The sequence below is a fragment of the Vicia villosa genome, linkage group LG7 (assembly GCF_029867415.1).
Source record: "Vicia villosa cultivar HV-30 ecotype Madison, WI linkage group LG7, Vvil1.0, whole genome shotgun sequence".
NCBI lineage: Eukaryota > Viridiplantae > Streptophyta > Magnoliopsida > Fabales > Fabaceae > Vicia > Vicia villosa.
The window spans coordinates 62,959,774-63,103,952 of record NC_081186.1 but is presented as its reverse complement, the minus strand read 5'-3'; the positions used below and the strand labels follow the sequence as shown (position 1 = coordinate 63,103,952).

The 144,179-nt window shown below is 37.8% G+C and overlaps 1 protein-coding gene and 2 non-coding genes across 3 annotated transcripts; 1 reads left to right on the top strand and 2 right to left on the bottom strand.

Annotated features, from left to right (window-relative positions):
• Positions 1-27,286: 27,286 nt before the first annotated feature.
• LOC131619190 (uncharacterized) lies at positions 27,287-80,134 on the bottom strand. The gene is made up of 2 exons (XM_058890314.1): positions 80,014-80,134; positions 27,287-27,717 (listed from the first exon to the last, which is right to left on the bottom strand). Exons 1-2 carry the CDS (start codon positions 80,132-80,134, stop codon positions 27,287-27,289), a joined length of 552 nt encoding a protein of 183 aa, XP_058746297.1.
• A 714-nt stretch (positions 80,135-80,848) lies between these two features.
• Positions 80,849-80,955, top strand: LOC131621162 (small nucleolar RNA R71). The gene has a single exon (XR_009289490.1). It is a non-coding gene; the product is annotated as a small nucleolar RNA R71 (small nucleolar RNA).
• A 35,152-nt stretch (positions 80,956-116,107) lies between these two features.
• LOC131621145 (small nucleolar RNA R71) lies at positions 116,108-116,214 on the bottom strand. The gene has a single exon (XR_009289474.1). It is a non-coding gene; the product is annotated as a small nucleolar RNA R71 (small nucleolar RNA).
• Between the last annotated feature and the right edge of the window lie 27,965 nt (positions 116,215-144,179).

The window sequence follows — 144,179 nt, the reverse complement described above, 5'->3', positions numbered from 1 at the left end:
ACCCAAGTATGTTTTACCACAAATGCAGCCTACATGAAAACATCTACAATCTCCCCCTTTGGCAAATTTTTGGGTAAAACAACCTGTCACACCATATCAGAGAAACAATTGCAGTAGAAAAAACAACCAAACACAATCAGAGCTAATATAGTACAACATACCATAAATACCACACAAATAGCATACACCATCAGTATGCACACAACGCTCACATAGCTATAGTACCACACCACAAGAGCAGCTATCAAACAGATCAACACAAAGCATATTAGAATTTTTGTTGATCACACAACCACCACATACTTGTTGTTTTGGGGTGACATACTACTTCTCCCCCTGTTTGGCCACAAAAGTTACCAAAGTAAACAACTGTCTTCTTCTCTTTTTTTTTTGAATTATGGTTCTTCAAAGATGCAGACTCCTAACTTACTCCGCAAGTTTTCAAACTGTGTAGCATCAAGAGCGTCTTTCTTAGTGCCCTTATTAAGCATGGTGTTAACTTTGGCACCTCTCCTGGATGTACTAGTACCACCATCTACTTTGTCCACACCAACACTGCAGCCTTTAGTGTCAATGTCATTGATATTGTCAAGAACATCCTTGTCATTATCTTTAGGATCATCTTCAGTCTTCTTGGTTAAGTCCTCAGTTTTCAAAATATGCACCATTTTTAACTGTGCATCATTCAGGATCTTATTAGGACTAGTTACCTCAGTATGGATATTTAGATAAGAATCTGCTTTGGACGAGAGAGACTGAGATTTTTGAGACATCTTAATGAAGTGAGTGAGTTTTAAGCCATATTTTGTGGGGGAAGAGCAATTTGAGATCACAGTAGAGTTGTTATAGAGAGATGGCAGCTGAAGAGTCTTTTTGTGAACTGGGGAAACTTTCACATCTAGCAGGGCATCTAGATCAATAGTTGACCTTTTTATAGAGATCTGCCTGTCCTCCACACGATCTTTGATGCAGCAGGGCATAGTTATGACATTCCTCTTGACATCCTAATGAGATACACCTTGGTGTATCCAACTTAATTTAGGCCAGTCCAAATTTTTAGTAGGAATATTACCTATCATCAGTTTCACATCTTCAGTTGTGACAAGAAGGATCATGCTCTCCTTGCTTTCTTGAGTTCTCAAGTTGATTTATGAACCCTTTGCTTTTTCCATCCAGATTCTTGAAGCTTGGTCTATTTCTAGTGGCTCCTCTCTTAGATGAATTTGACTGCCAATAAATAACTTCCTTGGGACCAAGTTTAATACAGTACTCACCTTGAATAGATAGACTTCTCTTTTTATATCTCTAGTCGAGATGTCATTAAGCACATTCATCATTGATTTTGTTAGTTGAAAGTTGTGAGCATTATAGGAAGTTGTCGATGATTTCCCTGATCTTCTGACAGCTTCTGGAATTTGGTTCCGAACAGTAATCTCCCTATGGAGAACATTTTGGATATTGACTGATGAACATTTATCAATTCCAAAGGCTTCGTTTGTCTTAATGCTCACAATTGAGTACTCAACATATTGTGATGTTAAGACATCTGTGTTGACATTTTCATATTCTACTGAGGTAGTAGTCTCACCTTCTTCTATAGCATCCCACTTTATTGTCGTGTTCTTGCTTGTAGAAGGAATGCATTTGTCCTTTTTGTGACTCTCATCTTGTCTAGGTTTCCTTCTTCCAAAGCTTCATGTTTTCTTTATAGCCTCCTCCTCATTTTGGTCACAACTTGAGTGTTTAGTGTCAACACATGACTTCAGCTGAGGTCGCTTTATCTTGGCTAGATTTTCTTGTTGAGGGATCTTTCTTTTGGTAGATGTATGAGTTTCAGGACATGAGAACCTCAAGTGACCTATCTTACCGCATTGATGGCATCTCTGGGCTGAGACAGTTATGTGTTTTTTCGGATGTTGAGGCTCTTGATTGAACTTCTTTTTCTTCTTCTTGTTAGGAATGATTGACTTGCTGATATTTGTGTCTTGAGTGCTTCCCATTGTTGTCTTCTTGTTTGATCTTGTGTTTCACATTTTTCTCTCTAGATCAACAATGTTTATCATGAGACTTACTCTTTCTTCTTGTAATAGGGCATAAGCATTTTTATACATTGTCAGTCTTTTGTTCAGTTCTCCATTTAGTAGACACATATCAGAATATCCAGCAGTAAGTTCACTAACGGTGAGTTCTTCAATATAATACTCATCATCAGACTCATCCTCTTCTTCCATCTGGTTCTTTGTTCTGGGAACGGGAACCTCTAGCTTGATAGTTCTTTCTTGATGATTACCCTCAATTTTTTCTTTGGCCAAGTGACACGTAGAAGGAAACTTGGAGTTTTTAGGCTCCCATAGGTAAAAATTATTCTCAGATCTGACTCCTTTCATGATTTCTTCATTTTCTTCATTAGTAACAATACACTCTTCTTTAGTGAACCTGACATAGAATCCTTCATTACACAGTTGGCTGATGCTTATAAGATTTGCAGCCAGTCCTTGTACAAGTAAGACATTATTTATATTAGGAACACCATTGTAACACCCCAAATCTACCCAACGAATATTTAATAAAATCGGAGTGCGGAAATTCAACATACAATTGGGATGTCACATTCAACGTAAAACAACAAACAACTTAATCACATATATCATGGATACATAGCACATAACTCGGATGAACCGATAAAACCTGTTTACTCTTTTAAAAAATAAAACAACTTTTATTAATAATAATAATATCAATTATTCAACTTCACTTTGCATAATATTTTTATTAAACTAAAACAACTTCACCAACATCATATTACTTCATAAATTGCACTTAAAAGTTAACAACTTATAGTTATAACAACAATTAAAAGACAATCGTTCATCCCCCCGAGTGCTACGTATCAGAACAAGACCCAACTCGAACTAACAGTAACTAAAGACTTCATAAAATCACTTCAAACTTCAACCGCTATCTTGAGTACCTGTCCATTTCCCATGGTAGGGAAACATCATTAAGAAGGGGTGAGATATCCAACAATATAAACAAACGTATGATAAATAATATATTAAGATTAGATCATACAATTTCACCACTTCATACTTATTCAAACAACAGTTATAATAACTGTGAGATATTGGATCGAACTCTAGTATGGTCGAAAGGTAGCTTCTTGGTTCGATAGGATTGAGCATGAAGTCGAAGGTTGTTCACATTGTCGCGGGTGAAAAACCGTTTTGTTCCTCTTTTTGTGGGATGAGACACCTGATGCCTTCTTTGGGCTCGAGTGCTCATAAAAAATGATTTTTCTTTTGTACCGACCAAACTTTTTATTATTTCCAAAGGAGGAAAAGGGAAAAAGCTGCAATAACCTAAAAGTGGGGGGAGAGATCTTGGGTAAGAGGGTTGGTTATACGAAGGGAAGGTATTAGCACCCAACGTATCTATAGTACTCTATAGGTTTCTTTGTTTTGTTTATTCCATTCTTGTTATGGTGGAGGTTCTTGTGAGAAAGAGGTGGGACCTAAGGTGTTTGTTTGATTATGCTCGCAAAGATCATCGCGATCCTCTGCATACATATCCCTTAGAGGGAATCAGAGCATCTGTAGCTTGGGGTCTACGGGTGCTAAGGTTTGAATGGTTTTTTTTGTGTTTTGTTTTGCTCGCCAAGGATCGACCTTGTGCCTACGTATTCTCAAAGGGATGTTGAGAAAGTCAGAGCAATCGTAGTTCCCACTTATGCTAGTGGAAGCAAAGAAAAATAGACAAATGTCGTCTAAATGCTAGATGTATCTAATCTATATCATCACATACATCTATTTAATTTTGTTTGTTTGTTTAACCAGCCTTGTGGCAAAAACTTTCAATGAAGTCAGCCTTGTGACAAAAAGTTTTAATTAATCAGCCAGCCTCGTGGCAAAAGTTTCAATGAAGTCAGCCTTGTGACAAAAACTTTGATTAATCATCCAGTACGGTGGTAAAACAGTTTGATTGATTAGCCAGCCTTGTGGCAAAAAGGTTTAATTGATTAGCCAGCCTTGTGGCAAAAAAAAATTTGATTGATTAGCCAGCCTTGTGGCAAAAAAGTTTGATTGATTGTTTGTGATGATATAGAAGAGATACTCCTATCATAGAGATGAAAAATGTCTAATCTCCTAGGGTATTTGATTTGGATATTGGGGATGCTAATAAGAAGCCCGTGGGTCCTTGTACGAAGCCCAAGAGGAGGCTATCCGAGGGTCCTTGCATTGTAAGCCCAAGAGGAGGCTATGGGAGGGACAATCCAGGGTCCTTGCATTGTAAGCCCAAGAGGAGGCTATGGGAGGGTCACTCGTTTGTACAAAGCCCAAGGGGAGGCATGGTATAGTTGGTCTGAGCTCTTAGAGCGATTTCACCGGGAAACCATACTCTATGTCCTAACCTAAACTAGGGAGATTCTTTGCACGAAGCCCAATAGGAGGCTATGGGGAACCTAGTGTTGTACTAAGTTGAACAAACACATATATCACACATATGAACAAACATGAACAAGTATGAACAAATATGGACAAACATGAACAAGTTATGAATAATTATATATATGACAAAGTGTGTGTATATAATGGAGTTTATGAAGGAAATATACCTGTAAGCATGATCCATTTGTATACACAGGGCTCAGGACTCACACTCGGGGAGAGGTCCATTTAAATTTATTCAACAGCTATGTAAACAGGTATTTACAAAGGGGCTCGGGACTTATACCTACATGGAGGCCCATGGTATATTTTTGGGAAGATTTAAAGAAACCTTCGTTTTTGGTTTGTTATTAAAGTTAAAAATCAAACTGATCGAGATATGTACAAAAGGCGTACAATGAAATACCTAATTTCATGTACTTGAGTGGGTATGTACGAAAGGGCTCGGGACTTATACCTACGTGGAGGCCCATGGTATATTGAAAAGCTTTGAAGTTTGGAGTTTTGTTGTTTTGGAAATGATTTGAAAATTGTTTTAAAAAGGTTTATTTTGAAGAAGTTTTATTGTTTTGAAAACAGTTTGAAAAGTATTGTTTTTTTTGAAAAAGTTTTCTGTACAAAGAAAAACTGTGAAAAGAAAGAGGAAAGGGACTTATACTCTCTAATATTCGAGAGGCCCACATCGTTTTGAAAATCAATTGATCAATTAAAAGATTTAATCAAAAGTTTCAAAAAGAAATGGTTCATTGTTTTTGAAAAGAACCGCGATCGCTCGTTTTAAAACGATTTGAATTTTGAAAGAAGTTAATTTAATCAAGATAAACAAAAAGATTGTCTTCAAATGACACTTAGATGATTAGGGTTTGCTCAAAAAATATTTACAAGTGATTAAGTTTGAGAAATCAAGTGAGAAACAATATTTAAAAGTATTAAAAAACACTTAAAATATGTTATTTTAAACTTAATTAAAAATGTATTAAACAAATATATTTTTGTGATTTTTTTTGATATTCATAAAATACATATATAAAATAATAAGTGTGTAAAAAATGAAGTAAAAATAATTAATTTTGATTGGTTAAAATGATTAATGAAAATGTGAAGAAATGAAAGAAAATAGGTTGCAAAAAAAATGGTTTTGTGTTCACTAGGGCTTGAACCCACGCCCTCTCTCTCACATACCAAAACCTGGACCAACTGAGCTGCGCGCGCAGCTTGTAAGTATAACGCGCTCATTTAATTATATTGAAAAAATGACATTTGAATTTCTGAACACAAAAATGGCGCCAAGAACACACCCCAATTTTGATTTTGAAAATCTCTAAAACTGGATTGTTTTGATCAAGTAGATAGTCTATCTTGCTCGGTTTTGGACGAGAAACATGATGGTGCCCTCATAATTCATTTATATTTGCTCTAAGGTGATCAATTTTGTGATGAACACCAAGAACCCTAATTCTGAATTTGAACATGGAATCGTGTAGGATTGATGAATTGTGAAATTGATTGAGGGCTATTGATCAGTGATAGTGCAGAAACAAGATAGCAATTCAATTTTTCATTTATGATGCATGTATGTATGAGTTTGGAGTTCATGAGGCTTACCTTCAAAAACGGCCAAACTGGGAATCGAATTCTGCAAATGAGAGGTTCCAGATGTTGTTTCTTGATCTGGACAGCTTCAGTGGACCTTATGGAACATGTTTGGATGATTGGAATGAACTGAAAACCTCTGGACCAGTTGGTGATGCTCGATCTGCAGTAGGGCTCAAGTGAGGATCAAGCTTGGTGATTTTGGAGTTACAGGTCAGGGATGATGATTGGAATAGTTCATATATGGTACATGGATGGTGTTTGGATGGTTAGATTGGACAGAATTGAGCTTGAATGAAAATTGGCATGATAAGGCTTAAGTTATGCATATTTGAGAAGTGAGGTAGTGATTCTGAGTTCTTGGTGTTTTTGGGGTGTATGGATGATTCAGACACATCATATATGACATTTAGAAGTTGTGAGAAGCATCACTTTGTTCAGAACTTGCAAGGTTTGGAGGTTGAGTTTTCTACCTCACTTTGAAACACATGACTTGTAATTCAAGAAAGAAGAGAGAAAACCTATAATTGTGAGGTTTTGGTGTGATTTTGAATGAGGTTTGAACCTCTATTTATAGGCCAAGGATTCTGAACTCCAAGCTTTGCAAGTTGATCAAAGAATGGTGATTTGGCATTTGGAGATAAAATGGAATCTTTACATTTAATGCATAATGGTTAAAAGTGACTAAACCATGGTTAAACTTCAAGCTTCTTATCCTCTTCCATTCTGATCTTCTAATCAGAAAATATCTTCAATTATTGTCTTGATGCATCATTACTTGCATTATTTGGCAAAATGGTTCATAACTTAGTGAAAATGGCTTGAAATTTCAAGTGAAAATGATCACTAAATGCATAATTCAAAACCATAGCTATGCTTCATATTTTTTCATGCTCTTGGACATTTTGGAAAGTTCATGTTACACACTTCAAAAGCCTAGTTGAAAGTTTCTTCAAGACCTTTAAGGAAATGGGTGAAAAAGATCCATGAACTTTGAAGAAAATGAAGTTTTAAGTGAAATTTTCATAAGATGCCAACTTTGAAGCTCCATATCTCTTAAATGGTTGATCTTATGGAAAAAATTTATATGTGTCAAAGTTGTTTATTGGATCAAAATCTACAACTTTCATGTTGGAAGTTTTTTTCAGTTTGTAGGTGAAATTTTGAGAAATTCCCTTTCAAAGTTTGGAAAAAACCATGAAAAACACTTAGAAAAATTTTCTAAGTATGAAAGTCAAACTTTTGACTTTTTGATTCTTGATTGATTTTCTTGATTTTTCTTGATCAAATGACTTCTCATATCATATATTGATGATTTAAAACTTCAAAAGTCATGGTTGACCAAAATTCCCAAAAGTCAAAGGTGTTCTTGTACAGTTGACTTTTTCAGACGAATCGCGTTTCTGGAGATTTCAAATGAAACAGGCTACCCTCATCAAATGAATGGTATGAATGAATCATATTGAAGCATTAGAGGATATTGAGCCATGGTTTGAGTTGTGGCACCATGTCCTGATTAAAAAGTCAGTGGTTCAGTGAATTAGGTCAAAAACCCTAATTGTCGACCTGATGAAATTGATGACTGTGGATCTTGAATTGAGATGTAATTTCCATTGTATATTGTCATAGGGGTTATTTGATGATGATTGAAACCTTTGATTGACTTCCTGGGGGTTTTTAGGGTTTCCCAAATGTGATCCCTGATTTCAGTCCCTGATAGTTCAAAACCCTGATCTGAGGATTTGTCTGATCAATCTTTGTGTAGGAGATGTTATGAGCCAATGGATTAGGTCAAAATGATGCACTTGAGGTCTTGATATCATGTCCCAAGCCATTAGGTCAAATCCTGAGAAAAAGTCAGGAGTGTGCTGTCTTCAGTCAAAACCCTAATTCAGTCGATTCAAAGCTGTTGAGATTGTTGAAATGAATCTCTGAGGACCAAATGTTGATTATTGATGAAGATGATTCATTTGGGATGAAGGGAGAACAAAACCATAATTGATTGTTACTTGTACTGATGAGTGATTTCCTGATTAAATCCTGCTGAGCACAAGTAGCAAACACAAGCTATGCAATTTGTTAGAGATGCAAATGATGCATATGCAAATGATATGAGGTGGTATCTTAGGTCAAAAATTGGGGTATGACACACATGCTTGTGTCGAAGATGCTAGGGTTGTTAGCATGTTAAATTAGGTTTTAGTGTTTAAACCCTAATTTGTTAAGTTAGCTTGTTAATTAAGTTGGCTTGTATAATGGGTCTTGTGGAAAAAAGCCCATTAGTTAGTATGTTAGGTTTTATTATAAATAGCATACTAGTCTCTCATCATTGCTAAGCTGCAAATCCTAATTTAGGGTGAGAGAGGTTATTTGTTATTCTTGTAAACTTGTAATCTTGTTTTAAGAGAAAGTAAAAGAATAGCAGTTATAACCAATTCTTGTGTTCTTATTCTCTTCCCTAATTCCCTATTATACTTTGTTATTGGTATCGTTTTTCACAACAAATTGGTGCGGTGAGCGTGGAGAAGATGCCTTCAACAAAGTATGAGATTGAAAAGTTCACCGGAGTGAATGATTTCGGTCTGTGGCGCTTGAAGATGAAAGCCCTACTGGTTCAGCAGGGTTGTTTAGAAGCGTTGAAGGGAGAGGCAGCCATGAATGCAGAATTGACGGCAGTGGAGAAGACAAATATGATCGAGAAAGCACACAGCGCAATTTTGTTGAGCCTTGGTGATAAGGTTCTCCGGCAGGTATCAAAGGAGACGACGGCATCAGGGTTATGGGTGAAACTTGAAAGTTTATATATGACCAAATCGCTGGTAAATCGACTCTACCTGAAGCAAGCTTTGTATTCATTCAAGATGATTGAAGACAAAGTATTGGCTGAGCAGTTGGATATGTTCAACAAGCTGATTCTTGATCTTGAAAATATTGATGTGAAGATCGATGATGAAGATCAAGCGTTGTTACTATTGTGTTCTTTGCCTCGATCACATGCTCACTTCAAAGAAACTCTCTTGTATGGAAGGGAGTCCCTGACGTTTGAAGAAGTTCAATCAGCCTTGTACTCTAAGGACTTGAATGAACGAAAGGAGCATAAACCTTCGACTGTTGGCGAAGGTTTGGCCGTTAAAGGAAAACTCTTACGAAAGGATGGTAAGTTCGACAAGAAGAAAGGCAAAAGTCAGTCGAAGACTTACAGTGGCGAAGCATCTGGCATTCGATGCTACCATTGTAAGAAGGAGGGTCGCACAAGAAAGGTGTGCCCTGAACGCTTGAAATATCATGGAGGTAAGGATAATGGCAACGCTGCCATTGTTCAAGATGATTTCGAATCATCTGATGTTCTTGTGGTTTCAAGCAGTGACTCTAAGAAGGAGTGGATTATGGATTCAGGTTGCACATGGCACATGACTCCAAACAAAGACTTGTTCGAGGAATTATGTGATCAAGATGGTGGATCAGTATTGCTGGGAAACAACAAGGCTTGCAAGATTGCAGGTGTTGGATCTGTGAGATTCAAGCTCCATGATGAGTCAATAAGGTTGTTGACTGAAGTCAGGTATGTTCCTGATTTGAAGAGAAATCTGCTTTCTCTTGGTGAATTCGACAAGAAAGGATATGTTTTCCAAGGAGAGAAAAGTATCCTAAGAGTCATGAAGGGTTCGAAGGAAGTCTTGAGAGGCGTGAAGAAACAAGGCTTGTATACCCTTGAGGCTGAAGTTGTAAGTGGTTCGACAAATGTTGCATCCACGAAACCTTTGTCGAAAACAGAAATCTGGCACATGAGATTGGGCCATGTCAGTGAAAGGGGTCTGGTCGAATTAGGGAAACAAAATCTGCTTGGTGGAGACAAAGTCGAAAAGCTGAAGTTTTGTGAACCCTGTGTACTTGGAAAATCTTGCAGAGTGAAGTTCAACAAAGGCAAACAAAGAACACATGGATCCCTTGATTACATCCATGCTGATCTTTGGGGGCCTGCAAGGTGTCCATCACATTCAGGAGCAAGGTATTTTCTATCCATAGTAGATGATTATTCCAGAAAATTATGGGTATTCATCCAGAAGACTAAGGATGAAACTTTTGAGAATTTCAAAAGTTGGAAGACTCTGGTTGAAAATCAGACTGGCAGAAAGGTCAAGAGGTTGAGAACCGACAATGGCCTTGAATTTTGCAATGAGGCATTCGACAGTTTTTGTGCTGCCTCTGGTATTGCAAGGCATAGAACTACTGCAGGTACTCCACAGCAAAATGGTTTGGCTGAAAGGTTTAATCGAACTATTTTGGAGAGAGTCAGATGCATGTTGACTAGTGCGGGGTTAACAAAGGTGTTCTGGGCTGAGGCTGTTTCGACAGCAACATATCTGATAAACAGATGTCCTTCGACAGCGTTAGATATGAAGACACCTGAAGAAGTTTGGTCGGGACATCCACCAGATCTCGACAAACTGAGAGTATTTGGCTGCGTAGCCTATGCTCACATTAGGCAAGACAAGGTCGAACCTAGAGCTCTGAAATGCATGTTCATGGGATACCCTGAAGGAGTCAAAGCTTATAGGCTATGGTGCCTAGAGCCAGGTCACAGGAGGTGTATCACCAGTCGAGATGTAGTTTTCAATGAAGTTGAAATGGCTTTTAAGAAAACTGATGATGTTGGTCGAAGTACAGAAACATCTGACGAAGAGCTGGAACAGGTAGAGATTCCTGTTGAGGTGGAGCATGTTGATGCTGAATTGCATATCCCAGATGAAGTCGAAGAAGAAGCAGAAGATGCTGAAGTTGAGGAAACTGACGATGACTACCTATTGTCGAGAGATAGGTCGAGAAGAGTCATCAAGCCACCTCAAAGACTTGGATATGCAGATCTTATAGCTTATGCCTTAATCTCTGCAAGTGAGGTTCTAGACGAAGAACCTAGAGACTATAAGGAAGTTATGAGGAGTCGAAATAAGACTGAATGGTTGAAGGCCATGGATGATGAGATGAAATCTCTTCATGATAATCATACTTGGGAACTGATCAAGAAACCTGATGGGGCAAGGTTAGTCAGCTGTAAATGGATTTTCAAAGTTAAGGAAGGAATTGAAGGAGTGACGTCGAAAAGATACAAGGCAAGGTTAGTTGCAAGGGGTTTCACTCAGAAAGAAGGTGTCGACTTCAATGATGTGTTTTCTCCTGTTGTGAAGCATAGGTCCATTCGAATGTTGCTTGCCATGGTGGCACAGTTCGATCTTGAACTGGAACAGATGGATGTGAAGACTGCGTTCTTGTATGGTGATCTAGATGAAACGATCCTGATGAGGCAACCTGAAGGGTATGTCGAAAAGGGGAAGGAAGATTATGTGTGCAAGTTAAAGAGATCTTTGTATGGGCTGAAACAATCTCCTCGACAGTGGAATAGGAGATTCGACAAGTTCATGGCACGCATAAGTTTCATTAGAAGTCAGTTCGACCACTGCGTTTACTTCAGATTTCGACCTGGTAATTCATTTGTTATTTTGTTGCTTTATGTGGATGATATTCTCATAGCAAGCAACAGTGTTGAAGATGTGATGAGGGTGAAGGCTGAACTCAATAAGGAGTTCGATATGAAGGATCTGGGAGCTGCTTCCAGGATTCTTGGAATTGACATTCGAAGAGATAGAAAGAAGTCGAAGTTATGCCTATCTCAAGAGGCATATCTACGGAAGATTCTTGAAAAGTTTGGTATGTCGAATTCGAAGCCAGTTGTGACTCCAACAAACCCTCAATTCAAGCTAAGTATTGATCAGTGTCCCAGTACTATTGTCGAAAGAGCCTATATGAATAGCATCCCATATGCTAATATAGTCGGTTCTTTGATGTATGCTATGGTCTGTACTAGACCCGACATAGCATATGCAGTAAGTCTTGTAAGCAGGTACATGGCGAATCCTGGAAAGGCTCACTGGCAAGCATTGAAGTGGATTTTAAGGTACATAAATGGGTCTCTGAATAGAGTCCTAATTTATGGTGGAGCCTTGGGTGAAGATAGTAAAGCAGTAATAGAAGGATATGTCGACTCTGATTATGCAGGTTGTATGGATTCCAGAAAATCTATTTCTGGATATGTTTTCACTATGTTTGGCACTGCAATTAGTTGGAAAGCAACACTTCAGAAGGTTGTTGCTCTATCAACCACTGAAGCGGAGTATATTGCCCTAACTGAAGCTGTGAAAGAAGCATTGTGGCTTGAAGGTTTTGCGAATGAGCTGAAACTTCAAGGTCGAGGTATCACTGTTAAATGTGATAGTCAAAGTGCAATACACCTGTCGAAAAATTCAGCCTATCATGAGCGAACTAAGCACATTGATGTGAGGCTGCATTTCGTCAGAGGAGTAATCGAGCGTGGAGAAGTCCAAGTGCTGAAGGTTTCGACTGAAGACAATGCTGCTGATATGATCACCAAGACATTGCCGAGTTGCAAGTTTTTCCACTGTATGCAGTTGATAAAGCTGCATGAAGAAAGCTAGTCTGTTCCTTGACGTTGTAGAGTTAGGTCCAAGGTGGAGATTTGTGAGATATTGGATCGAACTCTAGTATGGTCGAAAGGTAGCTTCTTGGTTCGATAGGATTGAGCATGAAGTCGAAGGTTGTTCACATGCTTGTGTCGAAGATGCTAGGGTTGTTAGCATGTTAAATTAGGTTTTAGTGTTTAAACCCTAATTTGTTAAGTTAGCTTGTTTATTAAGTTGGCTTGTATAATGGGTCTTGTGGAAAAAAGCCCATTAGTTAGTATGTTAGGTTTTATTATAAATAGCATACTAGTCTCTCATCATTGCTAAGCTGCAAATCCTAATTTAGGGTGAGAGAGGTTATTTGTTATTCTTGTAAACTTGTAATCTTGTTTTAAGAGAAAGTAAAAGAATAGCAGTTATAACCAATTCTTGTGTTCTTATTCTCTTCCCTAATTCCCTATTATACTTTGTTATTGGTATCGTTTTTCACAACAATAACAAATAGCAACAACGTTTATAATAATTATTTATCAACAAGTATAGTAACAATTATCAGCAACAAGTATAACAACAACAACTTATAACAATAACAACAACAACGTAATAACAACAACTTCAAATGCGACTCAACTGTGCAAATGCATGTGGTACCATTGGAGCAGAACTCCCAACTTAAACATATGCCAGGTTATCGAGGCATTTCAACTTAAACAGGTGTCGTCAAGGCTAACTTAAACAGGTGCCGTCAAGGCCAACTTAAACATTTTGCCAATCCAAGCCAATGTAATATGCAAATGTATGCATGCAACAATAACAACAACTACAACGTCACAACACAACAATGCAACAACCGCAAACAACTTAATCAACCTTGGTCATAAGACCTGCAACTTAATCAACGCATCATCAATAACTTAAACAACATTGGTCATAAGACCTGCAACTTAATCAACGTATCAACAACAACAACCAGAACAACAGCAACGAAAACAACAACTTAAACATGCATCAATTGCATCAACTTAATCATTACAAAACAGCCCCTAAACATCTAGGTACTAATTCTTCAATTTATTAATTAATCTACTACCAACAATTCTTATCATTCTAATTCCAATTCTACTATTCGTTAATTCTATTATTAATTCCAATTATGCTACTAATTCAGCCTGCTACATATATCATTGTTATTACTACTGCTATTTCTTCTTCACACCAATTCAATCTTTATACAAATTAATCCATTAACTACATATCTTATCACTAAGAATCATCACTATAATTTCTACTAATTAAATTAATCAATTTCAACGGTATAATATTCTAATTAATTTAAACCAATTTCTTCACTAATAATAATTATAATTCTTCTCAAGTTAATCCTACTAAGGCTTGATCCCAACAACCAACATAAAACATCAACAGCCAGAAATCAAAACATATTTCTAAAACTCGTATAGCACGCGCTGCGAACCTCTCTTTGCACCGCGAACACCACAGAAACCTTCAGTTCGCGCCGCGTCCAAACATTGGCACTTACATGCGCTGACAGCATCTTCCAACAAAATTAAAACTCAATTTTCTTCCTTTGATTCCAGTACAATTCAATTTCGACCATCAGAGGAACATAGCAATATTATAGTTATACTCCACCAACATCTAGCAATTTTCTACAACTAATTCCTCAATAATAATAATTATAAACCCTAGGTTAATTTCCCACAACAATTGATTGAACTTTTATAACCTTATTCACTGACGTCAATCAATTTCAACATTCAACAATACAATCACAACACACAAAACATAGACAATCATACAACCATAACCCCCACATATCATTCATCATAATCCCGTTTATAGAGCTAGAACCCCACCCTTACCTTGGATATGAGATTGCTCTACTCTCCCAGTTGCCATAGCTTATGCCGCCGCTTCCAACTTTTCTCCGAAAATCTTTTTTAACAACGTGCAGAGACGCACCAAATACCTGTTCGGAAATCGCTTTGTCAGACGGACTTAAAATCATCAAAACACAAATCACTCCGGTCAGAAGATACCTCTACGAGTCTGGAACATTGTGTCCAAGAACCGCGACGATCCAACAGTTGAATTGGGAGAAACGTCTGTTTTACTAAGGTGTCTCACTGCAGAAACTTGCTGCGAAAATTGGACTTCCTCTAGCTTTTCTCTTCCGCCATGACTCTCTTCTTCACCTCTCCTTCAAACCCTATTCCTCTTTGTGTTATTATAGCTCTTCCTTCTTCCAATTCTTTTTTTTTTTTGGTAAAATGGAGGGCAAAAGCCCGAGAACAAAAAGGAACTAAACACAAACCAACCTAGGATACCAGACACCTTTAAAATCCTTATCAAAGGTCTCAGCTAGCCAAGGAGGAACCTCATGGAACACTTCAAAACCACCACCTAACTCTCTCCCATACAAGGCTAACTGATGAGCACATCCGTTAACCTCTCGATACACATGATTGACCTCAACCTCCTCAAACAGCGCCATCTCCAAATGAATCTGACGCGCCAAACTGCATCTAACCACCTGCTCATGATTGGAATTATTACAGATAGCAACAGCTTCCGTGGAACCCGAATCCACCAAAACTCTAAAAAAACCAAGAGATCTAACAATCTTTAGACCTTCGAGAATACCCCACAACTCAGCTCTCAAAGGACTACTACACCCTACTCCTTCGGCAAAACCCCCACACCAACCTCCTGCATCATCCCTAATTAAACCACCACAACCAGATCCCCGCAAAGCTGAATAAGCACCATCCACATTGAGTTTAACAAACTCACTTCTAGGACACTCCCATCTAAAGCTCTTCTCAATTTTATTTTGCCTCATAATACTATTGTTACAAGCTGCAACTTTATAATCTCTGATCTTGTTGTTAATACTAATCTGCATATTGAACGGCCTCGTATAATTATCCTCATGCAGCTGCCTATTCCTCCACTCCCAAATTGAATGACACGCAGTGGCCCAGAATTGATTCCAACTAACATCTTCATGCAACCTAGAAGTATACCGCTCCTCCAAATTGAGCTCAATCCAATCCTGCAAACCAACACTGAAGAATTCTCTACGCAAACTGACCGGAATAATATTCTTCCAAACATCAATGATCAGCTTACAGTCACGTAACGCATGCAACGTGTCTTCACTAATATGCCCACAAAGCCTACAACCCACACTCCCAAGCCCGAACAACCTCATTCTGTCACCATGCAAAATTCTGTCATGAGTTATTAACCAAATAAAACATTTAATCCGCTCAGGAACTCGCAGACGCCAAATCCTCTTCCAGCACACTCTCCCATTAATCTCATCCTCATCCTCTAAAGAATGATAAATATTGCTAACCGACATAGAACCATTCTCAAGCATAGCAATCTCAAACTTATCTTCCCCAGCATCAGCAACCGGAGGGTGAATAGCAGCAATATGTAATTTTATATCATCAGGGAGCCAAGAAATAAGCTCCCAATTCCAGCCACCAGTTACTCCAATAAGATCACAAACATGGACATCCGCGATATCATTAGGAATGAGCACATCACTCTCCTCGATGCAGACACCTCCACTCACCCAACAATCGCGCCATGCATGAGTTCTAGCACCATTACCAATAATCCAACAACCTGAGTTCAACAAGGATGAAGAAGATTTGGCTATAGCCTTCCATAGATTAGAATCAGTTTTCTTAGCATGGAAACCTATAGAACTCTCAGTCACCTTATACTTCCCCTTCAGCACTCTACACCACAGGTCCTCATCTCCATTCATAAGTTTACCACCCAACTTCATGATACAAGCTTGGTTCATCAAATCAAGTTTCCTCAAACCTAACCCTCCATAATCTTTACTAGTAGAAACTCGCTTCCAGCTAACAGCATGATATTTCCAATGCTGGTCAGTATCCCCCCAAATGAAAGATCGCTGCATCTTATGGATATCTTTAATACTAGACTTCGGTAGCATGTTGGTCATCATGGGATATATAGGTATAGCCTCCATAACACTTTTGGTAAGCGTAATTCTACCAGCAAAGGATAGATGTCTGGCTTTCCAACTCGTAAGCTTCTTCGCAAGCTGCTCAGTAATATAACTAAAGTCACTTCTACGTAGAGCCTTCCCTTTCAACGGAACACCAAGATACTTGCCAAGGCACTGAGTTTCCTTAACACCGGAGCTGGAGCACAACTTCAACCTTAACCTTCTGGCCACATTATTGGAAAACAAAATATTCGACTTATCATAATTAATTTCCTGACCTGACATAGAGCAGAACTTGTCCAAGGTTCTTTTAATACAGTCCATTTGAGCCTCCTTAGCTTCCCCAAAAATAAGTAAGTCATCAGCAAACATTAAATGAGTTATGCCAATCCCATGCACACCAACACGAAAAGGCTTCCAATTCTTAATAGCCACCTCATGTTCAATAAGATGTGAAAGCTTATCCATACATAAGACAAACAGATAAGGAGATATTGGGTCTCCTTGCCGAATACCCCGTTGAGGGCGAAAGAAATCATTCCGGTTGCCATTCCAGTTCACATTAGTTTCTAAACTAGAAACTCCATGCATGACGAGATCAATAAATTTCTTAGGCAAATGAATTTCTTCTAAAATTCTCCAGATAAACTCCCAGTTTAGTTTATCATAAGCCTTAGACAAATCGATCTTCATTGCAAAGAAACCTTTCTTCCCTTTCTTATGACTCATACTATGAATAACTTCATTAGCAATAATAATATTTTCATGAATAGCTCTGCTCGGAACAAATCCGGTTTGAAACGGAGACACTAACTGAGGCATAAAAGGCTTCAAACGACCAACCAGAATTTTAGTGATAATCTTATAAAGAGAATTACATAAGGAGATTGGCCTGAATTGATCTATTCGTTGTGGCTGGTCCACTTTCGGAATAAGGCAGATATCAGTCTTGTTAACATCAGAGATTGTACTTGGGTTATGCCATGAATTAATAACGAACTCACAAATCCCACCACCAACCACATCCCAAGCTTTTTGATAAAATCCGGCCGGAAATCCGTCTGGACCAGGGGCCTTCCAAGGCTTCATTGAGAACAAAGCTTTTCTTACTTCCTCTGTATCAATATCTTTTCCCAACTGCATAATAGAATCACTGCTCAATGCTGGGAAGCTGACATGGGACTGTTTCCAGTTGCACCACTGGCTAGGGCTCTGAAACAACTTTTTATAATACTCAGTAGCATGTTTCCTCAACAAATTTGGATCAGACATCCACTCCCCATCCTCATTCTTCAAAAGACAAATCTTATTCCTTTTCCTTCGAGAGATAGTGTGCATATGGTAGAATTTAGTATTTCTATCCCCCTCTACTAGCCATCTTGCTCTAGACCTTTGATGCCACATAAGCTCCTCCTGGTTCAGAATATTACTAAGTTGCTCTTGGAGATTAACCTCCAAACGCCGCATGCCTCCTATGTTGTCATGTAATTGAATACACCTTTGAATTCCTCCAAGTCTCTTCATAATAGAATTCTTGGTTCTCTTAATAATATCAAATGATTCAAACTTCCACTTGTCAATACCATCAACAACATTCTTCAAATTCCCCACCACACTAGCATCAACATCCCAAACCTCCTTGAGCATCGCATTATAAGAATCATGAGTCAGCCATGCATTTTCGAACCGGAACGGCTTCTCAAACCAAGAACACTTATTCTCCTTAAAGTTAATCAGAATGGGGTGGTGGTCAGAAAACTCCACTCTAGGCAAAACAACAACAAAAGCATCCGGGAAAAGCAGCCTCCACTCATCATTACTAACTGCACGATCCAACTTTTCATAAATACGTTGACCCCCACGGAAAATAGGCCCTCTCCAAGTGAACACCGGACCTCTAGCCTCCACATCATTAACACAGCACAAGTCCATTCTATCGCGAAATCTCTTACATCTACTCATAGAGGGCAAGGCACCACCTCTTTTCTCATTCATATACGCAATATCATTGAAGTCCCCAGCTAGAAGCCACGGATTTCCCATATTATTCACAATATCCTTCAACTCATCCCACAAAACCCTTTTGCTATGCTCATAAGGTCTTGCATAAATAGCAGTAAAATTCCACATCAAATTATTTACCTCCTTAATTCTCACATGAATGAATTGCTCATTTTTCTGACACACTTGCACATTCATCTCATTAGACTTCCATCCCATGACAATTCCTCCAGCAAAACCAACATTATTGCTACTTTCAATCATATCATAACCCAGCTTACTAATAGCATTACTGGGCAAGGAAGGATTACATCTTGTTTCAACAACTATAACCATAGCAGGTTTATATTTGATCACATAATTCTTACAATATCGATAGAAGGCGCTACTAGCTGCACCCCGACAATTCCACACAAATATCTTATTATTTGACAACATCATTAAACAAATAACAAGGAGAAAATGCACCAATATACTCAAGGAAATCACAAGGTTTCACAGACTATCTCCTCAACCTCCTCTTCCTCGACATCAATCCCACCACTGGACCCCTTGTCTTCCTCTAACATATCCATATTATGGTTATTAATACCAAACATGAAGTTATTAGAAATTTTAGGCATAGTATTAATATCTGGAGGTTTTCCAATATCAGAATATGCTTTACCACGTTTTATAGCTAACTGAGAATCACCACCACTTATATTAATTAAATTAAAAGTGTCAAAGGATGTGGATTGCATGTTCTGGTCAATATGAAATTTGTCCAATAAACTTTCAACACCTGATGTACTGATCCCACCACTTTTATCCTTGTTATGAATACCTCCACGTGTTGTAAGATTAAGAGTTCTCTTTTTCTCAATCACATGTTGCTGTCTCCTACCCCCACTACCAATAATATTAGCTGCTTTTTCCTTTCTCACCTCATTATTATGTTCCCCAATCAATTCTAGCCATTTCCTCGTATCATTCATATTACTAATGACCGAATCATTAATAACGCCAATCTCCTCCACAACATGTCCGCCAGCTGTCCCATTAATACCCACCTTTTTTATCTGATCTTGTCCATTCCCAATATGAAAATTAGTTTTTTCCATATTCTCCTCATTATTAATATCATCCAAATTAATCACCCCATTAATACACACAATATCCTCTTCATTACTTTCCAAAGCAAGAAAGCGAGATCCACCGATTGCGCCGTTTGGATTAATTTTCACCGACGTAGTACCCCGCCGTCCTTCCACCACCTTCTTCCCTCTTCGCTGTTTCTGGACCACCTTCCAGGGACCATTCACATCTAAATTTCCACCAATCAGAGCCCTTCCATTCCCTAACTGATGATTCTCTATTCTACCATTTTCAGCGCTACCCACTACCTCTTTTTCCTTCCCTGAATTCTTCAAAGGACATCCTTCTTTATAGTGACCATATCTACCACAAGCTAGACATAAAAGATGGAGACCTTCATATTCTATTTTATAGCAGCTACCTCCAATCTTGAACATTCCCAACAAAGGCTTGGACAAATTAACAGCAACACATATTCTTGCATATTTTCCTCTTTCCTGCTTGGTAGTAGTCTTATCGATTTTGATCGTGCGCCCTATACGATTTCCAAAACCAGTTAAGGCTTTAGGACTGTAATACTCAATTGGCAACCCAGCAATACGCACCCAAACAGCAACCTCATCAATTGTATCACTATCAGGTTGGAAATTAGGCTTCCAATCTTTCACAGTGAGGTAATGGTCATAAATGAACCAAGGACCATTAGCCATAGCCGCCTTCTTATCATCCTCGTGAGAAAAAGCTACAAGGAAGTAGTCATTGCTCAAATCAATGATGCTGATCACTCCTTTTCGCACCCACATTTGATTGAGTCTATTCTCAAGAGCTTTGTAGCCTATCCTCCTCCCCAGCAACTTAACAATCACTCCTCGTCTCCAAGGTCTCTGCATCCTCTCTTCCTCCTCCGCAGAAAAACTAAACTTAGGACATTCATAACCTCCGATCCACTCCTCTTCAATAATGATATCCCCAGCAGTATCCTCCATAGTTCCATCCCCATCCTCTTCACGTACCACATCATCAATCGTCTCCTTCCTCCCCTGCCCAGTGATAATATCTCGAAAGGAGATAACTAGACCATTGCCGGTATCTTCCAACCTTACTCCATTTTCCTCATTCCCATCATTAACCTTACTCCAAAGTTATTTTTAAGCTCATTAATAAGATAACACTTCAACTTTATTTAACCAAATTAATTCGATTAATTACCATGCCAACTTAATAAAATAATTTCGACTTCGTCGATGAAATTCAAATTAAATACAAATAGTCCAATATTAATAATAATATTATTTCTACTATTATTTCTTCAACGAAATCAACTTTATTAATTCTCCGACTAACCGAATAAAATCCGACTTTAACTTAATAATCCAAATACGCTTCTCAAAATAATACCGACAATTCCGATTGATCCACGAACTTCGATTAAATCCAATGATTAAATTCTTAAATAATTTAATTAACTAATTAATTAAATTCGGGGCGTTACAACCATGACCTTCTATCTTGCTAACACCTTTGACTTCTCTTATATCTCCATCACCAAGAGTCACATAACTGGTTCCATCCAATTTAAAGTCTACTAGTGAGTTCTTTCTCCCAGTCATATGATTTGAGCAACCACTGTCAAGGTACCAATCTTCCTTGGCAGGCATTCTTAGAGAAGTGTGTGCTACTAGAGCAACATTCTTGGCCACCCCATGTCGCTTTCTGTTACGTGTATCATATTCAGGTTTGGCTTGATGAGTTTGGTTTGCATATCCAACTAGTCTGAAACAGAATGGCTTTATGTGACCAAATCTTCCACAGTGGTGACACCTCCATCTTTGGAATTTCTTCTTTGTATGGCTCCTTCTTCTATTTCCTTGATGTTGTGACATTGGCGCTGACATCTGGTTTAGTCACACAAGCTTCAGGTTTTGATCTGCTGATCCTAGAGGTGAGTTCCTCTTTAGCCACAAATCCTACCCCAGACATATCTTCTGCTCTTTGTCCAGACTCCAGAATTTCCTCTAGAGTATCAGTTCCATTATTCAGCATTTTGAAGGATTTAGTCATTTGATCAAGCTTGTAGTTCAACATGCTCACTTCACTACTGAGAGAGTCTATGGTTGCAAGATGTCTACTCTTCTCAGTTTCTAGCTCCTTTATGATTATCTCTTGCTTCTCCACTTGTTTGCAGACTTCATCATTCTTGATGCACAACTTCTTGTATGAGGCAACAAGTTCGTCAAAGGTTAGATCGTCATCACTGGAATCATCATCTGAGGCATAGACCCTTGTTGGAACTATGACATGTTTTGCAGTTTCCTCTTCAGACTCAGAGTCTTCATCAGACCAAGTGACAGACAATCCTTTCTATTGCTCTTTGAGGTAGGTAGGACATTCAGCTCTAATGTGTCCATATCCTTCACATCCATGAGACTGAACCCCTTTTCCTTGATTGGGCTTATCTTCGGCTTTGAATCTCCTGCTTGGATCATAGGTCTAGCTGATGTCATTGGAGGTGTTCTTGACATTGGGTATGGACTTCTGATCAACCCTTTTAATAAACCTGTTGAATTGTTTTCCAAGCATGGCTATGGCTTCAGATAAATTTTCATCACTTCCACCATTGCTTTCTCTTCAATTGTCTTCGGTGTTGGAAACAAAAGCTATGCTCTTTTTCTTCTTTTCAACAGACTCACAAATACTCATCTCAAAGGTTTGTAGAGAACCAATGAGTTCGTCCAACTTCATGTTGTTGATGTCCTAGGCTTCTTCTATTGCAGTCACCTTTATGTCAAATCTCTTAGGCAGTGATCTGAGGATCTTTCTCACCAGTTTTGCTTCAGACATTTTTTCTCCTAAGGCTCCTGAGTTATTTGCAATCTCAAGGACATTCATGTAAAATTCATAAATGGTTTCATCCTCTTTCATCTTTAGATTTTCAAACTTAGTGGTAAGCATTTGAAGTCTAGACAGTTTCACTTTGGATGTGCCTTCATGAGATGTTTTGATAATATCCCAAACCTCTTTAGCTAGATCACAATGCTGCACAAGTTTGAATATGTTCTTGTCAATTCCATTGAACAAGGCATTTAGGGCCTTGGAATTGCCCAAAGCTAGCTCTTCTTCAGTTTTGTTCCATTGTGCTTCAGGAATTAGAACAGTGGTTCCATCTTCCATAACCTTCTCAGGATGTTTCCATCCGCTTTTCACAGCTCTCCAGGCCTTGCTGTCCACAGACTTTATGGAAGCTACCATACGAGGTTTCCAGTAGTCATAGTTAGAGCCATCCAGGATGGGTGGTCTATTCCCAAACACTAACAATTCCTTCTCCATAGTAACATAATTGTGTTGTCCCTAGATCTCACCTAGATGTAAACAGGCAGGGTTCCTGCTCTGATGCCAATTGAAAATTCTAGTAACTCACACGCGATGTCGTATTGGATGTTATAACATCCACAATTACAGAGTACAAAACGTTAAAACAGAAACGCATAAAAACAGTAAAGAACACAGCAAATTATTCACCCAGTTCGGTATATAGCAATACCTACTCTGGGGGCTACCAAGCCAGGGAGGGAATCCAATATAAGCAGAATTAATTCGGATTTAAACTCCCCCATTTACAACTCCTCACTTAAACCCTACCCAATGTAATTCCAATCTATTCCTAGACCTGAGTATCTCCACTCACTCCCCCACATTCACAGCAGTGATTACAAAAAACATTAACAAATTGAGAGAGAAGACACACTTCAAAAACACACCTTGATCTGCTTAAAAGCATCAATCAAGAGACACACACTCGTGCTTAAAAGCCTAAAGTGATAAAATACATAGACAACCTATTCCAATACAATCATCACAAGACAATTTCTTGGAGTACAATAGATAGCTACAGAACAACGGTTCTTCAAAATTAACAAACTTTCTCTCTGCGTTCCAAATTAGGATTGCAGTCTTCTTATATGCAGCTCTTGGGCCTCGGGCTTTTCAAGAATCAAATTAGGGTTAATCAAGTTAACCTAATTTACACGTCATCTGGTTGTTACAGAATGTGTTGTCAGAAAAATCTTCTAGACGAAATATTTAGCACACACAATAAAAGGTTTCCTAAATTGTAGATTGAGAGAAATCAGGAAACACAATAATAAAACATAACAGCTCCTGCTGTCAGACAAGGATGTCATGACATCGTTCATGACATTCACTAACAGAACATGTATTAGCTTAACACATATGCAGCCTGCATAATACAATATAAATCATGTCATGACATCAGTCAAGACATTAAAAACCCAGGTATGTTTTACCACAAATGCAACCAACATGAAAACAATTACATTGTTCTTCTAATATAAATTAATTTGTCATATTATTATTTTCTAGGTCTTATTGAAAGGTTATATGTTTGGTTATCATTGGATAAATAAGTATTCCACATAATCTATAATAAACTCAGGTGTATATCACAATAGTTTATTAGAACAACCGTTGTTACATGCAAGTATACATGTTTTGATTGCAGCAAGTAATAAGTATAAGAGTATCGTACCCACAGGGAGTGTTGTTACTTAGATTTGATACTTGTATAAACTCTATTCTTTTGATTTAAGCATGAGCGGGGAAGAGAATAATATTGGTTGTAACACGTTCAATATCACTTAAAATAAATCTAAAACAAAGTAAGAGAGTGGTGGAAATATATCAAGAGTGTTTGAGTTAAGCTATGATCCATTATTATTTTAGAAGTGAATATGTGTAATGACGAGCAGTGTCGTGACATGTGAGGTCTGAGTGATCTTGTGGTGTATCTCTACAACATCAAAGCATGCAAATAAAGGCCAAGGGAAGAAATCTCTATGCCTCACTTATAACCCTAATATGCGTCTTTTTGTATTCTGAAATCCTCAATAGTTGCACCTCCTTATCTCTAAGCAAGCTAGATAAGTGAATATCTCTATCCTACTCATACAACTATTTTTACTCATGAAGTCCATTTATTGTTGGATCTCTCACAACAACAAATTGTTATCTATTCATAAGATGTTTAAACAAAGAAAAATATTTATAACAAGTTAACATATAATAAAACAAGTCACTAAACCATACAACATGTAACATAAAAACAACTTAATATTAACTTCACATTGCTCAACTACAAAAGGTTTAGCTCATGATGAGCTGAGTCCAAACTACAAGCATGGTTCTCAGAAGCAACATCTCTAAACAAAATATGAAAAAGAGATATACACCTAAGAAGAACTTAGAAGCTTCTTGAGATGGATAATCTTCGAGAGATGCTTCCAGTCGCGCCAGCGCTCTTCTGCACATACAGGACTGGGCGAGCAGAAGAAAACTCTATCAACTCTCTACTTCCTCACACTTTGTATTTTTTGGGGTTTCTCTTAGAATGCTCCACTATTTCTTCAATCTTCAAGGTCCTATTTATATACCAAGCATTAGGGTTTTGGATACCACAATCACCTCAATTCTTAGCCAACAAGGAATCATGTGCAAGGGGATAATTCTAGGGGACAAAGCATCCTGCGACAGACTGTCACAGCAACAACAACAATAGTGGGGCAGCTTTTCCGAATTTTGTCTTGTAGTGCTTTTAAACCTTATCCTTGAATTCTAATATTTTCTATTTTCAACTCAGCAAAGATTTCCTCCAATGCTTTCTTCTTGCCACATTTTCCATATAATTTAGCTGGTTTCACTATTAATTTCTCTTTTTCTAACTCCAACTCCTTCCTTCAGCTTGTGTTGTTCGTTACAGACGAGTGCGGTCATGCCTCTGCTCAGCAAAGTTAACCTTAAATTAAGCAAAAACACATTAAAACAAAAAAAGGGAACACCTATTGTGCTTCAAGATAAACTTGTAAAAAAAACTAAAATGCAATGAAATAACAATTTAATAGCAAATTAAATCCTAATAAATACAAAGATTAAGGTATGCATTAACTCACAAAATGTGGGTTAACACACCCCCAAACTTGAACCATTACATGTCCTAAGGTGATGCGACAGGCAAAGACATAATGAATAACTCCAAGCAACAACCCCCGTCCTTTTCAGAACTAATCTTTTTCAAAGCCAGGGATTTTCCTCTGAAGGACTTATCTCAAAGATAGGTATAACTCAGACTAGAGGCACAATCATGAACAGATGTTCTATGGGCCACATGCACTCCCTGTCACGACAGAACTCTTTTGTCAAGATACTCAGCCTATTTTTCAAATTTTGTTTGTTTTCTCCTATGGTCCAACAATTAGATTTTCAACTTAAATGGGGTTTTGATTTCACAACACTTGAACCCACACCTAGGACTTACACATGCATGCTTTTATTCACAAGAATTTTTTTTTAGTTGTCTCACCTTTTCATTAGACGGGATATCATTTATGATGAGTCCAACCTGCTATTTATGGTGAGACAAACTTCTTTTCCTCCGGTTTCGGGCACAAGAACTTTATTTAAAAGCTTGCTCTTCCAATTTCAGGAACAAGAGCTTATTAAGAAGTGCTCTTTTGGAAACCTCTTTTACACACTTTTGTGTGTTTATTTGTCAATTCATGCAGTGTTCCTGGAGTGTTCCAGTCCTTACAGTCATTGTATCAATTACCCCACTAAGCCTTAATTCTAGCTCATATTCCATACTTGAAACCAAATCAATTTTATCACAAAGGCCGCCTACTTAACAGACTACTAGAGTCACGACAGGGTTTGTCTGTAACATGAGATCAATGCTCAAAATACTCCCCAAATCTTTGTTTCCTATATTGTTAAAGTCCCACATAGGATTTTCTCTAAGTTTTACTTTAGATAGTCTCTCGTAAGGGAGTTGCCGTTATTTTTTTACACATAAAAACAAATGAAAATTAATATAACTAGAACTTTAATGAAAAGTAAACATTAATTAAAAAAACTAGAACTTAATCAAACAGCTACAAATAGATTATTATATGATTGAGGATTAAGGGATAACAGGGGTCACGATGCAAGCCCCCATTCCCCCATACTTAAAGTAAGGTCAGTGTCCTCACTCTCAATAGACGGGAACGGGCGCGCCAACTGATGCCTTTACTTACCTGCTAGGCTTTGCGCCTGCTGCTCTTATGCACAAGGTCTTCTCTCATTTTTTTTCGAGCCTTTGTATTGGAATTCTTAGGGGCAGATGACTTCTTTGCAGCTGGTGCCTTTGGGACAAGATCAGTCGTGACAGTTGTCTGCATATGTGATGATTTGGCAGGGACCTTCTTGGGGGGAGTCTTGGCTTTTGGCTTTGCAGGGGACTTAGCTTTGGCAGGGGAAGCTTTCTGGTTTATCTTTGCTGGGACTGGAGTGCTGACTTTCATAGGGGAGGCTACTGAAGTCTTGTCAGCAGTCATCTCTTCTTCAGGATTCTCAAGAGGCTCCAATTTGTGCAAGCCATCTAAAGAATACTCTTCCTCTTCTTCTTCCTCCTCACCTTCTTCTTCATCCTCAGCATTTTTGTTAGCTTCTTGTACATCCATATCCTCCTCTTCACTTTGTTTACTCATGGGTCCACATATGAATCCATCATGTGGAACTTCTTCTTTTTCCAACTTTCCTAACACTTGCTCCTAGAGATTATTGGACTTGAGTAGTTTCTTATGAATTATTTCTTCCCAACTAGAGATTATAGAGTAATTAGCGACTTCTTAATCCGGGTATTGCAATGCATTAAGCACATTGAACACTACTTGTTGTCCATTCACCCTCATGGTGATTTCTCCTTTTTCAACATCAATTAAGGTCATTCCCATAGCAAGGAAAGGTCTCCCCAACAAAATGAGAATGTCTTCATCAGCATCGAAATCCATAATAATGAAGTTAGTAGGGAGCACAAACTTGTCAACCTTCACCAAGACATCTTCTATCTTTTCTTGAGGGTAGCAAATGCTTATATCCTCCAATTGTAGAGTGATAGTGGTAGGTGTGACATCGCCTATCCCTAACTTCTTGAAAATAGATAAGGGAATAAGATTAATGCTTGCCCCTAGATCACATAGTGCCTTCCCACAAAAAGTATCTCCAATGTAACAAGGGATGGTAAAACTTTCAGGATCTTTCAACTTAGGAGGGAGCTTTCCTTAAACCAATTGACTATACTCTTGAGTGAGTGCAACTGTAGAATACTCTCCCACTCTCTTCCTTTTGGTGAACACATCCTTTGTAAACTTGGAGTAGTTTGGCATTTGTTCAATAGCTTCAATCAATTGTATGTTTATATGGTGTTTGTCATACCCCAATTTTTGACCTAAGATACCACCTCATATCATTTGCATATGCATCATTTGCATCTCTAACAAATTGCATAGCTTGTGTTTGCTACTTGTGACTCAGCAGGGTTTAATCTGGAAATCACTCATCAGTACAAGTAACAATCAATTAGGGTTTTGTTCTCCCTTCATCTCAAATGAATCATCTTCATCAATAATCAACATTTGGTCCTCAGAGATTCATTTCAACAAGCTCAACAGCTTTGAATCGACTGAATTAGGGTTTTGACTGAAGACAGCACACTCCTGACTTTTGCTCAGAATTTGACCTAATGGCTTGGGACATGATATCAAGACCTCAAGTGCATCATTTTGACCTAATCCATTGGCTCATAACATCTCCTACACAAAGATTGATCAGACAAATCCTCAGATCAGGGTTTTGAACTATCAGGGACTGAAATCAGGGATCACATTTGGGAAACCCTAAAAATCCCCAGGAAGTCAATCAAAGGTTTCAATCATCTTCAAATAATCCCTATGACAATATCCAATGAAGATTGTGTCTCAATTCAAGATCCACAGTCATCAATTTCATCAGGTCGACAATTAGGGTTTTTGACCTAATTCACTGAACAACTGACTTTTTAATCAGGACATGGTGCCACAACTCAAACCATGGCTCAATATCCTCTAATGCTTCAATGTGATCCATTCATACCATTCATTTGAAGAGGGTAGCCTGTTTCATTTGAAATCTCCAGAAACGCGATTCGTCTGAAAAAGTCAACTGTACAAGATCGCCATTGATTTTTGGGGAATTTTGGTCAACCATGACTTTTGAAGTTTTAAATCATCAATATATGATATGAGAAGTCATTTGATCAAGAAAAATCAAGAAAATCAATCAAGAATCAAAAAGTCAAAAGTTTGACTTTCATACTTAGAAAATTTTTCTAAGTGTTTCTCATGGTTTTTTCCAAACTTTGGAGGGGAATAACTCAAAATTTCACCTACAAACTGAAAAAAACTTCCAACATGAAAGTTGTAGATTTTGATCCAATAAACAACTTTGACACATATAAATTTTTTCCATAAGATCAACCATTTAAGAGATATGGAGCTTCAAAGTTGGCATCTTTGGAAAATTTCACTTGAAACTTCATTTTTCTCAAAGTTCATGGATCTTTTTCACCCACTTCCTTAAGGATCTTGAAGAAACTTTCAACTAGGGTTTTGAAGTGTGTAATATGAGCTTTCCAAAATGTCCAAGAGCATGAAAAAATATGGAGTGTAGCTATGGTTTTGAATTTTGCAATTAGAGGTCATTATGCATGAAGTTACAAGCCATTTTCACTAAGTTCAATACTATATGGCCTATAATTCAAGCAATGACACACCAAAGCAATGATTGAATGATATTTTCTGATTTGAGATCAGAATGGAAAGAGATAAGAAGCTTGGCCAAAATAACCATGGTTTAGTTACTTTAACCATTTGCATTTAATGTGAAAGATTCCATTTTATCTCTTAAGCCAAATCATCATTCTTGATCAACTTGCAAGAGCTTTGTATTCAGAAACTTTGGCCTATAAATAGAGGTCATTTCCACTCTTCAATTCACACCAAAACCTCATAATCATAGGTTTTCTCTCTTCTTTCTTAAGTTGCAAGTTTCATGAGTTTCAAAGAGGGAGAATTGCAATTTCCATCTCTTGCAATTTCTGGCCAAAGTGAGGGTTCTAACATCTCATAAACATCAAATGTGATGTGTTTGATCCATCCACACACCCCAAAAACACCTAAATCTCAGATCACTCTTCAACCACCATGTTTGCATAAAGAGAGCCTTATCATGCCAAAATTCACACTAGCCCATATTTGTCCAAGTTAATCATCCAAACACATTCCATATATCATATATGAGCTATACCAATCATCATCCATGATCTGAAACACCTCCATCATCAAATTCGATCCTCACTCCAAGCAACTGCAGATCGGGTCTCATGGTTATGCTCAGATGAATTCAGTTCACTCCAAGCATCCAGACATGTTCCATAATCATCATTGAAGCTATCCAGATCATTGCAAAGCATCTGTAACACCTCTACTGAAGAATTCAATCTCCACTTTGGTCGTTTTTGAAGGTAAGCCTCATGAACTTCAAACTCATACTTGCATGCATCATAAATGAAATGTGAGCATACCATCTTGTTTCTGCACCTATGAGGATCATTAACCCTCAATCAATTGCATCTTAACTTGCACATACACGATTTTAGAATGAATCATAGAATTAGGGTTCTTCGTGTTCATCAGAGAATCAATGGCCTTAGGGTTAAAATAAATGAAATTAAATGCTATCATCATGTTCCTCGTCCAAAACCGAGCAAGATAGACCCTTTACTTGATCAATTTGGTTCAGTTTCAAGAATTTTCAAAATCAAATGGGGATGGTGTTCTTGGCGCCATTTTCTGTTCAGAAATTTCAAATGTTAATTTTCAAATATAATTAAATGGAGTTGTTATAGTAACAAGCTGCGCGCGCAGCTGGGTTGGCAAGTGTTTTGGCTGGTGAACACAAGGGCGTGGGTTCAAGTCTTAGTGAAGACAAAACCATTTTTTTTTAATCACTTATTTTGTTCATTTTTTTCACAAATTCATCCTTTAATTTAACCAATCAAATCAACTTATTTTTGATTCATTTTTTACACACCTCTTATTTAATATACATATTTTGACAATATCAAAAAAAATCACAAAAAAAGATTTATTTAATATGCTTTTAATTAGGTTTAAAATGATACATTTTTAAGTGTTTTTAAATACTTTAAATATTGTTTTTCATTTAATTTTTAACCTAATCACTTGTAAATATTTTTTGTGATCAAACCCTAATCATTTAGGTCTTAATTGAGTATTAAAACTTGTTTTAACTTAATTAAGTTGTTTTCTTTCAAATTCAAATCGTTTTAAGACGAGCAATCGCGATTCTTTTTCAAAACGATAAACCACTTCTTTTTTAAATCCTTTTTGATTAATCAATCGATTTTCAAAATGAAGTGGGGCCTCTCGAATATTAGAGAGTGTAAGTCCCATTTCTTTTCTTTTTGTACAGTTTGTTTTTTTCTTTAAACAATAAAACTTCAAAACAAAAATCTTTTCAAAACAATTTTCAAATCATTTTCAAAACAACAAAACTTCAAAGAAACAAAACTTTTCAAATATACCATGGGCCTCCACGTAGGTATAAGTCCCAAGCCCCTTTTGTACATACCCATTCCAGTACATGAAATTAGGTATTTCATTGTACGCCTTTTGTACATATCTCAATCAATCTGTTTTTTTAACTTTGAATAACAAAAAACAAAAATGAAGGTTTCTTTAAATCTTCCCAAAAATACCATGGGCCTCCATGTAGGTATAAGTCCCGAGCCCTTGTAAATACCTGTTTACATAGCTTTGAATAAACTCAACGGACTTCTCCCCGAGTGTGAGTCCCGAGCCCTGTGTATACAACTGGATCATGCTTACAGGTATATTTCCTTCATAAACTCCATTATATACACACACTTTGTCATACATGTATAACTGTTCATATTTGTTCATGTACTTGTTCATGTTTGTTCGTACTTGTTCATACTTGTGATTGTGTTATATATGCTTATTCAACTTAGTACAACACTAGGTTCCCCATAGCCTCCTATTGGGCTTCGTGCAAAGAATCTCCACTAGTTTAGGTTAGGACATAGAGTATGGTTTCCCGGTGAAATCGCTCTAAGAGCTCAAACCAACTATACCATGCCTCCCCTTGGGCTTTGTACAAACGAGTGACCCTCCCATAGCCTCCTCTTGGGCTTACAATGCAAGGACCCTGGATTGTCCCTCCCATAGCCTCCTCTTGGGCTTACAATGCAAGGACCCTCGGATAGCCTCCTCTTGGGCTTCGTACAAGGACCCACGGGCTTCTTATAAGCATCCCCAATATCCAAATCAAATACCCTAGGAGATTAGACATTTATCATCTCTATGATAGGAGTATCTCTTCTATATCATCACAAACAATCAATCAATCAAACTTTTTTGCCACAAGGCTGGCTAATCAATCAAACCGTTTTGCCACCGTACTGGCTGATTAATCAAAGTTTTTGTCACAAGGCTGACTTCATTGAAACTTTTGCCACGAGGCTGGCTGATTAATCAAAACTTTTTGTCACAAGGCTGACTTCATTGAAAGTTTTTGCCACAAGGCTGGTTAAACAAACAAAAACATCTTTATCATTCTAAGCGCCATAAGTGGCATGGCCCCGGGCTTATAATGAAAAGATTTTCAAACAAAAATCAAACAGATGTATGTGATGATATAGATTAGATACATCTAGCATTTAGACGACATATGTCTCTTTTCCTTTGCTTCCACTAGCATAAGTGGGAACTACGATTGCTCTGACTTTCTCAACATCCCTTTGAGAATACGTAGGCCCAAGGTCGTATCCTTGGCGAGCAAAACTTCTCTCTCAAACCACTCAAACCTTAGCACCCGTAGACCCCGAGCTACAGATGCTCTGATTCCCTCTAAGGGATATGTATGCAGAGGATCGCGATGATCTTTGCGAGCATAATCAAACCAACACCTTAGGTCCCACCTATTTCACAAGAACCTCTCAATAACATGGAATGAAAAACAAAGCAAAGAAACCTATAGAGTACTATAGATACGTTGGGTGCTAATACATTCCCTTCGTATAACCAACCCTCTTACCCAAGATCTCTCTCCCCACTTTTAGGTTATTGCAGCTTTTTTCCTTTTCCTCTTTTGGAAACAATAAAAAGTTTGGTCGATACAAAAGAAAAATCATTTTTTATGAGCACTCGAGCCCAAAGAAGGCATCAGGTGTCTCATCCCACAAAAAGAGGAACAAAACGATTTTTCGCCCGCGACAGAAAAATGGCGACTTCACTGGGGACCATCTTTTTATTGTTTCCAAAGGAAGGGTTAATTCTATTTGCTTTATTTTTCATTTCATTTTTTGTTATATGTGTGGTTTTGGTTCTGTTACTTGTGTGGTTCTGTTACAAGTGATACATTATGGACAAATCCTAACCCGGATTAAGTACACATAAGAATTAGGTGGAGGGTATAGTCATGTGCAGGCGCACGTGAGAATCCTTCCGCTCAGTGGAGGTTCCTTGTTTGTAATATATGTTTAGCGAGTTAATTGCGAAGACATTATTGCTTTCATTGAACTGTAGAAGCTGAGTTGGCTGTAGAACCCCAACCCATCCTGGCCTTATTAGGTTGTGGTGCAGAAACTATTCAGGTGAAGACTTGGATTAGTTGTCATGCGGAGAACCACACTCAGACGAGTTTTTCTTGAGAATATTGCTGGCTCATGAGTTTAATTGTGGAAAGCCGGTAATATCCGAAAGAAAAATGTAGACTCTGATGTATCAGTAGAACATGTTTTGCAGGTGATTAACTAGAACTATCCCATGTTTGGTTCTCTGACCTCATGCTCGTGACGCTGGACCTTTGAACCTGTGTGTACCATGTTTGTGTTACCATGTTTGTGTTGCCATGTTTACAGTACCATGTTTGCGTTACCATGTTCGCTTTACCATGTTTGAATATGTGGCATCCATGCATCCATGCATTCATACATCCATAAAAAAAAAATGAAAAATCTTTTTCCATAAAAAACATGATTTTTTCCAAACAATTAGAGAATTTTCTTTGCAAACATTATAGGATTAGGTTATGGAGTGGGTAAAAAGGCATACCAAGAGGTACGGTTTCAAAGAGCCTAATGTGGAAAGACTGAAAGAGTTAGCGTCTTTTGTACAAGATCCTTCTGATTTTAGGAAAAGCCATGGAAAGCTTTTGCCTATCTTGAACACTCATGTTGATGAAGGACTTCTCAAAACTCTGGTTCAGTTTTATGATCCCGTCTACCGGTGTTTTACCTTTCCAGACTATCAGTTGGTACCAACCTTGGAAGAATATGCCAATCTTTTGGGTATTTCTGTGTCTGACAAAATACCTTTCAATGGTTTGGAAGCCATTCCTAAGTCACCAGTCATTGCAACAGGTACCCACTTGAAGAAATCTGAAATAGAGAGTAATTGGACTACCAAAGGAAACCTTCCAGGTTTGCCTTCACAGTTTCTAATAAAGAAAGCCTTTGATTTCATCGAAACTGGTAGCATGATAGCTTTTGAAGCTGTATTAGCCTTGCTCATCTATGGTTTGGTTCTGTTTCCCAATATCGACGACTTTGTTGATATCAATGCCATAAAGGTCTTTTTGAATGGAAATCCCGTTCCGACTCTGCTTGGTGACATGTATTTCTCTGTCCATCATAGGAATCACCAAGGTGGTGGAATTATTGTATGTTGTGCACCTCTGTTGTTTAAATGGATTGTTTCACACTTACCTAAGTCTCCCATTTTCACGGAAAACCGAGAAGGTTTACGTTGGTCTCAAAGACTTATGTCTCTTACTAATAATGATATTCAGTGGTATACCTTGGCTCGCTGCGGTACAGAAACCATTGAAAGTTGTGGAGAATTCGCCAACGTACCCCTCATTGGTACACAAGGAGGAATTAATTACAATCCGGTCCTAGCCCGACGACAACTCGGGTATGCAAATTCAACTAAACCCATTGGCCCTACAGTGGAAAGCTACTTCTATCAGGAAGGAAATGATCCTCAAGGGTTGAAAACAAAAATCGTGAAAGCCTGGTACGACATCCGATGGAAAGAAAAAGGTGAGATAAGGAACTGTATTGCTATGAACGCCTACATCTGTTGGGTAAAGAAAAGGGCAAAGGAGTTTCAAATGCCTTATGATTATGAAAAACCCATGTTCCCTGTGGTACCTCAACGACCCAACATTCCCGCTAGGGAGGAATACCAAGACACTTTGACCAAGATGAGGATAGAAAAAGACGCTTGGGAAGAAAAGTTTCGAAGAACTGATGTGGAAAATAGAAAGTTGAAGAAAAGAGTGAAAGAACATGAAGAAACTCTCTATTATCAGGATGGATGGCTCATGAACAAAGATGAGAAGATCCGTCGGAAAGATGCCGCAATCAGGAGGTACATCAAAGAAAACAAGAAAAAGCTTGAAGGCTCAACAAGCAACGCTCCGATACCTGACAATTGGAAGAATGTGGTTGACAAGCTGAGAGCTGAAAAGGCCGAGTTGAAAGCTTACTATGGGAAAGAAATCATGAGGCTCAAGCTGCACAATGCATTTGGTTCTTCGTCTGATGAAGATGTTTAGGATTTGTTTAGATTTTCATGTATCATTTGCTTCTGTAAGGAGCTATGCTCCAATGTGTCGCGGGCGAAAAATCGTTTTTGTTTCTCTTTTTTTGGGATGAGACACCTGATGCCTTCTTTGGGCTCGAGTGCTCAAAAAAATGATTTTTCTTTTGTACCGACCAAACTTTTTATTGTTTCCAAAGTAGGAAAAGGAAAAAAGCTGCAATAACCTAAAAGGTGGGGGAGAGATTCCGGGTAAGAGGGTTGGTTATACGAAGGGAAGGTATTAGCACCCAACGTATCTATAGTACTCTATAGGTTTCTTTGTTTTGTTTATTCCATTCTTGTTGTGGTGGAGGTTCTTGTGAAATAGGTGGGACCTAAGGTGTTTGTTTGATTATGCTCGCAAAGATCATCGCGATCCTCTGCATACATATCCCTTAGAGGGAATCAGAGCATCTGTAGCTCGGGGTCTACGGGTGCTAAGGTTTGAATGGTTTTTTGTGTTTTGTTTTGCTCGCCAAGGATCGACCTTGTGCCTACGTATTCTCAAAGGGATGTTGAGAAAGTCAGAGCAATCGTAGTTCCCACTTATGCTAGTGGAAGCAAAGGAAAATAGACAAATGTCGTCTAAATGCTAGATGTATCTAATCTATATCATCACATACATCTGTTTGTTTTTGTTTGAAAATCTTTTCATTATAAGCCCGGGGCCATGCCACTTAGGGTGCTTAGAATGATAAAGATGTTTTTGTTTGTTTAACCAGCCTTGTGGCAAAAGTTTCAATGAAGTCAGCCTTGTGACAAAAACTTTGATTAATCAGCCAACCTTGTGGCAAAAGTTTCAATGAAGTCAGCCTTGTGACAAAAACTTTGATTAATCATCCAGTACGGTGGTAAAACAGTTTGATTGATTAGCCAGCCTTGTGGCAAAAAAGTTTGATTGATTGATTGATTGTTTGTGATGATATATAAGAGATACTCCTAGCATAGAGATGAAAAATGTCTAATCTCCTAGGGTATTTGTTTTGGATATTGGGGATGCTTATAAGAAGCCCGTGGGTCCTTGTACGAAGCCCAAGAGGAGGCTATCCGAGGGTCCTTGCATTGTAAGCCCAAGAGGAGGCTATGGGAGGGACAATCGAGGGTCCTTGCATTGTAAGCCCAAGAGGAGGCTATGGGAGGGTCACTCGTTTGTACAAAGCCCAAGGGGAGGCATGGTATAGTTGGTTTGAGCTCTTAGAGCGATTTCACCGGGAAACCATACTCTATGTCCTAACCTAAACTAGGGAGATTCTTTGCACGAAGCCCAATAGGAGGCTATGGGGAACCTAGTGTTGTACTAAGTTGAACAAGCACACATATCACACATATGAACAAACATGAACAAGTATGAACAAACATGAACAGGTATGAACAATTATATATATGACAAAGTGTGTGTATATAATGGAGTTTATGAAGGAAATATACCTATAAGCATGATCCATTTGTATACACGGAGGCTCGGGACTTATACTCGAGGAGAGGTCCCTTTGAGTTTATTCAAAGCTATGTAAACAGGTATTTACAAGGGCTCGGGACTTATACCTACATGGAGGCCCAGGGTATTTTTGGGAAGATTTAAAGAAACCTTCATTTTTGATTTGTTGTTCAAAGTTAAAAAACAAACTGATCGAGATATGTACAAAAGGCGTACAATGAAATACCTAATTTCATGTACTTGAGTGGGTATGTACGAAAGGGCTCGGGACTTATACCTACGTGGAGGCCCATGGTATATTTTATGAAACATGGTTGATTATTTTTAACAGACGCGAGGTTTGAAAAACTGTTTGAAAGTTATTGTTTTGAAAAAGTTTTCTGTACAAAGAAAAAACTGTAGAAAAAAAGAAAAAAGGAGTGGGTCTTATACTCTCTAATATTCGAGAGGCCCCTGTTTTATTTTCATAAAACAGGGTGGATGGTTTTGAAAAAGAGTTGAAAGATTTGGCGTTTAAAAACTGTGAAGGTTTTGGAAAAAGTTTTCTGTACAAAGAAAGACAAAAGGGACTTATACTCTCTAATATTCGAGAGGCCCCACTGTTTTGAAAAACAATGGGTGATTTGAAAGTGAATTGATTACTGTTGTAAAAACAGTTGATTGAGTTTTAGGCTTACCTCGAAGAATGAGAAAATTGGATTTCTGAGTTTGAGGTGTTACCTTGATCCTCAAGTGGTATGCTTGAAATAAATTATTTCATGATCATCCTCTGTAGCAAATGGAAGACAGAAAAATAGACAAAGCCAGAAGACGACAAAGAAACATATCTCGAAACCTTAAATGAATTGTAATTATTCAAGTGATCTGCAACAGTAATCAAAAATTAGAACATGAAAATTCAAATGATTAATTACACGAAGGTTATATGATGATATCAAATTCAAAAGAAAATAATCTAAGAGAAGATATTTTTTTGTGTTTTTTGAATGGAATTAAGTTAATTAATAAGATAATTAAACAAATAATTATAAAAATAATTAAACTTAACAAGAAAAATAATTCTTTTTATGTCACAAATTAGATTATACAAGTATAAACCTAAATATAACAAGAAAATATTTTTTGGAGTTTTTTTGATTGGTTGATATTAATTAATAGTAAATAATCACACAATTACTAATTAATTAACAAAATAAATTAATTATGTATAAAAATAAAATATTTTCATGTCAAAAATTAATTAAATATTTTATCAACCAAAAAGTGAAATTAAAATGATTTTTGGATTTTTGAAAGTATTTTTAATTAATTATGCAAAGAAAAACAAATTAATTAAGAAAATATTAATATATGATCCTGTGTGGCAAAGTTGATGGTCCATGGTGGACTCGCGCTTTCAGGAGCGTTGGATGAAAGTTGAAATGAGATCTGATGGCTGCAAGCGTGAGAGAGCATCATAGGTGCGTGGACTGAGAAACACCAGAATGGTCAGAATTTCAAATCCAAACGCGCGCAAGGCCTCCAATGAGGAGCTGCCACCTCTTCATCTTCTTCCTCTCTCCGTAGCTAGAACCCTGCAAGTGTAGCTAAAACATTTAGCTACGGATTTTATCCGTAGCCATAGCCCCTGCACATAGCAAAACGTGACACAAGCAATGGAAATTGATTATGAAGACATGGTTGAGCTCGTATGGATCTCACGAACCCAATGGAACCATTAATTTCCTGAAATTTCGCCTAAAAACGAAGACCCCTCTTTTGAGCTTCAAGAACCCTAAAATGGCATATCTTGCAAACAACCATTAAAATCCAATTAAAACTCCAGAAATGATCAGAGCATATAGACAATCAATAATATGTAATCAAATTAAGTTTAAAGTGCGTGCAAGTATGAATTAGAACTTGGTTTTGTTCTTGACAAACTGTGTGCTATGGGGCTTGATTCTGGGCCCTTCAAGGCTTGGGATTGATTGGAATAGCTTCAGGAACGTTCAAGGATCATGTTGATGCTTTTAAACCTGCTTGAAACCTTTTGAATCATTCTACAGACCTCCACCTGTTTTGGCTCCAAATTGAAAACGGCCATGGTGTTTCTCTACATCCAGAAACGTTCCAGATGTTTGGATCACTTCTAATTGATGTATGGAAGATGTTTGAAGTGATAGTTTGGTAAATACACGAGTAAATTGAGAATTGGAGGTTTAAGGCTCAATTTGTGCACTCATGGAGTTTTTGTGATGAAACTGACTTTTGGATAGTTTTGTGATGGTTTAATGGTTCAAACAACTTCAAAATAGTGTTTAGAATATGTTTGGATGACACCAATAGTTAGAACTCTCAAGATTTGAAAGTTGAAGTTCTAACTTCTTTGAAAAATGGAAAGAACTTGCAAATAGGTAAGAAGTGAGAAAGCAAGCTTTTCAATGTTTTGGTGTCCTCTTGGATGTGATTTCCTTCTCTTATTTATAGGCAAGGAGTACTGAATTGAAGGGCAAGCAAGTGGAAAAGTTATGATTGAATTTTGTGGAAAAAGATGGCATGGAATATTTTTTCAATGATTACAAAGCTTAACCATGGTTAAGGAACTCAAGTGCCATAATATTCTCTCTAATCTGATCTTTTATGATAAGAATCTGACTTGCATAATTACATTTGATCATTTCTTGCATTATTGGTCACATAGTGTAAGAACTTTGTGAGAAAATGGTGAAAATTCAAGCATAAGGACCTCTAATGACAAAATTCAAAACCATAGCTATGCTCCATGTTTTTTCATGCTCTTGATCATTTTGGAAAGCTCATGTTACACACTTCAAAAGCCTAGTTGAAAGTTTCTTCAAGACCTTTAAGGAAATGGGTGAAAAAGTTCCATGAACTTTGAAGAAAATGAAGTTTTAAGTGAAGTTTTCAAAAAGTACCAACTTTGAAGCTCCATATCTCTTAAATGGTTGATCTTATGGAAAAAATTTATATGTGTCAAAGTTGTTTATTGGATCAAAATCTACAACTTTCATGTTGGAAGTTTTTTTCAGTTTGTAGGTGAAATTTTGAGAAATTCCCTTTCAAAGTTTGGAAAAAACCATTGAAAAACACTTAGAATTTTTCTAAGTATGGAAAGTCAAACTTTTGACTTTTTGATTCTTGATTGATTTTCTTGATTTTTCTTGATCAAATGTCTTCATATATCATATATTGATGATTCAAAACTTCAAAAGTCATGGTTGACCAAAATTTCCCAAAAGTCAATGGTGATCTTGTACAGTTGACTTTTTCAGACGAATCGCGTTTCTGGAGATTTCAAATGAAACAGGCTATCCTCACCAAATGAATGATATGAATGGATCATATTGAAGCATTAGAGGATATTGAGCCATGGTTTGAGTTGTGGCACCATGTCCTGATTAAAAAGTCAGTTATTCAGTGAATTAGGTCAAAACCCTAATTGTCGACCTGATGAAATTGATGACTGTGGACCTTGAATTGAGATGCAATTTCCATGGGATATTGTCATAGGGATTATTTGAGGATGATTGAAACCTTTGATTGACTTCCTGGGGGTTTTTAGGGTTTCCCAAATGTGATCCCTGATTTTGGTCCCTGATAGTTCAAAACCCTGATCTGAGGATTTGCCTGATCAATCTTTGTGTAGGAGATGTTATGAGCCAATGGATTAGGTCAAAATGATGCACTTGAGGTCTTGATATCATGTCCCAAGCCATTAGGTCAAATTCTGAGCAAAAGTCAGGAGTGTGCTATCTTCAATCAAAACCCTAATTCAGTCGATTCAGAGCCTTTGAGCTTGTTGAGATGGATCTCTGAGGACCATATGTTGATTGTTGATGAAGATGATTCATTTGAAATGAAGGGAGAACAATACCCTAATTGATTGTTACTTGTACTAATGAGTGATTTCTTGATTAAACCCTGCTGAGCACAAGTAACAAACACAAGCTATGCAATTTGTTAGAGATGCAAATGATGCATATGCAATGATATGAGGTGGTATCTTAGGTCAAAAATTGGGGTATGACAGATGCCCCTATTTAAGTTTCTTCAACCTGAGACATGAAGATTGAAAATCTTCGTTTTGATAGGGTGGAAGAGACTTAAATATCAGAAGACGCGAATTTTGGACCTAAGATACCAAAATTGCGAATGATGCAAGGATATCTTTACCGAGGGAATATCAAGAACTGACTCCGCTGGGGAAAAGAGATCGGGAAGGATGTCTCAATCCGTTTTAGGAAGAGAATCCGTTTTGTCTTTTCGGGAAAGCAAGTGTATGCTTCACCGGGGAATGATAGCTTTGTGAGAAAAGCTTACCTATCGACATTATCGACTATCATCACAGGGATAGACTTATTTAATAATGCGAAGGTGAAAGGTATGAAACTGTATTACCGACTATCAGCATGGTGATAGACTTGACAAGGTAAAAAAGAGTTTCAAAGGTTCGGTTAATATTACCGACTATCAGCCTTGTGATAGACATGTTTAATAATATGACTAGAACAAAAGGTTACCGACTACCAGCCTCGTGATAGTGGTTTTGAAGACATGATCAATTATCAGCCGAGTGATAAAATGATTCTGGAGACTTTGCTAGGGAAATTACTGGTTATTCAGCCTTGTGAACAGTAATAAGGCCCTGATTGTCAAATGGTTTGCATGATTGATTTCCTTGAGAGAAAAAAATCTTTTGAAAGAAACATAAGCTGCTCAGATGATGAGGCTATTGCTTATTGTCTGCTTTTTCAACGACTCTATTTGAGGAATCGGAATTTGAATCTTTGGTAAAGACAGGGTTCTAACCAAGAATGAATTGGAAAGAAACGATCAAACAAGACTTTGTACCCAATGAGGAATGAACTCGAATGGGTATTTTCTCCTTCGTTTTGAGAGGAGAAACTAAAGCAACCTTCTTCCACGAGGAATGATCTCAGTGGGGAACTGGAGAAAGAATATGTTTTTTTTTGCTTATGGGTGACGACCTACTGGAGAGATAACACGCCCATACCTATTTCTTTTTTTTCTTCTCTTTTTTCTTCTTCTTTTTTTTCCTTTTTTCTCTTTTTCTTTTTTTTTTTTTTGGGATAGATATATCCTGAACAAGTGATTTTAAAGCATACATTGAAAAATGCAAGAATGCATAAATGATGCAAATATGTATGAATGATGAATGTCATGAATGTAGCATGCATGCTGACGATACTGACAGACAAAGAAGTATATACTGGAGATGGACCAACGCCGCAATACAACCAGATACTCGGCAAATGTTCTTCAACACGGTGTAGATAACACGGGTGATGAATGGTGTTGCGTGTTTTAAACTTCTCTGGGGAAGACGAGCATCTTTTCTTATTGAGATGGGAGAACTTCTTCACTGGAGATGGAAAATCTTCTTCACTGGGGATAAAAGACCTTCTTCACTGGGGATAGAAGAGCTTCTTCACTGGGGATAAAGGACCTTTTCCTATCATAATCTTTGATTCATCCTATGGAGATAGCTGTTGATGTTCCTTCTGTTGTTCACAACTTAAAGGAAAATTTCGCTGTTATTTTGAAAAAGAAAAGTGAAGTAAATTCATTTAAAACTTATTTTTTTCTCTTTTTTTTTCAAAAACGAATAACACAATTAAAGCGTCATTTTGTAAGCTGAAAGAAATTAAAGATTGCAAACAAATGGGCACAAGGCTCAAATTTATTTAATAGGATGGAAATCAGCTAAAGGCGTGATTCCATAGAGTATTTACAAAAGTTGGAAATGGTAATTATGTGGAAAAGGCTACATTGAAAGCAATAACCACTATTCCCCCCAACAACTTTGAGTTCCAACTGTGCTTGTCGCTTCAGATTGGCGATGATTTGATTGAAGATCCTTCGATGAAGTACAGACTTTTCAGGTGACGAAGTATGGACTGATGCAGTTACTTTGTCATTAATCCTTAATTTTTGCCTAGATTGCCTTTTCAGGTTTTCAATCTACCAGGATGAATTTTTTCTGTTTATTGTCTCTAATTTTTGCCTGGACCGCCCTTTCGGGTTTTCAGTCCACCGAGACGCTCATTTTTGCCTAAGTCGCCCTTTGCGGGTTTTCAACTTACCGAGCTGTTCTTTTGTATATTTTTTTTTTAGACAAAGTATTTCTTGACTGCATCAGCATTCACAGAATGTGGGAGTTCATCACCATCCATGGTTACAAGAGTCATGGCGCCGCCAGAAAATGTTCTTTTGACAACATACGGGCCTTCGTAATTAGGAGACCATTTGCCCCTAGAATCTGGTTGAAAAGACAAGATCTTTTTAAGCACGAGGTCGCCTTCTTGAAATTCACGAGGTCGAACCTTTTTGTTGAAGGCTTGTTTCATCCTTGCTTGGTATAACTGTCCATGGCATAGAGCAGTCATACGTTTTTCTTCGATTAAGTTCAACTGATCGTATCTGCTTTGAAACCATTCAGCCTCTGATAACTTAGTCTCCATGAGGACTCTCATTGATGGTATTTCAACTTCTACGGGGAGCACAGCGTCCATGCCGTATACTAGAGAAAAGGGAGTTGCCCCTGTTGAAGTACGCACTGAAGTACGGTACCCATGTAAAGCAAATGGCAGCATTTCATGCCAGTCTTTGTAAGTGACGACCATTTTCTGGACGATCTTCTTAATGTTCTTGTTAGCAGCTTCGACGGCGCCGTTCATTTTTGGTCTGTAAGGAGAAGAGTTATGATGCTCAATCTTGAATTCCTCACACAATTCTTTCATCATCTTGTTGTTCAGGTTTGAACCATTGTCAGTAATGATCTTGCTGGGAATACCATATCGGCAAATGATGTTATTCTTGATAAACCTCACAACCACTTGTCTTGTAACATTGGCGTAAGATGCTGCTTCGACCCATTTGGTGAAGTAATCAATTGCTACCAAGATGAAACGATGACCGTTTGAAGCTTTCGGCTCGATCATTCCAATCATGTCGATACCCCACATGGAGAAAGGCCATGGAGATGAGAGAACGTTGAGTAGAGTCGGTGGCACATGGATCTTATCTGCGTAGATCTGGCACTTGTGACATCTCTTCACGTGTTTGTAACAGTCTGATTCCATTGTCAACCAATAGTATCCTGCTCTTAAGATCTTTCTTGGACATTGCATGCCCATTTGAATGAGTTCCAAAGGACCCTTCATGCACTTCATGCATTAACATATCTGCTTCGTGTCTATCCACGCATCTGAGCAAAACCATGTCGAAATTTCTTTTGTATAGCACATCTCCGTTCAGGAAGAAACTGCCAGAAAGCCTCCTTAGAGTTTTCTTATCTTTGTTTGATGCCCCAAGTGGGTACTCTTGAGTTTGAAGGAAGCGTTTGATGTCGTGAAACCACGGTTTATCATCGATGACTGCTTCAGTTGCAAACACATAGGCGGGCCTTTCAAGGCGCGTAATTCTGACTTTAGGCACATCATTCCAGTGATTGACTTTGAACATGGAAGATAGAGTAGCCAAGGCGTCTGCCATTCGATTCTGATCTCGAGGTATATGATGCAATTCAACCTTGTTGAAGAAAGTCAACAGACGTCTTGCATAATCTCTGTAAGGAATCAAGCCAGGGTGGTAAGTTTCCCACTTGTCTTTGATTTGGTTGATCACAAGGGCTGAATCTCCATATATGTCGAGGATCTTGATCCTTAAGTCAATGGCTTCTTCGAGACCCATGATACAAGCTTCATATTCTGCGATGTTGTTGGTACAATCAAATAGTAATCTGGCGGAGAATGGGATATGAGTACCCTTGGGAGTGATGATGATTGCCCCAATTCCATTGCCAAAAGCGTTTACTGCTCCATCGAAAATTAGGCCCCATCTTGATCCAGGATCAGGACCTTCTTCAGGTAATGGTTCGTCACAATCTTTCATCTTCAAGTACAAGACATCTTCATCAGGAAAGTCAAACTTGAGAGATTGATATTCATTAATTGGTTGATGCGCCAAGTGATCGGCGAGAATGCTTCCTTTGACCGCTTTTTGAGCACGGTATTCAATGTCATATTCGGATAACAGCATTTGCCATCGGGCAATCCTTCCTGTTAAGGCAGGCTTTTCAAAGACATACTTGATCGGATCCATTTTGGAGATTAACCAAGTAGTATTGTTGATCATGTATTGGCGGAGACGTTTTGAAGCCCAAGCCAAAGCACAACATGTTTTTTCGAGCATGGAGTAACGAGACTCACAGTCTGTGAATTTCTTACTCAAGTAATAGATGGCATGCTCCTTCTTACCGGTTTCATCTTGTTGTCCAAGCATACAACCCATGGATTCTTCTAACACAGTAAGGTACATGATTAATGGTCTTCCTTCAACTGGAGGAATCAATATTGGTGGTTCTAACAGGTACTCTTTGATACTGTCGAACGCTTTCTGGCAATCTTCAGTCCATACAACCCCTTGATCTTTGCGGAGAAGCTTGAAAATTGGCCCACAAGTAGCAGTCATTTGAGAGATAAATCTGGAGATATAGTTTAATCGTCCGAGAAATCCTCTTACTTGTTTTTCAGTCTTTGGTGCAGGCATCTCTTGAATAGCTCTGACTTTGTCGGGATCTACTTCAATACCTCTTTGGCTGACAATGAAACCCAAGAGTTTTCCAGATCTAACCCCAAAAGTACATTTGTTAGGATTCAAGCGAAGCTGATATTTCCTTAGTCGTTGAAACAACTTCAAAAGGTATTCAATATGTTCTTCTTCTGTGCTGGACTTGGCTATCATGTCGTCCACATAAACTTCTATTTCTTTATGCATCATGTCATGAAAGAGAGTAGTCATTGCCCTTTGGTAAGTTGCGCCTGCATTCTTTAATCCAAACGGCATCACTTTGTAGCAAAAGGTACCCCATGGGGTGATGAAAGATGTCTTCTCCATGTCTTCAGGAGCCATCTTGATCTGATTATAACCGGAGAACCCGTCCATGAAGGAAAAGACGTTGAACTTAGCGGTGTTATCAACCAGCATGTCGATATGTGGTAATGGAAAGTCATCTTTTGGACTGGCCTTGTTCAAGTCACGGTAGTCAACACACATTCTGACTTTGCCATCTTTCTTCGGAACTGGCACTATGTTGGCCAACCATTGAGGATACTCAGAGGTGACAAGAAAACCTGCGTCGAGTTGCTTTTGAACTTCCACTTTGATCTTGTTAGCCATATCAGGGTGAGTCCTTCGCAATTTCTGCTTAACTGGCGGACATTCTGGCTTCAATGGCAAGTAATGCTGAACAATATTGGTATCCAACCCAGGCATGTCTTGGTAGGACCAGGCAAACACGTCAACATATTCTTTGAGAAGGTCTGTCAACTTACTCTTGATATCAGCATCAAGCAGTGATCCAATGGTCACTTCTTTTTTGTCTTCTTCAGAACCCAAGTTGATCTTTTCTAAAGGCTCTTTGTGAGGCAGAATGGCTCTTTCCTCGTGCTTAAGTAATCGAGAGATCTCGTCCGGGATCTCCTCTTCTTCCTCTTCTTCGGCTTCGAACACAGGAAACTCAAAGTTGGGAGAGGGCATAGGGTTATTGCATTCAATGGGTTTATCAATAGTAAATCTGCACATGTGATTTATATTTATTTCAGAAAATTTATGAATGCAAGAGTGTATGCAGATTTTTTTTTTGAAAAGTTTTTTTTTTTTTATTTTTTTATTTTGGTTTTTTAGGATTACCATTTCCAGAAAAAAGCAAAAAATAAAACACATAATGTAGGGAATTCAAAATGACACTTTATTTATGATTCATTTTTGAAACAAAGCCCTAAACACAAACTCATTTGTCTTGGGCAGGACAAAGAGGGAAACTTTTAAAAACAAAGCCCTATACACAAAGTTATTTGGGCGGAACATTTAAAAGCAAAGCCCTATAAAACATCTCTCTGCTTTGGGCAAGGCAGGAGGTCAAAATAACAGCGAGGTGATTACTTTGAGCGGCGAACAACATTCGGAACGTCGACAGCTTTCCAGTAGCAACGAACTCCTCTGTGTATTATGTATTCAGGAAAATTCTCCCCAGAATTATCTTCAGTATTGACATTGACCGCTGGTCGAGCAGGATTTGAAGGTCCTGGTTTGTCACCCTTGTTCTTTGTAGAGTTGAAACGGTCTTCTTCTACTTCTTGAAGAGCATAAGATGAGTCACAATCTTCAGAATTTTCAGGATGTATTTCCCAGTCTTCAGGATGAAGAGACTCATTGTCAGCGACACTTTCTGAGTCAGTTGCGGGACCATCTTCCCCTTCATCTTCAAAAATGGCATTTATGTGATAATAACCATCTTCAGGATTATAAACCTTGGCAGATGCATTGAAGTTGAAATCTTCAGTAATTTCAGGCTGCTGAGAAAATTGACAGGGCTGATAAGCCTCTTCTGGTTGACTATTATATTCAAAGGAATCTCCCCATCCAGTTGGTTGGATATCCTCAATCGCAATCTTGTAACTTTCAGGTGCAGTGTATTTCACCATATAATCAAATTTTCCACTTGGTTGTCCCAAGGTGTCCCAGATTTCTGCAGGAATAGGCTCAGTTTCATTGCCTTTGGATTTCTCTGACGGAGGATATGGTTCTTCCTGAGATATGTATCCCGAGTCATTGAGATAACATTTCCATTCTTCTTCAGGATCAGGTAGACCTTCTTCAATGCATTCTTCAATAAGGACATTAACCTCTTGAGGAATTGGGTTAAGGAATCCTCCACTAATGAATGTTTCTTTGATCGGACGAAGGGTTTCATCCTTCTTGGTGCAGTTTGAGAATGTTGGTGAACATCCGAGTCCTGCTCTAGTTTCATTCTTGGTCGGGATCACAACTTGCCCCCAGCCAGTGGTAGTTCCATCTTTCACTACTTTTACTGCCTCTTTGTAAGAAGAGATCGATGCTTTCTTCTTGGAAGATTCGTCTTCTAAAGAGAGACCTTGGAACGGAGTTCCTTCCACATCATCAGCACTGATGAAAGAGAAATTGGATAAATGGCTCACCATCAAGGCTTGTTCTCCACTTATTGTTACCAATTTTCCATTTGTTACAAATTTTAACTTTTGATGGAGCGTAGAAGTTACTGCCCCTGCTTCATGGATCCATGGTCGTCCTAACAGACAGCTATAAGCAGCTTGAATGTCCATGACCTGGAAAGTGATTTGAAATGTATGTGGACCAATTGTCATGGGAAGGTTGACTTCACCGATAACAGATTTTCGCGATCCATCAAATGCTTTGACTACTACACCACTGAACTTCATAGGCATTCCTTGGTAAGACAAGCGAGCAAGAGTCGTCTTTGGCATCACATTCAAGGAAGATCCGGTGTCTACCAACACATTGGACAAAGAGTCTGACTGACAGTTCATAGAAATGTGCAAAGCAAGATTGTGATTTCTGCCCTCCTCGGGGAGTTCTTCATCACAGAAGCTTAAATTGTTGCAAGCAGTTATGTTGGCTATTATCCCATCAAAATGGTCAACAGTCACATCATGGTCTACAAAAGCTTGATCTAAGACCTTCATCAGGGCTTCCCTGTGGGCTTCTGAATTTAAAAGCAATGAAAGTATTGAGATCTTTGAAGGAGTCTGCATAAGCTGATCCACAATCTTGTATTCACTTCTTTTGATAAGCTTCAAAATTTCATCAAAATCTGGATTGACATTGGTTCCACTGGACTGACCAACATCAGTGTTTGTATTACTGACAGGAGTTTCCTCAGGATTCCCTACTGGTGTATTCACAGGATTTTGCCCGGTTGCAGGAGCAACAGGCTGCTTTGGAGGTAGTGGAGTATACACACGTCCACTTCTTGTTACTCGACTCACATCAGCGATGTTCACGACAGATGAAGAGTTGGTAAAGGAACTTCTTGTCCATCCTTTATCATTGTTGCATTGTAGTTGTATGGAACTGCCTTGTCAGAGTTATAAGGAACAGGTCCAGGTAGACAGATGATCAAAGGAGCAATAGGAACCTTCGGCTTGTTGTAAGTAACTTCTATGCGCTCAGGCATGTTGAAATGAGGAACGATGACGTTAACTGTAGGCATTTCCGAGTTGATATCTGAGACTAAAAGCTCATGCGGATAACATCCTATCATGTTAACTTCATTTTCATCCCTATTTCTGTAGATCTCAATAGTACCATTATCTAGCAAAACTTGGAGATCTCTTCTCACAATTGAACACCCGTGAGGATCCACACAACATATTCTACAGGAACCGTATTGATGCTGGCGAAAACTCGGCCCTCGACAAAGAGTGGCATGCATTTGTACCAAATCGGCTCTTGAGTAATTGATATTATAGACCCGGTATGGACCAGGACATCCATATACCATGTTTACAACATGCCCTCCATGATTGGGCAGCGGATTTGCTTGCACATTTGGATTCAAATTTCTGAAAGAGAGAAGATTAGATCTAACCAACCTCTGAACTTCATATTTCAAAGCTATGCAATGCTCAAGATCATGGCCAGGGGCTCCTTGATGATAAGGGCATGATACCTCAGCTTTGTACCACCATGGGAGTCTCTCAGGTACTGGTGGTGGTGCTTTAGTTTGAACAAGACCTCTTTCAACCAAAGCAGGGTACAATTCTGTGTAGGTCATTGGAATCGGATCGAACTGTGGAGCTCTTTGCACACGATTCTGATTGTTGTTAAGTTGTTGAGCCTGTTGTCGAGGCTGTTGTTATTGAAACTGCGGGGTAAATCCCGGATTTGGTGCGGTATTAACGACTGGTGTGATAGAAGCAACCTGTCGCTGACGATTGACATTTCCTCTTGGCCTCCCTTGGGATACCATGTCAACACTTTGTTCTTTCTTCTTTGGGAAACCACTTCCGAACTTTTTGGTTCCACTTGAAGATCCACCTTCTTTAGTTAGACGTCCGGTTCGGACTCCTTCTTCTAGACGCATCCCCATGTTTACCATTTCGGTGAAATCACTTGGAGCACTAGCAATCATGCGTTCATAATAAAACGGACTGAGAGTATTCAAGAAGATCTTTGTCATCTCTTTCTCTTTTAACGGTGGATTAATCTGAGCAGCAGTTTCTCTCCATCGTTGGGCATATTCTTTGAAAGCTTCATGATCTTTCTGAGCCATGGACCGGAGTTGATCTCTGTCTGGAGCCATATCCGAGTTATACTTGTATTGTCGGACAAAGGCCTCACCTAGGTCATTGAAAGTCCGAATATTAGTGCTATCCAAGCCTGTGTACCACTTCAGTGCGGCACCAGTCAAACTGTCTTGAAAGTAATGGATAAGCAACTGATGATTATCTGCATAAGTAGACATCTTTCTAGCATACATCACAAGATGGCTTTGCGGACAAGAACTACCTTTATACTTCTCAAAGTCAGGGACCTTGAACTTAGCCGGTATTTGTACACTGGGAACCAAACATAGCTCCTGGGCATTCTTTCCAAACAAATCTTTGCCACGAATAGCTTTGACTTCTAGTTGAATCTTGTTGAACTGTTCTTGGAGATCTTCCACAAGATTACGCGGATTTGTGCTATCACCTTGATCATGATAAATCTCATTGCCTTCATAAGGAACAGTGTGAACCGTAGGGGTCGGAACTGTCATAGTGGGTTGAGACAGTGCCATAGTGATTTGGGAAAAAGTTACCCCTGAATGTGGAATAAATGCTGAACCTTGTGCAGCAGGCGCTTCAGTTGTAGCTGTTTGAACCCCAGAGAAGTTATGGCGGAAACCTGCACCAAAACTGAAAGGCGGGCCCCAACCTTCTGGCATGGAGAAAGATGGAATACCGAATGCAACTGTAGAAACCGGAGTAGTGACTTCAGATGTTACCGTCGCTTGACTGTTGGGTGGCGGCGGCTGATTCTGTGCGGCCATTAAGGAGTCAACCAGAGTAGTGAGACTTTCCAACTTTTCCTGAAGAGTGGTCACTGTACCACGGAGCTCAATATTCTCTTGTTCAGAGTGTTCCATTACTCTTCTTCTGCTTGAACGAGTATTGTATCTGTGATCTGATTGCGAGCGTGGTCGAGAAACTTTGAGACGCGACAGCTTGACGATCTATTGGAGAAAGATCCAAAAGATGAGACTCTATACAACAGACTCGATATGCAGAATGATGTATGCAAAAAGCAATTTATGATTTTTCCAAACATTTTAAAGATTATTTCCTTGCAAACATTTGAACACAAACAATTCTTTTATTCAATAAATGGGAAATGTTACAACATTGGAGCGTAGCTCCTTACAAAAGCAAATGATAAATGAAAATCTAAACAAATCCTAAACATCTTCATCAGATGAAGAACCAAATGCATTGTGCAGCTTGAGCTTCATGATTTCTTTCCCATAGTAAGCTTTCAACTCGGCCTTTTCAGCTCTCAGTTTGTCGACAACATTCTTCCAATCATCAGGAGTCGGAGCGTTGCTTGTCGAGGCTTCAATATTCTTCTTGCTTTCTTTGATGTATCTTCTGATTGCGGCATCTTTCCGACGAATCTTCTCATCTTTGCTCATGAGCCATCCATCTTGATAATAGAGAGTTTCTTCGTGATCTTTCACTCTTTTCTTCAACTTTCTATTTTCCTCATCAGTTTTACGAAACTTTTCTTCCCAAGCGTCTTTTTCTAACCTCATCTTGGCTAAAATCTCTTGGTATTCTTCCGTAGTGTCAATGGGAATGTTGGGTAGTTGAGACACCACAGGGAACATGGGTTTTTCATAATCATAAGGCATTTGAAACTCCTTTGCTCTTTTCTTTACCCAGCAGGTATAGGCGTTCATAGCAATGCAGTTTCTTTCCCCACCTTTTTCTTTTCTTCGGACGTCGTACCAAGCTCTTACCATTCTTGTCTTCAACCTTTGAGGATCTTCCCCTTCTCGGTAAAAGTAGCATTCCACTGCGAGACCAATTGGTTTAACTGAATTTGCATATCCGAGTTGTCGTCGGGCTAGGACCGGATTATAGTTAATTCCTCCTTGTGTGCCAATGAGAGGTACGTTGGCGAACTCCCCACAACTATCAATGGTTTCTGTACCACAGCGAGCCAAGGTATACCAATGAATATCATTATTAGCAAGAGACATAAGTCTTCGAGGCCAACGTAAGCCTTCTCGGTTTTCCGTGAAAATAGGGGACTTAGGTAAGTGTGAAACAATCCATTTGTACAAAAGAGGTGCACAACATACAATGATTCCACCACCTTGGCGATTCCTATGATGGATAGAGAAATACGTGTCACCAAGCAAAGTCGGAACGGGATTTCCAATCAGAACCAACCCATAGATGAGCAAGGCTAGTACAGCTTCAAAAGCTATCATGCTACCAGTGTCAATGAAATCAAAGGCTTTCTTTATTAGAAACTGCGAAGTTAAACCCGGAAAGTTTCCTTTGGTAGTCCAATTACTTTCTATTTCAGATTTCTTCAAGTGGATACTTGCTGCAATGACTGGTGACTTAGGAATGGCTTCCAAACCATTGAAAGGTATTTTGTCAGACACAGGAATACCCAAAAAATCGGCGTATTCTTCCAAGGTTGGTACCAACTGATAGTCTGGAAAGGTAAAACACCGGTAGACGGGATCATAAAACTGAACCAGAGTTTTGAGAAGTCCTTCATCAACATGAGTGTTCAAGATAGGCAAAAGCTTTCCATGGCTTTTCCTAAAATCAGAAGGATTTTGTACAGAAGATGCTAACTCTTTCAGCCTTTCCACATTAGGCATTTTGAAATCATACTTTTTAGTATGCCTTTTTACCCACTCCATAACTTAATCCTATAATGTTTGCAAAGAAAATTCTCTAAATTTTTTTTTGGAAAAATCATGTTTTTATGGAAAAAGATGGGTTTTTTAATGAATGTATGAATGCATGGATGCATGGATGCCACATATTCAAACATGGTAAAGCAAACATGGTAGTTCAAACATGGTAACGCAAACATGGTACTACAAACATGGTAATTCAAACATAGTACACATAGGTTCAAAGGTCCAGCGTCACGAGCATGAGGTCAGAGAACCAAACATGGGATAGTACTAGGGTTTATCACCTGCAAAACATGTTCTACTGATACGTCAGAGTCCACATTTTTCTTTCGGATATTACCGGCTTGCACAACTGAACTTGTGAGCTAGAAATATTCTCAAGAAAAACTCGTCTGAGTGTGGTTCTCCGCATGACAACTATCCAAGTCTTCACCTGGATCGTTTCTGCACCACGTCCTAATAAGGCCAGGATGGGTTGGGGTTCTACAGCCAACTCAGCTTCTACAGTTCAATGAAAGCAATAATGTCTTCGCAACTGAACTTGCTAAACACATACTACAAACAAGGAACCTCCACTGAGCGGAAGGATTCTCATGCTGACTTTTTAAGGACTAACTCCTTGTATGCCATACATGACTATACCCTCCACCTAATTCTTATGTGTACTTAATCCGGGTTAGGATTTGTCCATAATGTATCACTTGTAACAGAATCACACAAGTAACAGAACCAAGGAACCACACATGTAACAAGAATAAAATAAAAACAAAACAAATAGAAATACCCCTTTCTTTGGAAACAATAAAAAGATGTCTCCCCAGTGAAGTCGCCATTTTTCTGTCGCGGGCGAAAAATCGTTTTGTTTCCTCTTTTTGTGGGATGAGACACCTGATGCCTTCTTTGGGCTCGAGTGCTCAAAAAAAATGATTTTTCTTTTGTACCGACCAAACTTTTTATTGTTTCCAAAGTAGGAAAAGGAAAAAAGCTGCAATAACCTAAAAGGTGGGGGAGAGATTCCGGGTAAGAGGGTTGGTTATACGAAGGGAAGGTATTAGCACCCAACGTATCTATAGTACTCTATAGGTTTCTTTGTTTTATTTATTCCATTCTTGTTGTGGTGGAGGTTCTTGTGAAATAGGTGGGACCTAAGGTGTTTGTTTGATTATGCTCGCAAAGATCATCGCGATCCTCTGCATACATATCCCTTAGAGGGAATCAGAGCATCTGTAGCTCGGGGTCTACGGGTGCTAAGGTTTGAATGGTTTTTTGTGTTTTGTTTTGCTCGCCAAGGATCGACCTTGTGCCTACGTATTCTCAAAGGGATGTTGAGAAAGTCAGAGCAATCGTAGTTCCCACTTATGCTAGTGGAAGCAAAGGAAAATAGACAAATGTCGTCTAAATGCTAGATGTATCTAATCTATATCATCACATACATCTGTTTGTTTTTGTTTGAAAATCTTTTCATTATAAGCCCGGGGCCATGCCACTTAGGGTGCTTAGAATGATAAAGATGTTTTTGTTTGTTTAACCAGCCTTGTGGCAAAAGTTTCAATGAAGTCAGCCTTGTGACAAAAACTTTGATTAATCAGCCAACCTTGTGGCAAAAGTTTCAATGAAGTCAGCCTTGTGACAAAAACTTTGATTAATCATCCAGTACGGTGGTAAAACAGTTTGATTGATTAGCCAGCCTTGTGGCAAAAAAGTTTGATTAATTGATTGATTGTTTGTGATGATATATAAGAGATACTCCTAGCATAGAGATGAAAAATGTCTAATCTCCTAGGGTATTTGTTTTGGATATTGGGGATGCTTGTAAGAAGCCCGTGGGTCCTTGTACGAAGCCCAAGAGGAGGCTATCCGAGGGTCCTTGCATTGTAAGCCCAAGAGGAGGCTATGGGAGGGACAATCGAGGGTCCTTGCATTGTAAGCCCAAGAGGAGGCTATGGGAGGGTCACTCGTTTGTACAAAGCCCAAGGGGAGGCATGGTATAGTTGGTTTGAGCTCTTAGAGCGATTTCACCGGGAAACCATACTCTATGTCCTAACCTAAACTAGGGAGATTCTTTGCACGAAGCCCAATAGGAGGCTATGGGGAACCTAGTGTTGTACTAAGTTGAACAAGCGCACATATCACACATATGAACAAACATGAACAAGTATGAACAAACATGAACAGGTATGAACAATTATATATATGACAAAGTGTGTGTATATAATGGAGTTTATGAAGGAAATATACCTATAAGCATGATCCATTTGTATACACGGAGGCTCGGGACTTATACTCGAGGAGAGGTCCCTTTGAGTTTATTCAAAGCTATGTAAACAGGTATTTACAAGGGCTCGGGACTTATACCTACATGGAGGCCCAGGGTATTTTTGGGAAGATTTAAAGAAACCTTCATTTTTGATTTGTTGTTCAAAGTTAAAAAACAAACTGATCGAGATATGTACAAAAGGCGTACAATGAAATACCTAATTTCATGTACTTGAGTGGGTATGTACGAAAGGGCTCGGGACTTATACCTACGTGGAGGCCCATGGTATATTTTATGAAACATGGTTGATTATTTTTAACAGACGCGAGGTTTGAAAAACTGTTTGAAAGTTATTGTTTTGAAAAAGTTTTCTGTACAAAGAAAAAACTGTAGAAAAAAAGAAAAAAGGAGTGGGTCTTATACTCTCTAATATTCGAGAGGCCCCTGTTTTATTTTCATAAAACAGGGTGGATGGTTTTGAAAAAGAGTTGAAAGATTTGGCGTTTAAAAACTGTGAAGGTTTTGGAAAAAGTTTTCTGTACAAAGAAAGACAAAAGGGACTTATACTCTCTAATATTCGAGAGGCCCCACTGTTTTGAAAAACAATGGGTGATTTGAAAGTGAATTGATTACTGTTGTAAAAACAGTTGATTGAGTTTTAGGCTTACCTCGAAGAATGAGAAAATTGGATTTCTGAGTTTGAGGTGTTACCTTGATCCTCAAGTGGTATGCTTGAAATAAATTATTTCATGATCATCCTCTGTAGCAAATGGAAGACAGAAAAATAGACAAAGCCAGAAGACGACAAAGAAACATATCTCGAAACCTTAAATGAATTGTAATTATTCAAGTGATCTGCAACAGTAATCAAAAATTAGAACATGAAAATTCAAATGATTAATTACACGAAGGTTATATGATGATATCAAATTCAAAAGAAAATAATCTAAGAGAAGATATTTTTTTGTGTTTTTTGAATGGAATTAAGTTAATTAATAAGATAATTAAACAAATAATTATAAAAATAATTAAACTTAACAAGAAAAATAATTCTTTTTATGTCACAAATTAGATTATACAAGTATAAACCTAAATATAACAAGAAAATATTTTTTGGAGTTTTTTTGATTGGTTGATATTAATTAATAGTAAATAATCACACAATTACTAATTAATTAACAAAATAAATTAATTATGTATAAAAATAAAATATTTTCATGTCAAAAATTAATTAAATATTTTATCAACCAAAAAGTGAAATTAAAATGATTTTTGGATTTTTGAAAGTATTTTTAATTAATTATGCAAAGAAAAACAAATTAATTAAGAAAATATTAATATATGATCCTGTGTGGCAAAGCTGATGGTCCATGGTGGACTCGCGCTTTCAGGAGCGTTGGATGAAAGTTGAAATGAGATCTGATGGCTGCAAGCGTGAGAGAGCATCATAGGTGCGTGGACTGAGAAACACCAGAATGGTCAGAATTTCAAATCCAAACGCGCGCAAGGCCTCCAATGAGGAGCTGCCACCTCTTCATCTTCTTCCTCTCTCCGTAGCTAGAACCCTGCAAGTGTAGCTAAAACATTTAGCTACGGATTTTATCCGTAGCCATAGCCCCTGCACATAGCAAAACGTGACACAAGCAATGGAAATTGATTATGAAGACATGGTTGAGCTCGTATGGATCTCACGAACCCAATGGAACCATTAATTTCCTGAAATTTCGCCTAAAAACGAAGACCCCTCTTTTGAGCTTCAAGAACCCTAAAATGGCATATCTTGCAAACAACCATTAAAATCCAATTAAAACTCCAGAAATGATCAGAGCATATAGACAATCAATAATATGTAATCAAATTAAGTTTAAAGTGCGTGCAAGTATGAATTAGAACTTGGTTTTGTTCTTGACAAACCGTGTGCTATGGGGCTCGATTCTGGGCCCTTCAAGGCTTGGGATTGATTGGAATAGCTTCAGGAACGTTCAAGGATCATGTTGATGCTTTTAAACCTGCTTGAAACCTTTTGAATCATTCTACAGACCTCCACCTGTTTTGGCTCCAAATTGAAAACGGCCATGGTGTTTCTCTACATCCAGAAACGTTCCAGATGTTTGGATCACTTCTAATTGATGTATGGAAGATGTTTGAAGTGATAGTTTGGTAAATACACGAGTAAATTGAGAATTGGAGGTTTAAGGCTCAATTTGTGCACTCATGGAGTTTTTGTGATGAAACTGACTTTTGGATAGTTTTGTGATGGTTTAATGGTTCAAACAACTTCAAAATAGTGTTTAGAATATGTTTGGATGACACCAATAGTTAGAACTCTCAAGATTTGAAAGTTGAAGTTCTAACTTCTTTGAAAAATGGAAAGAACTTGCAAATAGGTAAGAAGTGAGAAAGCAAGCTTTTCAATGTTTTGGTGTCCTCTTGGATGTGATTTCCTTCTCTTATTTATAGGCAAGGAGTACTGAATTGAAGGGCAAGCAAGTGGAAAAGTTATGATTGAATTTTGTGGAAAAAGATGGCATGGAATATTTTTTCAATGATTACAAAGCTTAACCATGGTTAAGGAACTCAAGTGCCATAATATTCTCTCTAATCTGATCTTTTATGATAAGAATCTGACTTGCATAATTACATTTGATCATTTCTTGCATTATTGGTCACATAGTGTAAGAACTTTGTGAGAAAATGGTGAAAATTCAAGCATAAGGACCTCTAATGACAAAATTCAAAACCATAGCTATGCTCCATGTTTTTTCATGCTCTTGATCATTTTGGAAAGCTCATGTTACACACTTCAAAAGCCTAGTTGAAAGTTTCTTCAAGACCTTTAAGGAAATGGGTGAAAAAGTTCCATGAACTTTGAAGAAAATGAAGTTTTAAGTGAAGTTTTCAAAAAGTACCAACTTTGAAGCTCCATATCTCTTAAATGGTTGATCTTATGGAAAAAATTTATATGTGTCAAAGTTGTTTATTGGATCAAAATCTACAACTTTCATGTTGGAAGTTTTTTTCAGTTTGTAGGTGAAATTTTGAGAAATTCCCTGTCAAAGTTTGGAAAAAACCATTGAAAAACACTTAGAATTTTTCTAAGTATGGAAAGTCAAACTTTTGACTTTTTGATTCTTGATTGATTTTCTTGATTTTTCTTGATCAAATGTCTTCATATATCATATATTGATGATTCAAAACTTCAAAAGTCATGGTTGACCAAAATTTCCCAAAAGTCAATGGTGATCTTGTACAGTTGACTTTTTCAGACGAATCGCGTTTCTGGAGATTTCAAATGAAACAGGCTATCCTCACCAAATGAATGATATGAATGGATCATATTGAAGCATTAGAGGATATTGAGCCATGGTTTGAGTTGTGGCACCATGTCCTGATTAAAAAGTCAGTTATTCAGTGAATTAGGTCAAAACCCTAATTGTCGACCTGATGAAATTGATGACTGTGGACCTTGAATTGAGATGCAATTTCCATGGGATATTGTCATAGGGATTATTTGAGGATGATTGAAACCTTTGATTGACTTCCTGGGGGTTTTTAGGGTTTCCCAAATGTGATCCCTGATTTTGGTCCCTGATAGTTCAAAACCCTGATCTGAGGATTTGCCTGATCAATCTTTGTGTAGGAGATGTTATGAGCCAATGGATTAGGTCAAAATGATGCACTTGAGGTCTTGATATCATGTCCCAAGCCATTAGGTCAAATTCTGAGCAAAAGTCGGGAGCGTGCTATCTTCAGTCAAAACCCTAATTCAGTCGATTCAGAGCCTTTGAGCTTGTTGAGATGGATCTCTGAGGACCAAATGTTGATTGTTGATGAAGATGATTCATTTGAAATGAAGGGAGAACAATACCCTAATTGATTGTTACTTGTACTAATGAGTGATTTCTTGATTAAACCCTGCTGAGCACAAGTAACAAACACAAGCTATGCAATTTGTTAGAGATGCAAATGATGCATATGCAATGATATGAGGTGGTATCTTAGGTCAAAAATTGGGGTATGACACAATGTTGTAACATTTCCCATTATTTCAATAAAAGAATTGTTTGTGTTCAAATGTTTGCAAGGAAATAATCTTTAAAATGTTTGGAAAAATCATAAAATTTCTTTTTGCATACATCATTCTGCATATCGAGTCTGTTGTATAGAGTCTCATCTTTTGGATCCTTCTCCAATAGATCGTCAAGCTGTCGCATCTCAAAGTTTCTCGACCGCGCTCGCAATCAGATCACAGATACAATACTCGTTCAAGCAGAAGAAGAATAATGGAAAGTTCTGAACAAGAGAATATTGAGCTTCGTGGTACAGTGACCACCCTTCAGGAAAAGTTGGAAAGTCTCACTACTCTGGTTGACTCCTTAATGGCTGCACAGAATCAGCCTCCGCCACCCAACAGTCAAGCAACAGTGACATCTGAGGTCACTACTCCAGTTTCTACAGTTGCGTTCGGTATTCCATCTTTCTCCATGCCAGAAGGTTGGGGCCCGCCTTTCAGCTTTGGTACAGGTTTCCGCCATAATTTCTCTGGGGTTCAAACAGCTACAACTGAAGCACCTGCTGCACAAGGTTCGGCATTTATTCCGCATTCAGGGGTAACTTTTTCCCAAATCACTATGGCACTTTCTCAACCCACTATGACAGTTCCGACCCCTACGGTTCACACTGTTCCTTATGATGGCAATGAGATTTATCGTGATCAAGGAGATAGCACAAATCCGCGTAATCTTGTGGAAGATCTCCAAGAACAGTTCAACAAGATTCAATTGGAAGTCAAGGCTATTCGTGGGAAAGATTTGTTTGGAAAGAATGCCCAGGAGCTATGTTTGGTTCCCAGTGTACAAATACCGGCTAAGTTCAAGGTCCCTGACTTTGAAAAGTACAAAGGAAGTTCTTGTCCACAAAGTCATCTTGTGATGTATGCCAGAAAAATGTCTACTTATGCAGATAATCATCAGTTGCTCATCCATTACTTTCAAGACAGTTTGACTGGTGCCGCACTGAAATGGTACACAGGCTTGGATAGCACTAATATTCGAACATTCAATGACCTAGGTGAGGCCTTTGTCCGACAATACAAATACAACTCGGATATGGCTCCCGACAGAGATCAGCTTCGGTCCATGGCTCAGAAAGATCATGAAGCTTTCAAAGAATATGCCCAACGATGGAGAGAAACTGCTGCTCAGATTAATCCACCGTTAAAAGAGAAAGAGATGACAAAGATCTTCTTGAATACTCTCAGTCCGTTTTATTATGAACGCATGATTGCTAGTGCTCCAAGTGATTTCACCGAAATGGTAAACATGGGGATGCGTCTAGAAGAAGGAGTCCGAACCGGACGTCTAACTAAAGAAGGTGGATCTTCAAGCGGAACCAAAAAGTTCGGAAGTGGTTTCCAAAAGAAGAAAGAACAAAGTGTTGACATGGTGTCCCAAGGAAAGTCAAGAGGGAACGTCAATCGTCGACAACAGATTGCTGCTATTGCGCCAGTCGTTAATACAACACCAAATCCGGGATTTACCCCGCAGTTTCAACAACAACAGCCTCGACAACAGGCTCAGCAGTTCAACAATAATCAGAATCGTGTGCAAAGAGCTCCACAGTTCGATCCAATTCCAATGACCTACACAGAATTGTACCCTGCTTTGATTGAAAGAGGTCTTGTTCAAACTAAAGCACCACCACCAGTACCTGAGAAACTCCCATGGTGGTACAAAGCTGAGGTCTCATGCCCTTATCATCAAGGAGCACCTGGCCATGATCTTGAGCATTGCATAGCTTTGAAATATGAAGTTCAGAGGTTGGTTAAATCTAATCTCCTCTCATTCAGAAATTTGAATCCTAATGTGCAAGCAAATCCGCTGCCCAATCATGGAGGGCATGTTGTAAACATGGTGTATGGATGTCCTGGTCCGTACCGAGTCTATAATATCAATTACTCAAGAGCCGATTTGGTACAAATGCACGCCACTCTCTGTCGAGGGCCGAATTTTCGCCAGCATCACTACGGTTCCTGTAGCATATGTTGTGTAGATCCTCACGGATGTTCGATTGTGAGAAGAGATCTCCAAGTTCTGTTGGATAATGGTACTATTCAGATCTATAGAAATAGGGATGAGAATGAAGTTAACATGATAGGATGTTATCCGCATGAGCTTTTAGTCTCAGATATCAACTCGGAAATGCCTAAAGTTAACGTCATCGTTCCTCATTTCAACATGCCTGAGCGCATAGAAGTTACTTACAACAAGCCAAGGGTTCCTGTTGCTCCTTTGATCATTTGTCTACCTGGACCTGTTCCTTATGACTCTGATAAGGAAGTTCCATACAACTACAATGCTACAATGATAAAGAATGGACAAGAAGTTCCTTTACCAACTCTCTCATCTGTCGTAAACATCGCTGATGTGAGTCGAGTAACAAGAAGTGGACGTGTGTATACTCCACTACCTCCAAAGCAGCCTGTTGTTCCTGCAGCCGGACAAAATCCTATCAATACATCAGTGGGGAATCCTGAGGAAACTCCCGTCAGTAATACAAAGATTGATGTTGGTCAATCCAGTGGAACCAATGTGAATCCTGACTTTGATGAAATTTTGAAACTTATCAAAAGAAGTGAATATAAGATTGTGGATCAGCTTATGCAGACTCCTTCAAAAATCTCAATACTTTCATTGCTTTTAAACTCAGAAGCCCACAGGGAAGCCCTGATGAGAGTATTAGATCAAGCTTTTGTGGATCATGATGTGACTGTTGATCACTTTGATGGGATAATAGCTAACATAACAGCTTGCAACAATTTAAGCTTCTGTGATGAAGAACTCCCCGAGGAGGGTAAAAATCACAATCTTGCTTTGCACATTTCTATGAACTGTCAGTCAGACTCTTTGTCCAATGTGTTGGTAGACACCGGATCTTCCTTGAATGTGATGCCAAAGACGACTCTTGCTCGCTTGTCTTACCAAGGAATGCCTATGAAGTTCAGTGGTGTAGTTGTCAAAGCATTTGATGGATCGCGAAAATCTGTTATCGGCGAAGTCAACCTTCCCATGACAATTGGTCCGCATACATTTCAAATCACCTTCCAGGTCATGGACATTCAAGCTGCTTATAGCTGTCTATTAGGACGACCATGGATCCATGAAGCAGGGGCAGTGACTTCTACGCTCCATCAAAAGTTAAAATTTGTAACAAATGGAAAATTGGTAACAATAAGTGGAGAACAAGCCTTGATGGTGAGCCATTTATCCAATTTCTCTTTCATCAGTGCCGATGATGTGGAAGGAACTCAGTTCCAAGGTCTCTCTTTAGAAGACGAATCTTCCAAGAAGAAAGCATCAATCTCTTCTTACAAAGAGGCAGTAAAAGTAGTGAAAGATGGAACTACCACTGGCTGGGGGCAAGTTGTGATCCCGACCAAGAATGAAACTAGAGCAGGTCTCGGATGTTCACCAACATTCTCAAACTGCACCAAGAAGGATGAAACCCTTCGTCCGATCAAAGAAACATTCATTAGTGGAGGATTCCTTAACCCAATTCCTCAAGAGGTTAATGTCCTTATCGAAGAATGTATCGAAGAAGGTCTACCTGATCCTGAAGAAGAATGGAAATGTTATCTCAATGACTCGGGATATATATCTCAGGAAGAACCATATCCTCCTTCGGAGAAATCCAAAGGCAAAGAAACTGAGCCTGTTCCTGCAGAAATCTGGGACACCTTGGGACAACCAAGTGGGAAATTTGATTATATGGTGAAATATACTGCGCCTGAAAGTTCAAAGATTGCGATTGAAGATATCCAACCAACTGGATGGGGAGATTCCTTTGAATATAACAGTCAACCAGAAGAGGCTTATCAGCCCTGTCAATTTTCTCAGCAACCTGAAATTACTGAAGATTTCAGCTTCAATGCATCCGCCAAGGTTTATAATCCCGAAGATGGTTATTATCACATAAATGCCATTTTTGAAGATGAAGGGGAAGATGGTCCCGCAGTTGACTCAGAAAGTGTCGCTGACAATGAGTCTCTTCATCCTGAAGACTGGGAAATACATCCTGAAAATTCTGAGGATTGTGACTCGTCTTATGCTCTTCAAGAAGTAGAAGAAGACCGTTTCAACTCTACAAAGAAAAAGGGTGACAAACCAGGACCTTCAAATCCTGCTCGACCAGCGGTCAATGTCAATACTGAAGATAATTCTGAGAAGAATTTTCCTGAATACATAATACACAGAGGAGTTCGTTGCTACTGGAAGGCTGTCGACGTTCCGAATGTTGTTCGCCGCTCAAAGTAATCACCTCGCTGTTATTTTGACCTCCTGCCTTGCCCAAAGCAGAGAGATGTTTTATAGGGCTTTGCTTTTAAATGTTCCGCCCAAATAACTTTGTGTATAGGGCTTTGTTTTTAAAAGTTTCCCTCTTTGTCCTGCCCAAGACAAATGAGTTTGTGTTTAGGGCTTTGTTTCAAAAATGAATCATAAATAAAGTGTCATTTTGAATTCCCTACATTATATGTTTTATTTTTGCTTTTTTCTGGAAATGGTAATCCTAAAAAACTCAAATAAAAAAAAAAACTTTTTCAAAAAAAATCTGCATACACTCTTGCATTCATAAATTTTCTGAAATAAATATAAATCACATGTGCAGATTTACTATTGATAAACCCATTGAATGCAATAACCCTATGCCCTCTCCCAACTTTGAGTTTCCTGTGTTCAAAGCTGAAGAAGAGGAAGAAGAGGAGATCCCGGACGAGATATCTCGATTACTTAAGCACGAGGAAAGAGCCATTCTGCCTCACAAAGAGCCTTTAGAAAAGATCAACTTGGGTTCTGAAGAAGACAAAAAAGAAGTGACCATTGGATCACTGCTTGATGCTGATATCAAGAGTAAGTTGACAGACCTTCTCAAAGAATATGTTGACGTGTTTGCCTGGTCCTACCAAGACATGCCTGGGTTGGATACCAATATTGTTCAGCATTACTTACCATTGAAGCCAGAATGTCCGCCAGTCAAGCAGAAATTGCGAAGGACTCACCCTGATATGGCTAACAAGATCAAAACAGAAGTTCAAAAGCAACTCGACGCAGGTTTTCTAGTCACCTCCGAGTATCCTCAATGGTTGGCCAACATAGTGCCAGTTCCAAAGAAAGATGGCAAGGTCAGAATGTGTGTTGACTACCGTGACTTGAACAAAGCCAGTCCAAAAGATGACTTTCCGTTACCACATATCGACATGCTGGTTGATAACACCGCTAAGTTCAACGTCTTTTCTTTCATGGACGGGTTCTCCGGTTATAATCAGATTAAGATGGCTCCCGAAGACATGGAGAAGACATCTTTCATCACCCAGTGGGGTACCTTTTGCTACAAAGTGATGCCATTTGGATTAAAGAATGCAGGCGCAACTTACCAAAGGGCAATGACTACTCTCTTTCATGACATGATGCATAAAGAAATTGAAGTTTATGTGGACGACATGATAGCCAAGTCCAGCACAGAAGAAGAACATATTGAATACCTTTTGAAGTTGTTTCAACGATTAAGGAAATATCAGCTCCGCTTGAATCCTAACAAATGTACTTTTGGGGTTAGATCTGGAAAACTCTTGGGTTTCATTGTCAGCCAAAGAGGTATCGAAGTAGATCCCGACAAAGTCAGAGCTATTCAAGAGATGCCTGCACCAAAAACTGAAAAGCAAGTAAGAGGATTTCTCGGACGATTGAACTACATCTCCAGATTTATCTCTCAAATGACTGCTACTTGTGGACCAATTTTCAAGCTTCTCCGCAAAGATCAAGGGGTTGTATGGACTGAAGATTGCCAGAAAGCGTTCGACAGTATCAAGGAATACCTGTTAGAACCACCAATATTGATTCCTCTAGTTGAAGGAAGACCATTAATCATGTACCTTACTGTGTTAGAAGAATCCATGGGTTGTATGCTTGGACAACAAGATGAAACCGGTAAGAAGGAGCATGCCATCTATTACTTGAGTAAGAAATTCACAGACTGTGAGTCTCGTTACTCCATGCTCGAAAAAACATGTTGTGCTTTGGCTTGGGCTTCAAAACGTCTCCGCCAATACATGATCAACAATACTACTTGGTTAATCTCCAAAATGGATCCGATCAAGTACGTCTTTGAAAAGCCTGCCTTAACAGGAAGGATTGCCTGATGGCAAATGCTGTTATCCGAATATGACATTGAATACCGTGCTCAAAAAACGGTCAAAGGAAGCATTCTCGCCGATCATTTGGCGCATCAACCAATTAATGAATATCAATCTCTCAAGTTTGACTTTCCTGATGAAGATGTCTTGTACTTGAAGATGAAAGATTGTGACGAACCGTTACCAGAAGAAGGTCCTGAGCCTGGATCAAGATGGGGTCTAATTTTTGATGGAGCAGTAAACGCTTTTGGCAATGGAATTGGGGCAATCATCATCACTCCCAAGGGTACTCATATCCCGTTCTCTGCCAGATTGCTATTTGATTGTACCAACAACATCGCAGAATATGAAGCTTGTATCATGGGTATCGAAGAAGCCATTGACTTAAGGATCAAGATCCTCGACATATATGGAGATTCAGCCCTCGTGATCAACCAAATCAAAGACAAGTGGGAAACTTACCACCCTGGCTTGATTCCCTACAGAGATTATGCAAGACGTCTGTTGACTTTCTTCAACAAGGTTGAATTGCATCATATACCTCGAGATCAGAATCGAATGGCAGACGCCTTGGCTACTCTATCTTCCATGTTCAAAGTCAGTCACTGGAATGATGTGCCTAAAGTCAGAATCACGCGCCTTGAAAGGCCTGCCTATGTGTTTGCAACTGAAGCAGTCATCGATGATAAACCGTGGTTCCACGACATCAAACGCTTCCTTCAAACTCAAGAGTACCCGCTTGGGGCATCAAACAAAGATAAGAAAACTCTAAGGAGACTTTCTGGCAGTTTCTTCCTGAATGGAGATGTGCTATACAAAAGAAATTTCAACATGGTTTTGCTCAGATGCGTGGATAGACACAAAGCAGACATGTTAATGCATGAAGTGCATGAAGGGTCCTTTGGAACTCATTCAAATGGGCATGCAATGTCTAAAAAGATCTTAAGAGCAGGATACTATTGGTTGACAATGGAATCTGACTGTTATAAACACGTGAAGAGATTTCACAAGTGCCAGATCTACGCAGATAAGATCCATGTGCCACCGACTCTACTCAACGTTCTTTCATCTCCGTGGCCTTTCTCCATGTGGGGTATCGACATGATTGGAATGATCGAACCAAAAGCTTCAAACGGTCATCGTTTCATCTTGGTAGCAATTGATTACTTCACCAAATGGGTCGAAGCAGCATCTTACGCCAATGTTACAAGACAAGTGGTTGTGAGGTTTATCAAGAATAACATCATTTGCCGATATGGTGTTCCCAGCAAGATCATTACTGATAATGGTTCAAACTTGAACAACAAGATGATGAAAGAATTATGTGAGGAATTCAAGATTGAGCATCATAACTCTTCTCCTTACAGACCAAAAATGAACGGCGCCGTTGAAGCTGCTAACAAGAACATTAAGAAGATCGTCCAGAAAATGGTCGTCACTTACAAAGACTGGCACGAAATGCTGCCATTTGCTTTACATGGGTACCGTACTTCAGTGCGTACTTCAACAGGGGCAACTCCCTTTTCTCTAGTATATGGCATGGAAGCTGTGCTCCCCGTAGAAGTTGAAATCCCATCAATGAGAGTCCTCATGGAGACTAAGTTATCAGAGGCTGAATGGTGTCAAAGCAGATACGATCAGTTGAATTTAATCGAAGAGAAACGTATGACTGCTCTATGCCATGGACAGTTATACCAAGCAAGGATGAAACAAGCCTTCAACAAAAAGGTTCGACCTCGTGAATTTCAAGAAGGCGACCTCGTGCTTAAAAAGATCTTGTCTTTTCAACCAGATTCTAGGGGCAAATGGTCTCCTAATTACGAAGGCCCGTATGTTGTCAAAAGAACATTTTCTGGCGGCGCCATGACTCTTGCAACCATGGATGGTGATGAACTCCCATATCCTGTGAATGCTGATGCAGTCAAGAAATACTTTGTCTAAAAAATTACAAAAGAACAGCTCGGTAAGTCGAAAACCCGCAAAGGGCGACTTAGGCAAAAATGAGCGTCTCGGTGGACTGAAAAACTGAAAGGGCGGTCCAGGCAAAAATTAGAGACAATAAACAGAAAAAATTCATCCTGGTAGATTGAAAACCTGAAAGGGCAATCTAGGCAAAAATTAGGGATTAATGACAAAGTAACTGTATCAGTCCGTACTTCGTCACCTGAGGAGTCTTTTTCATCAAAGGATCTTCAATCAAATTATCGTCAATCTGAAGCGACAAGCACGGTTGGAACTCAAAGTTGTTAAGGGGAATAGTGGTTATTGCTTTCAATGTAGCCTTTTCCGCATAATTACCATTTCCAACTTTTGTAAATACTCTATGGAATCACGCCTTTAGCTGATTACCATCCTATTAAATAAATTTGAGCCTTGTGCCCATTTGTTTGCAATCTTTAATTTCTTTCAGCTTGCAAAATGACGCTTTAATTGTGTTATTCACTTTTGAAAAAAAGAGAAAAAAAGTTTTAAATGAATTTACTTCACTTTTTCAAAATAAAAGTGAAACTTTCCTTTGAGTTGTGAACAACAGAAGGAACATCAACAGCTATCTCCATGGGATGAATCAAAGATTATGATAGGAAAAGCTCTTCTATCCCCAGTGAAGAAGCTCTTCTATCCCCAGTAAAGAAGGTCTTTTATCCCCAGTGACGAAGATTTTCCATCACCAATGAAGAGGTTCTTCCATCTCAATGAGAAAAGATGCTTATCTTCCCCAGAGAAGATTAAAACATGCAGCACCATTCATCACCCGTGCTATCTACACCGTGTTGAAGAACATTTGCCAAGTATCTGGTTGTATTGCGACGTCGGTCCCTCTCCAGTATACTTCTTTGTCTGTCAGTATTGTCGGCATGCATACTACATTCATGACATTCATCATTCATACATATTTGCATCATTTATGCATTCTTGCATTTTTCAATGATTGCTTCGAAATCACTTGTTCAGGATATATCTATCCCAAATAAAAAAAAGAAAAAGAAAAAAAAAAGAAACGGGTATGGGCGTGTCATCTCTCCAATAGGTTGTCACCCATAAGCAGAAATAAAATTTTCTTTCTCCAGTTCCCCACTGAGATCATTCCTCGTGGAAGAAGGTTTCTTTAGTTTTTCCTCTCAAAACAAAGGAGAAAATTCCCATTCGAGTTCATTCCTCATGGGTACAAAGTCTTGTTTGACTGTCTCTTTCCAATTCATTCTTGGTTAGAACCTTGTCTTTACCAAAAAATTCAAATTCCGATTCCTCAAACAGAGTCGTGAAAAAAAATTGAACCCTAAACAATAGCCTCATCATCTGAGCAGTTTATGTTTCTTTCAAAAATTTCCTCTCAAGGAAATCAATCATGAAGATCATTTGACGATCAGGGTCTTATTACTGTTCACAAGGCTGAATATCCAGTAATTCCCCTAGCAAAGTCTCCAGGATCATTTTGTCACTTGGCTGATAATTGATCATGTCTTCAAAACCACTATCACGAGGCTGGTAGTCGGTAACTTTTTGTTCTGGTTATATTATTAAACATGTCTATCACCATGCTGATAGTCGGTAATATTAACCGAACCTTTGAAATGTATTTACCTTGACAAGTCTATCACAATGCTGATAGTCGGAAATACAGTTTCATATCTTTCACCTTCGCATTATTAAACAGGTCTATCCCCATGCTGATAGTCGATAATGTCGATAGGTAAGCTTTTCTCACAAAGCTATCATTCCCCGGTGAAGCATACACTTGCTTTCCCGAAAAGACAAAACGGATTCTCTTCCTAAAACGGATTGAGACATCCTTCCCAATCTCTTGTCCCCAGTGGAGTCAGTTCTTGATATCCCCTCGGTAAAGATATTTTGGCATCGTTCGCAATTTTGGTATCTTAGGTCCAAAATTTGCGTCTTCTGATATTTAAGTCTCTTCTACCCTATCAAAACGAAGATTTTCAATCTTCATGTCTCAGGTTGAAGAAACTTAAATAGGGGCATCTGTCATACCCCAATTTTTGACCTAAGATACCACCTCATATCATTTGCATATGCATCATTTGCATCTCTAACAAATTGCATAGCTTGTGTTTGCTACTTGTGACTCAGCAGGGTTTAATCTGGAAATCACTCATCAGTACAAGTAACAATCAATTAGGGTTTTGTTCTCCCTTCATCTCAAATGAATCATCTTCATCAATAATCAACATTTGGTCCTCAGAGATTCATTTCAACAAGCTCAACAGCTTTGAATCGACTGAATTAGGGTTTTGACTGAAGACAGCACACTCCTGACTTTTGCTCAGAATTTGACCTAATGGCTTGGGACATGATATCAAGACCTCAAGTGCATCATTTTGACCTAATCCATTGGCTCATAACATCTCCTACACAAAGATTGATCAGACAAATCCTCAGATCAGGGTTTTGAACTATCAGGGACTGAAATCAGGGATCACATTTGGGAAACCCTAAAAATCCCCAGGAAGTCAATCAAAGGTTTCAATCATCTTCAAATAATCCCTATGACAATATCCAATGAAGATTGTGTCTCAATTCAAGATCCACAGTCATCAATTTCATCAGGTCGACAATTAGGGTTTTTGACCTAATTCACTGAACAACTGACTTTTTAATCAGGACATGGTGCCACAACTCAAACCATGGCTCAATATCCTCTAATGCTTCAATGTAATCCATTCATACCATTCATTTGATGAGGGTAGCCTGTTTCATTTGAAATCTCCAGAAACGCGATTCGTTTGAAAAAGTCAACTGTACAAGATCGCCATTGATTTTTGGGGAATTTTGGTCAACCATGACTTTTGAAGTTTTAAATCATCAATATATGATATGAGAAGTCATTTGATCAAGAAAAATCAAGAAAATCAATCAAGAATCAAAAAGTCAAAAGTTTGACTTTCATACTTAGAAAATTTTTCTAAGTGTTTTTCATGGTTTTTTCCAAACTTTGGAGGGGAATAACTCAAAATTTCACCTACAAACTGAAAAAAACTTCCAACATGAAAGTTGTAGATTTTGATCCAATAAACAACTTTGACACATATAAATTTTTTCCATAAGATCAACCATTTAAGAGATATGGAGCTTCAAAGTTGGCATCTTTGGAAAATTTCACTTGAAACTTCATTTTTCTCAAAGTTCATGGATCTTTTTCACCCACTTCCTTAAGGATCTTGAAGAAACTTTCAACTAGGGTTTTGAAGTGTGTAATATGAGCTTTCCAAAATGTCCAAGAGCATGAAAAAATATGGAGTGTAGCTATGGTTTTGAATTTTGCAATTAGAGGTCATTATGCATGAAGTTACAAGCCATTTTCACTAAGTTCAATACTATATGGCCTATAATTCAAGCAATGACACACCAAAGCAATGATTGAATGATATTTTCTGATTTGAGATCAGAATGGAAAGAGATAAGAAGCTTGGCCAAAATAACCATGGTTTAGTTACTTTAACCATTTGCATTTAATGTGAAAGATTCCATTTTATCTCTTAAGCCAAATCATCATTCTTGATCAACTTGCAAGAGCTTTGTATTCAGAAACTTTGGCCTATAAATAGAGGTCATTTCCACTCTTCAATTCACACCAAAACCTCATAATCATAGGTTTTCTCTCTTCTTTCTTAAGTTGCAAGTTTCATGAGTTTCAAAGAGGGAGAATTGCAATTTCCATCTCTTGCAATTTCTGGCCAAAGTGAGGGTTCTAACATCTCATAAACATCAAATGTGATGTGTTTGATCCATCCACACACCCCAAAAACACCTAAATCTCAGAATCACTCTTCAACCACCATGTTTGCATAAAGAGAGCCTTATCATGCCAAAATTCACACTAGCCCATATCTGTCCAAGTTAATCATCCAAACACATTCCATATATCATATATGAGCTATACCAATCATCATCCATGATCTGAAACACCTCCATCATCAAATTCGATCCTCACTCCAAGCAACTGCAGATCGGGTCTCATGGTTATGCTCAGATGAATTCAGTTCACTCCAAGCATCCAGACATGTTCCATAATCATCATTGAAGCTATCCAGATCATTGCAAAGCATCTGTAACACCTCTACTGAAGAATTCAATCTCCACTTTGGTCGTTTTTGAAGGTAAGCCTCATGAACTTCAAACTCATACTTGCACGCTGTCATACCCTAATTTTTGACCCCCCTGAGATGACATATCTTCAGGATTTTTCATCAGGTCAAGACAAGTACCCAGAGCAGTCATTTCTCCATCTGGTACCTAATCGAGGATGCTCAAAGACAAGAAAGCTCAGGCAAAGGATCAATCAATACAAAGACTAGTCTCTAATACAATCATGGGGCTCAAAAACTTCACTTTTCTCTTCTATGATTGATTAGACATCCAGTCATATGAGTACAGGTTTACTCAGGTCACCAGACTAGGGTTTTGAGCCTATCAAGGACTGAAATCAGGGATCACATTTGGGAAACCCTAAAAAACCTCAGAGGGTCATTCAAAGACATCAATCATCTTCAAATAACTCATATTACAAGGTCTACTGGACATAACACTTCAATTCAAAGTCTACAGTCATTACTTTCACATGGTCGACAAATCAGGGTTTTGACCTAATTCACCAAGATAGTTGACTTCTGATCAGGGCATGAATCCAAAACTCAAGACATGATTCAAGGATCTCTACTACCTCCATATAATCCATTTATATCATCCATTTGGGGAGAAGATCTTATTCCTACACAAAAGCCCAAAAATTCACTTTGTCAGGAAAAAGTCAACTGTGAAGGATCATCATTGACTTTTAAGGTTTTTGGTCAAAAAATGACTTTCAAAGATCAATATCATCAATATATGGATGTCAAAGTCATTTGGCCAAAGAAATTCAAAGAAATTCATCAAGGAGCGAAAAGTCGGGAATTAGGTTTTTTTGAAGGCATGGTGAGATCTCAAAATTTCACCTACACAACTCAAAAAACTTCCAACATGAAAGTTGTAGATCTTGCCAAATAAAACAACATCTTACAAGGGAACTTTTTTCAAAAGATCAACCATTTATGAAGTTTTGGAAATTTTGAAGTTTAGGTCATAAACACTTAGAAATTTTTCTAAGTGTTTTAACCTAGTTTTCTTCCAACTTTGGCCTCATTTTTCACAAATTTCCCAAAGGATTCTGAAGAAGACATAAACTAATGATTTAAAGTAGATGTTTAGGGCTTTCCAAATTGTGTTCAACCTTCTCAAAATTCAATTTGAGCTAAGAGTTATGCTTGTTCAAAGTTGGCCTCATGAAGTAAAATTATAGGTCATGCATCATTTTGGAACTTTGAAATTTTGTGCACATGACCTCAAATACAGATGCTACATGACCCATAATACATCTGCAAACATGCCATGCATTCATTTTCACCATGCCATAAGAATTGAAGAAGATTCTAAAAACAAGAACATGTGATTATGTAATGATTACATTTGTGAATTTATGGCAAATTGATGAATCACCCAAGGAATCTTCTCACCAACCAATTAGAGCTCATTTCTGGCTCAGAATTGTCCCCTAAGATCAAGCAAAATCGAGGGCTAGGGGATTGATCAAATGGAATCAAAATTCTCATCATTGCATAAGAGATATTTGCAAATTTCCTTCATGGCTAAGAAACCAAATCAACTTCACTAAGGAAGCTCACTCCTCTGCAGCTATACTGATCCATTTGCCTATAAATACAGATGCATTCCTCATTCAAAAACACACCAAAGCAACCATATTACTTGCTTTCTCTTTCTCTTCTCTTGTTCATTGTTTTTCAAAGTTCTTTGGCAAGAAGAATCGATTTCTTCAAACCAGAGCTTATCTTTGGGAAGTGAGCATTCTAACATCTCAAGGGAGGTCATTTGAGGTGATCCAAGCACCTGGATCACTTCTGTAAGTGGAGGAACACCATTGTTGCTCTCACTTTGGAGCATTTGCAGTTGGAGGTCCATGGAGTAATTCAGGAGGTTCCGAGCCAAGCCAATCATCCAGGCACACTCCTCAGGTCATAGTGAAGCTAACCAGATGGCTGCAGCTCATCTGTAACTCAAGAATCAACACCCTCCATGTTCACTTGAAGCTGAAATCGAGGGAGGTCCATAGAACAATTCAGAAGGATTCAGGCTGCAATAAGCATTCAGTTAGCATCATTGAGTCTCAGGGAAGCTATTGAGATCATTCATTCAAGCCCAGGTGCTCTCCATCATCCTCACGACCTCCATTTTCAGAGGTAAGTTTCTGAACTCCACCTCCTTAATTTAAGCACTCTTTGTGGTAAAGCTCGATTCTATCTTGTTCAGCATCATCAGAGGATTGAAAACCCTCTATCATCATTCATTTATTCATCTTGTGCATCATTTAATTTTAAAATTAGGGTTTATGTGTTCTTCGTGTTCATAATGAAATTCGTTAGTTACACTTAGAATAAATGAATTCTGAGCCCATAATCATGTTCCTTGTCCAAAAACGAGTGAGATTGATGTTTACATCATGCCATTTAGTTGAGAAACCAGAGAGTTAGGAATTTGAAAATCTGAAGCTCGAGGAAGAAGATGAACATGGCGCGCGTAAAATTTGAATTTCCTGGCTTATCTGAAAATATAATATATTGAGTGTATATAGTTAACAAGCTGCGCGCGCAGCTCAGTTGGTTAAGTTTTGAAATGTGATCATGAAGGGCGTGGGTTCGAACCTCTCTAGGGCCAAACCAATTTTTTAGCATCCATTTTCATTCTTTTTTTATACAAACTTCACACAATTAATAAACTTATCAAATTAAATCATTTTCACTTCATTTTTCACACACTTGCTATTTAAAATACCTACTTTGTGAATAATCAAAAAAATCATAAAAATATTATTTATTTCATGTATTTTAATTAGGTTTAAAATAGTATGTTTTAAATGTTTTCTTAAATACTTTAAAATATATATTTTCATTTTTGTTTTAACCTAATTACTTTGTGAATAATTTTATGATAAAACCCTAATTATTTAGGTCTTAATTGGGTATAGATTTCATCTTTGCCTTAATTAAGTTGACTTTTGTCAATATTCAAAACTGTTTTCAATCTCTGATTAAACGGATGATTAAGGTTTTCAAACAACAAAACCTTGCATCATTCCAAATCATTTTTCAAATTGCTTTTACACCAGTACTGTAAAGTACTGGGCCTCTAATAGAGTGTAAGTCCCAAAAACCTTCTCTTCTTAGCTTGTTTTCAAAACTGTATTTTCAAAATCTTCTTTCTGTTTTCAAAACATTCTTCTGGTATTTGAAGGGCATTATTCTCGGTGAAACTCTTCGGATACCTATGTGACCTTTGTCCATCTTCACTTCTTCTGTTTTCAAAAACCATTAACTGTTTATCACATACATTCAACTGTTATCAACAAAAACAATAAAAATACTGTTGAGGCTCTGTACATACTTCTTCAAAGGCCTCCACTCCATCCAGGTTAGGCTTTACAAGCTTTCAATTTACAGTCTTTATTTAAATTACTGTCAAATATAAACTGTGCACATGTATTAGTTTAGAACTGCGTTTGAGTATAAACCTTAGGACAGTTAAACTATATATATATATATTATAGGAATATGACCTAGGATTGAGAATGTCTTCCCGGTGAAGGCTCTTTCCTAATTAGAGATCTGTAGTTCAAACCCCCAAGATGAATTATTCCCGGTGAAACATCTTGGCAAAAACCTTAGAATCCAAAATAATAGGACACATCCACCCAAAGAGGATTATTCCCGGTGAAACCTCTTACCCATTTGCTTAGAGCCAAAATAAGTTCAAAACTACATAGCTTTCTCTTGTGCTATAACAAGGACCCTCGATTAGCCTCCTCTTGGGCTTTGTACAAGGACCCACAGGCTTCTTAAAAGCATTTCCAGCTTCCTCTTGAGCTTGTATACAAGGACCCATCAGGTTTCTTATAAACATAGGAACAGGTCTTTAGTCACCTTTTAGCCTACCCTGGTGAGTTTCTTCCAATTTAAACCAGACTCTAAACAAGCTAAGTTTGTCTCAATTTTGCATTGAGTACACTTTTTGGAATGAGAGACATGGACAGTCTCTGTCACCCTTATCTTCATCAATCTTCCTTAGCAGAGTCTAGGATCCATGTTTGATCATCCTCAGCATGTGTCAGCCTTCATCTTGGGCTTTAAACAAGAAGTCTCCATTAGATAATCTTTCTGCCAATCATTTCAATAAAATCCCTGGAAAGGGTTAGCTTCCACACATTCTTTCATTTTTAATATAAAATCCCTGGAAAGGGTTAGCTTCCACACATTCTTTCATTTTTAATATAAAATCCCTGGAAAGGGTTAGCTTCCACACATTCTTTCATTTTTAATATAAAACCCCTGGAAAGGGTTAGCCTCCAAAGTCAATCATTAAATGTCAAAAAGATAATTTCATTCTCTTAGGAGATAATTTCCCCAAAAGAGTCAAAACCCCTGGAAAGGGTCAGCCTCCAAAAAACATGATAAAGTCAGTCTTTTAACAGAAAAATTCACCAGCTGAGTCAAAATCCCTGGAAAGGGTTAGCTTCCAAAGAAAAATAGTCTTTTAATAAATAAAACCTCCTCAGTAGAGTCAAAACCAACAAAAACAGTTAGCCTCAACCTTGGGCTTCATACAAGGCACCCAAACAATAAAACTCCCCTATTAAGAGTCAGCCTCAACCTTGGGCATTGTACAAGGCAGATAATAGAGTCTCCCCAGTGAGTCCTTCATCACTTAGTAGCCACAACCTTGGGCTTTGTACAAGGCAGATAAACCATATCTTTCATGTGTCAAAGATTCCTAACACTTAGGATCTTTCCCCATATAGTCATCAATACTTAATTCATTTAAGAGTCCGCCACAACCTTGGGCTTTGTACAAGGCAGAAAATAATATTTACCCTAGCTAGAGTCAGCCACAACCTTGGGCTTTGTACAAGGCACATAAAATAGAGTCATTCATTCGTTTATCCTCAACAGTTAGCCACAACCTTGGGCTTTGTACAAGGCACATAAATAGAGTCTCCCTAAGTAGAGTCAGCCTCAATTCTGGGCTTTGTAAAGAACACTAAAATACCCTGTAATTAACCCCCACTGGAGCCATCTCCCAGAGTCAATAATAATAATTAATCAATCAAAAAGCCTCAAGCTTGGGCCTCATACAAGCCAGCTAAAGTCAAATCTTTTATACAGTAGATAGACATAGCTTATCTCTATAGAGAGATATTTTTACTACTCTACCACATTCAAACAAACAAACATTTCAATTTCAATTTTAATCAAGTCTCCCATTTAGGATTTTGAAAGGCATGAGCTGGCAGTAAAACCCAGACATGTGGTAACTTTCCCTAATTTGGATGAGCATCTTTCTTTCATTTAAGAGGCATTTGACTGGTATACTTGCACATACACAAGTAAGGTCCCCCTCTTGAATGAAATGAATTCAGTTATTCTGTCACTCCTTTAAAATGTTTGTGGTAGAATAGTATAAATACCTCTCTGTAAAGATGATTTCATGTCTCTTTACTGTAAACAGAGATTTAATTCCAAGCTTCAACCTTGAGCTTCAAGCAAGGCACCAAAAACAATTAATTTCCCTAGTTAGTTCCCCGAACTACATTAAGCTCTGACTTCCACTAGGGATATGTAGGCATGAGGTTCACAAGGAATCTCAGCGAGCTAATAAAATACCAAAAATAGTCAGTCTGTCTGTCTGTCTGTCTTCTTTAATCAATTCAATTCCTTCTCCTAATACAAAGGAGAAACTTTCCCAATCATTAGCAATAAACACAAACACAATGATACAGAGAAGGTTCCTGTAGAGTACTACAGATATGTAGGGTGTTTAAACACTTCCCTATGTATAACCGACCTCCCGGACTCCAGAATTTCTAGTCTAGGTGAAATCCCCACACTTAGCAAACTCCTAGGGTTTAGTTGAGATCTTTTTTTCCCTTTCCTACTCGTAGGACCAATAAGAAAGTTCGTGTGATATCGTAGGAAGAACTGAAATAAAATTCATCCCACCACGGGCGCATTCTCCTTCCAAATTTCGCGTGAAGGGTTTAGCGTGCCGTCCTCCCAAGTGAAACGGGGAGGTAAAGAAAACGACCACCACACACGCATCATAAATGAAATGTGAGCATACCATCTTGTTTCTGCACCTATGAGGATCATTAACCCTCAATCAATTGCATCTTAACTTGCACATACACGATTTTAGAATGAATCATAGAATTAGGGTTCTTCGTGTTCATCAGAGAATCAATGGCCTTAGGGTTAAAATAAATGAAATTAAATGCTATCATCATGTTCCTCGTCCAAAACCGAGCAAGATAGACCCTTTACTTGATCAATTTGGTTCAGTTTCAAGAATTTTCAAAATCAAATGGGGATGGTGTTCTTGGCGCCATTTTCTGTTCAGAAATTTCAAATGTTAATTTTCAAATATAATTAAATGGAGTTGTTATAGTAACAAGCTGCGCGCGCAGCTGGGTTGGCAAGTGTTTTGGCTGGTGAACACAAGGGCGTGGGTTCAAGTCTTAGTGAAGACAAAACCATTTTTTTTTAATCACTTATTTTGTTCATTTTTTTCACAAATTCATCCTTTAATTTAACCAATCAAATCAACTTATTTTTGATTCATTTTTTACACACCTCTTATTTAATATACATATTTTGACAATATCAAAAAAAATCACAAAAAAAGATTTATTTAATATGCTTTTAATTAGGTTTAAAATGATACATTTTTAAGTGTTTTTAAATACTTTAAATATTGTTTTTCATTTAATTTTTAACCTAATCACTTGTAAATATTTTTTGTGATCAAACCCTAATCATTTAGGTCTTAATTGAGTATTAAAACTTGTTTTAACTTAATTAAGTTGTTTTCTTTCAAATTCAAATCGTTTTAAGACGAGCAATCGCGATTCTTTTTCAAAACGATAAACCACTTCTTTTTTAAATCCTTTTTGATTAATCAATCGATTTTCAAAATGAAGTGGGGCCTCTCGAATATTAGAGAGTGTAAGTCCCATTTCTTTTCTTTTTGTACAGTTTGTTTTTTTCTTTAAACAATAAAACTTCAAAACAAAAATCTTTTCAAAACAATTTTCAAATCATTTTCAAAACAACAAAACTTCAAAGAAACAAAACTTTTCAAATATACCATGGGCCTCCACGTAGGTATAAGTCCCAAGCCCCTTTTGTACATACCCATTCCAGTACATGAAATTAGGTATTTCATTGTACGCCTTTTGTACATATCTCAATCAATCTGTTTTTTTAACTTTGAATAACAAAAAACAAAAATGAAGGTTTCTTTAAATCTTCCCAAAAATACCATGGGCCTCCATGTAGGTATAAGTCCCGAGCCCTTGTAAATACCTGTTTACATAGCTTTGAATAAACTCAACGGACTTCTCCCCGAGTGTGAGTCCCGAGCCCTGTGTATACAACTGGATCATGCTTACAGGTATATTTCCTTCATAAACTCCATTATATACACACACTTTGTCATACATGTATAACTGTTCATATTTGTTCATGTACTTGTTCATGTTTGTTCGTACTTGTTCATACTTGTGATTGTGTTATATATGCTTATTCAACTTAGTACAACACTAGGTTCCCCATAGCCTCCTATTGGGCTTCGTGCAAAGAATCTCCACTAGTTTAGGTTAGGACATAGAGTATGGTTTCCCGGTGAAATCGCTCTAAGAGCTCAAACCAACTATACCATGCCTCCCCTTGGGCTTTGTACAAACGAGTGACCCTCCCATAGCCTCCTCTTGGGCTTACAATGCAAGGACCCTGGATTGTCCCTCCCATAGCCTCCTCTTGGGCTTACAATGCAAGGACCCTCGGATAGCCTCCTCTTGGGCTTCGTACAAGGACCCACGGGCTTCTTATAAGCATCCCCAATATCCAAATTAAATACCCTAGGAGATTAGACATTTATCATCTCTATGATAGGAGTATCTCTTCTATATCATCACAAACAATCAATCAATCAAACTTTTTTGCCACAAGGCTGGCTAATCAATCAAACCGTTTTGCCACCGTACTGGCTGATTAATCAAAGTTTTTGTCACAAGGCTGACTTCATTGAAACTTTTGCCACGAGGCTGGCTGATTAATCAAAACTTTTTGTCACAAGGCTGACTTCATTGAAAGTTTTTGCCACAAGGCTGGTTAAACAAACAAAAACATCTTTATCATTCTAAGCGCCATAAGTGGCATGGCCCCGGGCTTATAATGAAAAGATTTTTAAACAAAAATCAAACAGATGTATGTGATGATATAGATTAGATACATCTAGCATTTAGACGACATATGTCTCTTTTCCTTTGCTTCCACTAGCATAAGTGGGAACTACGATTGCTCTGACTTTCTCAACATCCCTTTGAGAATACGTAGGCACAAGGTCGTATCCTTGGCGAGCAAAACTTATCTCTCAAACCACTCAAACCTTAGCACCCGTAGACCCCGAGCTACAGATGCTCTGATTCCCTCTAAGGGATATGTATGCAGAGGATCGCGATGATCTTTGCGAGCATAATCAAACCAACACCTTAGGTCCCACCTATTTCACAAGAACCTCTCAATAACATGGAATGAAAAACAAAGCAAAGAAACCTATAGAGTACTATAGATACGTTGGGTGCTAATACCTTCCCTTCGTATAACCAACCCTCTTACCCAAGATCTCTCTCCCCACTTTTAGGTTATTGCAGCTTTTTTCCTTTTCCTCTTTTGGAAACAATAAAAAGTTTGGTCGATACAAAAGAAAAATCATTTTTTATGAGCACTCGAGCCCAAAGAAGGCATCAGGTGTCTCATCCCACAAAAAGAGGAACAAAACGATTTTTCGCCCGCGACAGTGTTGCTTCAGAATTTCCATAAATTTGTGAAATTGTTGCTCTTTTTTTGCCTTCCTAAATTGTTTCTCTTCTCTTGAACAAACTTTTGAACTCTGTCGACCTCAGGCACGACTTCAGAATGTGTTCCAAAATTGGAAGCCAAGCCAATGGGATCTTTATCACCATTCTCTTCATGTTATCCAGACAAGGATGGTTCCTTATTGGAATTTTTTTCATCTTCAGAATTGTCCTGCTCAGACAGGACTCCACTTGTCGCAGCACCTTTTGGTAAGGATGCTTCACACTCCTTACCATTCTTTAGCTTGATGACCTTGCAATTTTCCACATTCTTTAGTCCATATGTAGTTGCTGGAGTTTCAGTAGAGCTTGGGAGTGCACCCATATTCCTTGAGCTCAAAGCAATGGCAATTTTCCCCACTTAATTTTCTAGATTTTTTAAGCTTACTTCTTGCGGTTGAAACCGATTGTTACTCTCTTGAATAAAGGACTTCAGAATATCTTCCAGCTGGTTGTTGCCTTGATTTTCCACAACATACTTAGGTGCAAAAAAACCATGTGGAACTTGTGGTGCTTGAGTTGGTTGAGGATTTGGTTGACCTTGAGTATTACTTCAGAAAAATTGGGGTGGTTGTGCCATCCATAGTTGTATGAGTTGTTGTAAGGGTTGTTATATATGTTGTTGTTATTGCCAACATAGTTGGCTGAAATAGAATTTCCATAACATTCTTTAAACAAATGGGCTCCTCCACAATACACACAGGAAAATTCAGACGCGTCAGTAACCAACTTCCCAAGCTCCAACATAGTCACGTCAGGAGTCATCATATTCCTCATCATCTTTTAGAGTTGAGCCACTTAAGCAACAAAAGTTGTTGTCTCAGTGACCTCAAGAACTTCAACAAGTCTCTTGTAAGTTGTGTTTTCAGTAGCTCTTGTGACTTGCCACAGGTAGGTGTTGGTTGTAATGCTCACAATCAATCTATACCCTTCTTCATACAACTTAAACAAAAAAGCTCCACCACTTGAGGCATCAAGCATGTTCCTTGAGGAAGGAATCGACCAATTATAAAATGTTTCAAGCTGGATACAAATAGGTATACCATGGTGAGGGCATTTCCTAAGTAGTTCTTTAAATCTTTCCCAAGCTTCAAACAATGACTCATCACCTCCTTGCCTAAATGAGGTGATCTCATTTCTCATCTTTGCACTCTTGGAAGGAGGAAAGTACTTAACTAAGAACTTCTCAGGAAGGTTATTCCATGTGGCTATGGAGTTGAGCTCTAAAGAATTTAGCCAACTCTTGGCTCTATCCCTTGGAGAGTATGGAAACAACCTCAACCGAAAGGCATCTTCTGTCACACCTGGGATCTTGAAATTGCTAGCCACATCAAGAAATTGCCTCAAGTGCAAATGAGGGTCTTAATTAGGATAACTAGAGTATGGGCCAATGGTTTGCAGCATCTGAAACATCAGAGGCTTGAATTCAAAATGAGCTACAGTAATTTCTGGTAGTATGATACCACTACTCATGGTATTGGGATCAAAAACAACATAGTCTCGAATGTTTCGAGCCCTATCATTGCCTATGCCAATAATGTCGGTCTCAGTCATGACAACGTCCGCCTCCAAATCCTCTTAGCGCCCTAAATGATTTTTTATTAGGTTTAGGATATCCGATGTAGCTTAACACCTGTCGTGACACCAAACTACAACAAAACGTCAAAAAGCTCAAATGCTTAAAAACAAAAAATAGTAAAGAATACAAAATCAAAAAATGTAACTAAACACTCCCCGACAACGGCGCCAAAAACTTATTCGCTTCTCAAAGGTGTCACATGCAAGTATACATGTTTTGATTGCAGCAAGTAATAAGTATAATAGTATCGTACCCACAGGGAGTGTTGTTACTTAGTTTTGATACTTGTATAAACTTTATTCTTTTGATTTAAGCATGAGCGGAGAAAAGAATAATATTGGTTGTAACAAGTTCAATATCACTTAAAATAAATTTAAAACAAAATAAGAGAGTGGTGGAAATATATCAAGATTGTTTGAGTTGAGCTATGATCCATTAATATTTTAGAAGTGAATATGTGTAATGATGAGCACTGTCGTGACATGGGAGGTCAGAATGATCTTGTGGTGTATCTCTACAACATCAAAGCATACAAATAAAGGGCAAGGGAACAAATCTTAAGCCTCACTTATAACCCTAATATGCGTCTTTTTGTATTATGAAATCCTCAATAGTTACAGCTCCTTATCTCTAAGCAAGCTAGGTAAGTGAATATCTCTATCCTACTCATTCAACTATTTTTACTCATGAAATCCACTTATTGTTGGATCTCTCACAATAACAAATTGTTATCTATTCCTAAGTTGTCCAAACAAAGAAAATGATTTATAACAAGTTAACATATAATAAAACAAGTCACGAAACCACACCACATGTAACATAAAAACAACTTAATATTAACTTCACATTGCTCAACTACAAAAGGTTTAGCTCATGATGAGCTGAGTACAAACTACAAGCATGGTTTTCAGAAGCAACATCTCTAAACAAAATGTGAAAAAGAGATATAAACCTTAGAGGAACTTAGAAGCTTCTTGAGATGGATAATCTTCAAGAGATGCTTCCAGACGTGCCAGCGCTCGTCTGCACATACATGACTGGGTGAGAAGAAGAAAACCTTATCAACTCTCCACTTCCTCACACTTTGTATTTTTTGGTTTTTCTCTTAGAAGGCTCCACTCTTTCTTCAATCTTCAAGGTCCTATTTATATACCAAAGATTAGGGTTTTGGATAACACAATCACCTCAATTCTTAGCCAACAAGGAATCATGTGCAACGGGACAATTCTAGGGGACATAGCATCCTGCGATAGACTGTCACAACAGCAGCAGCAGAATTGCAGTAGCTGCAGTAGTGGAGCAGCTTTTCAGAATTTTTCTTGTTGTTCTTTTAAGCCTTATCCTTGAATTCAAATGTTTTCTATTTTCAAATCAGCAAAGATTCCCTCCAATGCTTTCTTCTTGCCACATTTTCCCTAGAATTGCTGGTTTCACTCTTAATTCCCCTTTTTCTAACTCCAACTCCTTCCTTCAGCTTGTGTTGTTCGTTACAGACAAGTGCGGTCATGCCTCCGCTCATCAAAGTTAACCTTAAATTAAGCAAAAACACATTAAAACAACAAAAAGAAACACCTATTGTGCTCCAAGATAAACTTGTAAAAAAAACTAAAATGTAATGAAATAACAATTAAATAGCAAATTAAAACCTAATAAAGACAAAGATTAAGGTATGCATTAACTCACAAAATGTGGGTTAACAATAGTTACATTTGATACGATGGCATGATTCTTTTTCCACTAGTGCCTTGAATTTTTTTAAAAACATCAAATGCACTAGCCTTTTCATGCATAAAGTAAATCCATGTTTTCCTACTAAAGTAATCCATGAAGGTTATGAAATACATGTTTCCACCATCAGATTCAGGTTTGATAGATTAACACACATCTAAATAAACTAGCTCAAGCTTTATTTTGGCTCTCCATGATACACACTTTGGTATGAATTCTCTATGTTGCTAACATATCAAGCTATCAAAGCAAGTTTCATACATTTCCTTGAAACCTGGCATACCTTTCACCATCTCCTTAATCAGTGTGTCAAGTCCCTTGAAGCTCAAGTGTCCATATATAGGATGCCACAACTGTATGGCCTTCTTTGTAGTGACTTTCAGGCACATGGTGTAGATCACAGGTGTAGATACTACAAGCATCCTGTTGGATAAGGCCTTTGTCAGCATGAAGCGCTATGCAGTTCCATCTTTGAACATAATATTGAGATTCTTTTGCATCAATTTCCCAATGCTGAGGAGATTTTTTTATGTTGTGTAGATAATACACATCAGTGATAACTTGAATGATTCCATTCATGCAAATCTTTCCTTTTCCAATCAATTTCATCTTTGAGTCATCTCCCAACCTGGAAGATTCACTGAACTTCTTACGAAAACTGAAGAGTCATTCCGTTGTTCCTACCATGTGGTTGCTACACCAAGATTCAAGAAACCAAATTTCACTTTTGGTTTTTGTAGTTGCTTCATGATGTGCCATGAGAAGCAGTTATTAACCTTCATCGTATTCGGAAAAATTGCCATAATATTCATACTAAGAGGGGAACTCACTTTGATAGTATCCTAGCCTGTGACAATTGTAGAATTCAATTTGATATCTACTCTACCTCCCTCTACCATATATAATTGAGTTCCTCAAGAAACCCCATACTCATACTAGGTCAAAATGGTCTTTTCATGCATAAAATGTATGTTTGACTAAAGTCAATCTTAAATGAATCTACTCGAGAAGTTTGTGAAGCGAATCAAATGATTTTAGTCTCGTGAATAGATTTAAGACTACATATGAATTAACTCATGACTACATATTAATACACTTATCACTGTATATGAATCGACTTAAGGTTACATATGAATCTACTCATGAATGCATGTAAATCTACTCATGTGAGCTTGTGAATTGACTCAAATGAGCTTTTTCCTATTTTCCTATGGTCACTGTTTGTATGATTCAATTCAGAACATTAATTTTGACTACATGAATAATGAATCTACTCAAATATTTAAGGTTTTTCTTATCCGTTGAAGTGAAGCTTCTTGCATTTGTCAACCTTTAAAGAACAAATTCAAGTCTTACAATGAAGATTGTTGCAATGTGAAGATTTAAGTTTCTAAAAGGTTAAAGATTATGATCAAGATTGTAGTTATGGTGAGTTGTGTTACAGGAAAATATTAATCCAGGAAGAAGTTAAAGATAACTATTATTGAGAAAATTTATCTTAATTGTTTTCTATAATTTTTTTGTAACCAAACACTGAACCGAAACCATATAATGGAAGAAAAATTGTGATGTTACGAAACAAGGATGACGCCCCAACCAAGTACAAACCCTGGAGCACTATTCTCTCTCTATCTATCTATCTATCTATCTATCTATCTCTCTATCTATCTATCTATCTATCTATCTATCTATCTCTCTCTCTCTCTCCCTCTCTCTCTCACTTCGAATTTGTTATTTGAATTGGTGTAGGTTAAGTTTCAAATTTCACTCTTGTTATCTATATCTTATTGGTGTTTGTGTCTTTATTTTCAAATCTTTAAATTTGTTTAATTTCCTCTTTACAATTATTTTCACCATTTAAGCTTCTGCAAAGAAAAATTGTGATGTTACGAAACAAGGATGACGCCCCAACCAAGTACAAACCCTGGAGCACTATTCTCTCTCTCTATCTATCTATCTATCTATCTATCTATCTATCTATCTATCTCTCTATCTCTCTATCTATCTATATATCTATCTCTCTCTCTCCCTCTCCCTCTCTCTCTCACTTCGAATTTGTTATTTGAATTGGTGTAGGTTAAGTTTCATATTTCACTCTTGTTATCTATATCTTATTGGTGTTTGTGTCTTTATTTTCAAATCTTTAAATTTGTTTAATTTCCTCTTTACAATTATTTTCACCATTTAAGCTTCTGCAAAAGCAACACTAATTTTAAAATTTAATTGAAGGGATTCACTATATTCAACCCCCTTTTAGACCTTCGACTGTCATATTCAATAAAAAATTGGAATTAAGAGCATGACTTTTAATAAGGTTTAACAACATCAAAAGTTATCAAATATGGTGCAAATTGATTTTAAGGGAGCGTACAATACATCCCACATTTTCAATGGTGGAAATTACGCATATTCAAAAGATTGCATGTATGTGCACCTTATGTTCTTGGATTTACAATAATGGTTTGCCATTGAAAAATGACCTTTTGTTACTCAAAATGTCGTTCATAGTGTATTCTTTGATAAACCACCCTAGGAACTAAATGAAAATGAGATTAATCACGCGTCTTATGATTTAAAGACGAGAAATATATTGATCTCTTCATTAAGTGTGAATGTTTATTTCTCAATATCAAATTGTAAGAGAGCTAAGGCAATGTGGGAAGCTTATTAAGTTCTCCATGAAGGAATTGAAGATATTAAGCAATCTAAAATTAACCCATTGACAAAAGAATACAAACTTTTCTGTACGGAGCCAAGAGAATTTATGGCTTCCATGCATATTTTCACAAATAATTAACAAATTAAAGAATTTAGGAAAAACACTTCCTAATTAGGATTTTTCTAATAAGATTTTGTGGTCTATGTGCAGGAAATGGTAGGCAAAAGTGAATGTTATTAAAGAATTGCATGATCTTAAGTCGATAAACATGCTAACACTCTTCGAAAAGCTCACCGAACATGAGCATGAATTCAAAAACCTTGAATTAAGTGAAAGAATTTCAAAATGCAAGGAAAAGAATAAAGACGAGAAGGAAAACATCTCGTTGAAGGCTTCAACCTCCATGGTTCAAAGATAATGAAGATGACAAAGGTGATGGCTTTTCGAAAGGTAAAGAGATTGTTCTATTTGTGAGACGCTACATTAAATTCACAAGGAAGAACACTCTCAAACATTCTTACCAGAACTTGATTAAATTTAGAAAATTAAATCCTAGCTCCAAAGAAGTGGGATGATAAAAAGAAGAAAGAGAAATAAGTAACATGTTATGAGTATGGTAAATCCAGATACTTCAAAATCGACTTTCCAAGTTTTGTGAAAGTCAAATGTAAGCAACCGTTCTACAAGATGGATGATAAAATACCAAATGTCGTATAGCGTACATAGCTTAGGAAGAAGATGTAGAATTCCACTCTTATGACAACAACTTACAGGAAGATCAAATAGCTCATCTATGTTTAATGGCGCGTCACGAAAAAAAAGATTTCGAGGAAGGTATTACAACTTAAAATAGGATGTGGTTTCTAAATAGTGGTTGTTCAAGTTATATGACAAGAGATATGTCAATATTTATTGACTTTATCAAGATAGAGAGTGGTTACGTTACATATGAAGACAATAATCGAGATAAAATTTTACGTGAATGTATTGTGGGAAATTCTTCCACTATCATCATAGAAGGTGTGCTATTAGTTAAAAGGTTTAACGATATCATCCTAAACATTAATAAATTATGTGACAAATGTTATATCATAATTTTTTTCACCTTAAATTTCCTAATTGAACATAAAGCTGGTAACTATTAGAGTATTTAAGGGTTCTAGAGTTCATATATGTTGAACCTAGATGATCTATTTATTTTTTATTATATACTCTCTTTATAATTATTATTTATATAAATTATGTTACTTATATTATTAAAATGTTAACATTTTTCTTTCTTTTCTGATAATATAATCTAAGTTATATAGATATAGCAGAAAAATAGACGTCAAGTTACGTCACTGTCCCTTTTTTGACAGTTATCTTAAATATTGAAGAGTAATTCAATATTCAGAAGATGACTGATCTTCTGATGGTTACTCAGAAGATAGTATTGACCAGAAGATGATGTCTGGGTCCCATTAGCTTAGCTGTTTTAGTAGTAAGGGTACTTGAAATTATGGACTCAGATACGCGATGTCTTACAGGATGTCACGACATCACTATCTGAATGTTTTTAAACAAATGAATAAAGTGTAAACAGAAAACAACACAGGAAAATTGTTAACCCAGTTCGGTGCAAACACACCTACATCTGGGGGCTACCAAGCCAGGGAGGAAGTCCACTATAAGTAATATTAATTCAAGGTAATACAACTCAATATTACGCCTTTCACTTAATATCTACCCAATGCAACTTCAATCTAAACCGCTAGACCAGAGCTCCTACTCACTCCCCCTCAATCACAACAGTGATGAAGAACTAACAGATGAAAAACAAAAGAAGACACTCTTCAAAACACAACTTGATCTTGCTTAAAAGCTTTGATCAAGTACAATGGTACTCTTGCTTAAAAGCTTTGAGTACCTTTTACAACTCAAAACAGAACACCTAGACCAAGACAATCATCATCATGATTGTTTGGCTTACAAGAAAACTACAACACAAACGAAAAAACACAACCAACTTCTTGACGGCAAACCCTTAAAAAAAACAGCAGCTTCTTCAAATGTTATAAATAACCTTGCAGCAGCTGGGCCTTGGATCCAATATTAGTTTTAAACCTAATTTAAAACCATTTCCATAAATCAAAGATCCTATGAATAAACATCGCATAACGTTGTTCTGAAGCGAATCAATATCCAAAGTTTCCAAAAGAGGCGCGCAAAGTCTTAACAGATCAAACAACCATGCTGAGAACATAATAAAACACAGCAGCTTCGGATGTCATGACATCGGTCTTGACATCAGGTAAAAGCCTGCACAAGAAAAACTTCAAAACAATGCATGTCATGACACCAGGTTTGACATGATAAAGACACTATTTGTTTTACCAAAAAATACAGCCAATCAATAACATCTACAAACTCCCCCTTTGGCGAATTTTTGGCTAAAACAATAATAGATGCAACCAGATATCAGAGCATACAGCAGCCAACAACAGAAAAATAAATTCTGTAAAAAAAACAGCAGCAACTTGATTCAACTTGATTAATCACCAAAAACCAACTACTTAATCAATTATTACAGAAACCACTTGTCATTGTCAGGGAGAACCAGAGAACATCCAAATAAAGAAAACAAAAAAAAACCATGTCCAAGAAGAAACCAAAGGATCACCAGAACAACAAAACAACCATAACACCAGAACAACAAACACACTACTACTACTACTACTACTCCCCCTTTTAGCCACAAAAGGAGCCAAACATCAGAAGAAGATTTAATCGTCAGAGCCAGCAGTATCATCATCATCCTCCTCACTCATCTCTTCATCACTGGAGCTACCAGACTTATATTCATCCTCACTATCAGCATCCATATCAGCATCCATCTTCTCACCATCACCACCAGCAGCATGATCATCATCACTATCAGCAGACTGCTCAAGACTTTGTATAAGCTGTTCAAGCTTCATCTTCCTATTTTCCAGCTCTTTGCAGGTCTCCTTCAGCTCAGCTATAAGAGAGGCTTTGGTCACAGACTTGCTAGATTGAGATGTTCCAGCAGATGTTGAGGCATCAGTCCTTTGAAGCAGCTTGTAGTGAAAAGTCAAAGCACTTTCCCTTTTGCAGACAGAATCTTTAGCTTTCAAGATGCCAGGGTATTGCTTTAGGATGATTCCACATCTTAAGGATGGAAAGGCAATAGGAAGCTTAGTAGCAGAGGTACCTGCATGTCTCATAGTCTGATCAAAAATATAGGTCCCATAGTCAAACACAGTCTTGGTCCCTATAGCATAAATGAATCTACCTAAGCCAACAGCAATGGTAGAGGTGTGATTTGTGGGCACCCAGTTGGCAGAGCCAATTTTATGCAGCAGAGCATACTTAACAGTCAAGAGACTAGCAGACAGTTTGCTTTTGATGGGCCACTTTTTAACCTTACCCCCAGTGATGGTGTTGCAGACCTCATTATCAGTTACTTCAAGCTCAGGTTGAGCTTCAGCATTTCTACCTAGATAGTGATTGATAACAGCAGGGGAGAACTCTATGCATTTTCTTCTAACATAAACTTTATGAAAATCATCTAATCTACCATCAGCACAGTCTTGAGACAAATTCACAATAAACTCTTTTACAAGCATTTCATAACATTTAGAGAATTGAGAAACAGTCTTAATCAAACCTGCAGTTTTGATGAGCTGCATTACCTCTTGATTTTCCAGAGCATCATTTGCTAATTCTCTTTCAAGGGCCAGCCTTCTTTGATACACAAATTTCCACTGGATTGCATTAGAGGCATAGTGCAGATATATATTATCCAAAGGAACATCACGAACCTTTGTAGCAGATTTAGTAACAGCAATTTTCTTCTTGGAGGGGATGTCAGGGACATCACTTGGGACATCAGCTTCAGAGTCAGAAATGCTTCTTTCCTTCCTCTTCTTCACACTAACTTTGCTTCCAGATTTTGAGGGTCCAGTAGGAACTTTCTTCATCTTATCTTTAGTAACAGTCTTTAGAGGAGTAACCTGTGGCTTGAGAGAATGTTGCTCACAGACTTGTTTTCCCTTACGAGCCTTGACCCTGTTGGAGATGCTGGAGATGAGGTCATCATCAGCAATATCAATAGGATCATCAAGTTCATCTAGATCCACCACATCATGCACATTAGGGTTTTCATCTTTCTTAGCAGGAACAGCAGGAACCTCTTCATCTTTCTCAGGAGCAAGAGTCTCATCATCTTTGGAATCAGATGCTTCAACATTGATAGCTTCAGATGTTTCAACATCTTTGGCAACAGGGGTCTCATTAACAGATGTCTCAACATCCTTAGTAACAGGAGTCTCATCATTTTTCTCAGCAGATGTCTCATCATTATCAACAGTTGTCTTAACACCTTTATCAACAGGGGTCTCATCATCTTGCACACCTTGATCATCATCGGAAGCAGGCATTTGGGCTAGAGGAACAGAAATTCCTTCAACTTTGTGCCCTTCATTCAAGATTCTGGTGACCATATTTGCAATCGCATTATGAACATAGGAAGTGCCCTCTCTATGCTGGACAGAAAAGGTTTCTGGGACAGATCCTCCGGTTGATTTTCTTGCATGCATCTTTCTTGGTTGACTACGAGCAGAATCGGAAGGAGGAACAGAGTTCAATGGCACAACATCCAGCACAACATCTTGATCGCTCACAGCATTTGGTGCCCTAGAGCCTGATGCTGTTTCAGAGATAGGAGAAGATTTCTTTGAGGGAGGACTCTGAGACATGGTGAGAGAGAATGAGAGGCTGGGTAAAGAGTGATGAATGCAGAAACACAGAGAGATAGCGTGAGTGTGGAGGAGAGGTTTTGGAGGAATGAAAACCGTTTGGGTAACTTGCAAAAGGGGGGGAAAATGCACTTTAATGTGTAATGATATCCAAGATTTGGAAAGAGAAATAATGCTGGCCCCACCCCCAATTAATTGCTATAATCCTTCACAAAGACAAATGCCTAATTTGTTTCTTAGATTTCCAAATTGATTTGTCTCTAAGGCTTTTGTAAAAATGTCAGTAGGTTGAAGGTCTGTAGCAACATGTTCCAAGTCAATTACTTTGTCCTTAACAGGATCTCTAATGTAGAGGTGTCTAATATCAATATGCTTGGTCCTGCTGTGCTGAATGGGATTCTTTGAAATGTTGATGACACTTAAGTTGCTACAATATAATGTCATGACATCTTGTGTGACATTGTACTCTGTTAACATTTGTTTCATCCAAACAAGTTGAGAACAGCTACTTCCCAAGAAGGAACATCCTCCTGAAGTACTTTTTCTGTCATCAGCACTGCCTGCCCAGTCTCTTAGATACAGGTGACCAAGTTTTTGGTGCCATAGCTTTGTTTCTTCTTCTTTAGAGCATATAGTAGAATAGCTGGATTCATGAGACACCCACAAGTAGCAGTTATTTTTGGATCTGACACCCCTCATTACTACTTCCTTTTCTTCATTAGTAACCACACACTCAGCTTTGGTGAAGTTGACTTGGTATCCTTGGTCACAGAGTTGACTGATGCTTATGAGATTGGCAGTCAGGCCTTTGACCAACAAAACACCTTCTAAATTTGGCACTCCTGAACAATCTAATTTTCCAACTCCTTTGATTTCTCCTTTAGCTCCATCACCAAAGGTTACATAACTAGTAGAATGACTCTTGATATCCACAAGCAGATTTTTGATTCCAGTCATGTGTCTGGAACATCCACTATCAAAATACCAGTCTTCTTTGGCTGAAACTCTAAGAGATGTATGGGCTATTAAAGCCATACTTTTAGGTTTCCATTGTTGCTTCTGGATGGGCATGATCTGCTTAGGTTTGTAAGAAGGAGCTTGATCTGGATATCCATATAGTCTGAAGCAGAAAGGCTTAATGTGTCCAAATCTTCCACAATAATGACATCTCCATCTTTGAAACTTTCTCTTCATTTCACCTTTCTCGTGATGTTGAGTCACATGTTTTGACATCGGCTTCGACATCTCAGCTTCAGGTTTAGTTCTGCTACTATCTTGGACATATTTCTTTGCACCAACAAATCCTATACCAGACATATCTCTTGAACTTTTTCCAACCTGCAAGATCTCCTCCAACATATCCGTGCCACTGTTCAACATTTTTACTGATTTTGACATCTGATCAAGTTTGGATTGTAACAGGATAATTTCACCATTCAGTTCAGATATAGTTTCAATAAGCTCTTTGTTATCAGCCTCCAACTGGACTATGTATTTCTTCTGCTTTCCACCTTGTTGACATACTTCAGCACTTCTGATACAGAGCTTTCTGTAGGAGGTTGCCAGTTCTTCAAAGGTTAGCTCATCTTCACTAGCATCTTCATCAGAATTGCAAACTCCAGTAAGGGCTGTGACATGTTTGGCTGATTCTTCTTCAAAATCACTCTCAGAATCTTCATCAGACCAGGAGACTGACAATCCTTTCTTTTGTTTCTTGAGATAAGTAGGGCATTCAGCTCTAATATGTCCATACCCTTCACATCCATGACATTGAATCCCTTTGTTGTGGTTGTACTTTTCTTCTGGTTTAACTCCTCTACCAGAGTCATAAGATCTACTGATGTCAGATGAGATGTTCTTGACATTAGGTCTTGGCTTCTGATCCATTCTTCTTATAATTTTGTTGAATTGTTTGCCAAGCATAGCTATAGATTCAGATAGATTCTCTTCTCTACTTTCCTCAACTTCCTCTTGAGAGTTGGACACAAAGGCTATGCTCTTGTTCTTCTTTTCAGAATTTTCACTGATTCCCATCTCAAAGGTTTGAAGAGATCCAATTAACTCTTCTACCTTCATTTTGCTGATGTCCTGTGCCTCTTCTATAGCTGTAACTTTCATATCAAATCTCTTAGGTAGGGATCTAAGGATTTTCCTTACCAAAGCTCCTGAGGTATTAGCAATATCGAGTAAATTCATATGAAAATCCTTAATACTTTCATCATCCCTCATCCTTAGATTTTCAAATTTTGTAGTTAGCAGTTGAAGTCTTGACATCTTCACTTTGGAGGTGCCCTCATGAGTAGTCTTTAGGATATCCCAGACATCTTTGGCTAGTTCACACTGGTGCACCAGTCTGAATATATTTTTGTCAATTCCATTGAATAAAGCATTTAGAGCTTTAGAGTTGCCAAGCGCCAATGCCTCTTCATCTTTGTCCCACTCTTCCTCTGGTTTAAGAGTTTTGTTGCCATCTTTATCAGTAATAACAGGATGTTCCCATCCTTTGTTCACAGTTCTCCATGCTTTGCTATTCACAGATTTCAGAAAAGCCACCATGAGAGGTTTCCAATAATCATAATTAGAGCCATCCAGAATGGGTGGTCTCATTATAAATCCACCACCTTCTTTGTCCATCGAACCAGAAAATACCTTCCCTAGATCTCACCCAGTGAAAACAGGCAGGGTGCCTGCTCTGATGCCAATTGAAATTCTGGACTCAGATACGCGATGTCTTACAGGATGTCACGACATCACTATCTGAATGTTTTTAAACAAATGAACAAAGTGTAAACAGAAAACAACACAGGAAAATTGTTAACCCAGTTCGGTGCAAACACACCTACATCTGGGGGCTACCAAGCCAGGGAGGAAGTCCACTATAAGTAATATTAATTCAAGGTAATACAACTCAATATTACGCCTTTCACTTAATATCTACCCAATGCAACTTCAATCTAAACCGCTAGACCAGAGCTCCTACTCACTCCCCCTCAATCACAGCAGTGATGAAGAACTAACAGATGAAAAACAAAAGAAGACACTCTTCAAAACACAACTTGATCTTGCTTAAAAGCTTTGATCAAGTACAATGGTACTCTTGCTTAAAAGCTTTGAGTACCTTTTACAACTCAAAACAGAACACCTAGACCAAGACAATCATCATCATGATTGTTTGGCTTACAAGAAAACTACAACACAAACGAAAAAACACAACCAACTTCTTGACGGCAAACCCTTAAAAAAAACAGCAGCTTCTTCAAATGTTATAAATAACCTTGCAGCAGCTGGGCCTTGGATCCAATATTAGTTTTAAACCTAATTTAAAACCATTTCCATAAATCAAAGATCCTATGAATAAACATCGCATAACGTTGTTCTGAAGCGAATCAATATCCAAAGTTTCCAAAAGAGGCGCGCAAAGTCTTAACAGATCAAACAACCATGCTGAGAACATAATAAAACACAGCAGCTTCGGATGTCATGACATCGGTCTTGACATCAGGTAAAAGCCTGCACAAGAAAAACTTCAAAACAATGCATGTCATGACACCAGGTTTGACATGATAAAGACACTATTTGTTTTACCAAAAAATACAGCCAATCAATAACATCTACAGTACTTTAGTATTTTGTAGTACTGTACTGTTTGTACCTTAGACTTGTTCACTAAGTTTACTGTTTTAGGGCTTATGTGGCAAGATTTTCTTTTCTTATAAATAGCCTTGTAATAGCTATCATTAAAAGTAGAATACAACATTTATTCTCTCATCTCTTTTGCGCCGTTATTCCTTTATTCTCTTTGTCACCATCTTTATTCATTGTGCACCAACAATTGGTATCTAGAGCTCCGGTTCCAAACACAGGGAAACACGAGTGAACGTGAGTTTGTGTGACTGTGTGATTGATTTTGTTTCTGGGAAACAAAGTTGTGTTTAATCACATTTTTCTTGGTTGTTTGTGGGTTGCGAAACACTGTGTGAGTGTGAGTGAAATCTGTTTTTGTCTGCACAAGTTTAAAGATGAGTGGAAGTAATTTGAATACCAAACTTCCAGTTCTTGATGGTAAAAACTGGAATAGATGGATGATTCAAATGCGTGTATTATTTGGTGCTCAAGACGTTCTAGATCTTGTCACTGGAGGATATATTCCGGTTGCAGCGGATGCAACGGAAGAACAAAGAGAAGCGCAGAGAGAGACGAAGAAGAGAGATCAAAAGGCGTTGTTCTTCATCCATCAGTGTGTGGATGTGAATGTGTTTGAGAAGATTGCTGATTCTATGACGTCAAAGGAGACGTGGGATATACTGGTCAGGTGTTACGATGGTGACGTATCAGTGAAGAAGGTGAAGCTTCAATCCCTGAGAAAGCAATATGAGAATCTCAACATGAAGAACAATGAGAAAGTCTCTGAGTATATCTCTAGAGTGATTGTGATCACTAATGAGATGAAGGCTTGTGGAGAAACTCTTTCTGAACAAGTAATCATAGAGAAGATATTGAGGTCACTTACTCCTCAATTTGATTATATTGTTGTATCCATTGAACATTCTAAAGATCTGGAAACCATGAGAATAGAAGAGTTGCAAAGCAGTTTAGAAGCACAAGAGTTGCGTCTGACTGAGAGAACTTCTGAGAGAGAAGTTGAGCAAGCTCTGAAGGCTTCTTTTGTCAAGAAGGACCAGAAGCATAGACGTGGTGATAGATTCCAGAAGGAAGCCTCAACTTCTGATGAGAAGAGATATCAGAAGGGAAAGGATAAGAAGAAAGTTCAATGTTACTGTTGCAAACAGTTTGGCCATTTTGCTAGAGACTGTTTGGCAAACAAAGGAAGGAGATCAGAAGAAGCAAATATAGCCAGAGGAGGATCAGATGATGAACCTGTGCTATTGATGGCTTCAGAGTCGGACAAAAGATGTTCGTCAGAGTGGTGGTATATGGACACTGGGTGTTCAAATCACTTGACTCGAAACAAACAATGGCTGATAGACTTTGACTCTGAAAGGAGGACAAAGATCAGATGTGCTGATGATAAGTACCTATATGCAGAAGGTATGGGAAATGTCAAAGTCAAAGTGAAGAATGGAAAGACTGTTCTGATCAAGGATGTTTGGTATGTTCCTGGAATCAGAAGCAATCTGATGAGTGTGGGTCAGCTCATTGAGAAAGGTTTCTCAGTTGTTATGAAGAACAACCTCTTGAAGCTGTATGATTCCAATCAGAAGTTGATTATGCAATCTGAACAGGGAATCAACAGAACATTCAAGGTGAATGTAGAAACAGCTGAAACAGAGTGTCTGAGTGCTGAAGGCTCAGAAGGTGATAGTAAGCTGTGGCACAAGAGGTTGGGGCATTTGAACTATAGAAGCCTGGGGCATCTAAGTTCTAAGAAGCTCGTACGTGGCATTCCTAAGATTGTAAAGCCTGAGAAGTCATGTGAGGTATGCATGAAAGGCAAACAACCCAGATTGCCATTTGTATCAGAAGTTGCTCCAAGAGCAAAGCATGCTCTGGGAGTAGTGCACTCTGATGTGTGTGGACCATTTCCAGAACCTTCACTTGGAGGAAATAGGTATTTTGTGTCTTTTGTGGATGAGTTCACAAGAATGACGTGGGTAACACTTATTAAGTTTAAGAATGAGGTGTTTACAGAATTCCAGAAGTTCAAGGTGAAGGCTGAGAAGCAGAGTGGTCAGAAGATAAAGATTCTCAGAACGGATGGTGGAGGCGAGTATAACTCTACAGAATTCCAAAAGTTCTGTGATGATAATGGAATTGAGCATGAAGTTACTGCTCCTTATACTCCTCAACACAATGGTCTTGCTGAACGTAGAAACCGTACTTTGCTTGATATGACGAGAAGTATGCTTAAAGAGAAGAAGCTTCCTCATAATCTATAGGGAGAAGCTGTTGCTACTGCAGCATATGTGCTCAACAGGTGTCCAACGAAGAGGCTGAAGGAAATTGTTCCTTTAGAGAAGTGGACTAAAGAGAAGCAAAGTGTTAGTCATCTAAAGGTTTTTGGTTCTGTGTGTTACAAACACGTTCCAGAAGCTAGAAGGAAGAAGCTGGATGATAGAAGCAAAGTGATGTTATTGGTGGGGTACCACAGTACAGGTGCATACAAGCTCTATTGTCCAGAGACTAACAAAGTTGAAGTCAGCAGAGACGTCATTGTGAAGGAATCAGAAGTTTGGGATTGGAGAGAGTCTCAACCAACTTCTGATGTAGAGATAACTTTTGAAGAAAAGTTAGAGTCAGAAGATGAATCTTCTGAAGACGAGTCAGAAGATGAAGTATCTTCTGAAGATGAGTCAGAAGGAGAATCTGATTCTGATCCAGATTCTGATGATGATCCAGAGTCTGGTGGTAGTCATGATTCTGGAAGGGAAAACTCTGAAGACATAGGGTCTGGAGGACAAGCTTCTGGAGATGATCATGGAGGTGGTGACTCTGGAGTAGCTGACTCTGAAGTAGCTCAGCGACCACAAAGAGTCAGAACTATACCAAGAAGGTTTGCAGATTTTGACATGTTGCAAGACACAGAAGTTGACTCAGAAGGAGAGGTCATTCAGTGTGCTATGTTAGTAGATTCTGAACCAGTGAGTATAGAAGAAGCGCTCAAGAAGAAGGTCTGGCTGAATGCCATGAAAGAAGAACTTGAGGCTATAGAAAGAAACAAAACTTGGAAGCTGACAGAACTTCCAAAGAAGAAGAAAGCCATCAGCGTCAGATGGGTTTTCAAGGTAAAGCTAAAGCCAGATGGATCAGTTGGTAAACACAAAGCGAGGCTAGTGGCTAGAGGTTTTCTTCAGAAACCTGGACTAGATTACTTTGAGGTGTTTGCTCCTGTAGCTAGACATGAGACAATCAGACTGGTGATTGCGTTAGCTGTGAACAGAGGTTGGTCCTTGATGCATCTGGATGTAAAATCTGCATTTCTGAACGGTCCATTACAAGAGGAGGTATACGTGTCACAACCCCCTGGCTTTGTGAAAAAGAATAAGGAAGGGATGGTGTACAAATTACACAAAGCTCTGTATGGATTGAAGCAAGCACCCAGAGCTTGGAATTTGAAGATTGATTCATTTTTCAAGAAGCAAGGGTTTCAGAAGTGTGAGATGGAATATGGAGTTTATGTGCAACATTCAGGAAGCAATATGATTCTGTTGTGTCTTTATGTTGATGACATATTGCTTACAGGGAGTTGTCCAGAAGATCTGATGAAGTTCAAAAAGGTGCTCATGAATGAGTTTGAGATTACAGACCTTGGAAAAATGTCATATTTCCTAGGGATGGAGATTCTGTACTCAGAAGAAGGTATCATTCTGCATCAGCTGAAGTATGAGTTAGAACTTCTGAAGAAATTCAAGCAGGAGAATTGCAAAGCTGCTGTTACACCGTCAGAACCGAATCAAAAGTTGGACTCTGATTCTGAAGGTGAAGATGTTGATGCTACGGTATTCAAACAGCTGGTTGGTTCTCTAAGGTATTTGTGTAATACCAGGCCTGATATATGTTATGCAGTTGGTTTGGTTAGTAGGTTCATGAGTAAACCTAAGTGGTCCCATTACCAAGCTGCTGTCAGAATCTTGAGATATGTCAAGGGAACTCTGAAATATGGCATATTGTTCCCTTCTGGGAGAAAGGAAGAATCAGAGTTATTGAGTTATTCTGATTCTGATTGTTGTGGAGACAGAGTTGATAGAAGGAGTACTTCTGGATATTTGTTCATGTTTCTGGGAGGCCCTATCTCTTGGAGTTCCAAGAAGCAACCTGTCGTTGCTCTATCAACCTGTGAAGCTGAGTACATCGCAGGCGCTGTAGCTACATGTCAAGCTGTGTGGCTTCTGAATCTATTAGAAGAGCTGAAGATTAGAGTGAAGAAGCCTCTGAAGCTGATGATTGATAACAAGTCTGCAATCAATCTTGCCAAGAATCCGGTGTTACACGGAAGAAGCAAGCATATTGAGACTAAGTATCATTTCTTGAGAAGCCAAGTTCAGAATGGAACATTAGAAGTTGTGCACTGCAGCACCCAGAAGCAGTTGGCAGATATTCTGACGAAGGCGATCAAGACGGATCAATTTCTGCTCTTGAGGGATGGAATTGGCGTTGTCAGTTTTGAGTGAAGAATATGAATTAAGGGATGGTATTGAAGAGTAATTCAATATTCAGAAGATGACTGATCTTCTGATGGTTACTCAGAAGATAGTATTGACCAGAAGATGATGTCTGGGTCCCATTAGCTTAGCTGTTTTAGTAGTAAGGGTACTTTAGTATTTTGTAGTACTGTACTGTTTGTACCTTAGACTTGTTCACTAAGTTTACTGTTTTAGGGCTTATGTGGCAAGATTTTCTTTTCTTATAAATAGCCTTGTAATAGCTATCATTAATAGTAGAATACAACATTTATTCTCTCATCTCTTTTGCGCCGTTATTCCTTTATTCTCTTTGTCACCATCTTTATTCATTGTGCACCAACATTAAAAACTACATTCTTTGTTCTAAGTGACACAACATTCTTTGTTCTAGTCAAGTCTACACATGCATGTTTCCCTTCTACACACTCATTCACTAGAATATTTGCTGACCAAAAAGTCAATCTCCCCTCCTGTAGATCAGTCAAAAAATTCACATGCGTCTCTTTTTTTTTTTTTTTACTATATTAGATTTTTTGAGTATAATTGAACTAAGGATATTCAAGTTTTTCTTATCTACTAAAAATTGCCCTCCCTCTTATCAAAAAAAAAATTGAAAATTTTAAAAGTTAATAGAAATATATAAATCAGAAATATAACAATATTTTCATATAAAACTAAAATGATAGACTTTTTTAGAAAAAAAAGTATAGGCTTCAAAATAAAATATGATACTTTAAAATTAGAGGTTGTGTTTATACCTCCATACAAAATCAAATTTATATTATTTACTGCATTATTTCATTGCAATCGTCTTTGAAAATATAAATCCCCAGCTGGTAAATCAATAAAATTAGCCATAACAAAGAAACAGTAGATTATTAAATTTTTTATTTTGATCAATATAGATAGTTTTTTTCCTATTGTGTTTGCCTACAGTCTTGGCTCTAGTAATCTTTCAATCAAGTCTCATCATATCATTGATATCAACACATTGACATCTAACTTCAACACACCTCACAATTGTAGGATACAAGCACATACTTCTTGGACAGTCAAAATTGGTATAACATACCTTAAATAATGCTGTAAATAAATTAATAAAAAAGACAATAAATAAATGTAACTAAAGTAGAATAAAGAGTATGTTTGAAGTAACTAATTGAAATTTGAAATACTGAAAAAAAATAGCATATACCTTCAACGCCCGTTGCAATAGAAAATAGGGATAAAATGAAAATAATAACATGAATAAACTTGATAATTTTAATAATATTTTTCTCCATTTGCACGTAACCAATTAAATGTAATTTGATCAATTTATAGTGTATGAAAATCAAACTTTTTCCTTAAATAAATTAAATAGTTTATCTCTTAGCGATATGTAAAGAACCATTTCTAGAATTAGAATAGTTATAAAATGTTACTTAAAGATATCAATGTGTTATGTTTGTCTTTTTATAACCTCTAAAGCAGGTCACGCAAAAAAAAACAGTCAATCATAATTGTTATTTTTACCATCTTTCTATTATCGTTTAACCTTTCATAATAGAAAATTGAAAAATCTTGTAAGAGTCTTATTATTAAAAAGTAAAGATTATGTTATTTTTGTCATTTATAAAACTGTTCTAGTCACTCACAAATCAAGCTCAATACCAAACATTACGAAGAAAATTGTGAGAACCGTATGGCCTCACACAATCACGGAGTTCAAGATTATGATTTTTTGGGTGCGTTTCAGTGCAATCTAATTAGACGGTAATTTTAATTACCCTTTATATAAGAGACAACGAGTCGGATGAGGAGCATGACTTATTCCCATATGGAGGGAACACTTATGCACTACTATCGTAATTAATTGAATGAAGAAGTATTTTTTGTAAGTCGTGATTTTAGGACCACTACGATGATTTTCCTATTTAATTAACAATATTTTGTAAATTGCTTCAAAATTCAATCAAGCCATTTTGCGCACTTCATCCTTTTTATTTTATATTTATTATGCATTTTTTGGCTTGGAGTTCAACTTCTCACATATGTACTTAACGCTCTTTGGAGCTACAATCAAATATTTTGAGTAGACAAGGATATCCATAAGATAATCTTCATATATGCTCAATAGCGTCGGGGATCTATGAATGATTGGCCATATCGTTTAATTGTGATAAAGAATGTGGACTCCGCCTATCAAAAGACCATGAATCCTATTGGAAAGATTATGGAAGTAAATATTGATGACGAGGTTTAATGGAATTAGAATAGGCCTTAGAGAGAATGAGATTTGATAGGTCTTGAAGTAAATATTGATGACTTAGTGTACATTTTAGGTCTCCATTAAAAGCTTTTCAAATTTATGATGCATACTAGAGAATTGAGGTTGACAAGGATAAAGCCAAGATAATTGGATGTTGGGTTGCTTCGAACAAGAAAAAATTCGACTGTCTTTGGAGAAAAATCAACTTTTTGAGATAATTCATATCCAATTTGATTGGAAATATGAAAGCATTTTACCATTTCTTAGATTAAAAGACTAATAAGAGATAGCATAAATAGCCGATCAAAAGAAGTATTTTGATCAAATGAAGGAAGTAATGATCAATATACATGTACTCGTACCACCAATACCTTAAAGACTACTTAAGTTGTACATTACAGCTGAAGATGAGTCAACTGGTTGTTGTCTAGTTCAAGATGCTAACAAGGGAATATAAACAAATGTACCACCTTAGTTGAATTTAAAATGATCACTACTACAAGTTATACATTTCATAGCAAATTCTTACATCAGTCATTTATTCCATCGAAGTAAATTCTATTCATCAGGTGCATTTATTCCATCATAGCAAATTCTCTTTATAATCCAAACTATCAACTATGGTGAAAGGTAAAGGAGTGACACGCTTCAAATCCAAGCGCCAACATTTTTTTTATTTTTTGTTACAAAACGGGCGTGTTCCCTTAATTTCTATTTTAAAATTAAAATTAAACTACTTTTCACCTAGGTCTAAAGTAACAAGTATGGTGAAATGTCCCTTAGTAATATGATAAAAGCTCGTTAATGAGAGACATTACAACATGATTGCTTCTTTCAACCGTGGTGAAAAATGTTACATATATAATTCATACTTTTTCACATTAGAAAAGAACTTCACCCTATCTCCATAAGCAAAACCCTAACCTCTTACACCTTATCTCAATCTTTATCAACATCCTCGCACAACTTCTTCGTATAAATCTAACATATCTTCTCCAACTCGTATGGATTAAGGAAAGGTGTCACGAAAATTGGAAGATACAAGCACGAAACTTATTTCTTTAACTTTCTCTTCGCATTTCTGGTATGTGAAACATTTCCATCATTCATGTTACGAGTTATGTTGTTGTTGTTCAAACTTTATCCTTTAGGGTTTATTGTTTTTCTTGTTGGTGAGACACTAAATCCTAGATTTGTATTTTATTATTTTCGTTGAGTTACTTTATTGTTTTTGTTGAGATAATAAGAGGTCTGGAGTTATTGATGTTGTTTTTAAGACGAGATTAAATGTTCCATGTTGTTGTTTTTGTTGAGATAAGTAAAAGGTTTATGTTAATATTGTGGTTTTTGTTAGTTATGTTGTTATTTGTGTTGAGCTATGTTGTTATTTTTGTTGAGATAATAAAATGTCTAGAGTTATTGTTGTTGTTGCTAAGATGAGATTAAATGTTTCATGTTATTTTTTTGTTGGGATAAGTAAAATGTTTATGTTATTGTTATGATTTTTGTTAGTTATGTTGTTGTTTTTGGCTGAGTTTTGTTGTTGTTTTTGTTGATACAAGTAAAAGGTTTGTGTTATTGTTGATGTTTTTGTATAGTTATTTTGTTTTTTTTTGTTGATATAAGTAAAAGGTTTGTGTTATTTTTATGTGTTTGTTAATTATATATGTTGTTTTTATTTTGAGTTATGTTGTTGCTTTTGTTGATACTAGTAAAAGATTTGTATTATTATTATTAATGTTTTTATTTGGTTATGTTGTTTTTGTTGAGGTAAGTACAAGATTTAATTTATTGTTTTGATTTTTGATAGTTATGTTGTTAATTTTTGTTGTTTCCCTATGTTGTTGAGAATGTTATCCCTGTTGCAACTTTCATTTTGTCCTGCACACCATGTTTAGAGTGATGGAAGATAAAATTGAGGTTATTATATCATATGTGGATTGAGTGTTTTATCAACCCCTCACTGAATATATAACCTTTCAAACTGAATTAGAAAATTATAATATAAAATATTTAATTATATTTTAAGAACAAATTACACTAATTAATGTTTATCGAGCTTTCTGCAATCCATTATCCATATCTCACTCTTTAAAAGTTAGAATTGTTGGACATATGACTTTACAAATAGGATGGGGTGAATTGTGTGTTTCATAAAAAATTGGGTTTGAAAAACTTTGTGAATCAAAATCAGAGTTTGAAAACATTTTTGGAAATATGCAGCACAAATAAATTGCAAAAATTAAAGAGTTAAGGGAAAAGAGAAGAACGCTAAGAATTGTACATGTTTAGTCAAACACGACTTAGTCCTCTTCCCATGATTTAAACTTTAGAGTATCCCATAAACGTAAGAGTTTTTATTAGGTTAAACTCTCGAGCCTCCTTTACAAGAAAAAGGGAGTTTATGGCTAATTTCCAACCAAATTATGAACACATAGAAAATAAGTATATTTTCCTTCCAAATGACGGATTGAAGCGGTGAGTCGTATTTCCAAACATAAACTTGAAGCGGTTAGTCTTCAAGCTTTAAACCAAGATTTTACACGGGCTAATCTTAAACTTGAGAGAGCTTTTAACATTGGGCTTTGCTCGTGAACCAAACCTTGGTTTTATACAAGGGTAACTAACAACTTGTGATATTTTAACATCGGGCTTATCTTGAACGTTACCAAACTTTTAACATCGAGCTAAGCTTTAACCTAATGAAATTTTTTACATGAGCTAAGCCTTCAAACTGAAACATGTGAATTAATAACCAAATCCTCTAAATTCCAAGCTTTTTACGGGTTTAGCTTTGAACCCAAAATAAACAAATCCCTAAATTGATTAATTGTTCAACCAAGGTAAGAATAAACTTCCCTAGGTGAACTTACAAATCTACCCTTCCACAAATACATCAGCCTCACTTGTAAACCAACTTTCTTGAAAGTGCTACGACTAATCTTTAATGAGAGAAAGTAAAATAACTACTTTAGAGAGAGAGAGAGAGAGAGAGAGAGAGAGAGAGAGAGAGAGAGAGAGAGAGAGAGAGAGAGAGGAGTGAGCTATGAAATTCTCATGTTTTCGAATGAAAAATATAAGTGGGAAGAGACCTTTATTTATAGAATAGAGATTGACACAAAAAAGGAATAATTTTTATGGCTTTTTATGAATTTCCAATTGATTGGAAAAATGCACCAATCGATTGGTTGACCTAAAAATAATCAATTACTGGGTTAAAAATGGTAAGAAAAGATATCTAGTTGTTACTCATCATTAAGATTCTGTCCAAATCACTTAGGGCACATTTTTAGAACTCTCCCAATTGATTGGTATAAGGTGGCAATCAATTGGCATAGAATTTTTTTTGCCCAGAGCTATTTTGATAGCTCCCAACTCATTTGGTACGCCTTCAAGACATTTTTCAAAATATTTTTTTGAGAAAAATTAGTTTAAAATGTTGTTTTAGTGGTGTGATTAGCCGCTTACTTTACGAGAAAGCCCTAATGCATTTACAATACTTTCACTCAGACACATTTAGGCACACTTCCACATACTTCAAGACTTTATTGAATATCTCAATCTGTTAGAAACTTACTTGATCTTTTACTTGAAATGAGGCTGAAGTTATATTCAATTTAGGTGTCCTAGTCAGATGATCAAACTTATCAAGTTTTATTGTGTTGATTTACATTTTTAACCGCTTAACACTTGACTTTAGTTATTGTCATTATTGACTTTGTAAATATCATAAGCATGTTCGTCTTTTAGTTGTCATCATCAAAAGCATGCTTTAAAGACTCTACCTGCAAGGTTCCGCAAGAATTTTGTTCGATACTTCTGGTTCTTCAATCAACACTTCTTTCTCTACTAGTTCATTTTGCAAAGCATCAAATTTGTTGAGAAATTATGATTCATCATGATGATGATTATAATTATGATGATGATGAATTAGAATTTCTCAACATATTTTCACTTTGCATAATCAACTAGTAGAGAAGGTAGTGTTGATCGAAGAATTATAAGAATTTAACCAAATTTTAACTACTAAACAACGAGATATGGATATGAGGTGTAGAAAGCTCAACAAATCACTATTAATGTAAGTTGTTCTTCAAATATAAATTAATTTTTGATATAATTATTTTCTAAATAAAATTGAAAAGTTTGTTTAGTAAATTGTTGGTGAAACATGTATTTCACATAAGTTATAATAAATTCAAATGTATATATCACCTAGGCTAGAAGCTATAACCCTGGTGAAATATTGATGCACCATTTTAAAATGCCAAAATATTGTTGCTGAGTATCAAACACGTGACCATTCCACCTTTCACTATGATTGGAACTTACAACTGTGGTGAAATGTTGTGTGTTATATTATTTTTTCCATTGCTACTAGCCCGTGGTGGAATAGGGGGCACTCACTATCAGATCCTTCGTTACCACATATCTCTAACCGTTGTAAAATCCTTTTCCTAACTGGTGAAAAGTGGTTTTCATAGTAGTGGGTGTTTATAGTAGGTACACCCCCTCTTGAGAAACTATGCATTTATTAATATTACGATTGCACCAAACTTGAGTATTATATATTACTTAGATATATTTTGGTATTTTGTAAGATCAACATCGTCAGATATCTATTTAATAGGCATGTAATGTGTGAGATATTCGATCGAACTCTAGTATGGCCGAAGGGTAGCTTCTTGGTTCGACAGGATTAAGCATGAAGTCGAAGGTTGCTCACATGCCTGTGTCGAAGATGCTAGGGTTGTTAGCATGTTAAAATTAGGTTTTAGTGTTTAAACCCTAATTTATTAAGTTAGCCTGTTTATTGAGTTTGCTTGTGTAATAGGCCTTGTGACAAAAGTCCATCAATTAGTATGTTAGGTTTTATTATAAATAGCATACTAGTCTCTCATCATTGTAAGCTACAAATCCTAATTTAGGGTGAGAGAGGTTATTTGTTATTCTTGTAAACTTGTAATCTTGTTTTCTAAGAGAAAGTGAAAGAATAGCAGTTATAACCAATTCTTGTGTTCTTCTTCTCTTCCCTAATTCCCTATTATATTTTGTTTTTGACATTGTTTTTCACAACAAATTGGTGCGGTGAGCATTGAGAAGATGCCTTCAACAAAGTATAAGATTGAAAAGTTCACCGGAGTGAATGATTTCGGTCTGTGGCGCTTATAGATGAAAGCCCTACTGGTTCAGCATGGTTTTTTGGAAGCGTTGAAGGGAGAGGCAACCGTGAATGCAGAATTGACGGCAGCGGAGAAGACGAATATGATCGAGAAAGCACACAGCCAATTTTGTTGAGCCTTGGTGATAAGGTTCTCCGGCAGGTATCAAAGGAGACGACGGCATCAGGGTTATGGGTGAAACTTGAAATTTTGTATATGACCAAATCGCTGGTAAATCGACTCTACCTGAAGCAAGCTTTGTATTCATTCAAGATGATTGAAGACAAAGTGTTGGCTGAGTGGTTGGATATGTTCAACAAGCTGATTCTTGATCTTGAAAATATTGATGTGAAGATCGATGATGAAGATCAAGCGCTGTTACTATTGTGCTCTTTGGCTCGATCACATGCTCACTTCAAAGAAACTCTCTTGTATGGAAGGGAGTCCCTGACGTTTGAAGAAGTTCAATCAGCCTTGTATTCTGAGGACTTGAATGAACGAAAGGAGCATAAACCTTCAACTGTTGGTGAAGGTTTGGCCTTTAAAGGAAAATTCTTGCGAAAGAATGGTAAGTTCGACAAGAAGAAGGGCAAAATCCAGTCGAAGTCTTACAGTGGCGGAGCATCTGGTATTCAATGCTATCATTGTAAGAAGGAGGGTCACACGAGAAAGTTGTGCCCTAAACGCCTGAAAGATCATGGAGGTAAGGATAATGGAAATGCAGCCATTGTTCAAGATGATTTCGAATCCTCTAATGTTCTTGTGGTTTCAAGCAGTGACTCGAGAAGAGAGTGGATAATGGATTCAGGTTGCACTTGGCACATGACTCCAAACAAAGACTTGTTCGAGGAATTATGTGATCAAGATGGTGGATCTGTATTGCTGGGAAACAACAAGGCTTGCAAGATTGCAGGTGTTGGGTCTATGAGATTCAAGCTCCATGATGAGTCAATAAGATTGTTGACTAAAGTCAGGTATGTTCCTGATTTGAAGAGAAATCGGCTTTCTCTTGGTGAATTCGACAAGAAAGGATATGTTTTTCAAGGAGAGAAAAGTATTCTAAGAGTCATGAAGGGATCGAAAGAAGTCTTGAGAGGCGTGAAGAAACAAGGCTTGTATACCCTTGAGGCTGAAGTTGTAACTGGTTCGACAAATGTTGCATCCACGAAACTTTTGTCGGAGACAGAAATATGGCTCTTGAGATTGGGCCATGTCTGTGAAAGGAGTCTGGTCGAATTAGGGAAACAAAATCTGCTTGGTGGAGACAAAGTCGAAAAGCTGAAGTTTTGTGAACTCTGTGTACTTGGAAAATCTTGCAGAGTGAAGTTCAACATAGGCAAACAAAGAACACATGGATCCCTTGATTACATCCATGCTGATCTTTAGGGGCCTGCAAGGTGTCCATCACATTCAAGAGCAAGGTATTTTTTATCCATATTTGATGATTATTCCAGGAAGTTATGGGTATTCATCTAGAAGACTAAGGATGAAACTTTTGAGAATTTCAAAAGTTGGAAGACTCTGGTAGAAAATCAGACTGGCAGGAAGGTCAAGAGGTTGAGAACCGATAATGGCCTTGAATTTTGCAATGAGGCATTCGACAGTTTTTGTGCTGCCTCTGGTATTGCAAGGCACATAACTACTGCAGGTACTCCACAACAAAATGGTTTGGCTGAAAGGTTTAGTCGAACTATTTTGGAGAGAGTCAGATGCATGTTGACTAGTGCGGGGTTAAAGAAAGTGTTATGGGCTGAGGCTGTTTCGACAGCAACATATTTGATAAACAGATGTCCTTCGACAACGTTAGATATGAAGACACCTGAAGAAGTTTGGTCGGGACATCCACCAGATCTCGACAAACTGAGAGTATTTGGCTGCGTAGCCTATGCTCACATTATGCAAGACAAGGTCGAACCTAGAGCTCTGAAATGCATGTTCATGGGATACCCTGAAGGAGTCAAAGCTTATAGGCTATGGTGCCTAGAGCCAGGTCACAGGAGGTGTATCACCAGTCGAGATGTAGTTTTCAATGAAGCTGAAATGGCTTTTAAGAAAACTGATGATGTTGGTCAAAATGCATAAACATCTGACGAAGAGCTGGAACAGGTAGAGATTCCTGTTGAGGTGGAGCATGTTGATGCTGAATTCCATATCCGTGATGAAGTCGAAGAAGAAGCAGAAGATGCTGAGGAAGATGAGGAAACTGTCGATGACTACCTATTGTCGGGAGATAGGTCGAGAAGAGTCATCAAGCCACCTCAGAGACTTGGGTATGCAGATCTTATAGCTTATGCCTTAATCTCTGCAAGTGAGGTTCTAGACGAAGAACCTAGAGACTACAAGGAAGTTATGAGGAGTCGAAATAAGACTGAATGGCTGAAGGCCATGAATGATGAGATGAAATCTCTTCATGATAATCACACTTGGGAACTAATCAAGAAACCTGCTGGGGCAAGGTTAGTCAGCTGTAAATGGATTTTCAAAGTTAAGGAAGGAATTGAAGGAGTGACGTCGAAAAGATACAAGGCAAGGTTGGTCGCAAGGGGTTTCACTCAGAAAGAAGGTGTCGACTTCAATGATGTGTTTTCTCCTGTTGTGAAGCATAGTCCATTCGAATGTTGCTTTCCATGGTGGCACAGTTTGATCTTGAACTGGAACAGATGGATGTGAAGATTGTGTTCTTGTATGGTGATCTAGATGAAACGATCCTGTTGAGGCAACCTGAAGGGTATGTCGAAAAGGGAAAGGAAGATTATGTGTGCAAGCTAAAAATATCTTTATATGGACTGTAACAATCTCCTCGATAGTGGAATAGGAGATTCGACAAGTTCATGGCACGCATAAGTTTCATTAGAAGTCTGTTCGACCACTGTGTTTACTTCAGATTTCGACCTGGTAATTCATTTGTTATTTTGTTGCTTTATGTGGATGATATTCTCATAGCAAGCAACAATGTCGAAGATGTAATGAGGGTGAAGGCTGAACTCAATAAAGAGTTCGATATGAAGGATCTGGGAGCTGCTTCCAGAATTCTTGTAATTGACATTCGAAGAGATAGAAAGAAGTCGAAGTTATGCTTATATCAAGAGGCATATCTACGAAAGATTCTCGAAAAGTTTGATATGTCGAATTCGAAGCCAGTTCTGACCCCGACAAACCCTCATTTCAAGCTGAGTATTGATCAGTGTCCCAGTACTGATGTTGGAAGAGCTTATATGAACAGCATGCCATATGCTAATATAGTTGGTTCTTTGATGTATGCTATGGTCTGTACTAGACCCGACATAGCATATGCAGTAAGTCTTGTAAGCAGGTACATGGCAAATCTTGGAAAGGCTCACTGGCAAGCATTGAAGTGGATTTTAAGGTACATAAATGGGTCTCTGAATAGAGTCCTAATTTATGGTGGAGCCTTGGGTGAAAATAGTAAAGCAGTAATTGAAGGATATGTCGACTCTGATTATGCAGGTTGTATGGATTCCAGAAAATCTATTTCTGGATATGTTTTCACTATGTTTTGCACAACAATTAGTTGGAAAGCAACACTTCAGAAGGTTGTTGCTCTATCAACCACTGAAGCGGAGTACATTGCCTTAACTAAAGTTGTGAAAGAAGCATTGTGGCTTGAAGGTTTTTCAAAGGAGCTGAAACTTCAAGGTCGAGGTATCACTGTTAAATGTGATAGTCAAAGTGCAATACACTTGTCGAAAAATTCATCCTTTCATGAGCGTACTAAGCACATTGATGTGAGGCTGCATTTCGTCAGAGAAATAATCGAGCGTGGAGAAGTCCAAGTGCTGAAGGTTTCGATTGAGGACAATGCTGCTGATATGATCACCAAGACATTGCCGAGTTGCAAGTTTTTCCACTATATGCAGTTGATAAAGCTGCATGAAGAAAGCTAGTTGTTCCCTTGATGTTGTAGAGTTAGATCCAAGGTGGAGATTTGTGAGATATTGGATCGAACTCTAGTATGGCCGAAGGGTAGCTTCTTGGTTCGACAGGATTAAGCATGAAGTTGAAGATTGTTCACATGCTTGTGTCGAAGATGATAGGGTTGTTAGCATGTTAAATTAGTTTTTAGTGTTTAAACCCTAATTTGTTAAGTTAGCTTGTTTGTTAAGTTGGCTTGTGTAATGGGCCTTGTGGCAAAAGTCCATTAGTTAGTATGTTAGGTTTTATTATAAATAGCATACAAGTCTCTCATCATTATAAGCTGCAAATCCTAACTTAGGGTGAGAGAAGTTATTTGTTATTCTTGTAAACTTGTAATCTTGTTTTCTAAGAGAAAGTGAAAGAATAGCAGTTATAACCAATTCTTGTGTTCTTCTTCTCTTCCCTAATTCCCTATTATATTTTGTTTTTGACATCGTTTTTCACAACATAATTCAATATCGACTAATGAAGTGGATCATCAGACTTAATGCTTTTGTGTTAGAGTACATACCTTTAAGGGCTATCAAGTGCCATACTCTAGCATACGTTTAGCACAATACCCATGTGTGTAAGTCCAATACATGATAGAGGAACCAAATCTCACTATCACTATTAAACCATGTATGATGATTTTCAATGGATTTGGATATAAATAAGTACCTCCTAATCTTTTACACAAGTAATATCTTTCAACAATACAACCTTCTGGTCGATTTTAATTCTTCACATATTTTTTTAATATCTTAATGTGATGCTTAATTGGGTATAACCATATCATATAAGATGGTGTTTCTAGGAAAAAATGGACAATTAAATGAATTATTATGTTAACAAAAGAGGGGAAATGCATCTTGAGCTCACATAAGATTATAACAATTTTCTCTTACAATGCCAACGAATTCCCAGGATCAATAAATTTATTACAAATAACTTTGAAGAAGAAACATATTTTAGTTATATTCCATCAAACCTTTCTCATGAAAAAAGGAATGTATACTTATTGGCACAAAATTCTCCATTGTAATAGGATAATCATGAAACCGCAAACCCTTTAAGCTAAAGCTCGCCCGTATATGCAAATGTTCCAATGTTTAAAGAGTACCTATGTAGAACTTTAACTCCTTGAATAAATTTACAAAGATTGATTTTTTTTTTACATGGTATGATTGGTCAGAGATAGATATGCATGACTCTCATTCTTAATCAATTTCATTTTCAATCTTAATCCCATTATTTTCTGATCTAACCTCGCATAGATCCCATCCTTAGTTTTTTTAGTACAATGTGTAGCATGAAAATTTAACTTTCACATTTTTTCAATATTCGAGATATCAAAGAAATGTCTTACACACAATGACTTTCAATATGACAGTTCAAAGAAAATTGTGACAAGTTCGACTATGCTTTTCAAAATTATTGTTCATATGCTTTACTTAATCATATAATCAGCAACTTATGAACAAGAAAGGTGCTCCACCTTCTTTTGATTCACCATTAAATGTAAAGATGTTTGAAATTCAATAATTTATGATGCCCAAGAAATACGTTGTTCTTTCCGTTCTCCAACCTCATCATATTTGTATTATCTTTACATACAGCACATGCACGCCTTATGTCGACCTTGTAGTCAGATAGATTAGTGTGTCCCAAAAAATATTAATTGTCATCAACCCTAAACATAACCTAAACAATATATGTATAATGTATATTGTGAACTTACATAGAAATAACCTAAAAAAAATGACTTGAAATGGTTTAGACAAAATATATGAACTCTAAATACATGAACATGCATATCAATAGCATAGATTTGTGAGAAATAAATTGGGAGAAAATATAAATATGTGAAAGATAGTAGAAAAACAAAGCAAAATTATAGTTGAATTCACAATTCACAAAAATGAAAGAATGAGATGAAGATGGTGATCATTGACTATTGTATACCCGTTTTTTCCAAAAGAAAAAAAAAACAATTCTTGCTTTTGGAATGTGTGAATAGAAGTGGAGGTTAGGAGATAAATATTTGGGGAAAAAGTGACTGCGCTTTTGGAAAAGAATCACTCTATTTTTTGTGTGATTATCTAAAAAATGACATTCCAATAAAATGACAGTGCTTTTTATAAAAAAGGTTGTTAATTTTAAAAGCGTTTTTTATAATAAAAAAACATTGACATGGATACTTCTTTTGTAATTTAAAAAATATATATTTACAATTTTAATTTTAAAAAGTGTTTTCCTTTTATAAGGCTTTTTGAATGAAGCATTGTAAATTCTTAAATTGTTTTAAAAAATATTTTTTCTGTGTTTTCTTTCCAGCGATTTTACATAAAAGCTTTCGTAAAGGGGTACTTTTAAACTCCAAATGAAGCATACGAATTTAGGGAAGCTCACTAGGTAATAGAACTTTCTCTCTCTCTCTATATATATATATATATATATATATATATATATATATATATATATATATATATATATATATATATATATATATATATATATATATATATATATATATATATATATATATATATATATATATATATATATATATATATATATATATAATATATATATATATATATATATATATATATATATATATATATGGGGACGACTCAAGTGAGAACACTTGGTTATTATGAGAAATGAGAACAATGAATCACAACCATTAGATTTAGATTTGTTGATTTTAATGGACATGATTTGTTTCTCTTTCTAAGATTCTTATTATTTATTTTAAATCAACATAGAAAGAGAAACATATCCTGCCCATTAAAATCAACAAATCTAAATCTAATGGTTGTGATTCATTGTTCTCATTTCTCATAATAATCAAGTGTTCTCACTTGAGTCGTCCCCTATATATATATATATATATATATATATATATATATATATATATATATATATATATATATATATATATATATATATATATATATATATATATATATATATATATATATATATATATATATATATATATATATATATATATATATATATATATATATATATATATATATATATATATATATATATATATAGAGAGGGCATATCATATGAGAATGCCTTTTTATATGAGAATGTGAGAATGAATCTGAACCATTGGATTTTAAAATAAATGGTGGAGATTATGGGTGAATCTTTTTTTTCTCTCTCCTGCATCTTGAAATAAATGAAGTAGGAGAGAGAAAAAAAAGATTCACCCATAATCTCCACCATTTATTTTAAAATCCAATGGTTCAGATTCATTCTCACATTCTCATATAAATATGTCATTCTCATATGATATGCTCTATATATATATATATATATATATATATATATATATATATATATATATATATATATATATATATATATATATATATATATATATATATATATATATATATATATATATATATATTTGTGTGTGTGTGAATTGTGTAGTTCCATGTTAGTCAAGAGAGACTAGACATCAAGGGGACGTGGCCTCACGTGAGTCAGACAACAATCATAAAATTAGTAGAAGATGTTTATTAATTATATTCTACTTATAGTAAATTCTAAAATCATTTTCAATGGTATGTAGATTCATTGATTTTATGTCTACTAACATGTCATGTTATATGTATATACTTTTGTATTTTGTATATATATATATATATATATATATATATATATATATATATATATATATATATATATATATATATATATATATATATATATATATGTTATTTTAAGACTATGACTCTCTACTATTATTTTGGATTGCAGTGAATTCCCTAAGTTCTTAGTAGTTAGTGATACTTGGATCTTACAATGGTGTTAAAGACGTTACAAAATAATTTCTTGAACCGGTGAATGATCACTCTAAATCGCACTATGTTTTTGGCTCGAATATCACATGTTTTCCCTAGTTTTTATTATTGTTTTCTTGTATTATGCCCTTGTTTTCTTTGTTTTCAGGTTCCATGCCCTTTCAGAGGCGTGTGCGAAGAAACGAAGCAAAACAGACGAAAAAACGGAAAAAATGAAGTAATTTGCACGCGATACGTTGTCCGTCTGTTTTGGCCATAACTCCTAAACCGTAAGTCGGAAAGACCCCCGTTCGAAGCGTTGAAAAGCTAACGAAAAGATCTACAACCATGGAAAATGTGAAGGCCGCGGGCGCGGTGCTTCTCAACTGATCCTCAAACCGTCACGATCCCACGATCTTCTCAAATTCCAAAGGCCGCGGGCGCGATGTTCACGTTTTGTTTCCCGCTCAAAAGAAGTTGAAGGGCAATCCTGTAAAGATACACTTTTCCAACTTCCCACTACTTCCACTATTTCTCACATGAAGTAACTTCCACCATTTAACTCTATAAATACCATCCTTTCATGACATTTTAGGGCATCCAAGCTTAGTGCAATCTAAGCCATATACTTCACCATCTGAAAGTCATAATCCTCCACCTCGGAGGGTTATGACAATTGTTCTTGTATCAAGTTTGGATCATTTACATTCCCGCATATTGTACCAGATTTGAAGTCTCCTCCTGGAGCAGGTTCTATCTAATGTAAATGCTCTTACCATAGTCTACATGTTTTATAGACTTTAAATGCTCTTACCATAGTCTACATGTTTTATAGACTCTAAATGCTCTTACCATAGTTTACACGTTTTATAGACTCGCACAATTTGCTTACTTGCTCTTATCATAGCCTACACGTTTTATAGGCTCGCATTTATTACTATGTCTGGCTAATTTATAAAGGTTAGGATGTAAGGATCGTAGTGACGATCGTGGTCCAAATGTCATGCTAGTGAAAACACTTTGGGGATGTTTTGCTTCTAACTTAAGTCAACTATGTTTAATTGTTTATTGGGTAAGATCGAAAGCCGTCCATACTTATGATATGACTTAATTAGTATTTAACCAAACAAAAAGGGCGAAAGCAGTTTGATTGGTTAAATAGGAATCTTTAACACTTTTTAGAAAACGATTTTGAAACTATTTTTGAACGCGTTTGTAGGTTCAAAATCTGACTCTTGGTCAAAAGCCAAGAGTCTCTTTAAGTTAATCTTTCCAAGTCAAAATTACTTTTCTGTTAAGTCAAAACTATCAATTTCTTAAAAATATATTTACCTCTTTAACGCGGAAGGCACCCTTTATATGTGACAATAAAGGAAGTTAAATTAAAGAGTAAATTCGGTTCTTAGTAGCCAAAAGCTACAAGTTCCCGTTAAATTGATTCTTTGCTACGAATAGAAAATACTGCCCCATAAGTAATTCCATCTATGCATGACTGGACCATTGTCTGATTTACGTGAATTACATTCAAACCTGTTGCTTTATCTGCTATTTACTTTCTTGCACTGCACTCACAACAATATTCTTGTGCACCTTAGATAAGCACCTTAGCAATAGAGTTGATAGATTGACGATTGGTCTCTGTGGTTCGATAATCTTATATATTACTTCGATAGGCTGTGCACTTGCAGTTCTATATTTAGGCTATACGTTACAGACCCATTAAGTTTTTGGCGCCGTTGCCGGGGACCAACTTCGTCAAATTTCGTACCCTATTGTTATCCCGTTTAGACTAAGGCTATTCTAGGCGGTAGATGCGTAGAAATCGTAGCACCGGTAACCTATTAAACCCTTTAGTGGAACCCGAACGTTACGCCCAAGCACGTCTGTTTATCCTTAAGTTAAGGAAACCTATGGCCGAAGACCGTAACCAAAGACCGCTTAAAGAGTTTGCTCAACCATATAATGAGGAGCCTAGTTCTAGTATAGTAAACCCTGCTATAACAACTAACAGTTTCGAACTAAAGCCCCCACTCTTACAATTAGTGCAACAAAATCAATTCGCTGGCCTCACTTCTGAGAACCCGAATCAACACTTAAAAGTTTTTATCCGATTAGCTGACACTATTAAGTCAAATTGTGCTTCATCTGAGGCGATTCGTCTAAGACTATTTCCTTTCTCCCTCAGAGATAAAGCACATGATTGGTTAGATTCCCTTCCAACCAACTCAATAACATCTTGGGAAGACCTTAGGAAAGTGTTCCTTTCTAGATATTTTCCCCCAAGCAAGACCGCAGCCCTTAGAAACTTGATCATTAGATTTACTCAAAAACAAGGAGAATCACTTTTTGAAGCTTGGGAGAGATACAAAGACCTTTTAAGAGCTTGTCCACACCATGGCCTAGAGCAATGGTTGATCATACACACCTTCTATAATGGACTCCATTATAATACCAAATTGTATATCGACGCTGCCACTGGTGGTGCGTTGATGAACAAACCTTACCCTGAAGCTTGTGCCCTAATAGAAGATATGGCCCAAAACCAATACCAAAGGGGAGTAGAACAAGCGATAGTGGAGAAGAAGGAAACCCAAGGAGTACATGAAATTAGTTGCATGGACATGATGCAAGCCAAAATGGACGCTATAGCCTTAAAAGTCGAAAATATGACTCAAAACCCTTCCACAGTGGCTGCAGCCCAATCGGAATGTGAACTTTGTGGAACCCAAGGACATCAAACTTGTGATTGCAACCTACTGAATGAGTCTAGCTCAGACCAAGTTAATTACACCCAAGGAAACCCTTTTCTAATACCTACAATCCTGGATGGAGGAACCACCCGAATTTTTCCTATAAAAACAACAACCTTATCCAGAATCTTAGATCCTCGAGACCGCAAGGTTTTCAAACTCAAAGATAAAATCAACCTATGCAAGTTGTACCACCAAAACCCAGTCTCAAGGAAACCATGGATAATTTTATCCAGTCCCAGACTCAACAAAATAAAGAGTTCCTTATTTTACCTCCCCGTTTCACTTGGGAGGACGGCACGCTAGACCCTTCACGCGGAATTTGTGTTAGGAGAAGGAATTGAATTGAATTAAGAAGACAGACTGACTGACTATTTTTTGTTTTTTATTAGCTCGCTGAGATTCCTTGTGAACCTCATGCCTACATATCCCTAATGGAAGTCAGAGCTTTTTGTAGTTCGGAGAACTAATTAGGGAAATTAATTGTTTTTGGTGCCTTGCTTAAAGCTCAAGGTTGAAGCTTGAATTAAATCTCTATTTACAGTAAAGAGGCATGAAATCATCTTTAAAGAGAGGTATTTCTACTATTCCACCACAAACATTTAAAAGAGTGACAGAAAAAGCTGAATTCAGTTCATTAAAAAGAGGGACCTTACTTGTGTGTTTGCAAGTATGCCAGTCACGCGTCTCTTGAATGAAAGAAGAAATTTCATCCAAATTAGGGAAAGTGTACAAGTCTGGGTTTGTTTTCCTCAGAGCATGCCTTTCAAAGTCCTAAATGGGAGAATGTTTGAAATTGAAATTGAAATTAAAATTGAAGTTGAAATGTTTGTTTGTTTGAATGTGGTGAGATAGGAGAAATGTCTCTCTATAGAGATAAGCTATGTTTATCTACTGTTTGAAAGATTTGATTTTTAGCTGGCTTGTATGAGGCCCAAGCTTGAGGCTTTTAATTGATTTTTTTATTGACTCTGGGAGATGACTTTACTAGGAATTAACTGAAGAGATTTGTGTTCTGTACAAAGCCCAAAATTGAGGCTGACTCTAGTTGGAGAGTGTTTATTTGATGGGTCTTATTTGGTGTTCTGTACAAAGCCCAGAATTGTGGCTGACTCTTTATTGGGGGGGTATATTATTTATTTGCTACCTTGTATGAAGCCCAAGGTTGTGGCTGACTCTCTAGGGGAGACACTATTTTCTTCCTTGTACAAAGCCCAAGGTTATGGCGGACTTTGGATAGGGGAATTCCTATGAACAGGGTTTTGACTTTTAAAGGAGTATGTGCCTTGTACAAAGCCCAAGGTTGAGGCTGACTTTTTAAAGAAAGAACTACCAGTGTGGGATCTTTGACTCAGAGGGGATTTTGACTCTATTGAGGATTACCCTAAAGGTTGACCCTACTGAGGAATTGTGCTTTTGTTAACTGGATTTGATGAATGAAAGACCCAAGTTTGAAGATTGACTCTACTGGTGACCTGTTTGAATGATTGACCTAAAGTAGACTCTACCGGGGATTTTGTCTTTTACTGACTGAGACTGATGAGATTATCTTTTTAAAAATTGAATTTTTGGAAGCTAACCCTTTCCAGGGAATTATGACTTTAGAGGACTGATTTTGGAGGCTAACCCTTTCCAGGTGTTTTACTCTGCTGGAGAGTTTATCTTTTGAAAGTTTTAATTTTTGGAAGCTAACCCTTTCCAGGGAATTTTGATTTAAAGGAATGATTTTTGGAGGTTGAACCTTTCCACGGGATTTTGTTAAAATGAAGGAATTAATGGAGGCTAACCCTTTCCAGGGGTTTATGAATGATGGAAGAAGAATTATCTAGTTGAGACTTCTTGTTTAAAGCCTAAGATTAAGGCTGGCACTGACTGAAAATAAACAATTATGGATCCTAGACTCTGCTAAGGAAAATTATGGAAGATAAGGGTGACATAGACTGTCCAGGTCTCTCATTCCAAAAGGTGTACTCGATACTGAGATTGAAACATTCTTAGCTTGTTTAAAAGTCTGGTTTCAAGAATAGAAGAAACTCACCAAGGTAGGCTAAAAGGTGACTAAAGACCTGTTCCTATGTTTATAAGAAACCTGATGGGTCCTTGTATACAAGCTCAAGAGGAAGCTGGGAATGCTTTTAAGAAGCATGTGGGTCCTTGTACAAAGCCCAAGAGGAGGCTAATAGAGGGTCATCGAGGGTCCTTGTTATAGTACAAGAGAAAGCTATGTGGTTTTAAACTTATTTTGGCTCTAAGCAAATGGGTAAGAGGTTTCACCGGGAATAATTCCTCTTGGGTAGATGTATCCTAGTTTTGGGTTGAAAGGTTTTTTTCTAGATGTTTCACCGGGAATAATTCATCTTGAGGGTTTGAACTAAAGATCTCTAATTAGGAAAGAGCCTTCACCGGGAAGACATTCTCAATCCTAGGCCATATTCCTATAATATATATATAGTTTAACTGTCCTAAGGTTTACACTCAGACGTAGTCCTAATACATATAAACAGTTTATATTTGACAGTAATTTAAGTAAAGACTGTAAATTGAAAGCTTGTAAAGCCTAACCTGGATGGAGTGGAGGCCTTTGAAGATGTATGTATAAAGCCTTACCAGCAATTTTGTTGTTTTATTGATAACTGTTGAATATTTATGATAAACAGTTAAAGGTTTTTGAAAACAGAAGAAGTGAAGATGGACATAGGTCACATAGGTATCTGAAGAGTTTCACCGGGAATAATGCCCTTCAAATACCAGAAGAATGTTTTGAAAACAGAAAGAAGATTTTGTAAATGCAGTTTTGAAAACAAACTAAGAAAAGAAAAAGGTGCTGGGACTTACACTCTATTAGAGGCCCATTGAAAATGATTTACTGTTTATGAGAAACAGTTGAGGAGATACAAGGTTTTGTTGTCTGAAAACCTGGATCGTCTGTTTGATCGGAGATTGAAGATAGTCTTGAATTTTGACAAATGTCAACTTAATTAAAGTAAAGATGAAATCTATACCTAATTAAGACCAAAATGGCTTAGGGTTTTATCACAAAATTATTCATACAATAATTAGGTTAAAAACAAAGGAAAACATATATTTGAAGTATTAAGAAAACACTTAAAATACACCATTTTAAACCTAATAAAAATACATGAAATAAATAATATTTTTGTGATTTTTTTTATTGTTTCCTAAAATAGATATATTAATTTACAAGTGTGTGAAAAATGAAGTTAAAATGAATTAATTTGATAGGTGAATTAAATGGTTTATGTTATGAAGAAATTAGAGAAGAAAAGTGGTAAAAATTGGTTTTGGTCCTAGCAAGGCTCGAACCCACGCCCTTGATAACCACTTCACAAAACCTAACCAACTGAGCTACGCGCTCAGTTTGCAATATAACCACACTGAATTAGTTTTATTTTAAAAATGCCCAGGAGATTCAAATTTGCGCGCCACCATAGTCATCTTCTTCCTTGAGCTCGTGAGAATTTGAATTTCTAACACTCTAGTTTCTCAACCAAATGGTATGATGTAAACATCAATTTTGCTCGTTTTTGGACGAGGAACATGATCATGGGTCCATAATTCATTTATTCTAAGTGTAACTAACGAATTTCAGTATGAACACGAAGAACACATAAATCTTAATTTTAAAATTAAATGATGAACAAGATGAATAAATGAATGATGATAGAGGGTTTTAAATCCTCTGATGATGCTGAACAAACTGGTATCGAGATATATCAAGAAGAGTACTTAAATATGAGTGTTAGAGTTTGAAAAAATACTTCTGAAAATGGAGGTCGATGGCTATGGTGGAGAACTTCTGGCTATGGCTGAATGATCCTAAAAGTTTCCTGGGGACTCGGTGATGCTAACTGAATGCTTATTGTAACTTGAATGCTTCAGAATTCTCCTGCTCAACTCCTTCGATTTGAGCTTCAAGTGAACATGGAGGTTGAGGATTCTGAACTTACAGATGAGCTGCGACCGTTTGTATATCTTCACCGCACCCTAAGGAACCTATTTGGATGCTTGGACCTACTTGACACCTCCTGAATTGTGCTACAGACCTCCAACTGCTCGAGCTTCAAAATGGAAGTGACTATGGTGCTCCTCTGCTTACAGAAATGATCCAGGTGCTTGGATCACTTCTAATGAACCCCCTTGAGATGTTAGAATGCTTACTTTCAAAAGAAGAGCTCTGGTTTGAAGAAATCGATTCTTCTTGCCAAAGAACTTTTGAAAACCATAAGCATGAGGGAGAGAAAGAGAAAGCAAGAAGTAGAGTTGCCTTAGTGTGTCTTGATATTGAAGTATGCCCTTGTATTTATAGGCAAAAGGCTCAGAGCAATTGAAGATAGTAAGCTTGCTTAATGAGGTTAACTTAGTTTCGTAGCTATGAAGAAACTTTAAAAATATCACATATGCAATGATGGCAATTTTGATTCCATTTGATCAATCCCCTAGCTATCGATTTTGTGTGATCTTAGGGGACAATTCTGTTGCAGAAGTGAACTCTAATTGGCTTGAGGGAAGATTCCTTGGTGATTCATAAAGATTCCAATTTGGTAATGATTACTTAATCACATGGCATTGAATTCTTGCAACTTGGCCAAAAATGATGAAATAATGCATTTGATTCCTCTAGATCTCTTCTGATAAATCATGGACAAGGATGAATCAAATGGTACAGGCATTGGTACAAAGTTTGCAAGTATTCCAATTTGGTCATGACCTATAATTTCTCTTGATGAGCCCAACTTTGAACCATCATAACTCCTAGCTCAAAATGAATTTGGAGAAGGTTGAGCACAATTTGGAAAGCCCTTAACATGTAATTCAATTCATTAGTTTGGAGTTTCTTCAAAATCATTTGGGAAATTTGTGAAAAATGGGCTTAAAGTTTGAAGAAAACTAGGGTTTTTTTGCTAGTTTTATGAAGGCAGCAACTTTGAAGCTCCATATCTCTTCAATGGTTGATTTCTAGCCAAAAAATCATATGTGACAAAGTTGTTCATTGGATCAAAATCTACAACTTTGATGTTGGAAGTTTTTTTCAGTTTCTACTTGAAATTTTGAGATATTCCCTTCCAAAGTTTTGAAAAATAGACCTTTAAACACTTAGAAAAATTTCTAAGTATAAAAAGTCAATCTTTGACTTTTTGATTCTTGATGAATTCTCTTGATTTTCTTTGGTCAAATGACTTCAATAATCATATGTTGATGATATTGACCCTCAAAAGTCATGGTTTGACCAAAAATCCCAAAAGTCAAAGGTGATCTTGTACAATCGACTTTTCCTTGATGAAGTGAAATCTTGGACTTTTGTGTTGAATCAAGCTCTCCTCCTCAAATGGATGATATGAATGGATTATATTGAAGTAATAGAGGTTCTTGAGCCATGTTTTAAGTGGTGGATCCATGTCCTGATTAAAAGTCAACTGTGCAAGTGAATTAGTTCTGAAACCCTAATTGTCGACCAAATGAAATTGATGACTGTAGATCTTGAATTGAAGTGTAATTCCCTATGGATATTGTCATATGGATCATTTTAAGATGATTGAAGCCTTTGAGTGATGCCCTGGAGCTTTTTAGGGTTTCCCAAATGTGGTCCCTGATTGCAGTCCTTGATGGGCTCAAAACCCTAGATTGGTGAACTAAGCAAACCTGAGTCCAGATGATTGGTGTATAATCAATCATAGGTGAATATAATGAAGCTTTTGAGTCCTATGATTGTATTGGGGACTAATCCTCTTATTGATTGATCCTTTGCTTGTGCTCTTTTGTCCTTGAACATCCTCGATTAAGTGCCAGATGACTAAGTGACTGCTCTGAGCATTTGTTTTGAATTTGATGAAAAGTCTGAAGATGTGACATCTCAGGGGGGTCAAAATTAGGGTATGACAGATGCCCCTATTTAAGTTTCTTTCATCCGGAGGGAGAAAGATTGACATCTTGATCTCTCCTGCGTGAAAGAGACTTAAATACCAAAGAATGCCCGAATTTTGGGCGTTCCTGAGATGTTGCAGTGATAATAAAATCCTTCCATGACTTGATCCCGTTGTCGCACTTGGCGGGGGATAAGGAGTCGGACTCCTCCCTTCGTTTCAGATGCTTTAACTGCGAAACTGGTCTTATCTGTAATTTTGGACAATGTCTCAGATAAAGAGAAAATTTCCAACAGTAAGTTTCCTCATCAAACTTCTTGCCGATGCCTGTCGAAGAGATGCCATTTGATGGATGACAAGAAAATTCCTCATTCTTTCCTTTAATGTGATATCTTCAAAGAAAGCCATATGATCTTGCGTCCTTTTGAGGAGCTAATGACTTTACTTGAAAGCGGATGAATTGTCTTCATAACGAAAACTGCCATTCATCGACTTATGTTGGAGAGTTGATAAACTATTTTCCAGGAGGAATACTGCCATTCGTCTACTCTGACGAGGATTAACGTCCTATAATTAGATAAACTGCTCCTTGTAAAAGGAACTGCCATTCATCTATTCTATGGGTATTTTAATCAAAAGACAAACTGTCTTTCTTTGGGAAAGACTGCCATTTGTCGACTTATGCTGGAGGAATCTGAACTATCTTCTTGACGAAGACTGCCATTCATTGACTCCGCTGGGGAGTTAACAAACTGTTTTCTAGGAGAAAAACTGCCATTTGTCGACCCTAATGGGGATGAAACATCTTGGAATCAAACAAACTGTTTCTTGCAAAGGAACTGCCATTTTCCTATTCCTTGGGTACTAAACAGACAAACTATCTTTCTTGAGAAGGACTGCCATTTGTCAATCGCTAGGGGAACAAACTGTCTTCTGCTAAAAGAGACTGCCATTTGTTGACCTTGCCGGGAAGTTGAAAAGTGAACAAACTGTCTTATGTTGAAAGAGACTGCCATTTGTCAACTTTGCTGAGGAATTCCTAAACTAAATGAACTGTCTTCGTGAAGAAGGCTGCCATTCGTTGACTCTGCTAAGGAAAAAGTAAGCAAACTGTCTTCTGCTGAAAGAGACTGCCATTCGCTCAACTTTGCTGAGGAATCTTTAAGCGAAACGAACTGTCTTCGTAAAGAAGGCTGCCATTCGTTATCTCCGATGAAAAAGGTGAGCAAACTGTCTTCTGCTGAAAGAGACTGCCATTCGCTCAACTTTAATAAAGAATCCTAAAACGAACTGTCTTCGTGAAGAAGGCTGCCATTTGTTGACTCTGCTTAGGAAAAAGTGAGCAAACTGTCTTCTGCTGAAAGAGACTGCCATTTGCTGACTTTAAATAAGGAATCCTTAAACGAACTGTCCTCGTGAAGAAGAATGCCATTCGTTATCTTCTCTAGGAAGAAAGTGAGCAAACTGTCTTCTACTGAAAGACTCTGCCATTTGCTGACTTAAACAAGGAATCCTTAAATGAACTGTCTTCATGAAGAAGACTGCCATTCGTTATCTTCACTTGGAAGAAGTGAGCAAACTGTCTTCTGCTGAAAGAGACTGCCATTTGCTAACTTTAAATAAGGAATCCTTAAACGATCTGTCCTCGTGAAGAAGACAGCCATTCGTTATCTTCTCTAGGAAGAAAGTGAGCAAACTGTCTTCTGCTGAAAAAGACTGCCATTTGCCGACTTTTGTGGGGAAATTCGAAAGCGGACAAACTATCTTCTGGAGAAGAGTGCCAACTATCGACTTGTCAGAGAATCCCAGTTGGGGAATCCCAAAAGTGGACAAACTATCTTCATGAGGAAGACTACCATTTGTCGACTTTGCTTGGGAACAACAACAGTAATGAACAAACTATCTCTTTGAGGGAGATTACCGCTTGCTGACTTGCTGGGGGATCCTGGTGTATGAACCATCATCATGAAGAAGAGTGTTCTTTCACGACTCGCAGGGGAAACTTGAGTAGATGTCCAAGTGACTCGAGGAATAATAGGATCAAAGCCTAACTAGACTTTGCTAACTGTGCAGTCATGTGATATGATCTTAAAGAATGTATGAATGTTATGATGATTATAAAATGTAAAGTGAATGTGAATAGAATTGTCGCGGATGTGAAATCCTGTGATACCACTTGAATTTTGTTGATCAGAAGATGTCTTCTTGTAAATTTGCACTCCATTGGGGATACCGGGTTACCAGTTGTCCGCTGTTTGAAGTGAGTGACATGACTTGAAGTGAAGATTCGTTGTCGGGAGATGTTCGCAAAGCGACCTCATGGGGAATTTTGTTCCCGGAGTCTCAACCTTTCTTGGAGCAACTGTTTGCATTCTTCCTATTGTTTGTAAACCTTAGAAAGAAATTTCACCTTTATTTTGTAAGTAAATTCATTTTATTTTTTTGAAAACGTTTGTTTCAAGGAAAATGACTATCAGTCCTAAAAAATGCATTTTAAGAAACTGAATAGAACTCGATTGCAAAGAAAAGGCCCAAGGCTCAGATTATTATTTAAGGAATGGTAATCAGCCAAAGGCTTAATCCCATGGAGTAATTACAAAGTTGGAAATTGGTAATTTTCGGGAAAAAGGGCTACGATGAAACGTGACGACCATTATCTTTCCCTTCCACTCGGAGTTGATCTGTATTCGTGCTTCGTAGAAGATGACCTACTAATGATGAATACTCCGCTATAGATTTCTGAATGATCAAGTTTGTCCTGAACACAGTTACTTGCCATATATCCCTAACTTTTGCGTAGACTACCCCTTCCGGGGTTTAAGTCCACCGGGAATGATTATATATATTTTTTATGTCTCTGACTTTTGCCTGAATCGCCCTTTTGAGTTTTCGATTCACCGAGACGCTCTTTTTTTCCTAAGTCGCTCTTTGCGAGTTTTCAACTTAGCGAGCTGTTCTTTTAATTATTTAGGCGAAGTATTTCTTGACTGTGTCGACGTTCACAGGACGGGTGAATTCTTCTCCATCCATAGTCGTGAGTATTAAGGCTCCTCCCGACAAAGTTCTCTTGACCAAGTATGGGCCGTCATAATTGGGAGTCCATTTGTCCCTAGAATCTGTGAGAAAAGATTGAATCTTTTTGAGTACAAGGTCGCCTTCTTTGATTGTGCAAGGTCAAACCTTTTTGTCGAAAGCTTTCTTCATTCTTTGTTGATATAGATGTCCGTGGCATAAAGCTGTCATGCGCTTTTCTTTGATTAAGTTCAACTTATCGAATCTGTTTTGACACCACTCGACTTCTGTTAATTTTGCCTCCATCAAGACTCTCATTGATGGGATATCAACCTCTATGGGTAGGACTGCCTCCATGCCATATACAAGGGAGAAAGGAGTTGCTCCAGTCGAAGTACGTACGGATGTACGGTAACCATGAAGAGCAAACGGGAGCATTTCATGCCAATCTTTGTAAGTGATGACCATTTTCTGAATGATTTTCTTGATGTTTTTGTTAGCTGCTTTTACAGCTCCATTCATCTTTGGTCTGTAAGGAGATGAGTTGTGATGTTCAATCTTGAATTCTTCACAAAGTTCCTTCATCATTTTGTTATTCAAATTTGACCCATTGTCAGTAATTATCTTGCTAGGAATATCGTAGCGACAGATGATGTGATTCTTGATAAACCTGACGACAACTTGTCTTGTAACGTTTGTATATGAAGCTGCTTCAACCCACTTGGTAAAATAGTCTATGGATACCAAGATGAAGCGATGTCCATTGGACGCTTTTGGCTCGATCATTCCGATCATGTCGATTCCCCACATGGAGAAAGGCCAAGGGGAAGAGAGTATATTGAGAAGAGATGGTGGCACATGAATTCTATCGGCGTAGATCTGACATTTGTGACACCTTTTTGCATACTGGTAGCAATCTGAATCCATCGTCAGCCAATAATATCCTGCTCTCAGTATTTTCCTTTGTAGATGTTATTGATTGGATGTATTTTTTGGTAAAACAAATAGTGTCTTTATCATGTCAAACCTGGTGTCGTGACATGCATTGTTTTGAAGTTTTTCTTGTGCAAGCTTTTACCTGATGTCAAGACCGATGTCATGACATCCGAAGCTGCTGTGTTTTATTATGTTCTCGGGATGGTTGTTTGATCTGTTAAAACCTTTGCGCGCCTCTTTTGGAAACTTTGGATATTGATTTGTTTCAGAACAGCTTTATGCGATGGTTTTTCATAGGATCTTTGCTTTATGGAAATGGTCTTAATTAGGTTTAAAACTAATATTGGATCCAAGGCCCAGCTGTTGCAAGGTTATTTATATCAAGTGAAGAAGCTGCTGGACGCGGGTTTTTTGGTTTTTAGGGTTTGCCGTCCAGAAGTTTGCTGTCTTTTTGAGTTAGTTTTCTTGTAAGCCAAACAATCATCATGATGATTGTCTTGGTCTAGGCGTTTTTGTTTTGAGTTGTAAGAAGTACTCAAAGCTTTTAAGCAAGAGTACTATTGTACTTGATCAAAGCTTTTAAGCAAGATCAAGTTGTGTTTTTGAAGAGTGTTTTCTTTAGTCATTCGTCTGTTAGTTCTTCATCACTGCTGTGATTGAGGGGGAGTGAGTAGGATCTCTGGTCTAAGTTGTTTAGATTGAAGTTGCATTGGGTAGATATTAAGTGAAAGGCGTAATATTGAGTTGTATTACCTTGAATTGATATTACTTATAGTGGACTTCCTCCCTGGCTTGGTAGCCCCCAGATGTAGGTGTGTTTGCACCGAACTGGGTTAACAATTTTCCTGTGTTGTTTTCTGTTTTCACTTTGTTCATTTGTTTAAAAACATTCAGATAGTGATGTCGTGACATCCTGTAAGACATCGCGTGTCTGAGTCCAGAATTTCAATTGGCATCAGAGCAGGCACCCTGCCTGTTTTTACTGGGTGAGATCTAGGGAAAGTATTTTCTGGTTCGATGGACAAAGAAGGTGGTGGATTTATAATGAGACCACCCATTCTGGATGGCTCTAATTATGATTATTGGAAACCTCTCATGGTGGCTTTTCTGAAATCTGTGAACAGCAAAGCATGGAGAGCTGTGAACAAAGGATGGGAACATCCTGTTATTACTGATAAAGATGGCAACAAAACTCTTAAACCAGAGGAAGATTGGGACAAAGATGAAGAGGCATTGGCGCTTGGCAACTCTAAAGCTCTAAATGCTTTATTCAATGGAATTGACAAAAATATATTCAGACTGGTTCACCAGTGTGAACTAGCCAAAGATGTCTGGGATATCCTAAAGACTACTCATGAGGGCACCTCCAAAGTGAAGATGTCAAGACTTCAACTGCTAACTACAAAATTTGAAAATCTAAGGATGAGGGACGATGAAAGTATTAAGGATTTTCATATGAATTTACTCGATATTGCTAATACCTCAGGAGCTTTGGGAGAAAAAATGTCAGATGAAAAGTTGGTAAGGAAAATCCTTAGATCCCTACCTAAGAGATTTGATATGAAAGTTACAGCTATAGAAGAGGCACAGGACATCAGCAAAATGAAGGTAGAGGAGTTAATTGGATCCCTTCAAACCTTTGAGATGGGAATCAATGAAAATTCTGAAAAGAAGAACAAAAGCATAGCTTTTGTGTCCAACTCTCAAGAAGAAGTTAAGGAAAGTAGAGAAGAGAATGTATCTGAATCTATAGCTATGCTTGGTAAACAATTCAACAAAATTATGAGAAGGATGCATCAGAAGTCAAGACCTAATGTCAAGAACATCTCATCTGACATCAATAGATCTTATGACTCTGGCAGAGGAGTTAAACCAGAAGAAAAGTACAACCACAACAAAGGGATCCAATGTCATGGATGTGAAGGGTATGGACATATTAGAGCTGAATGCCCTACTTATCTCAAGAAACAAAAGAAAGGATTGTCAGTCTCCTGGTCTGATGAAGATTCTGAGAGTGATTTTGAAGAAGAATCAGCCAAACATGTCACAGCCCTTACTGGAGTTTGCAATTCTGATGAAGATGCTAGTGAAGATGAGCTAACCTTTGAAGAACTGGCAATTTCCTACAGAAAGCTGTGTATCAGAAGTGCTGAAGTATGTCAACAAGGTGAAAAGCAGAAGAAGTACATAGCCCAGTTGGAAGCTAATAACAAAGAGCTTAATGAAACTATATCTGAACTGAATGGTGAAATTATCCTGCTACAATCCAAACTTGATCAGATGTCAAAATCAGTAAAAATGTTGAACAGTGGCACGGATATGTTGGAGGAGATCTTGCAGGTTGGAAAAAGTTCAAGAGATATGTCTGGTATAGGATTTGTTGGTGCAAAGAAATATGTCCAAGATAGTAGCAGAACTAAACCTGAAGCTGAGATGTTGAAGCCGATGTCAAAACATGTGACTCAACATCACGAGAAAGGTAAAATGAAGAGAAAGTTTCAAAGATGGAGATGTCATTACTGTGGAAGATTTGGACACATTAAGCCTTTTTGCTTCAGACTATATGGATATCCAGATCAAACTCCTTCTTACAAACCTAAGCAGATCATGCCCATCCAGAAGCAACAATGGAAACCTAAAAGTATGGCTTTAATAGCCCATACATCTCTTAGAGTTTCAGCCAAAGAAGACTGGTATTTTGATAGTGGATGTTCCAGACACATGACTGGAATCAAAAATCTGCTTGTTGATATCAAGAGTCATTCTACTAGTTATGTAACCTTTGGTGATGGAGCTAAAGGAGAAATCAAAGGAGTTGGAAAATTAGATTGTTCAGGAGTGCCAAATTTAGAAGGTGTTTTGTTGGTCAAAGGCCTGACTGCCAATCTCATAAGCATCAGTCAACTCTGTGACCAAGGATACCAAGTCAACTTCACCAAAGCTGAGTGTGTGGTTATTAATGAAGAAAAGGAAGTCGTAATGAGGGGTGTCAGATCCAAAGATAACTGCTACTTGTGGGTGTCTCATGAATCCAGCAATTCTACTGTTTGTTCTAAAGAAGAAGAAGCAAAGCTGTGGCACCAAAAACTTGGTCACCTTCATCTAAGAGGTATGAAAAGAATTATTTCTCTGGAAGCTGTAAGAGGAATTCCTAAGCTACAAATTGATGAAGGAAAAATATGTGGTGAATGTCAGGTAGGAAAACAAACCAGGATGTCACATCCAAAGGTTAAACATCTGACTACTTCCAGAGTTCTTGAACTTCTACATATGGACTTGATGGGACCAATGCAAATAGAAAGTCTTGGAGGAAAGAAATATGCTTATGTGGTTGTGGATGACTACTCCAGGTACACTTGGGTAAACTTCATCAGAGAAAAGTCAGATGTGTTTGATGTTTTCAAGGACCTATGTCAAAGAATTCAAAGAGAAAAAGAAAATGGTGTTGTGAGAATTAGAAGTGATCATGGAAAGGAATTTGAGAATCAAAAGTTTGCTGAATTCTGCTCCTTTGAAGGAATACATCATGAATTCTCTTCCCCTATTACTCCACAGCAAAATGGGGTTGTTGAAAGAAAGAATAGAACTATTCAAGAATCAGCAAGAGCCATGATCCATGCTAAGAATCTTCCTATCTACTTCTGGGCTGAAGCCATGAATACTGCTTGTTATGTCCATAATAGAGTTACCTTAAGAAAAGGAACCTCTACCACCCTATATGAGATCTGGAAGGGAAGAAAACCCACTGTCAAATACTTCCATGTGTTTGGTAGTAAGTGTTACATTCTTGCTGATAGAGATCACAGGAGGAAGATGGATCACAAGAGTGATGAAGGAATCTTTCTGGGCTACTCTACAAACAGTAGAGCTTATAGAGTATTCAACTCAAGAACCAAAATAATAATGGAATCCATAAATGTTGTGGTTGATGATGTTCACAATCAAGCAGATGTCACAGAAGATGTCGGAACATTCTGGGATTTTACAGCAGAAGGTTCTACAAGAGAAGATGATTGCAGTCCCACTATCACAGAAGCTGAGACTGAACCCCCTAACAAGAGTCCTTCTATAAGAATTCAGAAAGATCATCCTAAAGATCTTATTATAGGAGATCTCAACAGTGGAGTTATTACAAGGTCAAGAGAAGTTGTCTCAAACTCTTGTTTTGTGTCAAAAATTGAACCTAAAAATGTCAAGGAAGCATTAACAGATGAGTGCTGGATTAATGCCATGCAGGAAGAACTAGGCCAGTTTGAAAGAAATGAAGTATGGGAGCTGGTACCAAGACCTAAAGGTACTAATGTCATTGGAACTAAATGGGTTTACAAGAACAAGTCAGATGAACTGGGAACTGTTATCAGAAACAAAGCAAGGCTAGTTGCTCAAGGATACACCCAAATTGAAGGAATTGACTTTGATGAAACCTTTGCTCCTGTTGCCAGACTTGAGTCAATTAGGCTATTGTTAGGGATTGCATGTATTCTGAAATTCAAACTATACCAGATGGATGTGAAGAGTGCTTTCTTGAATGGATATTTGAATGAGGAAGTCTATGTAGAACAACCTAAAGGTTTTGCAGATCCAAACCACCCTGATCATGTATACAAATTAAGAAAAGCTCTTTACGGTCTGAAACAAGCTCCTAGAGCTTGGTATGAGAGACTAACTGAGTTTCTTACTAGCAATGGATACAGGAAAGGAGGGATAGATAAAACTCTTTTTGTTAAAGACGAAGGAGGGAAGATTCAGATAGCTCAAATCTATGTGGATGATATTGTATTTGGTGGGATGTCAGACAAGATGACTAGACATTTTGTTGATCAGATGCAATCTGAATTTGAAATGAGTCTAGTTGGAGAATTAACCTATTTTCTTGGGCTGCAAGTCAAACAGATGGAAGACTCAATCTTTCTCTCTCAGAGCAAGTATGCTAGAAACATTGTCAAAAAGTTTGGAATGGAAAATGCTTCTCACAAAAGAACACCAGCACCTACCCATTTGAAGCTGTCCAAAGATGAAAAGGGAACCAGTGTTGATCAAAGTCTATACAGAAGCATGATAGGAAGTCTGTTGTATCTTACAGCCAGTAGACCTGATATTGCCTTTGCTGTTGGGGTATGTGCTAGGTATCAAGCAGAACCCAAAACCAGCCATATCAATCAAGTCAAGAGGATCCTGAAATATGTGAATGGTACTTGTGAATATGGAATGCTCTACACTCATGGGTGTGAACCCATTCTCACTGGATATTGTGATGCAGACTGGGCAGGAAGTGCTGATGACAGAAAAAGTACTTCAGGAGGATGTTTCTTCTTGGGTAATAATCTTATTTCATGGTTCAGCAAGAAACAAAATTGTGTGTCCCTGTCCACTGCAGAGGCAGAATACATTGCAGCAGGAAGTAGTTGCTCTCAGCTTGTTTGGATGAAACAGATGTTAACAGAATACAATGTCACACAAGATGTCATGACATTATATTGTGACAATTTAAGTGCCATCAACATTTCAAAGAATCCCATTCAGCATAGCAGGACCAAGCACATTGATATTAGACATCATTACATTAGAGATCTTGTTGAAGATAAAACAATTGTCTTGGAACATGTTGCTACAAACCTTCAACTAGCTGATATTTTCACAAAAGCTTTGGATGCAAATCAATTTGAAAATCTAAGAAGCAAACTGGGCATTTGTCTTTGTGAAGGATTATAGCAATTAATTGGGTGTGCGACCAGCACTATCGCTCACTTGAATGTCAAGTATACTCTGCTGATGGTGGTGATGATCATACTGTTGGTAGTGATGGCTGAGGAGGGTAAGGATGCTGATGCCAGGACTAGTAGCTCCAGTGATGTGGAAATGAGTAAGGAGGATACTGAAGATACTGCTGGTTCTGAAGTGTAAATCTTTATCTGTTGTTTGGCTCCTTTTGTGGTTAGAAAGGGGGAGAAGTGAAGGTGATAGATGATGACTTGGTTGTTGCTGTATCCTTTTGTGGCTCCTTTATTTGTTTCTCTGGATCCTCTTGTCCAGGACAAGGGATATTCTGTTACTTTTGGTTCCTTGGATGTACTATGATTAATCAAGCAGGATGTTGTTGGCTGACAGAATTTATTTCTCTGGATCCTTGTTTCTATTGGCTGCTGTGCGTACTCTAATCTCTGATGGTATCATCTATTATTGTTTTAGCCAAAAATTCGCCAAAGGGGGAGTTTGTAGATGTTATTGATTGGCTGTATTTTTTGGTAAAACAAATAGTGTCTTTATCATGTCAAACCTGGTGTCGTGACATGCATTGTTTTGAAGTTTTTCTTGTGCAGGCTTTTACCTGATGTCAAGACCGATGTCATGACATCCGAAGCTGCTGTGTTTTATTATGTTCTCGGGATGGTTGTTTGATCTGTTAAAACCTTTGCGCGCCTCTTTTGGAAACTTTGGATATTGATTTGTTTCAGAACAGCTTTATGCGATGGTCTTTCATAGGATCTTTGCTTTATGGAAATGGTCTTAATTAGGTTTAAAACTAATATTGGATCCAAGGCCCAGCTTTTGCAAGGTTATTTATATCAAGTGAAGAAGCTGCTGGACGCGGGTTTTTTGGTTTTTAGGGTTTGCCGTCCAGAAGTTTGCTGTCTTTTTGAGTTAGTTTTCTTGTAAGCCAAACAATCATCATGATGATTGTCTTGGTCTAGGCATTTTTGTTTTGAGTTGTAAGAAGTACTCAAAGCTTTTAAGCAAGAGTACTATTGTACTTGATCAAAGCTTTTAAGCAAGATCAAGTTGTGTTTTTGAAGAGTGTCTTCTTTAGTCATTCGTCTGTTAGTTCTTCATCACTGCTGTGATTGAGGGGGAGTGAGTAGGATCTCTGGTCTAAGTTGTTTAGATTGAAGTTGCATTGGGTAGATATTAAGTGAAAGGCGTAATATTGAGTTGTATTACCTTGAATTGATATTACTTATAGTGGACTTCCTCCCTGGCTTGGTAGCCCCCAGATGTAGGTGTGTTTGCACCGAACTGGGTTAACAATTTTCCTGTGTTGTTTTCTGTTTACACTTTGTTCATTTGTTTAAAAACATTCAGATAGTGATGTCGTGACATCCTGTAAGACATCGCGTGTCTGAGTCCAGAATTTCATCCTTGTCTTGGTGTGTCCATTGGTGTGAGTACCAAAGGAACCTTCATGTATTTCTCTCATGAGTATTTCTGCTTCATTTCTGTCAATGCATCTGAGCAGAACGATGTCGAAATTTCTCTTGTACAGAACATCTTCATTCAGGAAGAATCTGCCAGCTAGCTTTCTCAAAGTCTTTCTATCTTTCTTTGATGTCCCAAGAGGGTACTCTTGCTTTTGAAGAAAGTTTTTGATGTCGTGATACCACGGTTGGTCGTCGATGATTGCTTCTACTGTGAAGACATGAGAGGGCCTATCCAGGCGCATAACATCGATCTGAGGAATGTCATTCCAATGATTTATCCTAATCTTGGAAGAGAGTGTGGCTAATGCATCAGCCAAGTTATTTTCTTCACGAGGAATGTGATGAAAATCTACCCTGTCGAAGAATGGTAACAATCTTCTCGCGTAGTCTTTGTAAGGGATTAGCTCAGGTTGGCGTGTTTCCCATTCTCCTTTGATTTGATTGATGACCAAAGCAGAATCTCCGTATACATCCAAGTGTTTGATTCTTAGATCCACGGCTTCTTCGAGACCCATGATGCAAGCTTCATATTCAGCCTCATTGTTTGTGCATTTGAAAGGTAATCTGGCGGTAAATGGAATATGGGTACCTCGAGGGGTAACAATGATTGCCCCAATTCCTCGTCCATAAGTATTGACAGCTCCGTCAAAGATTAAGCCTCACTGGGATCCTATCTCAGGTCCTTCATCTAGTAGTGGCTCGTCGTAATCTTTCATCTTGAGGTACATGACGTCCTCGTCCGGAAACTCAAAACTGGTCGATTCATGACCATTGAGTGGGTGGTGAGCCAGGTGCTCAGCTAGGATGCTTCCTTTCACGGCTTTCTGAGCGTGATACTCAATGTCATATTCTGATAACAGCATCTGCCAACGGGCAATTCTCTCAGTTAGGGCAGGCTTTTCAAAGATGTACTTGATTGGATCCATATGGGAGATCAACCAAGTAGTATGTCGAATCATGTACTGGCGGAGACGCTTGGCAGCCCAGGCCAAAGCACAACAGGTTTTTTCGAGCATGGAGTAGCGGGATTCACAGTCAGTGAATTTCTTGCTTAGGTAGTAGATGGCATGCTCTTTTCTTCTCGTCTCGTCTTGCTGTCCAAGGACACATCCCATGGAATATTCTAAGACGGTTAAGTATATTATCAAAGGTCTTCCTTCCACTGGAGGAGACAAGATGGCAGGTTCGAGCAGATATTCCTTAATGTCGTCGAACGCTTTCTGAATATCGTCTGTCTAGATGCAACTTTGATTTTTCCATAGATGTTTGAAAATTGGAGCACAAGTTGCAGTCATGAGATATATGAATCTCGAGATGTAATTCAGACGTCCAAGAAATCCTCTAACTTGTTTCTCGGTTCTGGGTGAAGGCATTTCTTGAATTGCCTTGACTTTATCCAGATCTACTTCAATTCCTCGTTTGCTGATGATGAAACCAAGGAGTTTTCCTGAGTAGACACCAAAGGTACACTTGTTGGGATTCAGGCGAAGCTGAAACTTTCGTAAGCGTTGAAATAACTTTGTCAGATTCTGTATGTGATCTTCCTCATTTTCTGATTTGGCAATCATATCATCCACATAGACTTCCACTTCCTTATGCATTATGTCGTGAAAAAGTGTAGTCATGGCTCTTTGATAAGTTGCCCCTGCGTTCTTTAGTCCAAAAGGCATAACGCGGTAGCAGAACGTGCCCCAGGGGGTGATGAAAGTTGTTTTCTCCATGTCTTCAGGTGCCATCTTAATTTGGTTGTATCCCGAAAATCCGTCCATGAATGAGAAAACTTTGGATTTTGCTATACTGTCAACCAACATGTCAATATTTGGTAACGGAAAATCATCCTTAGGGCTAGCTTTGTTCAAATCTCTGTAGTCGACGCACATGCATACTTTTCCGTCTTTCTTAGGAACGGGAACAATGTTAGCTAACCACTGAGGGTATTCTGAAGTGACAACGAAACCAGCGTTGATTTGCTTTTGAACTTCCTCTTTGATTTTCATGGCCATTTCCGGATGAGTTCTTCTCAATTTTTGCTTGACCGGAGGGCATTCTAGTTTTAATAGTAAGTGATGCTCCACTATACTGGTATCCAATCCTGGCATATCTTGATAAGACCAAGCGAAGACATCTGAGAACTCCTTGAGCAGTTGTATCAAACTCTCTCTGATCTCTGAACTGAGCGAAGCTCCAATCTTAACATCTTTTCTGTTTCCATTGGAATCAAGGTTAATGATCTCTAGAGGCTCATTGTATGGCTGAATGGCCTCTTCCCTTTGTTGAAGAAACCGAGAAATTTCCTTCGATATTTCTTCGTCTTCTTCTTCCTCTGCCTCGAATACAGGAAACTCAAAGCTTGGAGAAGTCATACGATCGCACGTTTCAACGGGGTGTTTTATGATTAATCTGCATATATGTGATGATTTTTATTTAGACAACGAGGGAAGACTCGGTGTATGTAGTTAATGGAATATTTTGATTTTTTTACGGGTGTTTTTTAGGATTACCAATTTTCGAAAAAAGAAAAGGGAAAAACTAACGAAGGAACAAAATGACATTTTTATTTATCGACAGTCATTTCTTGAAACAAAGACCCTATAAAACAAAACTCTATTTCTTTGGGCGAAGTAAAGAGGGACATTTTCCTAAAAAATAGTAAAATGCAAAGCCCTATGAAACATCTCTTCACCATGGGCTATGGTGAAAGGACAAAATAACGGTGAAAGTTCCTACTTAGGAGTGCGAACAACAGTCGAAACTTCAACAGCCGTCTAATAGTGGCGAACCCCATTGTGCACTAGGTAATCTGGAACTTTACCAACCACTGTCTTTGCAACACTCAGACGATCTTCTTCTACTTCAGCAGACTGAGCGGTGTGAGCATACCCATTTCCAAGTGGAGTATGTCGGACTTTCTTTTGAGGAAACTTCTAATCTTCTGAATGGAGAAACTCGTTGTCGGAGACACTTTCGAGATCATCCTCTTCTGTATTTTGATCTTGCTCTTCTCCCAAGATGGCACTGACTAGGTATGTAAACTCTAAATCCGTAGCCTCTGTGGGTGACTTGGGGATATAATCCTCAATGATGACTTCACCAGCTGATGATGATGAATAGTAAGGGTTATATATCTCTTTTGGCTGAGTAAGGTACTCATAATCAATGTTCCATCCAATTGGAACAATGCCTTCAAGAGAGATTTTTGAACTTTCAGGAGCGGAGTATTTCACCATGTAGTCGAATTTTCCGCTTGGTTCTCCTAATGTATCCCAAGTTTCTTCCGGGATAGGAGGAACTTCTTCTGATGAACCATGACTTCTAGTGGTGAAGCTGTTTGTAACTTCGTCACTGCTTGGTTGAGTCTTACTTTCAGATCCTTTAGTTGGATAACAGCAAGGTGAATCAGACTCTGGTAGGGAGACGTATCCTGCTCTGTGAAGATAGGATAGTCGTTCCTCTTCATTGGTGTTTTCTGTACCGATGGTATTAACTGTTTGTTGAACAGGTTGAAGAAAACCTCCACTGTGGAAAGTTTCTTGAATTGGAAGAACTACCTCAATTCCTGGAATAGCCTTTGATGATGTTGGAAAGAATCCAACTCCTGTTCTGTTCTTGTTGTTGGTAGGAATCTCAATGTGCCCCCAACCACTGGTAGTGCCATCCTTTACAACTTGGATTGCATCTTTGTAGGAAGAGATAGACGTTGCTTTCTCCTTACCCTTTTCCTTATCCAAGGAAAGTGCTTGGAATTTAGTTCCAGCGACTTCTTTTGGTTCTATGTCGGAGAATGATGACAGGTTGCTGACGATCAAAGCTCGTTCTCCACATACGGTTACCAATTTGTCATTTCTTATGAACTTCAGTTTCTGATGAAGCGTTGAAGTAATTGCCCCAGCCTCATGAATACATGGGCGACCTAGCAAACAATTGTATTGTGTCGGGATATCCATAACTTGGAAAGTGATTTTGAACGTCTGAGGTCCAATAGTTATGGGAAGATCTACTTCTCCAAAAACTGACTTCCTCGATCCATCAAATGCTTTGACGATGACGTGACTGTCCCTTAACGAGTAATCTTTGAAGGATAATCTTGACAATGTTGATTTCGGCATGACGTTAAGAGAGGGTCCATTGTCTATTAGGACTCCTGTGAGAACATCATTCATGCAGCCAACTGAGATGTGGAGTGGAAGATTATGGTCCACTCCTTCTTCAGGAAGATCTTGGTCACAGAAACTCAGGTTAGTTCCTGCGGAGATGTTGGCAATGATGTTGTTGAATTGCCCTACAGTAACACCAGGTTCTACGAAAGCTTGTTCCAAAACATTCTGTAGAGCTTCCTATGAGTCTCAGAACTCTATAGTAGGGAGAGAACAGATATCCTAGACGGAGTATGTAGCAGTTGATCTACAATGTTGTATTCACTCCTCTGGATTAATTTCAAGATTTCATCATTTTCTTTCGCTTGAACATCATTGGTCGGATGATTGTCTTGCTTATGTGGTGCTTCTTCCGAAGGTTTCTCCACATTTTCTGTTGTTCTGTTGAAGACTCATCCACTTCTAGTGACTCGACTAACATCAACAATGTTGACAACAGACGGTAATGGTATTTCCTCACCATTTTCAATGAATATAGCGTTGTACTTGTATGGTATAGCCTTGTGATCAGTGCATTTTGATGCACATTCCTCTACGTTTGTACTTATACATTTCCATGGTTTGCTTGTCTTATTTTTGTATTTTATAATGTTTTTATATTTTAATTTATTTTTATTGTTATTTGATTTTCGTATTTAATTTTCAGCTTTAGCAGTCTGCACGGAAACGACCATATCTGGAGTTCCAGGAGTCCGATTGAGGCGTTAAGCTAAGAGAAAGAGCTACAATTCTTATGTTGGAGTCGAAGTCAGATTCGGAGCCTATAATTCCCAGATTTGCATTTGAAGCTGCAGCACTTTATATTTTCAGTTTCGGGTCGCTAGTAGTGGGCCTGGGTTTTGTTTTTGACCCAATTGGGTTGTAAACCGGTTGGGTTGTTTTTCCCTTAGACCCTAGCAGCCAAAAACACTGTTCATCTTCATCACTATTCACGAAAATATTGAGAGCTTTTGTACGATCGTGTAATGGAGAACTAATCCGAAGGTGAAATCTGCCGGAGTCGAATTCCAAATACTTTAAGGTTTTTTTATTAATTCCAATTAAATTGCTCATTCCTTTCAATATTGTTTGCTTAATTCAAGTTCCATAGAATATATATTGATTTGATTCGATGATTGTTCTTCCTATAATTTAATCGCGTTTGCTTTATCCATGCAATTGTGTTTGCTTAATTCACAATACTTTAATCCGTTTGCTTGATCCGGAAATTAGGAATTTACAATCTTGTAGTATGAATTGCGCTTGTTAATTCGACATTACAATCGAATAGGAATTGAAATCATTTAGGGACTGAAATTATATTGACCGATGATAAGTTGGATATCAAACCGGCAGATTAACCTGTTTTATTCACTTATTTCAAAACATCTTATTTTCAGAATCACTTATTTTAAGCGCCTTTTCTAAATCGAACCCAAACCAATTACCCCCCAATTTCGACTTTGCTTTTAGTTAATAAAATCAAGAATCCTTGTGATACGATTCGAGCCATTGTCGCTGTACTACGTTTTACAAAATACTCGTTTTTGATCCGTGCGCGACAGCGGATCACCTTGCTGGACTCATACGGTACAGGACCTGGTAAGTAGATGACTAACGGAGCAATTGCTGTCTTCCTGCTGTCATACTTGATTTGCATTGGTTCAACTTGATTAATTTGAGGAGACACGGTAAAGACTTCGTCATATTCTCTATTGGCAAGATTTGTAATGGTATTGTCATCCATTAGTTTCTGAATGTCGTTGCGAACGCGCAAACATCCTCGTGAATTTCTTCGACAGATTCTGCACCTACTGTAAGGATGGAAATCCGTTCCAAAGTAGGCAAGTCCATTTAAAGTCTTATGGAACCTGACTACCGATCCTTTGAGATCTTCAACTTTGTAGATTTTGTATTCTCCTGGACATCCTTGAACCATGTTGACGTCGTACTCAGTTTTGACTCGGATGTGTTGAACCCATCCTAAGTCCATTTGTTCTTGTAATGCAGCTTGAACTACAGCACATCCTTGATTATTCTTTGGACAAATTTCACATGTGAAGTAGTTGTGAGGTGGTACGTGACCGTACCCATCTTGTCTAGCATGAATTTTGACGAGATTTTCCCCTATCTGACGATTGTTGTAGATTTGAATGACGTTGGGGTGTTGATCTATCAGATTCACTGAAGCTTCTTTATGCTGCGGCAAAGGATTTGCTTGGACGTTAGGATTAGTATCTTTGAAGGATAGCATTCCACTTTTCACTAATCTTTGAACGTCGGCCTTGAAACTGAAGCAGTACTCACTGCCGTGACCTGGTTCCCCTTGATGATAGGGACAAGATTGGTCAGCCTTGAACTAAGGTGATGATTCATACGCTGGATTTGGAGGACTCTTTGTCTGGATGAGTCCTTTCGCCAGTAGAGTTGGAAATAATTCCGCATACCGCATTGGTATGGGGTCAAAGGGAGGATACCGTTGTGCCTGATTGTTGTTGAAATTTGGAGGTTGAACCTGTTGCTGAGGTTGATGCGACCTTTGTTGAAATGGTTATTGAGAAACCTGAGGTTGATAAGCTGGCGCTGAGTTAACAACCGGAGTTATTGTAGCAACTTGAGGTGGAAACTTCTTCTTAGCTTTGTGCAAGACATTGCTTACATCTTGATCTTTTTTCTTTTGGATAGAACTTCCGTACTTTCTAGGACCAATAGAAGATTCTGGTTCTTTGTTGAAGCGTCCTTCTCGAACTGCTTCTTCTAAACGTACACCCATGTTTACCATCTCGGTAAAGTCACTGGGGGCGCTGGCGACCATCCGTCCGTAGTAAAATGGACTCAAAGTCTTGAGATAGATTTTTGTCATTTCTTTCTCTTCAAGTGGAGGACAAATTTGAGCAGCAACTTCACGCCATCTCTGAGCGTATTCCTTGAAGCTTTCTCTATCCTTTTGAGTCATGGCCCGGAGTTGATCTCTGTCGCGAGCCATATCCAGATTGTACTTATACTGTTTGACGAAGGCCTCTCCGAGGTCTCGAAAAGTACGAATCTCTAAACTGTCCAAATTCATGTACCATTTGAGTGCAGCACCAGTCAGGCTGTCTTGAAAATAATGAATGAGCAATTGTTGATTATCAGTCTGAGTTGACATCCTTCGAGCGTACATCACGAGGTGACTTTGTGGGCATGAATTCCCTTTGTACTTCTCGAAATCTGGTACTTTGAATTTCTGAGGAATCTTAATATTTGGAACCAGACAGAGGTCTGCATCATTCTTTCCAAATAGATCTTGTCCTCGGAAAGTCTTGAGTTCCTTCTGCATTTACAGAAATTGTTCTTGGAACTCGTCCAATCTTTCATACACGCCAGCATCCTCACTGGGAGCATGATGATATACTTGCCCGCCCGGTGGAGGAAAAGTATGCATAATGGGTTGTGGAGAAGCCATGACAGCAGATCTTGGTATCTCAGCGTTCTGTTGCGCGTAACCCATTGTCGTTGCTCTTGGAACTTCAATTTCTAGAGGTCTATAACCCTTCGGTGGATGCACCTCCGTTGTAGCTCTTGGAACTTCAGAAACTGGGGGTATGTACCCGTCTGGAATAAAGTTATACGGCATGCCCCAAGGTCGGTTGGGCGACATGGTATACTGAGGAATAGGAGTAGAAACATTCTCGGAAACCACAGTCCTTTGTGGTTCTTCTGGCGTTGGTCGATTCTGTGCAACCACCAGAGCTTCTACCATACTATTGAGCCTTTCAACAGCATCTTTGAGAGTAGTAACCTCTTCTCTAAGTTCTCCATTATCTTGCTCTAAGTCGTCCATTCTTTTCTTGCGACTTGAACGAGTGTTGTATGAATGATACAGCTTGAATGCCTTCGTTTACCTCATTCTCCTCCTCTCTTTCTGGAGAAAGGAAAGTGACGATTAGATCCGCGACAATTCTTGGGTCAGTGCGTACGACTAAGCGATGCATGATGTGCAATTAAGTTATTTTTCAAGGAAACACCATAATTACGTTATGAAACATCAAACTTTTTATTAATTAGGCGAAAACGCTGTTTTTTACACAATTTGAAAAGGGAAATACAGAGAAACAGAGAGAAAGGACTCTAAAACTTTGACGAAGAGCCGACTTCACATTCTAACATCTTCTTCTGTTTCTTGAGCTGAGCGTTCTCTGACGTGAGATGATCGATGATCCAGGAAGCAAGAGGGATATGATGAGAAAGTGACACTTGTGTCACTTGTCGATCGAGTACTTCAAGTAAATCATCCTTCCTTCTTACGATGTTCTGGATCTCAACATTTTCTGTGTTGACGATTTGATACTTGTTTCTCCAAGCATTCCTTTCTTGGCATACCTTGTTTAATGCCTCTTTGTAGTTTCTCAACATTGGTGGATAAAATGTATATTGGTTCCCTTAGGGGAATAGGTTCTTGATGCTGATATGGCATCCTGAGCTTGAATGCCCTCCTAAGCGTACCCATTGAAGGTAAGGATCCAGGGAGATGCAAAGATGTTTTCCTAACAATCTTCTCCCTTTTGTGTGAACAAGACGCCAGGCTTGGACAATTTCCTTCTTCAGCATGTTGCCATGATCGTCGATGTTCTTGAAGAACAGACCCTCCAATTGAATATTACTTGGTATATTTTTCATGGGATAGCCGTATTGACGACGGGCTAAAGCTGGATTGAACCTGATTCCTCCCTTAGTTCCAATAAGGGGTACGTTGGGATAACTTCCGCAACTGAAAATGATCTCGGTTTCGTCGTTGTCAGGAATACACCAATCAATGTCCGAATGAGTGAGGGACATGATTTTCTGTGACCAGTGGAGGCCATCCCTCATGTTCCAGAAAGTGCTAGACTTTGGCAGGTGCGAGACGAACGATTCGTATAACAATAGTACGCAGCATGTGATTAATCCTCCTCGCTGCAGGTTTCTTGAATGCACAAAGTGGTAGGCATCCGCAAGCAAGGTTGGGACTGGATTTCCAATTAAGAAGATCTTAATTGCATTGATGTCGACGAAGTTGTCAATGTTAGGAAATAAAAACAATCCGTAGATAAGCAATGCCATGATTTCCTCAAAAGCGCCCATATCTTGGATGCTGACGAAGTACCGAGCTTTATCCAACAAGAAGTTGGAGGGCAATCCTTGAATTCCTCCTTTACTCACCATATAATTTCTGATGTCGACTACGTTTAAGGGAGTAGTTGCTGCAATGATGATATCGTCAGGATTCTTTTCCAAACCAAAGTACGGATCTTGCGCGTACACGGGTATTCCAATAAGACGAGAGTACTCCTCCAACGTAGGCATGAGTTGATAATTTGGAAAGGTGAAGCAGTGATACGTTGGATCGTGTCATACCCCAAAATTTGCCCAACGTATTCATTCATATTTCAATCCACCTGACTTTCAGATGCTCAAAAACGCACAAGAAAGAAGCATGCAGTCTCTCTCCTAAACAACAACCTCTGAATTAGGGTTTCTAATTTAATCAAGGAATCTGAACTTATGACACCTCAAGCTGACTACATGGCCTCTCATATGAGTCAAAGTTTCCTCATGCCAAGTTTCAAGTCCCAATTCAAAAGATTGCTCACTCAATGGCCCAAATGACTGATAATCGACTGGTTGATCTAAAAGTCAACTGTAGTCAAAGTACAGTAAAAAATTCCTGATTTTTGGTCAACATCAACATTTTAATGTTAGATTCATCATTTGATCAAAGTTTGGTCATGATTTATCAAGAAAAGCTCCAAAATCATCAAGAACCTGAATTCTAAAATTAGGGTTTTTTAGGTGAAAGTCAACAGAACTTTGACCAGCCATATCTTTCTCATACTTTCTCAGAAATTTTCCATCCAAAGCTCATTTTGAAGGAAATTGAATTCTCTACAACTTTGTCTCTCACATGCCAAGGCCAGAAATGCACCATTTGGGAGATATGAGCCAAAACATTACAGGTCCTCCTAAAGGATCGCAAAAAGTCGTTTTTTCTCAAAGCTCATAATTTGAACATGGTAAACTCAATTGAGACGAAAAAAAAAGGAGGTTGTAGAGGACATCTTGGGCTTTCCAAAAAGTTCTAGATCAACTCCATATGATAAAAATTGAAGGAGATACGAGGCTCAGAAGTTAGTCGATTCTCAAGAAAAACACAAAACCCTAAATGCGTAATTTGGTGTTTTTGGACTAATGGGCCTAAAAGATGCATTCCAAACGTGTCCATGGAACCTTTGAGTATTCCTAAACTAATTGTTCTATTTTTATAGTATTTATTTTATTTATTTGAATTTTAATTCATTTAAACATTAATAAATCATATAAATATGAGATAATTAGGTTTTAAATCAAGGATTTGATTTTACAATCAAATTCAATCATCAAAATACTCCTCATTTAAGGGCAAAAACGTGGTAAATAAGATTGGAAGAGTTGAGTCAAG

Coding starts and splice junctions, on each gene's coding strand:
- LOC131619190 (XM_058890314.1), bottom strand. CDS start 80,134: ATGGGTGCACTCCCAAGCTCTACTGAAACTCCAGCAACTACATATGGA. Junction 27,718..80,013: donor TGAAGCATCCTTACCAAAAG/GTGCTGCGACAA, acceptor AATTGGTTTAAG/GAAAGCTCCCTCCTAAGTTG.